The sequence below is a fragment of the Molossus molossus genome, unplaced genomic scaffold (assembly GCF_014108415.1).
Source record: "Molossus molossus isolate mMolMol1 unplaced genomic scaffold, mMolMol1.p scaffold_m16_p_14, whole genome shotgun sequence".
NCBI classification, from domain to species: Eukaryota; Metazoa; Chordata; class Mammalia; order Chiroptera; family Molossidae; genus Molossus; species Molossus molossus.
The window spans coordinates 33,831,607-33,947,627 of record NW_023425349.1 but is presented as its reverse complement, the minus strand read 5'-3'; the positions used below and the strand labels follow the sequence as shown (position 1 = coordinate 33,947,627).

At 47.3% G+C, this 116,021-nt stretch overlaps 8 protein-coding genes across 9 annotated transcripts; 3 read left to right on the top strand and 5 right to left on the bottom strand.

Annotated features, from left to right (window-relative positions):
• Positions 1–10,280: 10,280 nt before the first annotated feature.
• Positions 10,281–28,318, top strand: NPR2 (natriuretic peptide receptor 2). 2 transcript variants are annotated; one of them, XM_036260815.1, is made up of 22 exons: positions 10,281–11,761; positions 12,611–12,798; positions 18,564–18,677; positions 18,962–19,097; positions 19,575–19,669; positions 19,897–20,029; positions 20,257–20,341; positions 20,811–20,931; positions 21,094–21,168; positions 21,365–21,442; positions 21,663–21,767; positions 21,887–21,958; positions 24,014–24,173; positions 24,360–24,515; positions 24,594–24,762; positions 24,926–25,072; positions 25,537–25,660; positions 25,849–25,917; positions 27,160–27,334; positions 27,406–27,504; positions 27,765–27,856; positions 27,988–28,318. In XM_036260815.1, the coding sequence occupies exons 1-22, from the start codon at positions 11,095–11,097 to the stop codon at positions 28,051–28,053; spliced, it is 3,126 nt and encodes a 1,041-aa protein (XP_036116708.1). In that variant the 5' UTR covers positions 10,281–11,094; the 3' UTR covers positions 28,054–28,318. The 2 variants fall into 2 exon arrangements, with proteins under 2 accessions (XP_036116708.1, XP_036116709.1); XM_036260816.1 differs by lacking the exon at positions 21,094–21,168 and having other exon boundaries at positions 10,782–11,761; positions 27,988–28,297.
• Positions 28,319–28,539: 221 nt separating this feature from the next.
• On the bottom strand, positions 28,540–31,377 carry SPAG8 (sperm associated antigen 8). The gene is made up of 9 exons (XM_036261773.1): positions 30,996–31,377; positions 30,537–30,917; positions 30,096–30,158; positions 29,764–30,020; positions 29,467–29,641; positions 29,222–29,267; positions 29,024–29,138; positions 28,839–28,901; positions 28,540–28,728 (listed from the first exon to the last, which is right to left on the bottom strand). Exons 1-9 carry the CDS (start codon positions 31,375–31,377, stop codon positions 28,540–28,542), a joined length of 1,671 nt encoding a protein of 556 aa, XP_036117666.1.
• A 910-nt stretch (positions 31,378–32,287) lies between these two features.
• Positions 32,288–34,360, bottom strand: HINT2 (histidine triad nucleotide binding protein 2). The gene is made up of 5 exons (XM_036261153.1): positions 34,275–34,360; positions 32,975–33,115; positions 32,776–32,880; positions 32,598–32,670; positions 32,288–32,478 (listed from the first exon to the last, which is right to left on the bottom strand). Exons 1-5 carry the CDS (start codon positions 34,353–34,355, stop codon positions 32,387–32,389), a joined length of 492 nt encoding a protein of 163 aa, XP_036117046.1. The 5' UTR covers positions 34,356–34,360; the 3' UTR covers positions 32,288–32,386.
• Positions 34,361–38,377: 4,017 nt separating this feature from the next.
• Positions 38,378–45,904, bottom strand: FAM221B (family with sequence similarity 221 member B). Its single transcript, XM_036261152.1, has 7 exons — positions 45,813–45,904; positions 45,151–45,650; positions 44,836–44,976; positions 39,461–39,571; positions 39,083–39,280; positions 38,771–38,890; positions 38,378–38,415 (listed from the first exon to the last, which is right to left on the bottom strand). The coding sequence occupies exons 1-7, from the start codon at positions 45,902–45,904 to the stop codon at positions 38,378–38,380; spliced, it is 1,200 nt and encodes a 399-aa protein (XP_036117045.1).
• Positions 45,905–48,565: 2,661 nt separating this feature from the next.
• TMEM8B (transmembrane protein 8B) lies at positions 48,566–78,920 on the top strand. The gene is made up of 13 exons (XM_036261161.1): positions 48,566–49,091; positions 53,806–53,995; positions 54,357–54,564; positions 60,940–61,073; positions 61,343–61,611; positions 62,160–62,485; positions 65,825–65,918; positions 66,111–66,234; positions 66,315–66,457; positions 66,708–66,886; positions 77,356–77,502; positions 77,636–77,752; positions 77,999–78,920. The coding sequence occupies exons 1-13, from the start codon at positions 48,566–48,568 to the stop codon at positions 78,332–78,334; spliced, it is 2,793 nt and encodes a 930-aa protein (XP_036117054.1). The 3' UTR covers positions 78,335–78,920.
• Positions 78,921–81,930: 3,010 nt separating this feature from the next.
• Positions 81,931–82,917, bottom strand: LOC118630074 (olfactory receptor 13C7-like). The gene has a single exon (XM_036261772.1). The coding sequence runs from the start codon at positions 82,915–82,917 to the stop codon at positions 81,931–81,933; it is 987 nt and encodes a 328-aa protein (XP_036117665.1).
• A 5,414-nt stretch (positions 82,918–88,331) lies between these two features.
• LOC118630156 (olfactory receptor 13J1-like) lies at positions 88,332–89,321 on the bottom strand. The gene has a single exon (XM_036261885.1). The coding sequence runs from the start codon at positions 89,268–89,270 to the stop codon at positions 88,332–88,334; it is 939 nt and encodes a 312-aa protein (XP_036117778.1). The 5' UTR covers positions 89,271–89,321.
• A 24,069-nt stretch (positions 89,322–113,390) lies between these two features.
• HRCT1 (histidine rich carboxyl terminus 1) lies at positions 113,391–114,225 on the top strand. Its single transcript, XM_036261873.1, has one exon. The coding sequence runs from the start codon at positions 113,524–113,526 to the stop codon at positions 113,863–113,865; it is 342 nt and encodes a 113-aa protein (XP_036117766.1). The 5' UTR covers positions 113,391–113,523; the 3' UTR covers positions 113,866–114,225.
• The last annotated feature ends 1,796 nt before the right edge of the window (positions 114,226–116,021 follow it).

Genomic DNA, 116,021 nt, shown 5'->3' with positions numbered 1-116,021 from the left:
TTTTCAATGAAGAGATGAAAATTTTGAAAACCTTTGCACAATGTTAGAAAAATGAGCAAATTCATTCTTTTAGAACATTTCACCACTCTAGAATATGACCTCAAACTGCTGATGGTAGGGTCTACTTCGTTTTGGGATAGGAAATAGTCCTAATAATTAGCATAATAATTAGTACTTACATAATGCTTTACAATTACACAAAGTACTTTTACACTTATTTTCACTGTAAATTGGTTTTAATCTGGGCATTTGGAACCTGTTAATTGACCTTTGTCAGGTTAGTGTAAAGCTTAGATTTGAAAGGAAAACATTAGAGTTCTTTTCTTCTGAACTGCAGATTGTGGGCAACCTTCTCTGCTCTATTTGTTAGACAGTTCAGTTACTTTCCATAGTTGATGGGAGATGTTTTCAGCTGTCATTTGGTGGGAGAGGCTGGCATCACATTACCACTCCATTTTTCCCTCTTAGGGACCTAGCAGGTGTTTGATGACAATGACTAACTCATCTATTTACATGGAGTCTTTGCAGTCATGTATATCATACCTGTTGTTTTTGGAGCTCGATTCTCATCCAAACATGTATGCATGCATGTATTTTAATAATCAGCCCTGAAATAATATGCAAAAATATTTATATGCATATGTGCCCTTTTTTTTATTGGAAAGAAAGTGTCCATGGCTTTCATCAACTGTTCTATCCTCAGTCTGTCTCTTTCTTTCTTTTTACTGCCTGACCTTCAACTACTGGTTCTTTCTCTCAGAAGATGGCCTTGCCTCTTCATATAGGAATGCAGTTGAGCTCCTAATTTCATATAATCTTTCCTTCACTTCAGCATATTGTAGAAGATATTGAGTTGATTTTTTCCTATTTCCCTGGAATTAGCTAGTGGGGTTAAAAGATAGGGAAAAAGAAACACTAAGTACCACACATTCTAGAGAGAGTTGTTAATAATTAGTGTCAGATATTCTCTTTCGGGCTTACAGAGAAGTAGCAGAACTAGCCCTGATACCTCCAACCACTACCCCCTCCCATCCCTCATCAACCCACCTCATTGTCAGTCTAAGATACAAGATGACTCAAGAGAGGGACTCATGAGCCCAGCAGGGAGGACTTTTCCCTCCCTCGCCCCAAACCAAGCAAGAGGGTATCAAAGAAAATCTATATGAAAGAGATTGATTTCTCATTCCCTGGTTAAGCTATATGTTTGGACAGTGGACTTGGTCAGCTCTGCATTTATCTAAGAGGAAAAGGAAATTAAGGAGGTGGGAGGACAGGGTAAGGGTGATGGTGGAATAGCCTGTATTTATTTCTGTTTGGCTTAGCAAAGACACATGAATTTTTTGTGGTCAAAGGAACACTCAGAAAGATAGCTGGACTTGAGCCATCTTGCCGGTAGCCCATCCAAGAGGCTGCCTGCTGGACAGAAGGTAAAGGGGTTAAAGGAGATGACTTGGAGCAAGGTTGGTCTACATTAGGGCACAACTCAGTGGGGGCCGTGGATTGGACCTGCAACCCAGGTTTGTACCCTTGACCAGGAATCAAACCTGTGACTCTTTGGTCTGTTGGCCATCACTCTAACCACTGAGCAAAATTTTAGGAAGGGCCTAAAATTGGAGTTTTAAACCAGTTGGGTTGGACTGATTTTTCACATAACCAAAAGGGAGCAGAGAGTTATGGAATCTGTCCGTGCTGTTGTGACGAGTGGGAAGGAGACCTCTTCACGGCATAGATGAAGAAGACCGCGATAGGGTGGGAGGTTATGCTTATACCTGAGTTCAATGCTCAGTAGATAAGTAAAATTTATCACTCAATCCATCCTGAATGCACTGTCCCATCTTTTCCTGCAGTCTCAGAGGAAATACTCCTTTTTCTAAAGTGAATCCATTCATCGGTACTCTTGTTTAATCATTGAGAAAACATTTATTTGACTCTAAAATGTATTGCCTGTGTTGAGGTACAAGGATTAAACATGATAAAATTCTTTTTTTCATAGAATACACAGTCTAGTGGGATAGGTAGAAAGTAACTGCCTACTTTAAAAACAATGTATTAAGGGTTATATAAAGTGGGGTGGGAGGCCTCAAAGAAGAGTAGTCAGTCAGAAGTCAAGGGAAGATAAGCCATTTCAGGCTGATGAACTAATGTGGCCCACTTAGGGAACTAAGAATAGTTCTGTATGTTTAGAAGGCAGATGTAGTAGCAGAGGAGGCTGGAGAGGAAGGCCAGAGCCAGATCCTAATGAGGCATTTTTGGTCGCTATAGTGATGGGAGGTAAAATTTGTTGGCATTTTAGTAGTTGGAGGCCATAGATGCTGAACTCTGCAATATGTAATGTGAGAACAGTTCCACATAATTAAGAATATATTGTTCTTGCCCTGGCCGTTTGGCTCAGTGGTTGAGCGTTGGCCTGAGGACCAGAGAGTCCTGGGTTCAGTTCCTGCTAGGGGCACATACCACAAAAAAAAAAAAAAAAAAGAATATATTGTTCTTAAGTAGGTATTTACTTTTCTACCTACCCCACTAGGTCATTTACTCCATGAGAAGAAACTTTGCCTGTTAATCTTTGTACGTCAACACTGGCAGTACATTTTGGATGTCAAATAAATGTCCTGAATTCTGTATGACTTAGAGATCCCAAGTTCTGCATAGTTCTCAAATGTTCCACCAAACTTTTGTATAGGGTTTATATATAAATAAATCTGGTCTATTATAACTTATTCTAACACTGGTATTTAACCTAGCATGTTTTATTTATTTAAAAAACACATTTATTCTTTATTGATTTTAGAGAGAGAGAAAGGGAGAGGGAGAGAGAGATAGAAACATCAATGAGAGAGAACATTGACTGGCTGCCTCCTGCATGCCCCACCGCTGGGGATCAGGCCCACAACCTGGGCATGTGCCCTGACCAGGAATCAAACTAGCAACCTCTTGGTGCATGGGTCGATGCTCAACCAGTGAGCCACACCAGCTGGGCATAATCTAGCATGTTTTTTAAATGTAATGGTTTCTTATCTTACTTCTCTTAAACCTAACTTACTCATTTCTTATAGTTAAGTATATGCATCTGACTGCTTCCTTAATGGTCATGTCCAACCATTTATGTGTTGAAATATCTATTATTATTATTGTCTTTTATTCCTCTTTTATATTACAGCTAGGATACTTTGGTGTTTTGAAATTATGTGTATAGATAGGTTGTGTTATCTGTACATTTCATTTTAGATCACTAAAGATGCTGTTGCTTAAAATATTTATTACAAGTTCAACCGGTGTGGCTCAGTAGATTGAGCATCATCCCATGAACTGAGAGGTCCTGGTTTGATTCCTGGTCAGGGCACATGCCTGGGTTGTGGGCTTGATTCCCAGTTGGGGGCATGCAGGAGGCAGCCAATTGATATTTCTTTCTCACATCGATGTTTCTCTCTCTTTCTCTAAATAAATAAATAAATAAATAAATAAAAATATTAAAAATAAATAAAAACAATAATTGATTTAGGTATGATAGGATCAAGTCACTATGTAGTCATTGACTTTCAAAACATTATTTTGAGTCACAGAGCTCAAAACTTTTTGCTCATGAGCTCCCTAAAGTAGTAATAATAACCCTCTCACACAGTTTTAAGTTGAACTAACATTTATTATCACAAGTTTAAATTTAGGAATTATTAATAGGAGATAGAAAATATTAATCACTTTGTAAGTTGAAATAAGCTGAGGATTGATTGACTAATCATAATAAATATTTCATGATAATTTAATAAAGTAGACTAAAATCTTATTGAATAAAGTATACAAAATAAGTTACTTTTTTTTTTTTCTCACCCGAGTACATTTTTGCATTTATCTTCAGATAGAGCGGGAAGAAGAGAGAGAGAAACATCGATGTGAGAGAGACACATTGAGTGGTTGCCACCCACACAACCCCATCAGGGGCTGGGGACAAACTACAACCGAGGTACATGCCCTTAGTGGGAACTGAACCCAGGTCTCTCTGGTCCAGGGGCCGATGCTCTAACCGCTGAGCAAACCAGCCAGGGCAAAATAAGTTACTTAATTTTTTTTTTTCCATTTTTTGTACAGATAGAGTGGGAGGGAGAGAGAGGAAGAGATAGAGAGAGAGAAACATCGATGTGAAAGGGACACATCGAGTGGCTGCCACCGCATGACCAACCAGGGCCAGGGACAAACTGCAACCGAAGTTCGTGCCCTTGCGGGAACCGAACCCGGGTCTCTCCGGACCGCAGGCCGATGCTCTAACCGCTGAGCCAAACCGGCCAGGGCAAGTTACTTAATTTTTTATCCATGGTTTTTATTCAGTGTATTTGAATTTTTTGATGGCCTGCAAAACTTTCCAGTCATATTTCTTTTGCTTGTTTTAAGTCAGGTCATTGATGTATAATTTATATACAGTGCAATTCAACTATTTTAGTGTACTGCAGTTACTTTTAAAAGAAAGCAGGGGGTGGGGATGGGAGCGGGGAGGAGGGAGCCAGTGGGGGGAAAAGAGGGGATATCTGTAATATTGTCAACAATAAAGATAAAAAGAAAAAAGAGAGTATGTCAATAATGTCATCTCCTTTGGCTGTGCCGATTGTAGAGAATCCCGGCATGAGCTACACATCCCATTTCCAACGCCAGGTTTTACCCTTTATAGAAGCATGTACATGGTGGGAAAAGGCAGGAAGTCCTATTCGTTTAAAGTACCTTGATTAATCTTTAAGTTTCCTTAGACCAATATCATCATTTATATATTCCTTTTCTTGTTGTCCCTGCAGTTTTTACCCCCTAGAACAGTTCATCATCATAAGATTTGGCACAGGCAAGGGACATGGCTTTCTTTTGTAAAGTGGGAGGAGGACTGTGTGAGCCCAGGCGCATTCTTGGGCAGATCAGTTTTAGGGAAGAGTACATATGGAAGATGAGGATCTGGAAATGGATTCCCTTGAAACCACCTGTACATACCTACCCTTTGGAAAATTTTTCTGTGCTTCCCCTGTTTGAAGGGTACCACCTAGAGGTTAAGGGGCTCAGAAGATGCTAAGGGCAGGGCACCCCAGTCTCTTCATCTGCAGCAGCTGGGCTTCTTTTCTGTTTGAACTTTTGTTTGAAGGAAGGGTTTTGCTGCTAAAAATAAGTTTGGAAAACACAGCTTCCATGGGGAACCTTTTAAGGATTTTAAGCAGTGAAGTGACATAATCAGGTTTTTGTTTTAAAAGGTCACTTTGGCATCTGAACACATTGTGGAGGATGAATTGGAGGAAGGTGAGACTGGAGACCCAGAGATTTGTCACAAGGCTGTTGAAACAGTCCAAAGGAAAAATGTGAGAAATGGCAGTTCTGGCTCCATCCCAGAGTTGGCGCATCCACTTTATTTTTTATTTTTTATTTTTTTATCCTCACCCGAGGACATTTTTTCCATTTTTTTGTTCAGATAGCGTGGGAGGGAGAGAGAGGAAGAGAGAGAGAGAGAAACATCGACGTGAAAGGGACACATCGAGTGGCTGCCACCCGCACGACCAACCAGGGCCGGGGACAAACTGCAACCGAGGTAAGTGCCCTCAGCGGGAACCGAACCCGGGTCTCTCCGGACCGCAGGCCAATGCTCTAACCGCTGAGCCAAACCGGCCAGGGCTGGCACATCCACTTTAGATGGAGCAGGAGCTTCCTGGTTTGCAAGTCTTCACCCAGCTGCTTCTCACATGCTCATTTTCTGCCTGGCCTTTGCCTCTGTGGCCCCTGCCTTAGAGTGATCTTTCCGCTTTAGCCAGTAGATCCAGACCGCCACCAAGTCCTGTTGTTTCTTCCTTCGAATGATCTCATATTTGTTTCTCTCTTTATTGTTAGTCCATCATCCTGACCAGGCACTTAGCACTTCATGGTTAGATTTCTCCAGGAGCCTCTTAACTGGTGTCTTCCTGCTTTCAGTCTGTCTGCCAACCAACCCTACATCGCCACAGCCAACTACTCCTTTTGTTTGTACTGACGTTGCAGCCACGCAAAAGAGTATGGTTTTATCCGATTTTGCTTCAGAGTTCCCCTTCTCTTCCAGTCTTTGGCTTATCTAGAAAATTCTAAGCAGAGCAGGACAAAATAGCGATGAAAACATTTCAGCTTTCTAGAAGCTGTTCTGATCATGCTTCCTTTGCTTCCTTTTATGTGACATATTTGTAAATGGAACAGGACTTAAAAGGTGAGGGAACACGTGCCACTTTTTCTCAGTGAAAGATTTTGTGAAGACAATAGAGTGGAGAAGGAAATAGAACAGAGAATATTCTATTTGAGACTTTATGCTATCAGATGATCCCCAGGGGTGGTAAGTAATTACTGGGGTTGGTAATAATGGTGAAGAGTGGTAATAGGTACATGGGGAAGTAGTATATGTACTTGGGAAAACAGGCCAAGCGTAGAAGAGCCATGGACCATGGACGCCCCTGGAACCTTCCTGGACACCCACAGAGGGCCTGGTCCGAGCTTAGATGGAGTAGATGGGTAAAAAATGGGCTCACCTGGAGCTTGAATCATCTTGAAGATAAATTCTCTTAACAATTCTGAAATTCCTTCTTAGGAATCACTGGCTCTCTGTGAACGATTTACCATAGAAAAACCACTCTTCTGGTCTGTCTTTTCACAAAACTAGTGTTTCTGGTCCTTACAGTATGGTACCAGTTCAACTTTTAGGCTACATATCTAGACAGGTAAGTTAGAAGCCAAGATCTGGTTTGAAAATATTTTAAATTTAAAATATTTAAAATAATTTAAATTTAAAACCTTTTTAACTCTAAAAAGTTAAACCCTAGAAAGCAATGTGTGAATTTAAAGTAAAAACCCTTGACCCTTTAAACAAGAACAGCAGCTCTTTAAGGATATTGAATATTATGAGAAGGTAAACTGGACCTAAGATCTAGAATCAGACTTGGCACTGCTGTATGGAGAGAGGGGGGAGGTGAGTGGACCACATGATCAGTAATGGGGGTTTGACCTGTTTTCAGGATTCTATCTCTCCCTTGCTGAGGCTAAAAGAAATAATGCAGAATTTAATAAAAGTCTTTCTTTGTCTTCAATATATTCTACTATGTTTCTTTTTTTACATTGCTTCCTCTTCTCCCTTATTGAAATGCTGCATTTGAAATGTATCTTTTCTGCCTCATATTATCTTATTTTCCAAGGCTGTTCTCTTCCCTCTGTTGGCAGGTTCTCTTGGATCTGTCTTGTGTGCAGGAGACAATCACATATAATCAAAGCCTTGTTCTGCAAGTCAGATTAGTCAAGCAGAGAGAAGACTGGAAGGTGTTTTGTTTCTCTGGATCTTAGAGACCCAGAGGCATAGTCTGGTATAGAGCAAACCTGAGAGTTAGCTGCTAAATCAGGTAAGTTATAAAACTGCTGAGGGCTGAACTGGGTGGCAGTTTGTGGCATCAAGGGTTGTCATGGAGATCAGGATGAGCCTAAATCCTATGGTGGTTCTAGGACTCAGTAAGGCTCTTAAGGTTCCTTTGGCATAAGTGTGACTACGGTCAAGATTTCTTTCCATGAAGGAACAGGGCAGCTTGAAAACCACCGCAGCTTCTAGCAGCTAGCTGATCTGATGCCCCACAGTTTAGAAATGAGGTGATTGGGCTGGCCCTATCCTAAAAGAAATTATAGATGATGTCTGCGAAGAAGGCATTATCAACCTTACACAGAGAAAATGAGATCCTAACTGGGTGCTACTCAGGCCAGCAGGATCTTTAGATTTCCCAGGCTTTATATGAGTTGCAGTGGCGTCACAATATATAGCCAAAATCTACACATCAGTGAGAGCAGTGATCACTCAGATATTTGGAATATGTAGGTAACCAAAGTTTTCATTTACCCAACATTTTCAAACCTCCCCCCAAATGAAAAACAAAACAAAACCTTTTCACTGCTTTTCACACATTAGGCAACTAACTTTTATTTCTCTGCCTTTTCCCACTTTCCAGGTATTAGTGGCCAGCTGGAAGGAAGAGCGAGGGGGAAGATGCTTGAAATGATATATCACGCACTTGAACTTTTTTGCGAATCTGGGCAGCAATGGTGACTGGTCCTACTTGAGTCTGCAGGTGTTGCAGAGAGAATTGTCTGGGTCTTTAGCGGCCATACCCTGTAAGCATGGCTTCATATGGTGAGTTCCATGAGTCAGCGAAATATCTGTATAGAGCTCCACCTTAGAGACCAGCAAACCTGATTTTAGTCTCTGCTCTGCTATTAAAAGCCAAGTAAGGTTCAGGGAGGAAACTATGTGACTTCCCCATCTGGGACTCAGTTTCAATTATCTTTAAAGGAGAGGATTGAACAATATATTTATAAGAGTCCTCCTGGCCCCAACATTCTGAGATTCTGGCAGAGATTGTGTCATTTTGGATTTGCTTCTTCCATTCAGCTCTGTGTAGCTGCTTTAAAAGTATTATTTGGGCCCTGTCCGGTTTGGCTCAACAGTTAGAGCATCGACCCGTGGTCCAGAGAGACCAGGCTCGGTTCCCTCTAAGGGCACGTACCTCAGTTGCAGTTTGTCCCCAGCCCTGGTTGGGTCGGTGGGAACTCGATGTGTTCCTTTCATGTCTATGTTTCTCTCTCTCTCTCTTCCTCTCTCTCCCTCCCACTCTATCTGAACAAAAAATGGGAAAAAAAGAAAGAAAACTGTCCGCAGGTGAGGATAAAAAAATATGTATTATTTGGTTGGCTTGGTCTAAAGTTAGAGCCATGTCTTTTTTCAGGTTTCCCATTACCCTTTTGACTATTCTATCCTTCTTTTCCTTGCTCAGATAAAACAAATTCCTTTTCACTACCAGTGTTGGAATCTGGAACTGGAGTTGCCATCCCTCCTCATGAAAAAAGGAGCTGTCTTACTTCTTTTTCTACTGGGCTTGGGGCAAGAGACAGTTGTAGGGGGGCTTGTCTTTGGTCTGGGAGCCTCAGAGATCCAATTATATGATCCTCAAAGGTAAGGGCTGTATTATTTAGCTTTTTATTCTTTTTCTTCACCCCTTCCACTGTGCAAGGAAGCCAGCGTTCAATCAAGAAATACTGTACCTAAGAATAAAATAGCATTGTCCTTAAATTCCCCCCAAAACCACTAGGTGTCGCCTTCATCTCAGAGAAACTACGCCCCCTCCTCTCACCGTACACCCCCACGCCCACTCTGCCACTACCCAGAAGCTCTCTCAGCTTCTTGGCACTGTGATTTCTGGAGAAGTGGCTTGAAGGGGGAGACAAGCTGTGGCTCTTGGCAGGGGGAGGAGAATGGGTTTATGTGCATGTCCTTTTTGACAATTGAGAAAAACTCCCCAAGGTCCTATAGCAGTCCCTCCCAACAACCATGATATCATCCCTCACAAGCTGTTCCTCAGAATCAGATCAGCACTCCAGATATGGGGTATCTGGGGTGAGCCTTCTAGGCTGGAAGATTGGGAGTGGGGTAGATCCCAAGGGGGATACAGTAGGCTTCTGTTGCTGGGGGGATGTTCTGCTTAGTCAGTCCCTGAGCTTTTATCAGGTGCTAGCCTGTGCTATGTGGAGAGACAAAAGAGACAAGAGTCTGTTCTGGGCCCCTGCCCTGGAGCAGATGGTATGGTGGAAGTCCAGTGGGCTGTGGTGGGCCTCTGAGGACATGGGAGGGCACCAGGGAGCATGGGGACAGGAAGAGGGAGATTGGAGTGCTGAGTCCTAAGGAAGAAGGAGACTCATGGGTATTGTAAGGACTCAGGAAAAATCGATCATGGGCGCCTCTTGGTCCTGGAGGGGCCAGTCTTCCAGCAAGCAGGCATGTCTTACTGGTGAAGGAGAGAGAGTTTCCTGGCAATGACAAGGGTGGCATGGTTAACTAGGTGGGGGACTAGTGAAGATTCCAAATATTTGGGGATTCCTGACTGCTTCCCAGAGACTGGAGTATGTGAGGGACACAGCAGAATTAAGAGAGGGGACCTTAACAAGAGAGGGATACTGAGGGGTGGGAAGAGAGGCTCCGGGCTGATAGAAAAGTGTGAGATGAGAGAGAGCCCAGGGGCTTGGGGGAGACAGGGTAGGCCCTTAAAGTGAAGGGACGCACGGAAACCTCGCCGGCCTGAGAGGCCCTGTGAGGAGCCCCGGAGTTGTCATCGGGTGGGTTTGAGACCTGGGAGGTCCCTTGGCACCCTGTTGGGGGGTGGAGGCTGGGAGACAGCAGGCGCCGGAGGGTGGGGCCGGGAGGGGGAGGAGGAGGGGCCGCGGGGAGGGGGCGGGGAAGGCGCGGGCGGGGGTGGGGGCGGGCGGCCTGCCCGGGGAGTCACACTCGGCCGCCGCCGCCGCCGGCGCAGCGAGCGGGGACGGGCCGGGCCGCGGCGACCTGACCTGGACGAGCGGCGCGCCCGGGGGCCCAGGCGGGGGGCGGGAGGAAGCGCCGGGCAGCGCCTGCAGCCCGGGCCCAGGAGGAGCGGAGCAGAGCGGAGCTGGGACACGGGTGGGGCCGCCGCAGCTCCGGATGGGACCAGCGCCCTGGGCCCGTTAGTCCAAGCTGGAGCTTCAGGAGAAGCCTTCACAGGGAGATTTACCCCTGCCTTTCTCTCCCCTCCGGCCCAGGCCTTGCTTCGCTCCCCGCCTGCCCATGGTCCCAGTCCTTCCGCGGTGCGGGCACCCTCCCACCTTACCCCCTTGGTCCACCTTTTTGCCTCTCTCTGCCCTCCTAGCCCCTTCAGCTGTGAGGTCCCCCCAGGCCTTTTCTTTGTATCAGTCTCCCCCCCAACCCCCACCCCGTCCCACCCCTTTTCCTTCTTAACTTTAGATTCAAAAACCTACTTCACCTCTAACTGCCCCCATCCCAGTCGCAGCCCTCTGAGTCCCTCCCTCCTCCCGCCACCCTGCCCTTAGTGCTCAGCCCTTGCCCTAGGCAGGGACCCACTCCTTACCCACTCCCCTGGGCCTTCCTCCATCTCTTCCTTTCCCACCCCAACACGTTTGACTCCTGCCTATCTAGCTGATCCCCACTTCTCTTCCTGGCCATATTCCCCAGGCTCCAGGCTGGGCGGTGCTCGCGCCTCCAGGGTAGGCCAGAGTGGCCCCAGGTTCTGGGGGTGGTGGGGCTGCTGCTTTCTCCTCATGGCACTGCCATCACTCCTGCTGTTGGTGGCAGCCCTGGCAGGTGGGGTGCGTCCTCCCTTGGCGCGGAACCTGACGCTGGCAGTGGTGCTGCCAGAACACAACCTGAGCTATGCCTGGGCCTGGCCACGGGTGGGTCCCGCTGTGGCACTAGCTGTGGAGGCTCTGGGCAGGGCACTGCCCGTGGACTTGCGGTTTGTCAGCTCTGAACTAGATGGCGCCTGCTCTGAGTACCTGGCACCACTGCGCGCTGTGGACCTCAAGCTGTACCATGACCCTGACCTTCTGTTGGGCCCTGGTTGCGTGTACCCCGCTGCCTCTGTGGCCCGCTTTGCCTCACATTGGCGCCTTCCCTTGCTGACGGCGGGTGCTGTGGCCTCTGGTTTTGCGGCTAAGAATGAGCATTATCGTACCCTGGTGCGCACTGGCCCCTCTGCTCCCAAGCTGGGTGAGTTTGTAGTGACATTACACGGGCACTTCAATTGGACTACCCGTGCTGCCTTGCTGTATCTGGATGCTCGCACAGATGACCGGCCTCACTACTTCACCATCGAGGGCGTCTTTGAGGCCCTGCAGGGCAGCAACCTCAGTGTGCAGCACCACGTGTATGCCCGTGAGCCAGGGGGTCCTGAGCAGGCCACCCACTTCATCCGGTCCAACGGGCGCAGTGAGTGTGGCCCGGGCTAATTTAGGGTCAGGGGAGGAGGGTTGCTGTATTCTTGGAGCTCAGCACTGGGGAACTGTAGATGGAGATAGGCATTGAGGAGCTGTTTGTGGTGGTTGGGCTCTAGAAGCACATGTGGACAGAGCACCTGTGTGAGGGCTATGGCATTATAATAGGGGAGCTTGCTGATGCCATAGGCAGATGTAAACAAGAAATGAGATAGTTTGAGGGGTGCAGCTTGTGTCAGGGGAGAATGTGGGATTGGGGGAAATGGAATTTGGGGAGCAACATGACTGCCCTAGAATAGTGAATGAGGTTGATGGCCACTTCAAAATGTATGACTATCTGTGAGCACAGACTTCTCAGACTGGGGTACCGAGACCCCTTATAGTGTGGGTCTATGATAAATCACTAAAATAGTGATGACTTTATAAATGGGCTTTGAGGTTCAGCAGATTGGATTGGGAAAGACAAGTAAAGCTCACACTGAGAAATTCTGAGCACCCAGTGCCTTTGAGCCTAGGGAAAGGCAGGGCAGAGATGGGGAGTGAGGAGGGCTGGGTGAGGGCCAGCAGGCAGGGGTCTGGGAAGAGGTGGGGCTTCAGTCTGATAGCTCCCTTCCTCTGGGGTCTGGAGTCAGGCTCTGACCTCTGCCAGATGGTCCATACAGCCCCAGGGTACTTATGACACAGACTCCAAGGGGGAGGGATGGGGAGCATCTGTTGGGTGGTTGATAGGTTAGGGCACTTTCTTCCTTGCTAAAGATGGAAATGCAGATGGTTTCAGAGAGGGGGCTGTTTGGCGACCTGAATATGTTCTCAGGGTGCCCCTCTGTTGTATACCTGCTCCCAGTTGTATATATCTGCGGCCCTCTGGAGATGCTGCATGAGATCCTGCTTCAGGCCCAGAGGGAGAACCTGACCAATGGGGACTATGTCTTCTTTTACCTGGATGTCTTTGGGGAGAGTCTCCGTGCAGGCCGACCCTGGCAGGACAATCGCACCTGGGAACAGGCCCAGGCCCTCAGAGAGGCCTTTCAGGTATCATTTAAGCCAGACTTGAAGGAGGTGGGGGAAGTGGAGCTTCTTTGGAGATTCTGTCTCTCACAAGACTCCAGAAACAGGGCAGGAGTTGTGAGCTGCAGGAGTGAAATGAACAGAGACTTTTCTAGTTTAGTATCATTCTTTCTTATTCCTCCACCTTTGTGACTCTTTTTTTAGTGTGTCTACCAAGGCTACCTCTCAATATCCCAGAGCACCGACTTTCCTAAGCTCCTGTAGTAGACTATAGTGTGGGGGAGAAGAGTTCAGGAAAAGATTTGGTCCCAGCTGGTAGGAGGGCTTCCCCCCTTTCTGGAGAGGTGAGGCATGATGTGATACAATTAGACACAAGTGTGAGAAAAGATATGATTATGTGTCCTGGAACAGACACTAAGAACTTTTGTGGTTCAGAGGAGGGAGAATCAGTGTGGCTGGGGTCAGGAATAGCTTTTATAAAGGAAGTGAGGCTCTATTGTGACTTTAAAGATAGATGTCATATTCTTACTTAGAGTGAGAGTGAGGATCCAGGCAGCCTGAGCAAAAAGAAAAAGATTGGAATGGGCATGTTTGGGGGATCAAGGAGATACTGACCTGACAAGAAAGAAGGGTTCACCTGAAGTAGAAATATGAAATAATGTTGCAAAGGTATAATCAAATTAAGGAGAACTCTGAACCTAAGATTAAGGCACTTGGACTTGAATGTGAGTCCTTGATCTTTTTTTGTGTGTGAAGAAAAATATAGTGACAATCAGGTTGGATTGGAAGAAGAGGAGGCTAGAGGCAGTGAGACCACCTGTCATAAGTTAGAATGGAATGAAGTGATATGATCTTGAACTAGGGTGATGATAGCAGGAATGGAAATAAATGGATTTGTGAAACAATTTGTAGGGAGAATTGACAAGACTCTGTTCATTTCACTTCTCTTAGCCAAACTTTCAATGACTTATTTCCTACAGAATTAAGTCCCAACTCCTTATTATTTCATTTAAGACCTTCTACAGTCGGTCTTGAACCTACTTTTTCTATTTTACCTCCTGGCGCCCTTCATGCCAAGCACTCCAGCCCCTGACCCCTGGGACTCCCTGCCCCTTCCACTCCCTATCCGACCTTCATGCTCTTTGATTCTTTTGTCTGGAATACTCTTCCTCCCCTTCCCCCCAATCTCCGCCTCCCAAGATCATACCCATCAATTGTTCCCTGATCCTCTCACCAATTTTTCACTAACTTAGGTACATAAGTATTTCTTATTTATTTATCCATACCCCTCCTTTTCCCAAAAAGGACTTGAGTTGGTGTATGGGATAACCTCAAAGTCCTTTCAGTCTGCAGATTGTTTTACTCTAAGTAGATGTGTATAGCGCTGGACTTAGGTGGCCATCTTCTCCAATGAATAAGATTTCATGAGTAAGATTTATATATGTGATTGTGGCTGACTAATGTGTGCCTGACTGAATGACATGATTTGTTTGCGTGCCTGAGTATGAGTTTGTGACCGTCACACTTGGATACAGGCAGTGGTAGGACAGGTTCTGTTTATGTCATAACTTTTGCCTAAAACAACCTTCTCACCTTTGTACATTTGGGTAATGCTTACATATTCTTCAAGATTCAGACTGATAAACAATCCATGAAACCCAGGTTAGACTGTTTTCTACTCTTGTGCTTAACTCCATCTACTATAGAACTTATACATTATTCAGTCAGTGTTTGATTCCTTTGAAGACTAACTTATTCTATTAGTGTTTGTTGAGTAGCTATTATGTCCCAATCACTGTGTTAGGTACTGGTATACAGTGGAGAACATATCAGATATAGTTATGTTCTCCACTGTATACCAGTCCCTGCCTTTTTGGAGCTTACATTTAGTAGGATAGACATACATTAAGCAAATAAATACAAATATAGAATACATTGTGATGTGTTACTAAAAAAACAACAACAACAATAGACTGGTAAAAGAAGAAAATAACAAGGGTATTGGGTTTTAGCTAGTTTGATCAAGGAAGGTCCCTAAGACCCTCCCGGATGGAGGATTTCATAGCCTTTGGGATGTATTTCTTTCTGTGGAAGAAACATCTTTATTTCTTGTGTGAGAATTTCTATCAGCCATGGGGCCCAATAGCAGTCTAGTATAGCCCCACTTAAGGTGGAGTAGGGATCTTGTCAATTAACAATCAATTATATAAATTGATTCTCAGTTCTCCCACTCATTGTAGATATTATTTAGACAGAAAAACAAAGAGGGTAGTTTGCATACAACACAACAGAGGGGAAACAGGCAGTCAAGAATATGCTGAGGGGGCCCAGCTGGTGTGGTGTGGTGTGGCTTAGTGGATTGACCGTTGTCCCATGGACTGAGAGGTCCCGGTTCGATTCCTGGTCAGGGCACATGCCTGGATTGCGGGCTCAAACCCCAGTGGGGGACGTGCAGGAGGCAGTTGATCGATGTTTCTCTCTCAGATTGATGTTTCTATCTCTCCTTTCCTCTCTCTTTAAAAAAATCAATAAAAACATTTAAAAAAGAAAAATACATGGAGGGGAAAACCAAGGCTTTGGGGTGGGGTGGGGTGATGGGGTGATAAAGTGTCTTCTGGTACTTTTCTCATCTTTTTCCAAAGCTGAAGCAGGGCTGGGGTAAGGGAAGTTGGGTGGTCAGCTCCAGGCAAGGATTAAAGAGCAGAGTTCCCTACCCCAGAGATATCTGACCCACTGGGGTCCAAAACCAGGCCAGTCTGAAAGGAGTGGTAGTAGAGGCAAGGAGTCCTTGATACAGATGCTCAGAGTTTTTCCAGGAGGGTCTCATGCTCAAGGAAAGGTCCAGTTCATGTTGGTTAGCTGCTTGAGGCAGGGATCCTGTTCATCCTTGTATTCCCTGTGCCGAGCACCTGTTTGTTGGATTGAATTAAGGTGTATGTTGGGGAGAGCAGGGAGAGGGCTAGGAACTCGTCTAGATACGGGTAGAGCTGGCAGGTACTATAAACCAAGATGATCACCCCCAGACAGGCAAGAATAAGCAGATGCAGTGGAACTAAAGCAAATGACCAGGCTCTAAAGATCCAGAGGCCCAGGCTGAGCATTTGAGGACTACAGGTCAGAAACGCAGGTAGAGGTCACAGCCTCAGTGACCAGCATGCTATTGGGTTACATATGGAGGACACCAGCGGCTAGAATAGAATAAGCACTAAACCAAGGGCGTGTAAAAGGCTGAATGTCTTCAGGAGACCTTCCTTTGTCTTTTTAAGCCACAGTTGTCAGGGCCTCCTGTGGCTGCTGGAGCAGGTCGCCCTGTGGGTGGGCCCACAGGCAGAGGCAGGCATCTGCTGCCCTTGCACATTTCCTAGGTGCACCCCTGGCCTCCGCTCACTGATAAACCCATTTCCAGCAGCCTTTGCTTTTGTTCTGTTTTGTTTGTCTGTTCACATGGGGTCCACTGTGAAATGGGACATGATTACTTACCTTCACCTTCTTCTCTTTAACCGCTGCACAAGCACCAGAAACTCTTTGGAGTTCCTTCCTTCCTTCCTTCCTTCCTTCCTTCCTTCCTTCCTTCCTTCCTTCCTTCCTTCCTTCCTTCTCTCTCTCTCTCTCTCTCTCTCTCTCTCTCTCTCTCTCTCTTCTTTCTCTCTCTCATTGCTAGTAACCACAGCAAAACAGAGTCTAGCATAGCAGTTTTTAAAGTGTGGTCTTGGGATAATGGGGACTCCTGAAATCCTTTTAGGGAACCATGAAGTCAGAACTACTTTAGAAATTATACTAAGATGTTATTTGCCTCTGTCACTCTCATTCTTCCATGAGTGTGCAGTGGAGTTTTCCAGAGGCTATGTGACGTGCGATGATGTCATCACCCTGGAAGCTATGGGAAGTGTGCTTGTGTTTTAAAAATGTCAGTTTTAATTTCTAATATTGTAAATATGAGAGATACAATCCAAATAAACAAAAGCTCTTTGGGGTCCTCAGTAATTTTTGATAGGTGTAAAAGGGTCATGAGAACAAGAAGTTGGAGAACTACTTGTTTAGCAAACAAACACACCTCTCTAAGATTACTAAATGTGTAAAAGGCATTAAAAACCTAGCATTAGCCTTAATATTGAAACATAAATTGTGTTACACCTGATCTTTCCCAGGTCTTTTATTGACGTTTTACATTGTTTGTCAACAATATCCTTCCCTTCTATTTTTTATTTTTTATTTTTTTTTATTCTTGGAACAGGTGTTACTGAACGAACCCTTCCAACCCCATCCTCAGTCCCTCTCTCCTTTTTAATTTTGCCCGAGAGCAGGAGAGTACTAGAAGTGTGTGATCAAGCATCCAAATGCTCCAGTAAGAATAATTACATCAGCCCTGGCCAGCGGTTAGAGCGTCGGCCTGCGGTCCGGAGAGACCCGCGTTCGGTTCCCGCTAAGGGCACGTACTTCGGTTGCAGTTTGTCCCCGGCCCTGGTTGGTCGTGCGGGTGGCAGCCACTCGATGTGTCCCTTCACATCGATGTTTCTCTCTCTCTCTCTTCCTCTCTCTCTCCCTCCCGCTCTATCTGAACAAAAAATGGAAAAATGTCCTCGGGTGAGGATAAAAAAAAAAAAAAAAGAATAATTACATCATAAAGCAAACTCCAGTCTAGTATAAGGAATGTACATTCATTAGAAACTGACTTCATTATTTCCTAACTGGAATGAATTGATGTGTAATAGATCATATGTGATGTATTTAGTATCTCTATGGTCTATATGTGCTTTCTGTGACAGGAATGAACAAAGCTGGTAGAAATTACTAGATTTAAATTTGTCATTTTACAGTGTCATATTTCACAATATATATTGATCTGAAGTCTTTCCCCAAAGTTGCAGAGCCAGTTTCCTGTCCAAGGCAGAGGCTGGTCTCAGTGATTGTGGAGGACTGGGGTAGAGGTCGAGGCTAACATGTCCACCAGCTAAGAAAGAGGACATGTGTGGGGCCAGTGGGAGCGAGGCAGACACCCCAGTGAGAGACAGACACCCACTGACTTGTGGCCAGTGAGATGTGTGCGTGGTTGAGACCCGATGTATCATTAGCTTATCTATGAAATGTGTGTAGGAGTGTGACTGTGTTTTCTCTGACACATGTCTATTACTTAGTGACGTGTGAGACCGCCAGTACGCAGGACCGCTTATGGTAGGTGTTCCACACACATTAAATGAATGGGCTCATGGCTTTTCACAGATGGAATCACTGTCTCAAAGTATTTCCCCCATTTGTCATAGGACCTGAAATTTCTTTGATGCACTGGGTGGAGGCATGTGTTCAAATGTCCCAAACGGAAATGTAAATATTTTATTGACAACATTAACAGTAATTAACATCTCAGAGAGGAGCTGTTGACCAGTGGTGCCCTTGACAGTGAACAGGTACCCAGCAAGGATGGGCAGCCCTGCTAGGAGGCCTAGGCAGTGGTAGAGGCTTCAGGAAGATGAGAGGTGGGCTTTTAGGGATGGAGTTGACTTCATCTGTTCCCCAGACTCCACCATCCCAGAACCATCCTATCTACCTTTTATTGAGGCATGCCACTCCCTCTCCCTAGGTTTATTAAATACACATTATACATACTACCCCCCCCCCAGCACACACACAGGCACACAACATAGAGTTTAGTATTTTTTTAGCCTTCAGACTCATCCGTGTACATTTGACATCATCTGTGTTTCACCACATTTTCCTATCCTGCTCTCTGTCTTCCCCTAATGCCCATCTTGAATATCCTGTTCACTCTTCCCCCTGTGCTCCTGGTACAGACGGTGTTGGTCATCACATACCGAGAACCTCCAAATCCGGAGTATCAGGAATTCCAGAATCGTCTGCTGATAAGAGCCCGGGAAGATTTTGGTGTGGAGCTGGCCCCCTCCCTGGTAAGTAGATCTCTCTTTCCTGAGAATCAGGCCAGGCTTTGAGGGAAGGCTCCTCTTCCTAACTCGGTTTTAAGCCACAGTCATGGAGCCAGCCCTAATTTGGGGGCTATTTCCATCCAGGATTTTCCTTTTGCCCCAGTGTCCAGTGAGGTAGGGATGGCACCTTAGGAATGAGAGGAGGGAGGAAAGCAAACCAGAAGAGAGAAAAGGTAGAAGGAGACTCCAGCAATGGGGAAGGGGGCCTGGCGGGATGTTTGGAGAACATCTGAAGTTACCACCCCTAGATGAACCTCATCGCTGGCTGCTTCTATGATGGGATCCTGCTATATGCCGAAGTCCTGAACGAGACAATACAGGAAGGAGGCACCCGGGAAGATGGACTTCGAATTGTGGAAAAAATGCAGGGACGAAAATACCACGGTAATAAAGAGGGTCAAGATGGAGGCCAGAGGGCTGTTATCAGTCTCAGGAGTGGAGTGTGAGGAAGAAATTCTGATACTGGGGCAGGGAGGAGAAGTAGTAGGGATCAGAGAACATGGCAGAGGTGGAGACATTAAAAGTGGGGTCAGGGGCCCTGGTTTGGTGGCTCAGTTGGTTGGAGCATTGTCCCATGCACCAAAAGGTTGTGGGTTCAATTCCAGTTGGGGTGTGTATGGGAGGCATCTCTCTCACACCGATGTTTCTCTCTCTCTCTCTCTCTCCCTCCCTCCCCCCTTTCTCTCTAAGTAAGTAAATAAGTAAATAAATAAATAAATAAATAACATATCCTCGGTGAGAATTTTTAAAAAGTGGGGTCAGGGGTCAGGGACGGACTCTGAGGTAAGTGGCGGGACTGTGGAGATAGGAGAGGAGCCTAAGGTGGATCTCAAAGTTAAAGGCTATGCTTTTCTGTCTTAGGTGTAACTGGACTGGTTGTTATGGACAAGAACAATGACCGGGAGACTGATTTTGTCCTGTGGGCTATGGGAGACCTGGATTCTGGGGACTTTCAGGTGATGGGGGAGGAGGCGAGGAGGAGAGTGTGGGCCCTGCAAGTCCAGCTTTCAAGGGTTCAGTGGGGGCAGAATGAGAGGTACTAGAGGCAGGGACTTATTTTCCCTGCTGGAGCTACATCCTGGGTGGGTAGGAGGTTGGGGAGAAGAGCAGTCAAATCATGGGGGTCTTGGGGAGGAGGCTGGTGGGAGCAGGCCCATGGGCCCAGTTCTCTCCTTCCTCACAGCCTGCAGCCCACTACTCAGGAGCTGAGAAGCAGATTTGGTGGACAGGACGGCCTATCCCCTGGGTGAAAGGGGCACCCCCCTTGGACAATCCCCCCTGTGCCTTTGACTTGGACGACCCATCCTGTGATAAAAGTGGGTGTGTGCAGGGACTGGGAGCAATACCTCCTCCCTTTACTTTTCATTCTTCTCCCTGTCCTCCCTGACTCCCTACCTTAGCTCTACTCGGCTCCCCTTCTATACCCCCTTTTTACTTCTTTCCCTCAAGAAATATGTCCACTCCCTGCATGCTGAGCACATCACCCTCCCCATTCTTACAACGCCACACACAGTCTTTCTCAGGGCCCCCCTCTCCCCTTTAGCTCCACTTTCAACTCTGGCTATTGTGGCGCTGGGCACAGGAATCACCTTCATCATGTTCGGTGTTTCCAGCTTTCTCATTTTCCGGTGAGTTCTGGGCTTTCCACAGACCTACGCGCTCCCTCCCCATCGCCCCACAGCCTCTAGGCTGAGGTCCTAGAACGTGGGGTGGGTGGTGGTCTCTTAGACCTAATGTCCTCCTCTCTAGCCTTTTTCTTTAGCTGTCTTTTAGCCTCAGTGTTGTGGTCCCACTTTTGGTTCAAGACTGGGTATGCTAACTAAAGAGTGATTTTGACCGGGCTTGTACAAGGGCAAAGGTGAATTTTCCATGGATGCTACTATCTTAAGTAAAAACTTTTACCGTCGGCTCCTGTGTTTCGAAATGAACACAGGACATGTGTCAGATACGTCGAGAATGCAACCTTCTCTCTCAGTCCTGTCTCAGGTGTAACATTGCAGCTTCAGGAGCTACAGAGAAGCCCCTGCAACCCTACTGTTGGTTTATGGGGTGGTAGGATTGGGCTTGCCAGTCAACTGAGGTGTGCAGTCCTTACAGAAAACTGATGCTGGAGAAGGAGCTGGCTAGCATGTTGTGGCGCATTCGCTGGGAAGAGCTGCAATTTGGCAATTCAGAGCGATACCACAAAGGTGCAGGCAGTCGCCTCACACTGTCACTGGTGAGCCCTTGTCTCAGCTGTCCCTCTGCTTTCCTTTGAGTTCCTGTCCTTTCTTACCCTGGACCTTTCCCAGCACATTCGCCTGTAATGATAGCCCCTGCACTACCACCATCATCTAATGTTCCTTTCATCCTTCCGCCTCCATGTTGCCCTTGGCCCCAGCGGGGATCCAGTTACGGCTCGCTTATGACAGCCCATGGGAAATACCAGATCTTTGCCAACACCGGTCACTTCAAGGTGAACAGTCATCTGCTTGTTCTGGTCCCCACCATTTCATCCTGTCTCATTCCCATCTGTCACCTCTTCCCATGATCTGCCCCTCATAATGTCCAGCTAAGCTCCTAAATGCTCCCATAGTTCTCCAGTATTCCTAGCCCCAGAAACTCCTTCTGATACTAATTTTTTCCTTTTCCCTTTTCACTCCCACCATCAGGGAAATGTTGTCGCCATCAAGCATGTGAATAAGAAGCGCATTGAGCTGACCCGGCAGGTTCTGTTTGAACTCAAACATGTACGTAAAGGTATATGGGTTGGGGGCAAGGGGTGAATAGGGATGGGGAAGAGAAAGGGAGGACCATGGAATAGTGAAATTGGCTAGGAGGGCTGCAGGTTCATTTATAAATGACTTTCAGTTGTAAGTACAATTAAGAGAAAGATCTTCTCATATAGTGGTAGATTTCTATATCTATTTTTAGCTCTTTCAATTATTTTCCTTCCCATTTTTTCCCTAGATGAGAGATGTTCAGTTCAACCATCTCACTCGCTTCATTGGTGCTTGCATAGACCCTCCCAACATTTGCGTCGTCACTGAGTATTGTACTCGTGGGAGTTTACAGGTGAGGGACAGGTGAAAATTACGGGGTGTGGGGATAGACCCAAAGGTACATGGACTCTCTGCAGGTGATAGCTAGTGGGACTAGGATAGTCACATAATCCATCTCATGTCACTTGCCAGGATATTCTGGAAAATGACAGCATCAACTTGGACTGGATGTTTCGTTATTCACTCATTAATGACCTTGTTAAGGTGAGTCGTCCCTACTTCCCTTTAGGAGTTCATCCACTTTAAAATGCCTCCATCTTTCTATCTTTGCTTATGATTTCTCCTTCTAGTTCCATACTTTTAGTTCCTAAAAGTCCCATACTCTCCATTTTCCCTATTCCTGTTGTTGGGGTCTTTAACTGGGGGGAATGAGTTTTATCTACCACAAACAGTCCTGTATTTGTGGAGAATTCTTGTCTTTCTGCCCTAGAGATCTCAAATCTCTCTCACTCTCTTTTTAGCCTTCCAAGAGCTTATATTAAAATCCCTCAGCAGGGAAAAAAATGAATGAGGTCTCCAAAAATATTAATCTCTTGTTTTCCTCCCCATAATTTATTCTCTGACCAATAGTTGGCATATCCACTCTTGTGTTCAGGAAAACTGAAATGCAAAAATGAGCACTTACTAGTAAAACTAAGATCAAGGGAAATTATACTGAATCTTTGGTATCTTCTGATATACTACATTTTAGCTATTTTTAGGTCACCCAGAGGTCCATAGATTCGCAAGGGTGTAAATCTGAATCTTGCATGGGTGGGACAGGGGTTTAGAAATAAGTGCCATAGCCAATAAACTCACCTAGTGTATCATTCATACCACGCTTGAAGCCGGCTTTGATTTTTCTGCTTAATTCTCATGAGGTTATTAAAAAATTTTTTTTGTGTGTGTGAAAGCTTGCCATCAAATGAAAGATAAAAAGTTGATGTAGTGACCAAATGGAGGTGTGATGATAATAAATATAAGAAAAATATGGCTCTTGAGAGAACAGTGATTTGATGGAAAAGTGATTTAGAACAAAGCAGAAGCCTAATCATTTCTGTGTTCACAAATTTGGAGATTCCCAAAGGTTCTGTTGATATCAAAAGGAATAAAAAAGAAGAGGTCACAGAGACTAGAGTTATGAATTTAGTCTAAACATTTAGGCAGATGTTTTGATTGGCATACAAAATGTTGTATCCTCTTTCCATTCCACCTGAACTGACTTAGGTGGGTCGCAGGGTTTCATTTTGGGAAGCACCATTCTGCTCTCTTCAGACCTGCCTTATAGTTCTTCACAGGCAAAGGTTTTCTCTCATCAGCCCCATGGGGCCAGAAGTTTTATGCTTCTGCATTGGCTTGGCAACTCTCTCCTACTTTTGTTTATTTTTGTTTTTTAATCTTCACCCAGGATATTTTTTCACCTATTTCCAGACAGAGTGGGAGGTAGGGATGGAGGGAGGGAAGGAGGGAGGGAGGGAGGGAGAGAGAGAGAGAAAGAGAGAGAGAGAATCATTGATGTGAGAGAGACACATTGATTGGTTGCCTCCCACACGACCCCCCCGAACAGGGCCAGGGAAAAATGCAACTCAGATACGTGCCCTTGACTGGAATTGAACCCGCAACTCTTTGGTCCGAGGGCTGATGCTCTAACAGCTGAGCCAAACTGGCCAGGTCATACTTTTGTCTATTTTCTAGGTTTTTCTTTTTTACCAGATTTTTCTAATTTACTATTTTCTATACTTCTCTCTGGTCCAACATCCTCTGGTAGATCACTTTCCTTCTCCATCCTGACTTGCCTGCCTACACATAGGTATACATTAAAGTTTACAGCTAGTTAGTCTTCCTTGATGCATCTAGGTAATCTGGATACTTGAGTCTCCAGCTGTGTCTTCCTAAGTAGTGGCTATGCATTTCAGGCCAACATGGGTGTCATATCATTCTTGGAGTTCACCCTCATAGTTCTGTACCCTTCACTACTCAGAAGACTGACTGCCCTTTCTGGGATAATAACTGATATTATCCCTCATCTTACAGGAGATACCCCTTGTCCCTCCTCGTAAACATTTCTCCTATCCCTGGCGTCTGGATACCAATAAATTGCATGTGGTACAAAGAAGGGATGGCTTTTATTCTGCCTGCTTCCCGGGGTGGAAAGGCGTCTTTCCACAATTAGCTTGTTTTTATGGTCCCAAGATCTTTAGACAGCTAGCCCATCTCATGGAGAGGAGTTATCCTAAGCCGGAAATGGTCCAACCCCATGACTTGATCTGTATCCTGCAGGGCATGGCCTTTCTCCATAACAGCATTATTGCATTCCATGGAAGTCTCAAGTCCTCCAACTGTGTGGTGGATAGTCGTTTTGTGCTCAAAATCACAGACTATGGCCTGGCCAGCTTCCGATCAACTGCTGAACCTGATGACAGCCACGCCCTCTATGCCAGTGAGGCCTCCCTCCAACCCCTCAAGCCCACTTTTATATTGCTCCTCTAGCCCTGATCATTTCCTCCTAGGTAGGGTGGGAGAGGGGGATGGAGAGACAGTAACATGGAGAGCATTATGGGAATGAGCCCAGGTGGTTTTGGGAATACCCTTTTGAGGACTTGGCCAGCCTGTTCCCTCTTTTCAGAGAAGCTGTGGACTGCTCCAGAACTGCTCAGTGGGAACTCCTTACCAACCGCAGGCATGCAGAAGGCTGATGTCTATAGCTTTGGGATCATCTTACAGGAGATAGCACTTCGCAGTGGTCCTTTCTACTTGGAGGGCCTGGACCTCAGCCCCAAAGGTGAGAGTCAATCTACTACCCACAGCCTCCTCTACCTGAGGGGACTTATTCTTCACCCAAGCCTTTTATCACCTTCAGAGATTGTTCAGAAGGTCAGAAATGGTCAGCGGCCATATTTCCGGCCTAGCATTGACCGGACCCAATTGAATGAGGAACTGGTTTTGCTGATGGAGCGATGTTGGGCCCAGGACTCAGCTGAGCGGCCAGACTTTGGACAGATTAAGTGCTTCATTCGCCGCTTTAACAAGTGAGAAGGCACTGAGGGGCAGGGGCTCCCCAGGGATAGAAGCCTCATCAGGCTTAGTGGATGAGGTGGGGTTGGTTGGGGCGAAGAAGGTGGGTTGGGTAGAAAAGTCCTGGGAGTCTTTAGAATCTTGGAGCAGGTACCATATTCTGGCCTCCTCCCCCAGGGAGGGTGGCACCAGCATACTGGACAACCTCCTGTTGCGCATGGAGCAGTATGCCAATAACCTGGAGAAGCTGGTGGAGGAACGCACACAGGCCTATCTGGAGGAGAAGCGCAAGGCTGAGGCTCTACTCTACCAAATTCTACCCCAGTAAGACTTTTGTTTCCATCACTGACTTTCCCTTTGATATTCAGCTCTGTTGGATTCTGCCTCATCAATCTCCGGAGAACTCACCTCCCAACTCTTAGACACTGCTTTGATACATCCGGCCATAGTGAGCCTTTAGGACTAGACTGTTTTCATTCTCTCTCCAAATGAGTTGTGCTGCCTTCTTCTTAGGACATGGTCTACCATGCATTTGCTCCAGCAAGTATATGTAGAACAATCCCAACTTGAGACATTTAGCCACCATCCCCAGGGAGCCCATTCCACTCCCCCATCACCTGTACAGCTTACCTTGCGCTAGATTGTAATGTCTTCCCAGCCACCTTCCTTCTCCTCCAGGCTTAGCTTTTATGTTAGAACTCATTTCTGATTCTGCCATATACTCCTTTCCTTTCTCCCTGACTCATCCTCTTTCTGAATTTGGCTCCAACTGTACCCTTGCTTTCTAGTTCAGTGGCAGAGCAGTTAAAACGGGGTGAGACTGTACAGGCTGAGGCCTTTGACAGTGTTACCATCTACTTCAGTGACATCGTTGGCTTCACAGCTTTGTCAGCAGAGAGCACCCCCATGCAGGTGAGAGCCATGGGTGAAATTAGGGGGTGGGATAGTGACCTGGGGGAGCTTCACTGGGGCATAGGGGTCCTTGATAATAGGAAAGATTAATTTGTTCTAGAGTTCCCATACCTTATTATGGTTCTTGGGTTAAGAATTCTTAGAAAGTTGAACACGAGTGACAGGGCCTCAACTTTCCCATCCATTAGGTGGTGACACTTCTTAATGACCTGTATACCTGCTTTGATGCCATAATTGACAACTTTGACGTCTATAAGGTGAGAACTGGAGCTACCCTCGTACTGAGACCTCTTTAAAACCCAGTCTCCCTAAATCCCACATACCTTACCTATTCCATGGTCAATTTTTCCTCCTGAGCCTCCAGCATGCTAGTTCCAGAGTGCCCTTTGTAGACAAATGAAGCTCTGGCACTCCAACTGTACCTTCCATCCTAATTTCTTGTGAATCCTAAGGCTTCCCTAATCGGAGCCATCATAAGATTTAGCCCCTATTTGCTACAATTTTCTAGAGTATAAATACAGCCTATCCATCTTTTCTCTTCTCTCCATCCCCTCCAGACATGGAGGAATCATACAGGATGTGGGTACAGAATGATTTATTGGGGTGAGGTACAAGCCATGTTGTGAAAGCTTTTTGTTGAAGTCATTGCGTTGGCACAGGGTGGGCTTTATTGTACTTGGGAGTAAAAACTATTTGGATTTGAATATTGGCTTTGTGGCTAATTGTGTGACCTTGGGCAAGTAATAGAAGCTCCCTGTGCCTCAGATGTTTTATTTGTAATACGGGGATAGATTTATTGTGGAAAGTACCTAACATTGTGTAGATAATAAATATCCATTCCTGTACTTTCCCTTTGGATTTCCTCTACCATCTCTGTTATGACTGTAACAAAGACCTCCCATAAGCCCTTTACTCAGATTCACCAATTTTTTACATTTCCCTCCATTTGTTTTATTTTTTAAAATATATGTATTTTCTGAACCATTTGAGAGTGAGTTTCAGTAGTTCCTCTTTATTCTAAACAGTTCAGTGTCTAGTTCCTAAAAACAGGGACATTCTCTTACACAGCTTCAGTACAATGAACAAAACCAAGCAACTGCCTTCTTACCTTTGACAGTTTAGGCTATCTGAGGCCCATTTCACTGGGCCTGCTTGACCTCCTCCAGCCTCTGAGCTCTTCAGGTCAGTCCTGTTTTCTTGCTTCCCATTTCCTGACAGCAGAGCCTATTTGTCCATGTTCTGTTGCAAACAGGGTGTCCATTCAGCAAACGTTTACCAAGGATTCACTAGGTGCTGGGGTGGAACAGGAAGATTTAAAGATTCCCTTGACTTCCCCTTCCCCCCATATTCTCAGGACCATGGCACTTATTTTTCTAGTTAATGTTCTGGCCTCCCATGTTGTCAGATGACTCATAGTGGTGTCCAGCTTGTCTCCTTTTACTCTTCCCTAGTCCCACTGATACAGATAGAAGTGATATTTTAATCCCTCTCTCAATTAGGTAGAGACGATTGGAGATGCCTACATGGTGGTATCTGGTCTCCCAGGCCGAAATGGTCAACGCCATGCCCCAGAAATTGCTCGCATGGCCCTAGCATTACTGGATGCAGTTTCTTCCTTCCGCATTCGCCACCGACCCCATGACCAGCTAAGACTACGCATAGGGGTCCACACGGGTAAGGTTAACTCTCACTCCAGCCCTATTATCCACTTTTCCCAGGCTCTCCCAACCTGTTTGTTCTCATAGGGCCTGTCTGTGCTGGGGTCGTTGGCCTGAAGATGCCCCGTTATTGTCTTTTTGGAGACACAGTGAATACTGCTTCCCGAATGGAGTCTAATGGTCAAGGTGAGACATTTGCCCTCAATCTCAGCTTCAGTCTCAGTCTGTGTTGCCCTTTTCTTCTTTTCAGAGTTCCTTCAACTCTCTCAGTCTGAGACCACAGTTCCTGACTGCCCCATCCTTGGACATATTTAGGTTCTGGTGCATGGGCACTGGGAAGACTGAGAGCCTCCTGAGGGGTGGTCATTGGGTAACACTTTCTCTGACACCACCAATTCTCTCACCTTTTCTTTTATTCTTTCTACCATTCCGCCATCCCACCTCAGCCCTGAAGATCCATGTCTCCTCTACCACCAAGGATGCCCTGGATGAACTAGGATGCTTCCAGCTAGAGCTTCGGGGGGATGTGGAGATGAAGGTGATGGCAGGACATGGGGAGGGGGTCATGGAAAGGGAAGATGAAAGGGGTTATGGGGATCATGGGGAAGAGAGGGAGATAAAGGGAATAACATAAAAGAATCTGAATTATATCCACTCCCCTGCTCCCAGGGAAAAGGAAAGATGCGAACTTACTGGCTCCTAGGAGAGCGGAAAGGACCTGCTGGACTTCTGTAAACCCCAATTCTTTTCAAGTCAGACAATCTCCTGCTGCTGGTACCTGGGTAGGCAGTGGCTATCATCTCTCCATATACTAGAAATGGACGTTGTCATATGAGATGGAAACCAGCGTGCACAAAAACCCTACCTTATGTGGAAGTTGTTGACTTTTGCAGATCAGCCTTGTACATATACCTGCCCCTCTCTGGCCTGGTCCCCTTTTTCCCTACCTTCTGTAAATATCTGTATCTAAACCAGAATATTTTGGCCAAATATAAAACAAACAAAAAATCATGATGTCATAGTTTGGGGTAAGGGTAACTCCAAGGAACTGTTATGAGGTATGAATATGGAAACACAGGGAATCAATGAATTAACAGACTCAGGATGAGAAAGAACCCTTTATGTAAAGTTCCTTCACCAAGTACAGACAGAATTCACTTCCCACCTCTCCAGTACAAACAGAAATAGATTCCATATTCTACATCTCACTTCCCTCAACCCTTAGACAGTTCTACCCCCTCCGCCACTCAGCCCTCTTCCCTGACAGCCAAGAGAAGAGATTTCTCCCAATTGGTGGGGATAATTCTCAGGTTCATAGGGCAAAGGCTGCCCCAAGGACAAAGGCACTGGTGTTGAGAAGCTGCAGTTCTTCCGGAATGGCGTGTCCAGTGTCTTGATGTTACTGACACCCTGCAGGAAGGCCAGAGTGAGGGCAGATCCTACTCTCTGCTGAGCCAGAACAGAACAACCTCTTCCTCTCCTTGTCCCTCCACTCCCAACATCTAGTTACCCTCACACACCGGTAGCTGTGGTGCCCTCTGTATCCAGAAAGTTTCAGGCTGCTCCTTACAGTAGTCGTGAGGCTGCGAGGGAGAAATACTGAATAACTCTTGGCCTGAAGCTCCGTCTCTTAATTTCTGGGTCTGCTGCTTTCCCATAGTCCCCCAGAGCCCAGCTGTACATTTGGGGTGGAGTGGGTTCTCACCTTTGTTGGGGCAGGAGGCCCTGCCTGCACCAGCTCCTTTTGGTAGTCATGGTGTGTCACAGACTCGACCTCAAAGTGCTTCTTTGTCTGTTCCTGCTCTGCCTGCACCTCTTTACTATATAGTCACAAGGGCATCAAAGCCATTCTTCCCTGGTTTTTGTCTTCCCCCTTCCCTTTCCCTTTCGCCCAGCCTCTCACCAGATCTGGTGGCACAGGAGCATCTCCAGCATGGCTTCACGCTTCCCTGTGGGAGGGCAGGGAGTGGACAGAGTGGGGGAGTCTGGTTAAGAAGCAGGCCAAGAATAAACAAAGTTGGGAAAGGGAAGGAAAATCACAGGGTTTTGCCCTTATACCCACTAGACAACCTATAATCCCACCAGAAATTCCTTCCTCTTTTTTTTCTCTAATAGACTCCTTCTGGCCCATTCCCTCATGCTTCACACCTCGAATTGGCTGATACTGGTTTCGTGGGGGCTGGTATGAGTCTTTCTGGGTGGTGCTGAGGGGTAGAGGTGACTGTAGCTGCAGGGTTAGCAGTCCCTGGTGTCCATGCCGGAAATAGAAACTCTCGGAGCCATCCTGCATGCTTGGGACTTGATCCAGGTGGTTGGTGGCTCTCTGTGGGCCCCAAGTTAAGTGATCATGATATCCTTTCTGGTACCCACTCTCATCATACACTACTGCCTCCCCCAGGAAACGGGCAGCCTTCAAGAAAACGGAGTAGGTCAAAACCTTAATACCTCTTCCTCCCAGTTGTAGAGAAGGCACCGGCCCCGAGGCAATGTTTCATTGAGAACCTTATACTTTTCTTCAACCTTGGAGGGCTTCCATAGCCCTTGGGCAGCAGGTTCAGAGACTGGCAAAAATTTCCAGGGTTGTTTCTGAGGCTCCCAGGGTTGGTAGTTATTACAGGAGGCATAATTAGGGGCCAGGGCTGCCCCAGGATTTCTGGAGCTTGTAAGAGCACAGGGACTGAGCTCAGGGTCATTGCCAAAGTCTGCAGTAGGCCCAGAGTCACAGGCAGGACCAGGGCCAGAATTAGTAGGAACAGTACCTTGAGCAGAGCCACAGCCAGGGCCAGAGCCATGGCCAGGACCAGATCTAGAGCCAGGACCAGGGCCAGAGCTAGAGCCAGGACCAGGGCCAGAGGTAGAGCCAGGACAAGGGCCAGATTTAGAGCCAGGTCCAGGGCCAGATCTAGAGCCAGGACCAGCGCCAGAGGTAGAGCCAGGAACAGGGCCAGAGGTAGAGCCAGGGACAGGGCCATATCTAGAGCCAGGATCAGCGCCAGAGGTAGAGCCAGGATCAGCGCCAGAGGTAGAGCCAGGATCAGCGCCAGAGGTAGAGCCAGGGACAGGGCCATATCTACAGCCAGGGACAGGGCCAGATCTAGAGCCAGGACCAGCGCCAGAGGTAGAGCCAGGGACAGGATCAGAGGTAAAGCCAGGAACAGGGCCATATCTAGAGCCAGGGACAGGGCCATATCTAGAGCCAGGGACAGGGCCAGATCTAGAGCCAGGGCCAGGGCCAGGGCCAGCGGTAGAGCCAGGAACAGGGCCAGAGGTAGAGCCAGGAACAGGGCCATATCTAGAGCCAGGGACGGGGCCAGATCTAGAGCCAGGGCCAGGGCCAGAGGTAGAGCCAGGAACAGGGCCAGAGGTAGAGCCAGGAACAGGGCCATATCTAGAGTCAGGGCCAGCGGTAGAGCCAGGAACAGGGCCATATCTAGAGCCAGGGACAGGGCCAGTTCTAGAGCCAGGAACAGGGCCATATCTAGAGCCAGGGACAGGGCCAGCGGTAGAGCCAGGGACAGAGACATATCTAGAGCCAGGGTCAGGGCCAGAGGTAGAGCCAGGGACAGGGCCAGATCTAAAGCCAGGGCCAGGGTCAGGGCCATATCTAAAGCCAGGGCTAGGGCCAGAGGTAGAGCCAGGGCCAGGGCCAGAAGTAGAGTCAGGGCCAGGGCCAGAGCTAGAGCCAGGGCCAGGGCCAGAGCTAAGATCGTTTGTAGTACAGGGATCCTGAGCAACACAGTAAATGTCAGGCTTAAAGGCAAGTCTCTCATGGCCTATCTTGTAGGTAAAGTTGGGTCCAGTGCAGGGCTTCCCAAGAAGACTGTCGGAGGAGGAGGGATCCAGGATAAGCCTTCGCTCAGAACAGGGCGTTTGGGTCTTTACAGATAATACAGCTGCTTTGGCAGTGGAGGCGGCTGCAGTGGCTGCAACAGCTGCTGCAGTTGCAGCTGCCAGGGCCGACCTGGGACCAATATCCGAAGAAGGACACGGTTCCGAAGAGGACCCTTGTCCTTCGGAGCTAGGCTGTAGGGGTAAAGATCTGAAAGAAAGCGAATGCATCAAGTTGTCAAAAGCTCAGCAGAGGAAGTCCGCTGACTTTCCTTGTCCCCTAACGCCTGCAGCCGGCTCTCACCGCGACCAAGATCCCTCGGTAGAATCAAAGGTCTCCATCTTCAGGCACCAGCTACCGGGTTGCCATAGAGACGGCAAACAATTTCAGGAGACTGCGCAGAACTAAGATCTAGGCGGATGTGGAGGGTGCCGAGTGAGGCAAGTTCCCTGCGGGGCGGAAGTCTTAAACCCGGTGAGATGCGGCGCGGTGTGGGAAGTCCGCTTTCTGTCTGGACTCTCATCCCCGGTTTTTAAGGTTCCGCTAATCTAAGGCCTCGCTCTCCATTCCTAAGAATGATGCTTTGAGGCTTTCTAAGGTGGTCATGTTGGAGATAGGCACAGGGCTGTTACGTAGCAGGTAACAGTAGCTTCCCCTTAGCTCGTTTTTTAAAAGTGTGTGGGGAGGGCGGGGGGCGCTTTTCAAACATTTTAAGGATGAAAATGCACCAGACAACAGCTTAAAGGCAAAATAGTGAGGCTTGGGAGTTAGTCAAAGGGTAGCAGCTTTTTGGGGGTATGATTACTTCACCCCCAATAAAAGGCCCTCACATTTGACCAACCTCCTTCCAGACCCTCTTATAATTTGGACTGACAGCTGGATAAGGGCCAGGATTGAGCACTCCACTCCTGGGATTCAGTCTCTTATTCATTCAGGCTTATTCCTACTGCTACTTGTCTAGAAGATTGACTCAGGCACACCACTAGTCACGAGGGCTTACAGATCTATAGGCAAATGCTTCTTTAACTACAGTATAGGCCTCCTTAGTGTCTCTTACCCTGACCATAGTCAAAGGGGGTCACAGTATTTTCTTTCCTATTTGTAGTAAAATCTCTATATATTTAAGACAGGGATCCAAAATCAAGTGAAAGGAAGTTTATTAGCATTACAGGATCTCTTTCCCCCCACCCCATCCGAGCATCCAGGTATAGGTATGAGGTCCTTGGTCAGTTGGTGGGTTCAACCTGGAGGCCACTGGAGCTGTCGGCCCCCAAGTACATGAATGTGCAGGTGATATACAGATTGTGCTCCTAGCTTCCCATCATTGATCACTGAAATGAAGCTTGGGGTTAGTGGGTCAGGATCATGGCAGAGGTCAAAGAATGAAGATCATACTGAGAAGTAGGTATGAGAATTCATTGGTGAGGGGTTCAAGGACCAAGTCACTCACCAAGTCGATATCCATCTCCCAACCCCTCTGCTTTTGCTGTCTTCTTGGCCACAAGGAGAAGGTGTCCTAGAAGCTACAGGGGAAGGGGAGGAAGACAGGTGGCTTTGTTCATAAGGAGCAAAACCTCTAGCTAAATCCAGGGCTCCCCCCAGTCAAACCCTGGCCCTATTCTTCCCACCTGCTGGTCTTCTTCTTCAGCCTGGCTAATTCGAGGAATGGGCTTCTTGGGAATGACCAGGAAGTGCACAGGAGCCTGAGGTGCCACATCACGAAATACGAGACACTGGGAGCAGTGACAGGCCAGAGGCCACTGTTACTTCCACAGGCTGGATGGTATCTATGTAATTCCTATGGGATGGGTCCTAAGGGCACCCCACCTGCTGGTCCTCATATAGAATGTCAGCTGGAAGGCTTCGATCCAGGATCCTGGAGAAGATGGTTGGGGTTGCTCCCTTAGGAGTTGCCTGCTGGGCCTTGGCCACTTCATTCCCATCATTCACACCTGCTGCTCCTCGGACCTGAAGGTGGGTCAAACACACCCAAGGGAGAGAGTTGGTAATACCTCTCCTGTGTACTCAGTTGGGGTTGGCAGAGGCTGGGCTCTGATGGTCATTAACTTCATCCTTTTAAGAACCTATGAGTGGTTCCCACCCAAAGGTACAGTTCAATTTCAGAGTATCAGCAGCAGAGAGTAGGGCCAGAGTGCTGAGCCTGGTTAGATAACAAGCAGTACCATAATGCAGGATTCAGCAATCCAGTTGTCTAGGACTAATCAGTTCTCAAGGGTTTAGGAAATCTAGCACTGTTCAGGGAAAAATACCCAGAATAAGAACAGTTCCCAGTTCCTATTTACCAGTGATTTACCTTAGATAAATTCCTTCTCTTGGCTTCAAATGTAAAAGAAAGGGAATGGTTTGCATAATCTCTTAATACCGCTTGGAGGTCTTTCCATATATTCTCATCTTGTGTACAGTTATTTCCATTACTTGTTTTCTGATCTTTAAGCCATGTTACCTGTTTTATTCGGGTTTAATATAATTGCCTTTTGACACAAGGGCGTCTGGTGTCACATTTGACCTCTTACAATGAATTTTAACTCCAGTCCCTTGAATCAGTGGAAGAGTTCAGTTAAGTGAACCCAGCCCCAGGGGACTGAGGGTAGGCAAGTCTCAGTTTCCCAGCGACTCTGAAAGGCTGAAAGTCAGTGTTGTCACATTGTGGGAGAAAAGGACGGGATGAATCTAACCCCTTCAGTCACTCTGGCAAAGTGGGGAAGACGAGAGGTTAACACTAGTACTCAGTAGGTCAGGAGCCTGAAGGAGGGCAGAAGACTGGCTGCAGCGAGACGAGAAAGCTCGCTTCCTGCAGGGGGCACTGAAGGGGCTGCCTAGAGCAGGCGTTCGGTCAGCTGGGCTTCAGGCAGCTTTAGAAGGCGGCAGCCGCTGCACGGTCCCTGTCCCGCCCGGACTGTGCAGGGCGTCAGTCATCGCCAGCGCGCTTCGCCCTCGTCGAGCTTTCGGAGAGGATGCCGCGACCGCCAGTCCGACCTCGCGCTCAGTCCCCGCGAGGCCACAGGGCTGCGCGCGTCTGAGGGAGCCGGGGAGGAACACGGCCCCCGGCCGCGGAGGGCGTCAGAGCCCGCAGGACCCCCTCCTCGCCCCCACGGCCACTTCTCACCTGCGTCCCCCGCGGCCCCGCGACCACCACAACCCTGCGCGCCACGCGCAGCCCGGCGGCCATCACCATGGCCGCCGCCATCTTCCCCGGCCGTGGACCCTGTCACCCGGGTCAGCGCTGCGGCGGCCGCGGTGGGGGTGCCTGGGAGCGACCGAGCGGCGGCGATTGGCTCCGCCGGCCGCGAGGAGCGAGTCCTGCCATCCGATTGGGTTGCGTTCCTGTGCCCTGCATGCCGCCCCTTAGCCCAGAGGCGTGGCGGAATCGTTTCCTGCCATTGGCGCCTTGGCCAACTCGACTATTTTTTCACCCCATTGGCTTCGTCTTCTCGTCAGCGTGGAAGTCCCTTTTCCATTGGATCCCCTAACTAGTTTCTCACTCCATTGGAAGGAAAAGGGACCAAGAGGTGGGATTTTCCCTCCAGTTAGCTCCGAGACGCCCTGTGCCTGCGCTGGAGTGGGCGGGGCTTTCCTATTCAGCTCTGGCCCCCACTGCTGGGCTGGGAGGAAGAGGGCGGCGCCTTGTCACCTGCCCCACAAAGCCTGTAAGATTGTAGACCAGCGATTTTCAACTTTTTAAATTTCATGGCACACAGAAACTAATTACCAAAATTCTGCAGCACACCAAAAAATGTATTAGCGATATGACGAAAAAACTAGGTATTGTTTTGATCCACTCATACCGAACAGCTATAGTTGACATTTTTTTGCCAGTCTAAGGGAAAAGAGGTCAGTGCCCCTGACTAAATAGGTATTGCATGTTTTAAAAATTCTTGCGGCTTAAAATTGCTGATATAAGGGCAATTCCTCCTTAGTTTATGTTTTTGTTAGCATATTCACTCCAAAGTAAAAGATTCTTCAGTTTTAAGGACGGTTTTAGCATTTTTCTTTTTAAAGGGTGTGTGTGTGTGTGTGTCCCCTATTCTGGCCACAAGACTAGTAAGTAAATGTTCTTTCCTAATTAGAAAAAGTGGGTGATATGGTTGGTTAGCTCTGTGCCTGGTATTTTCAGTAAGTAGAGTTAGAAGGACAAGGGAAATGTGTCATGGCTAGGTCTGAAGTATATTTCGTTCTGCTAGAATATATATTTTGACATAAGAAACCTGGGGGTTATGAAATGCGAATATAGTTACACCAGGTAAGTTTTAGTCTGATGTTTAACACGTATGATAAAAGTCACCACTATAGCCTGGCCAGTGTGGCTTAGTGGTTGAGTGTGGACCCATGCATTAAGAGGTTACCAGTTCGATTTCCAGTCAGGGCACATGCCCAGGTTGTGGGCCAAATCCCCAGTGGAGGGCATGCAGGAGGCAGCCAATCGGTGTTCTTTCTCATTGATGTTTCTATCTCTCTCTCTCCCTCTCTAAAAATCAATAAAGAAAAAAAAAGTCACTATTTTTAGTTTGTTTTTGAGCACATGGTCTGACATAATTTGTAGAATGAATAACATTTAGTACTATTTCCTTTTATAGTTTATGTATTGCATATTTTATTCTTCCACTTTCAGTCAATTTTTCATATTATTACACAGTCTATGTAAATACACTTTATTAGGGCTGCATAATACTTCCTTGAATGTTTTAGCATAGTAACCATTCCTTTATTGTTGACTATTAACTGAATTAGTTTTAGTGAATGGTCATCATGGTGCTACTTGCATATAACCAGTAATGAGGAACTCTCTACTTCTGGAGATAATAATGATCTCTTTTGTATAGCCATGCTATTATTGTTAGAAAGTCCTTTCTTCTCCAAAGAGCAGACATTTGACGCTGTGATTTCCCCTCAAGAGTCCTAGCAGTGCAGGTTGCATTTCTTCCCTTGAAGGATAAACAGCCTCTCCAAATGTGAGGAAATGTACATGGGCCTTTACTCAGTGCTCTAGAGGCTACAGTTATCAGTGGTGCCTGTTGACCCCCAAAAGCAATATACCTGCCAGAAGGATTCCTTATGGTTAATTGAGCTCAAATTCATAATCAGAGTCTAATAGCCACTGCTGCCAGGGACCTCTCACTCTGCATTTCACAGGAAAGGCAGAGACAGAACTGCCAGCCTCCTGAGCTGTGCTCCTGCCAGCTGAGTCCACCCTTACAAAGGAGTTCCTGGAATCATCTTTCAATCAATAGGGGGAGACCTACCTTATCCAATTGGAACTGTACGGCTATATCCTAATTTGCATCTTTACTGACCAATCAGAGCAACCCTATAATGACCAATCAGAATGAGTGATTCTGACCAATCAGGACAATGCTATTTGGACCAATGAGACTGTGCAAGTTTGGATTTCTTATTTGCTAGAAATGGACCAATCAGGGATGGGCAGGCAGAACCTTTATAAAAGCCCCCCCCCCCCCCCCCCATCTGCTGCTGGACCTCATTAGAGACTTCTATTCCTTTTTTCAATCTGCCAATTGTTTCCTGGCTTTGGCACTGTGCACTTTCCCATTTCCATCAGAGGCTGTCTCTCCCTGGTTTACAAACTGTTACCTGAATAAAGCTTCTCCTTTTTTTGCACCCCAGATTGGGGATTTATGTTGGCATTGGATTGGTGGCAGCAACTTTTTGTTGACCTGCCTCTGGGATAGCAGCAGCCCCTAAAGCTGCTCTGGAGAAGGGTAAGAGAGAAGAGGAACTGGGATCTGAGAAGAGAAGGAAATCAGCCAGGAGGAGTACGCAAGTACAAAGCTCTTTGAAACTGGTTATTTCTTTGGGTTCTCATAGCAGGTAGCATAGAGATTATTCCTGTTTTACAGATCCAGAAACTGAGACCCAGAGAGGAAAAGTAACTTGCCTAGGATGCTAGGATGACAGAGCTCATTAGTGTCAGAATCTCCTACTCCCCATAAGAATCATTCTATGGGCTTTCTAGTCACACTTCCTGACATTCACTGATTTTGGCCCCTGGCCCACAATCTTCTCTAATCTAAGCCTTGTGATTATTCACAGCTGCTCTAATCTGAAAACTGCAACACTTTGCAGGTTCTGACCACTGTTTCCTGTACTCAGACCCCCCCCCCCCCCCAATCTGCTGCTGGACCTCATTAGAGACTTCTATTCCTTTTTTCAATCTGCCAATTGTTTCCTGGCTTCACTTTCCCTATTTGTGTGGTCAGCTCCCTCGACATCTTCAATCCTTCTTCTTTTGCCTTATTTTAGAGATTATTATTAACTTCCCTGACACACTCTCATCACAACCCATTAATCAAAATACTTTGTTTCTCTGCTTTTCTAACTAATTTCCTACTTCCAACTGTACCTTAATTCTCAACCACCCACTGATCAGGTTTTTTCCAGTTCCTCACATTAGCCTTCCCAAACCTTCACCACTGTTTTCCTGTCTCCTGCTCTCCACTCTTATCCTCCCCCACACCAGAAACTGACCTTGTCCCCTACTTTACAAGGAAACTTTCATAAGATCCTGCTCCCTGCAACTCAAAGAAGGCCCCGTCCTTCCTTCCTTCCTCTTGGTCTTAGGAAGTGGCGTTTCTCCTGTCCAAAGTGGATCCCTTCACCTCTGCCTTGACCTCATCCTCTCCATCTCTGGGATCTTGTCTCACCAGGCACCTCTCTTTCTCTTCTGCATCCTTCAAGGTCTTTTTATCTACTGGCCTCTTCCCTTTTTCTTTCTTAAAAAATGCTTCCTGAACTCCACATCTCCCTCTGGATATTATCTGACTTCTCTCCTGCTTTTTTCATTCAGGTTTCTTAAAGAAACTTCTACTTCCACTGCACCACTGAAATTACGCTCTCTGAAGTCCCCAAATCCCTTCTGATTGTAAAATCCAATGGACATTTTTGTAGTCTATCTTACTGGAGACTGCAGCTGCATCTAACACCACTGCTTACTCTATCCTTCTTGAAACCCCCTTCCCTCCTTGGTTTCTTTGAAGCCACTCTCCTTCTGATGCCAGGGCTAGCAGGTTCAATGTGGGTGTGAAGGCAGATGACTGGATCCAGCCTCTCTTCTGTGTGGTGCTCTCTTTCGTCCCCAGTGGGTGCTGACTCTAAGGTCTTGGAATATCTGTCTCTGGGCTGGACTCTAGCTGCCCCATACAGAGCCAGGTCAGATTCTAGTAGCTTCTCCTTTATTGATGATTTGGGCCAGGCTCACAGAGGCCTGTGCCAGATGTTGACAGTGTCTGTCCCTAGAGGAGGGAAGAGCAGAGGTGAATGGGTCAGGTATGGGGGTTAGATGTAGGGTCAGGTTGGAGGCTGAATGGTCCAGGGAGCCCAGGGGGACTAAGGTAGGAGCTGGGATGGCCAGAGGGCCCCTGCTTCTGTAGGGCCTCGAAGTCAGAGTTGCTGATGATGGTTTCTCGGAGGGCAGGAATCTCTGCAAAAGGCACATATTCTGCTCCTGGGGGTGAAAAACCAACAACGCAGTAGGTAAAGGGGATGAGGTAGTCTTGGATGGGATGGTTGAGCATGGGAGTGCCTTTCTGCCTGGCTTTCTGACTATAGACCCTGGAATAGCTCCCTGTTCCAGGTTACCCTCCTCACCGTGAGGTCTCCCTCCTCGTCGTCGGGTCTCCTCAGTCTCAAAGAAAGTCTCATGTTCCTCCCAGCGCCGATCACAGGCCGCACAGAGGAAATTAGACTCAAAACAGTTGCAGCAACAGCCTAGGGCAAGGGGACAGCCAAGAAAAGTATAGGGAATGGGGGCTTCCTCTTAGGCTGACTATGTTCTCATCTCTTCCTTACCAACCACAAACCCAAGTCTCTTCTACCAGCTCCCTTATCCTTATTCCCAGTCTATATGCATCCTATACCCACCCATGCCCACCTTTGCACTCCCCTTGTTTTAGAAGGTACCTTTGACCCTGCAGGGATGGGACCTGGTAGCTGCATGGTTTTCATGGCTGTGTTTGCAGCGACATTGGGCTCTCCAGGCCTTGGGGTCAAAGGTGGTCCGTCTCCTAAGCCAGAACTCACCCACCTCCTCTGGGCGTGATGGGATAAAGCAGAACATGAGGCAGCGGCACTGGCTCACATTGCAGGGCACAGATATGTCTATGGGAACAGGGATGGGTAGTAGGATGAGACCAGTACCTGATAGGGCCTGGCCTTCCCATGCCAACACCCTCTCCCATGCCAACACACACACTTTCTCTCATATATCACAACACGTGTCAGAGTACAGATATCCTTCCTCGCCACAGGGGCTGGGAGGGATAACTCAGTTCTCCCTACCTGATATGATCTGGTGCTCTCTCAACAAGTGTCCACAAAAGCATTTGGACTCATCCCCAATCCGGAAACAGTCCCATAGATAATGGGGGCAACGCCAGCCAATGTAGAGACCTAGAAGTGGTGAGTTGAGTAATGGGACAAGTAAGAAGGAAAAATAGCTTAAGCTCCCCAAGGTGGGAGGTTTCTCACCTCTCCCCCAAGGTACATTTATCCCTACCCATGATTCCTCACCCCTAACCCTTGAGATTTTTTCTCTCAAGGTTTTCTCATCGTCTCACAAGTGTTTCAGTTCCCTTCCCACCCCAGGATCCACTCCATCTCTGTCAGCCTGTCAGAGAAGACTGAACTCAGTCTTAGTTTCTGAGCGAAGATATTATAAATGAAATTTTGTTCAAAGATGAACATGAGCCTGGCCAGTGTGGCTCAGTGGTTGAGCATTGACCTATGCACCAAGAGGTTGCCGGTTCGATTCCCGGTCAGGGCATATGCCCAGGTTGTGGGCTCGATCCCTAGTGGGGGGCATGCAGGAGGTGGCCATTCAGTGTTCTCTTTCATTGATGTTTCTACCTCTCGCTTCCTCTCCCTCCCTCTCAAAAAGCAATAAAGAAAAAAAAAAAAGATGAACATGAATCTCAATGAGTTCTCTATGACTGTTGGAATTCTCATCTCCTCCCTTCTCTACCTTAGGGCCTAATTTTGCTTGGTTTCCTTAAAGTGTCTAAGGCAGTGGTTCTCAAACTTCCTAATGCCACGACCCTTTAATGCAGTTCCTTATGTTGTGGTGACCCCCAACCATAAAATTATTTTTGTTGCTACTTCATAACTGTAATTTTGCTACTGTTATGTCTTAGGCGACCCCTGTGAAAGGGTCGTTCGACCGCCAAAGGGGTTGTGATCCACAGGTTGAGAACCGCTGGTAAGGTGAGCGAAAGAGAAGATGATTGGCCAAGTGTAGAGTAGATAATGAGAATTGGCTACTAAGGAGCATGGTTGTTGAAGGGACCTGATGAAGAGGAGGAGGTTGGGCAGGCCTGGAGCCAAAAGGAGAGCTTCCCTCAGTTCTTCAGATTGGCACCTTCATACTTCCCTTCTGTGTTCTTGGTATTATTGAACTAATGCTCTCTATGAACTTGAGAAGTGCTTCCTAGGGCTCTCCAAAGGTCAGGAGAAAGTAGGCCAGATGTCGTGAGTGGTGAAGACCAGAAACTATAAGCTTGTGAAGCTAAGAAAGGAAGCATGAAAAGGAAGGCGAGGCTAAGAATTATCCCTGAGCTCAGGTACCAGCAAGATGCCACAACCCTTTAGAGCTTGGTTTTAGTAGTGGGATCTGAAAATGTCTGACTTCACGGTCAATTTTACCATGTGGGAGGAAAACCAGAGAACCCTTCCACTCAGATTTTCTCATTCTCCGTGAGACTTGAGAGTACCCCAACTTCTAGCCAAGAATCCCGTATGATTTCCCATGGAGTAGGTTCTTCAGCTGTAGGACCCTTATTCCAATTTAAAGGCTGCAATGAAGTGTCACATCCATCAAAAAGTGTCCCTGACATCCCCTTTTCTAGGGATTCCTCCTCTTGCCTTCCATGGTTCCTTGTGCTACTCTTATCACAGTACAGTACAATGCATTGTAATGAACTGTTCACTTGTATTCCTGTTAGACTGTGAGTTCCTCCAAGGAAGGGTCTAGCTTTTCATCTATATCTCTAGTCCTAGCATAGGGCCTGGCACAAAATAGGTGCTCAGAGAACACAGACTGCTTGACTGAATAAATGAGCAAATTATTTCAGGAGGGAAGAGAATTCCTTCAGTATTCCAGGCATAGCCCTGGAGTTCTATAAGGAGGATGAGAAAGAATTAGTGAACTCTGGTCTTTGACTCTGGCCAGGGCAATAATCCACAATTCTGTGCCTAGTGGTCAGACTAGAGTTTCTTGTATTACCCATGGTCTCTCAGGGTCTAAAGCCTGTCCAGATGTGGCTTTTGGCTTTGCTACTTCTGTCTTGATGCTGATGGCCTGTAGTGCCAATGCCCCATTATACTAGGGAGTCTTGGTTGAAAGGGCAGTGTATAGTTAGAGTCACAATGGAGGTGGGTGGGGGCCAGGATTCTACTAGAGGAATTCTGAACTCCATCCAGAGTAGCAGGATATACTGGATGAACAGGTGAGGTGTGGAAGTGAATAGAGGTCAGTGCCCAGAGATCAAGGCTGGCCTGAGAGCCTGGGAGAGTCAAGTCCAAGCATTGATGTAGGAATCAGTGTCCAGCTTTAGATGAAGAAGATTGACGTTTGAACAGGGAGACTGGCAAATTACACCTCAGACTCTATAACAGGTGTCAGTGCCCTTTCAGTGGGACAATTGACATCTGGCTGGGTATTCTAGATGATGCCCTCTATTCTCTGATTTCAAATCCCCTTTCTGTTATGAGTGGACAGGACTGGCAGGGGAAGGAGACATTATCTGGGATGCCATTTAATTCTGCACAATACAGTCAATTCCATGATCATATAATCATATTTGCATGATAATACCTCTTTGTGCTTAGAACATCTCTATACAAGATACAGCTGTTTTTTTATGAAGGATGTCTCCAGTCCAGACCTCTCTCCTGAGCTTCAGACCCATATAGCCAGCTGTCTAATAAGTTCTTTCACCAGCATTTTCCATGAGCACTTTAAATGTGTTATATTCAATTATTCCTTTCAAACCTGGCCTTCATCCTTTGTTTTCTGTTCATCCAACACATACTTAGCAAGCATCTACTCCGTTTTAGGCATTCAGTTAATGTCATCATTATCCAATCAGTTACTTAAGCCAATAACCTAGATGTCATTCCAGGCATGTCCCTTCCTTTTATTCTACACATCCAATGATCCAAAGGTCAGTTTTACCTTCTTAGCATTTCTTGAGTTTATCTACTTCTTTTCACACCCATTCCTTTCTTATGTGGATGATTATCAGTGCCCCATAAGGTAGTCTTCCTGTCTCCAGTTCTTATCTTTCTCTACTCTATCCTACTGCTAGAGTGATCTTACAAAAACACAAATCTGTTCATGCTATTTAAAATCTTTTAGTTACTCAGTTGCCCTCAGGATATAATCCCAGCTCCTGAGTTTGGCATAGAAAGGCCTGCACAGTTCTGTCCTTCCAGAGCTGAGCTAGGCTACGCTGCCCAACACTCTATGCAGCAGGCATACTGCATTGCTTACAGTTTCCTACTGGGGCCTTGCCCTGTCATGTCTCACCATACCCCATCATTTACCTGGCCACCTCTTCTTACTATCTTACGGATTTCAGCTGAGAAGTCATCCTGTCCAAGGTTTATTCCCCAAGTTCCCACAATGGGATGCCTGTCCCTTTTCTCTGTTCATGCAGTACTCTGGGCTGAGCTCAATTATAGCAATTATTAGAATGAATTATTATTGTCCTTTTACTTATTGGTTCATTAAAGTGTAAATTATCTGAGGGTTTTTTTCTTGGAAACCCCATCAGTACCACCACCTTCACAGCTAGTATTGAGCCTGGTATATTGTTGGTGCTCAAGAAATGCTGAATGAGTAAGAGAAAAGCTTATACTTGATATTTCTCTACATAGCACACATATTGACTCTGCAGGAACAGAAGATCCCCAGGATTATAAGAGAACCCCAAATATCTTTGTTCAGGATTGAATGACACTCAAATCTTAGTATAAAAATGCCTATTAAGCCCGGTCAGTGTGGCTCACTGGTTGAGTGTTGACCCATGCACCAAGAAGTCACTGGTTCGATTCCTGGTCAGGGCACATGCCTAGGTTGTGGGCCTTATCCCCAGTGGGGGGCATGCTGGAGGCAGCCGATTGATGTTCTCTCTCATCAATGTTTCTATTTCTCTCTCCCTCTCCCTTCCTCTCTCTTTAAAAAAAATTTCAATAAAAAGAGAAAAAAAAAGCCTATTCAAATAGGAAAACAAATCTAATCTCAAGAGGTACAGTGGCCTTGAAGAGAGAGGAGTAGAGGAGGTTTTAAGAAGGAGAATGAGGGTACTGAGCAGACCCTATATTTGCAAGAATAAAAGTGACATAAGATGTTAAAATAAGCAAACAAAGCTATTTCAATGACTGAAGTAAGACTGAGAAACAAAGGAGATCCCTATGACTTTCTTGTCCATAGGTGGAGGGGAGATGTCCCTATGAGACTGAGAAAAGTAAGTTACATGGAGGAGGGATAGGGACATAGAATTATATATGCAGATAAATGCAGTGACATATATTGAATTCAGTCTAGACACCCCAGAATCCTCAGGGTGACCCTTTTACTGAAGGTAACCCCTTTAGATATAAAGTTCACTAACCTCGGTTCACATGCTCACACACTAGATGGCATGAGTTTACACAGTACGTCTACACATCCTTTATATCAGACATAGATGAGCACAGCATGCCACTAACAGGACTGTCAAGAGTACTAATTCTGGCCCCGCTGGTGTGGCTCACTGGTTGAGTGTCAACCCATGCACCAGGAGGTTACTGGTTCAATTCCAGGTCAGGGCACTGCCCAGAAGGGGCATACAGGAGGCAGCCAATCCATGTTCTCTCTCATCCTCTCCCCCTCTCCCTTCCTCTCTCTCAATAAATCAGTTAAAAAAAAAAAAAAAGAGTACTAATTCTGGGCTGAGACTTGGAACCAACAGTGCTAGAAGATATAACTCTGCTCTTTGGTGGGGACTTACAGCTTTTGGGTACCCAAGTGATCTTGGGTCTCATATTAAGGGGTGACTGCCTCTTTTTTTAAAAAAATTTTTTCTTTATTGATTTTTGGAGAGAGAGATAGATAGAAACATCAATGAGAGAGAAAATCGATTGGCCGCCTCCTGCGTGTCCCCCACTGGGTATTGGGCCCACAACCTGGGCATATGCCCTGACTGGGAATCAAACCGGCAACCTCTTGGTGCATGGGTTGACGCTCAACCACTGAGCCACACCAGGCAGGCAATGTGACTACCCCTTAATGGAGTTCTACCAAAGAGACCAAGCCCTTTTGCCATGTTAGAGCAATAAGTCACTTGGAGACTGTCCAGGTCCTCTTCCTTAGGGTCTGTTTGGTGCAGGTGATCTGAGCCCTAGATCTGCGGCTGTCCTGGGACCCATCTGTTTTTAACAACTTTAGTTCAGTCACCTGTCCCTACCTGGGCTTTGTATGAATATCCCTACTTTTCATCTGTAATTGTGCCATCCACCTTGGCCCACCTGCCTACTTCCCTCCCAGATTTCAGGCAGGTGGCATTGCCATTTCCACAAGGGGCAACTATCCACTGAATGGGCAAGTTCCCAGAAACCAATGGATTGAAGGATGGCTTGAGTCTGGCAGAAGCCTCTGAAAGACTGCCTGGGCTCACCATTCTGGATGGCATTCAGGGCTGCATTCTTCTCCCATTGGAAAAGATTATTCACCCGAGCACTAAACTTCTCTCTGTGCATTGCCTTAGCCACTTCCACCAGCTCTGCCTGCTTAGCAGGGACGACTGGGCTGACTGTGTAACCTGGGAAGAGAGGGGCTGAGTAATCAAGGAGAAGTGAGGAGGCCTCGAAGTAAGAGAAGGGGTCAGGTCAAAGAGTAACCCAATCCCCTTCTCCTGGGGCAGGTGAAAGAGAGTGATGAGAATGGGAAAAAGGGCTGAAACAATTACGGCTAGCTCCTTTCTTCTTCTTCTTTCCCAGATGATGTCCAGGCTGAGCTGTGTGAGTGGTGCTGTCAGTGGCATCCTCCCTCTCCTTGTCCTCTCCTTCCTCTTCCCTTTCCTTTACAGATGTGTCCAGGTGGACCTGGGATGAAGGGCCTAAAAGGGAATGCTTCTGAAGGATCTCAGATTCGGGGATCTGGATGGATCTTTTTGTCCATGAGACCTCACCTGAGGAAGACTCAGGGAAGAGGCCTTTCTTCGGAGCATCAGGGGAAGACACAGAGACATGGCCTGATGATGAGTCATGTAAAGACTCTGGGACCTTAGAGGTGTGAATCTCCAATAGGTTCTCAGAGATAGAGCTTTTTAAAGAGGACTTGGAAATGGAAGGCTCCAAAAGGGTTTCAGAGGTATGGGTCTCTAAAGGGATATGGGAAGAAGATGGCATCATATGAGATTCAGAGGTGTTGGGCTCTAAAGGAGTCTCAGAGATGGAAGGCTCCAAAGGGGTTTCAGAGGTATGGGTCTCTAAAGGGATATGGGAAGAAGATGGCATCATATGAGATTCAGAGGTGTTGGGCTCTAAAGGAGTCTCAGAGATGGAAGGCTCCAAAGGAGTTTCGGAGATAAGGGGCTCTAAAGGGGCCCCAGAGATGGAAGGCTCCAAGGGGGTTTCAGGTATAGGGGGCTCCTGTGAGTCCTCAGCAGAAGGGTCCTTTGAAGAAGGGTGCTCCTTTGCATCCGTGGTGGTATGAGGTTCTTCTGTGACTTTGTCTGCTTCCATCTAGTGGTAGAATAGGGTACAGGCTTTAGGTTGGGATTGAAGGGTCTACAAATCAGGGTTCACAAGCAGGTTTGGAATTAGGACATATCTTAGTACACCTGAGATATAAGGGGGAAGCAAGATGAGATCTGTGTTAGGGTATGGTGCTAGGAGATTTACACGTGTCTAGACCCCATGTGGCATCCTGCTGGAGGGTTGTGAGGGAGCTGGAACTTAAAGAATGAAAGGCTGAATCCCATCAGTAGATGGTAGCAGAGGACCATACCCCAGGAAGGAGCTTGAACACAGCAACTTGGCCAGTCTAAGAGCAGGGTGCTAGGCATACCTTAGACCATGGAGATCAGGTTTTGAAATTCTAGAGAATGGGAATACCAAGCCAATGGGGGTGGGGGTAGGGGTGGGGTGTTGCTCCCAAGAGTGCAGGAGGATGCTGTGATGGCAGGGCCCTGACCACAGTCTAGCTTTGTCTAGGGACTACACACACCTTCCCTTGATGATGTCATTCATGTTCAAGGCTTCAACTACTTCCACCTGTATGCTGATGACCCCTAAACCCACAATTCCAACTTAGACTTCTTTAAACCCCTATACTTCACACTTATACCCCACTGCCTGCTGGACATGGCAAAACGGATGTCCCACAGTGCATCAAAGCTGACTGTTGGGGTTTGATCTCAGGTCGGGGTGCCTAAAGGAGGCAACCCATCGATGTTTCTCTCCCTTACTCTCAAAAACACAAACAAATATATATATATCTCCTTGGGTGAGGATTAAAAAAAACTGATTCTGGGAATTACCCTAGTTTTTTCCTTTTCCCTTATCCCTTCTCTTCACATAGGCACAAAAGACTGTATTTATCTTCTAAATATCCCCCAAATTCATTCTCTCCTCTCCTGTCGCTCCAATTTTAAGTTCTCATCATTTTCTACCTGGGTTATGTAATAAATTTGTCCCTCTGCTGCCTTCCCCAGCATATTAATCCACTCACCCATTGTTTCATTGATTTATGTAACTTACACTTTTATGAAGGGCCTAATCTTACACTTTTACTCAGACACTGCTAAGACACTGGACTCAGTTGAAAGAATCTGGGAAGGAGACAGCTTATCCAAAATGACAATACAAATGAGCTGGTATTGTGCTGAGGTAAATCGGGGATGCTGTGGAGAGTGGGGTATGCTTAATTTATCTTGGAAGTATGTTTGACAGAAGTGAGTCTTCCTTAATGACCCAATCTCGATCTTTCTAACATACAAACCTGGCATTTCCTTGCTTAAAAATACTCATTGACTCAGTCTAGGGAATAAGTCCAAATGTCTTGGCCCTGATATTCAAGGCCTGTCATCATATGCAACGGTGTCTAAGGATTCCAGCCTTATCTTTCCCTGCAACTACTTTCCCCCATGCTCCAGAGATACTAAATACATCACTTAACACTCTTCAGAGCCTTTCCATAGGGGGAGTTTGGGACAGGAAGTAAGGGGAGAGGTAGGATGGTGGGGAGGAAGATGACTAGACTTCTGTAAAAGGAGAAAGAGACCTTGTGGGTTGGAGGGGTGGGGGATGGGTGAGTGTGAAGAGGAGGGTGGAAGGAGAGGAAGGGGAAAAAAGGGAAGAGGGTAAGGATGAAAAGTAGAGAATAGGAAAGGTGTTGGACCGAGGTGGGAAGAGACAGAAGTGTTAAGAGGGAAATGGGATGAGGGTTTGGAGGAGGGGCCATTGGAGACTACGTACCTCTGGGCTTTCGCTTGGATTTTACAAGTCCTTAGGTCAGGATCTTGCCTGCAGCTAGGAATGGGAAGTGTTAGCCCGAGAAAGGGAAGGCTCTTGGTGGTGGATGAAACTCAGCTGCAGGGCGCTATGTAGTGAAAGGCCTTGCCTGCAAGCCTACGACTTGGGGAGGAGACTTGGACACTTGCAGAGATTCGCAAAGGAGCTCCAGCAAGATCTGGGGAAGGGTGGGAGGGGGAGGGACAGAGGGTTCAGGACCGATGGAGGGACTTCATTGAAGCCTCTGGAACCCAGGCCGGAAGAGAAGGAATCCGTCACCAGGGCAACCGGGACGCCTAGTAGTCTCAGTGTCCACAGCAGTCCAGTCCGGTCACCTCCCGGGTGGGTGTGGTCTCCCGAAGGGGCTGCATTGGATCTGGAGCGGACGGACCTAAAGGGTTCACTTCTTTTACGGGGGTTTGCGGGACTCTTGGAGAGTCTCTGAGTAGGCTTCGCGGGTATCCGTGGGGACATCCGTGGGTGTTTGGGATTGTGAGGGTCTCTGCAGGGTTCCTATGAGATGACTGTGGGGCGGCCGGTGGGGTCTGTGAGGACCCGAGGGGGACATCGGGGCACAGGGGTTGGGAGAAAGGCAGGGGCTGGGCGGGGCCTGCTGGCAGCCAGCAGGGACCAATCGAACGGCCGAGGGGCGGAGCGCCACACGACGTCAGGCCGAGGCCGCCGCGGGGCCTGCTTGTCGCCGGTTCAGCGCCGCCGGAGTCGCCAGGCCTGAACTCCTACCCAAGTCCCCGGCTCGGCCTCCGCCGGCCCGCCCCCGGCCTCGGGCCCGCGAGGACCCCGGAGGCCACCCCGGGGGTGGGGAGCGGAGCCGCGGGTCAGCTCGGCGAGCACCCCGCGCTGGCCTGTCGGGCCCCGCCCCCGCCCCGGGCCATGGCCCAGCCCTTATCCCGGCCCCTCGTCCTGTCGCCCGGATCCCGGCCTTGGCTCCCGGCCCCCGCCTCGCCCTGCTTCCCAAATCGGTCCAGATCCCGGTCTGGGTACCAGCGAGTGCCCAGACCCAGGGTCCGCCTCCAGCCTCAGTCCCAGGCCCTGGCCTGGCCCCCATCCCCGCCTCTGCCCCCGTTCCACCTCCTGTCACAAATCCCAGCCCAGCCTCTGTCCCAGTCCCACCCACAGTGTTTGCTTAAGCCCAGGGCCCCAACCCTGCCCTTACTCCAGTCCCCCTCACAGCCTCTTCCATCCCATCCCCTCCTCTTTTTCAAGCCCCCGTGTCCAGCCCAGCCCAACCCATTAACTCAGCCTTTGCGGTCATCTCTGTGTTTACCCAAGTCTCTCCCGCTACCCACCCCTTTCTCTCACCCCCTGCCCCTCTCCCAGCCCCGGCTCAGGTCTGGGCTCCAGCTGCCACCAGCCCTGTTGCTGCTGTTGCTGTTTTCTGTCTTTGGCCCAGGGGCTGGTGAGTGCAGAAACAGCAGACTGAGGAAGGGATGGGGTTCTGGCCAGGAGGGGTGGACTGGAGGGATTTGGGAGAGGTGGGACCTTAGTAACTAGATCTTTGGGGAAGAAGTGGGGGGAAATAGGGAGGAGAGAGTTCTTATACATCTGAGAGGAACTGGGAGGGGCAGAAGAGAGGTAACTGTGGGCCTGAGGCTCAGCAGGTGACTAATAGACCCTAGGCCAGAGACTCCAAGATTTTCTTTTCTGGTGTCCATTCTGACCCCACCTTGACTCTTGCATTTCCAAGGAAGTCTTGCTCCTGCTCATAAAGTTTGATGGGAGAGACATAGTTCCACACCAGACAGCCTCTAGTCCAGTGTTGGGATATTGGGCATGCATTCAAACAGGGTTAAAAAAGCAGTTTTGAAAATAACATGTAGCAAACAGATGGATATGAATGAGTCGTCATTATAACAGGTTTTCTTCATGTAATGAGTTTTGTTCCAAATAAGATCGATTTGCCTAGGAATAATTCCCGACACTTTTAGAGCAGGGTTGAAACTCCAAGGCCATTTTACAGATGGGGAAACTGAGGCTCAGCAGGGGAACAATTTGCTCAAGGTCATGCAGCTTGTAAATGGCAGTGCTGGGGCTAGAAAAAAAGTTTCCTAATTTCTATTCCACACTAGTGGGTTTTTTCACTGCAGTATATGCCTAATAGGAAAACAAACCCAAGTAGGGGAAGGCTCAAAGCACAACCTGTCCTCTCTCCTGTCTGCCCACACGGGGGCTTCATCATGAACTGTTCCTCATTTGCCAGTTGTCAGCCTAGGGCCACCATCCAGCAAGGAAGTGATTTGGATAGGAGAGGGAGAGGTCCAACTTCATAATGGGTGGAATGTGGGAAGTGGGGTGGGGGGGGCTGCTTATAGGAGATGTGCCAGAAAGATGGTCCCATCCTAAGAAGTAGACTGTGGTGTTCATGGCCCCAACTCTCAGCCACCTTTGCTTTGGGGTTTCACCAGGGCCTACAGAGCTGTGTCCCAGAGGAAGCATAAGCAAGGCCCTAGGTAAGCTCAGATGATCTATCGTGGATAGGATGGAGAAGTGCCTGAGGGAGTCTTTGGCACTAAGTAGGTGGGGGTGGGGACTGGGTTGCAGTGAACTCTGGTTCAGCGTACGAGCTTGAGGAAATCAATGCATGCCAAATGTCACTGCCCCTGCAGAGATGTCTAAGCTCACTGGTGTCTAGACAATTACATGTCTGAGTGTATACCTGAGGGATCTGTGGAAATGCTGGGCATGGCATATGCAGTGTGTGTACATGCTTGTGCACTGGTGAGTGTAGGTACATGTATGTTGTGTATGTACATGAGCCTGTGTGTCCTTTATTATTGTATAAGAGGGAGGGTACATATTGTGGCCCATGAATTCTCTCTTCAGCTCTTCCTGCTCTTGTAGACAGAGCACTGAAGTGTTAGCTTCCCAGTGGATAGTTCCTAGTTTGGAGGCAGTGTTGGATGCCTCTCATAACATACACAAGTAATCCATCTGCCCCCCCCCCCCCCCCCCCGCCTGACTCAAAGGAAGGTAATAGCCAGGTCAGTTTTTCATTTTGGGGGAGGGGGAGTCCCTACTGTTGAGCCCTATTCACAGTTTCCATTTTTGTCATAATGGCTTCTTGAGTCCATTGAGCAAGCATGAGCTGGCTAGGGGAGGAGGGTAACTGACAGCCGCAGAGCTGTAGAAAGTGGAAAGATGTGGATTAAAACACAATTGTCTGGAAGCAGGATTAGGTGGTTTGGGGAAAATTGTAATGAAGTTGGAAGAGTGCTGAATGGGCCCTACTGCAGACAGGGGTACCCTTAGTGCTGTTAGTAGTCACTGCCCTGGTAACTGGGGCTTGGCCTGCAGGAATGCTCTTTGACCTAGTAGGGGTGATAGATTTTCCCCAGGAGAGGCTGGCAGTGTTAGAGGATCATAGCAGCACAGTTGGTCTCAATAAATGCTTATTGTTGGCTTCAGTCTCATTTTAGGAATGGAGGGTATCTATCTCCTGGTTCTCCTGGTCCTCCTGGTCCCACCTTAATCCTTGGGTCTTTTCCTTGGGCTCAGCTAACTGCATTTGCATAACCCAGGCATGCTTTGCCTTCCAGAAAGTGGCCTTTTATTCTACCTAGTGCTGTCATCAGCAGGGCCAGCCTTAACCCCTGTGAGGGTGTGCGTGTGTGTTTCAGGTGGTGGTGGAGAATCATCCCAGCTTCATCTGGAAGTACTGGGGCATCCAGGATAGATTCATCTGAGCTTACCTAGGGCCTTGCTTATGCTTCCTCTGGGACACAGCTCTGTAGGCCCTGGTGAAACCCCAAACCAAAGCTTGGAGTCAGTGGGGCTATGGATGCTTTCTCAAACATCTGCCCTCAGAACTTCTAGGTTCCTCCCACCACCAGTTGCTGCTCACTCCCTTTTCCTAGCAGCCTATTCTGTGACCTCTGTAGCCCCTGGCCACTTCTGGAGTGACTCAATTAGATAGATTTCCAATTCTCCAGGCGATGCTCTGTTCCTTTGAATCACAGGACTCTGTGTGCTTATCTGTCCATTGTTTCCAAAAGATGTTAGCTGTTTTTCATGAGCAGCTCTCTGAGGATCAGCACTGGGAGCCTGGCCAAGATTTCTCCCTAACAGTAGCAATGGCTTATTCAATCACCCATTGTGGTATGAGCTTTGGGGAGGAGAAGGCCCCCGCCCGCAGCACAGCAGAGGGTGCTCCAAAGCTCTGCTTTCTTGTGACAGTAGATCCAGACTATTCAGCTCTTGGCTTTCTGCCTTCCATTTGTCATAGCCAGGGCTCCTAGGAACTATCTTCCCCATGAGTTGGTTCATTTCCCTTCATCCGTCTTGGATATATTGTCACTGCTCTCTCAATGCTGTTCTGTGAGCCTCTGGTTCCTGGGCAGTGCTTAGCTTGCAAGGTGGCAGATCTTCCTTGTTGACAGTTGAGACTGATGATGTGGTCTGAACTAGACAGACTAGTCCTTGGGTGTCACCATGGCTTTGAAAGATGAGCACAGGCCAGTCTAGGGCCAGTGGACTCCACCTCTCTACAGGGTGACTCTTGAGGTTGCTATAGTTCAGTGGGGCCAACCTTAACTTGTGTGCCTCTTTTACCAGCTTCCCTTTCCCAGAGGCCTCTTTCTCTGTTATTTCATATATATATGACTGAGCCCATAATCTGGGCATATGCCCTGACCAGGAATTGAACTGGAGACCTCTTAGTCCACAGGGCAACACTCAATCCACTGAGTCACACCAGCCAGGCTCTCTGTTGCTTCTAATACCTTATTTTTGGAGTTATATCATCTTTTTTTCTTTATTGTTGAAAGTATTACAGATGTTCCCCTTTCCCCCCCAATTGACCCCCCCCCTTCCTGCTCCCACCTCCCTCCTGCTTTCTCCAACCTGATGTCTATGTTGAGTGGTTGTCCATATATGTATATAAGTTCTTTGGTTTATCTCTTCCCACCCCTCCCACCTCCCATCCCTCTGAGGTTTGTTTAGTCTGTTCCCTACTTCCATGACTGGATCTCTTTTGGTGGAGTTATATCTCCCATTTCCAGAAAGGGAGATTGTCAGACTAGGTAAGCACTGTGGGTATTTCCTATGTGGCTGAAACCGTATTTCAGTGCCCCAAAACTGCTGGCTTCCTAACCTTCTCACCTGTCCTGAGGGCATCTTCTGGCCTTAAGTCTCCAGAGCAGTCAGATTCCCCAGAACTTTGCCTGCTATTTGGGACTCTCTTCTATCCAGCTGAGCTACTAGGTTATTTCCACTCTTACAGCAGTCCTAGCCCTCTTGTGTTTGCTGGGCTAGCCGCTGATACCAGATTTGCCTGCTCACCTGGGCTCTGCTCCTAATGGCCATGATTGGGTATCTTGTGTTTCATTTAAAGATGAATTCCCTTCCCCCTGTCTGAATGTGAATATTCCCAAGTGGTTTGAGATTCCACTAAGTCACCGATTGACTGTCTCCCTGAGCCTCCCTTGGGGAAGCGCCCTCTGGCTGCTCATTCTGAATCTAGAGGGCCTGGTGACTCTCCTTTTCTCTTCTTCCAGGAGCTTTTGTGGTGGCTGCCAGCTCCTGTCCTTGCCTCTGCCACCCAAGCAGGCCCCTTGCAGACTCACCACACTTTCCCCTTACCCCTCCTGCCCTGAGCCAGTATACAGACAGCTCTTGTGAAGCTTCTGAGGATTTTTACTGCTCCTGACCACAGGGGAACAGAAAGGAGAAGAAAATAAACAAGTTAGTTACACAGTTTCATGCTGACTCCCAAGCCCCACAGGTGGAGTTCCAGCTTGCTCAGTGGCCTAAGAGCCTATGCCAACACACACACTCCCATGCTCATGTCCACACCTCTGTTTTGTTAGGCTTGGTGGGAGGAGAACAATGACTCCTAAGTGAGGGTAGCTGTGGAGTCATATAAAGGGTCCTGGTTTTAGATTTACACAGATCTAGGTTTAAGCCTCAGTTTCCTTATCTATAAAAACGGGTCACTTTTTCAAGGTCATTGTAAGGATTAAAGCAGATGATGGCTAGGGCAGCATGAGACCCAGTTCCTGGCTCAGAGAAGAGCATTTGTTGAGCTGGTGCTATTGGTCAGGAAGACTGGTGTGCCTGCTGCATAATGGAAATGCCCTCTGTCCTACCTGCCCCTTTCTATTTTGCCTGCTCCCCAGGAGGCCTCTTCCTGACCGATTACTCCACCTGCTCACCCCGCAAGCTGAGTCCTTTCCGCTCCTTTGCCAGCACCGAACTCTTCCACTTCCATGTTCCTGAGGACACATTCCTGGCTGTTTGGAACCTCATCATCTTCAAGGAGCAGGGAGGATCCTTTGGGGACCACTGCCCAGACCAAAGTGTGACTGTGTGAGTGTCTGAGTTTACCTCCTGACCCCCACTTCTAACCCCAGACTAGTTTCCAAACTAAAGTGTGACTTTATGAGTATCTAAACCTCTTGACCCTGACACCTGACCCTTGTTGAGACTGAAGTATGACTGAGTGAGGGCCAAGGCTTCTGTTTCCTGATTATTTCCTGACTACTGTTTGTGTGAGTGTCTAAGCTGACCTTTTACACCTTCTGTGCTGACCCCTGACCCGGAACCACTTTGTTGTATGTGTCAGTATAGGGAATCTACTTGTTTGCTGGTTATGAGTGACTGTTCTCCTTTCTCTTCCCCATTTCCCATCTCCCACCTCATTGCCTCCTCTCCTCATTCTGGTCCCCAGGTATTTCCGTTCGGGGGCACCCCCTGTCATCAATCCCCTGCGCACACACTTCCCAGGGGACACGGCTGTGCCTGGGGTTTTCTCGCTAACCCTCAGCTGGACACTGCCCAACCGCACCTCAGGCATCTTTAACGTCAGCAGCCCCTTACCTGGGGACTGGTTCTTGGCTGCCCACCTTCCCCCGGCCCATGGCCACATCTCTGTCAAGGTGGGTTGATGCTGTCTAGGAGGAGCCAGAGCAGCTTCTCCATCTCTGCTGAATTCTTGGAACACCAGCCTTGTACCAGATGGGCAACTGCATGAGGGTGGCTAAGGTGGGGCCTAGCTAGAGGCCAGTAGGTTACTTGGTGGGCCAGAGCCCAAGACCTGTACGAGGCAATCTGGGAGCCTTAGGAAGACATGGTGGGTCCACATAAGCTGAAGGGAAAGTCCAGAGTCTGCAGTCAGCCAGAGGCCCTGGTACTGCAGAGTAGTGTCCCTCCCTATTGGAAGGTGCAAGGGCTAATCGAGGTGATCAGAAGGCAGCAAGGGACAGGTCAAATGCTGCTGCACAAACTCAGGATAGCCCTTCAGACTCTCATAGGCCACAGCTCAGTTGTTAGTCCATCTGGGAGAATGCATTCCTCTGCTATCATAATTTAAGCTCTCTACACCCTCTGGAAGACCACATAAAACACTCTGGGACAGGGTAGCCCTTACTGTTAAAAGGAGGCGTTGGGCAGCTGATGTCCATCCTGACTGTTGCCTCCCTTTCCTCCAAATATCTGCACTGATTTCATAGGCAGAGGTTGTCAAAATCTGAAGTGTAGATTCAAAGGTCAGAAAGCTTTTCCATTCTGATTTAGAGGGGAAGGAAATGCCACAAAGTTTTCATGCCACTCCTGGGTGTTGGGCAGACTTTTCCGCATAGTGAGAGGATCTATAGTTTTCTTACTCCTGTCTGTTGACAGGAAGGGAGGGTGTGATTAGCTGGCCATTGTCAAGAGTGGGATGGCCAAGTGTGTGGGGGCCAGTGGTAAAGACCGAGCATGAGCAGAGCGAGGATTTAAAGAACAAGATGCTGAAGAACATGAAAGCTATCGGGATTTGGCCACTGAGAATTGAGAGGGACAGAAATTACCACTCGGGAAAATTTGATTCAGAAATCTCTCTCCAGGCTGAGTTCCCTGAGGGCAGGGGCTCTGTGACTGTTAGACTCACCTCTCTTCCTCCTACTGTAGCGGAATGAGCTGAGCGTCGCACAGGGCCACGTGCACTGGCACTGCTGTTTTCAGAATGGGGACTAGGGTGGAGGTAGTGTCTGGAGACCTCAGTGATAGGCCTGTTTTTCCTGAGAGTGATGTACTAGAGAACTTCCTGTCGAAGTCTGGGAGCTCTCTGGATGAGAGCTCACCTGGAAATGGCTTTTGAGTTCTAGGTAGGTCTTGACTCCCATCAGAACTAAGAGTTATTCTATTTGGAGGAATGTCTTGGGTCTTTGGCAAAATTTCAAAGAGTCTCTTCCCGATCTTACCTCTAATCTTGGACTCTCTTTGTGAGGACTGACGGGAAATCCTTCTGAAGCCCTGCTCTAGTTATCCAAATATCTCTCTGGGTGATGAGGAGGAAACGAGGGCCTAGGTCAGGGTTGGTATTATGGGAGCTGCAGCCTGGTCAGGAGAGGTCAGAACTAGGTTTGGTTGGCATACCCATCTGCAACTAGATATAGCAAATGGGTCCTGGTGGACTTGGTGCTGCAAGCTGGAGCCCTAGCCAGCAGAGCTCCCTGGGGTGTGGGGATATCAGAGAGAAGGGGGCACAGTCACACCTTGCTCATGAATGGCAGCACACCTGGGACACCATGAGAGGTGTAGCTCTTCAGCCAGGCCTGTTCTAGAGGCTCAGGGGGTGGGAATGTGGTGGAGTGGGGATGGGGAAGAAAGGATTATTTTTGTGGTTCCTCTGAGAATTTGATTTCCTTTAGGAATCTTAAATGGGCCTCTAAGAATTCTTCAGTTCTCTGGTTAATTCCCTAGACACAAGCCTATCATCCAGAACATTCCTCCAGGGCTGCTGCTTCTCAAATTGCTTCCTCCTTATTCCAGGTCCTGACTTCCTATGAGGCTTGGCCAACATAAGAAGTAATGTGGGTTAAGGAATATCTTTAGGTGGGGACTGAAAAGTTCTAGCAATAGGAAGGCAGTGTTTCTAGGGCCCTCCTTAGCTTTGGGGGTAAGCTCGGAACTCCTTTTAGACCTTAGTCCTTGGGTACCTGCTTTGTCCCAAGCCTTGGGTTGGGTGCTAGGGACACAGATAAATAAGATGTATGTTCGTGAGATATAAAACATATTTTAAGAGGACAAAGGAGAGATAGTTAACTCAGCTTGGTAGTATGGTGGGGGTGGTCTTAAGAGACTTTCGGAAGGTGAGGCCTGAAGGTGAGAAGGCGAGGAAAGGCATTCTAGGTGGTGGGAATAGCATGGGCTAAAGCTTGAGAACTGGAGTGGTTCGGTGTGGGGTGGTTGTTGGGGTGGGTGAGGAAGCTAGAGGGATGAGCAGAGACCAGATCATGAAGGGCCTAGAAGTTTAAACTTTATCCTGAGGGTGACAAGGAGCCTTAGGAGGTTGTAAAAGGGGAGTGACCATTGTGGTCCAGGACACTGTCCTGAGCTCTAGTCCCACACTTCTGCTAACCCCTGTGTCTGTGTTGTTCACCACTGTATTCCTAGGACCCAGCACAGAGCTTGGCACATAGTGGGTTATGGCAAATTTTTGTTGCCCTTCTGCTATCTTCTCAAACTCATATTGTGCAAAACTGATCTCACCTCTCCTTTCCTCTCCCCTTCCTCCAATCAGCCTCTTCTATCTTGACCCGTGCCCTCCATCTCCTTGCTTTTCTTGTCTTGGACCATGTGTTCATCCTGTGGTGCCCAGCTGCCAGTCTGCCCTGAGGGGCTGTGGGTACCATCTGGCACCCAAATGGCTCATTAGGGGAAAGTTCTCCAACTGTCTGGGGCACAGTTCTCCTTGAATGTTTCCTCTCTCCCGTCCAAGATTTGAAAGTAGGTAAAATAATGAAAACCATGATAAGGAAACCAAAGAAGCAGATTGTACAGAAGAAAGGATTTGTTTGAATCCACCAGCTAGGGTGAAGGTGGCTCAGTATCTCAGCTGAAGAGGTTAAAAATCTGCTGACAGTGCTCATTCTGCTCTTCCTCCTCCTAAATTATTTTGTTTGTGTTTTGAATAGGTAATATATGCACCTGGTACAACATTCGAAAGGTACAAAAGGCAGTGAAAAGTAAGTCTTCCTCTTCCCTTTCAGTTCCCACTTCCCCTCTCCAGAGTTAACTAGTAACTAGCTGTTAATAAGTCCCTTATATTACTCTTCCCTTCTTGAGAGACTCTCCTCTTGGCCTTCGTGACTTTACAGAACTGTCCTGCGTTTCCTCCTGCCCACTGCCCACTCCTTTTCTGCCTCCTTTCCTGGTGTCTCCTCTGCTTGATCAAACATATTGTGGGGCCCCAATGCTTGGTCCTGGGACAACTTCTTTCTTATTTCTTCATTCTCTTTCCAGGTGTCTCCAGCATAGTAGTTTTAAGTACCACCTATAAGTTAATGCATTCCAAATGTATTCAGTGAGTTCTAATTTCTTTGAATCTCAGACTTTATATCCAGTTGCTTACTTGACATCTCTGATTAGATATTTAAGAAATGTCTGCAGCCCTGGCCAGTTTGGCTCAGCGGTTGGAGCGTCGCCCTGCAGAACAGAGAGTCCCGGGTTCAGTTCCCGCTAGGGGCACGTACCAAAAAAAAAAAAGAGTGCCTGCAACTTAGCATTTATAAATCAAAACAGAGCCTAAAGTAAAAATCTCTTCAATTCCTATTTTTTTTTAAAAATTTTTCTTTAATGGTGTTTAGAGAGAGGAGGGGAGGGGGAGAGGGAGAGAGAGAGAGAAACATCGATGAGAGAGAACATCTATTGGCCGCCTCCTGCATGCCCTCCACTGGGGATCGGGCCCACAATTTGGGCATGTGCCCTGACCGGGAATCGAACTGGCGACCTCTTGGTCGATGCTCAACCACTGAGCCACACCGACCAGGCTCTTCAATTCCCATTTTACTTCTCCCAGTCCAAGTCTTTTCTTTCTCTAGTCTTCTTCTCAGTAAATGGCACTGCCATTTGCTGATTTCTCAAGTTCCAAATTTAGGTGTCATACCTGATGCTTCTTTTACCCTTATTGCTCTACAACCAATCCATAAAGAACAGTCTTGTCGACTCCACTTCTAAAGCATGCCCTGAATGCATCTTCTTCTCTCTAATTCCACTCCTAGCACACCTACCCTCAGCTTTCTCCTGTGCCATCACAGTAACCTTTTTAAGTGGTCTACCTGCTCCCATTCTTGGCCCCTGTAGTCTGTTCAGCACTCACTCACATCCATGTTGACTGCTGCTGACCGACAGTGGGCCAGGGGCTGTAATGGGTACTGGGATATTCCCATGGAGAAGGCCAAGTGTTTTGGGGGCATCTTCAATCTGCAAGCCCCATCCAGAGCCACCCTGCTTAGGCCTTTCTAAAGAAACCCAGCCCACCCATACTAGGGCAGTCTAGGAATCAATCAATCTAGGGCCTTCTGTTCCAGCTTCTTTCAGATTGTTTCCCATACTACTCCTCACTTTTGGCCCTTTTGGCCCTCTTGGTTTCTCAAGTTTCCTGGCTTTGACCCTGTTCCTTCCATGACCGCTGATATTGACTCAGTTTGGACTCTTACTTGGCTTCTGTCTTGGCTGTTCTTGAGGACTTGAGTTCTAGTGCCCTTTCTCTAGCCCCACCATAGGGTGAAGGTTGCTGCATCTCTGCACCTTCCCTGGTCTCCACTGACTGAACATTCCTCTCTACAATAAGAGAGGGGTATTGGATGTGCACCTTACACAGTATAAGGAAGGAGCACATCTTATCCATTGAGGTCATGTCCACCGATTCTTCAGTTAAGCCAATAGCAAGCAAAATGTGGAGCAAAACTTATTTTCTCACAGACTGTCCAACAAGGAAATGGGTCACTTCCTGAACATGGGATCATTTACCACAAGATTACTGTGGGTGATTCCTGTCGTAGGAAGTGGGGTTGATGAAATGACATGATAGTAGTTCTGGTCCTTAGGGTTTGACACCAAAGATGAGGGACTTCGTCTTTGGATGTCAGATTGAGGTCCCTGAGCAACAGGGTGGATTTAGGAGCTCTCTGAAGGTACACTCTTTCTGATACCCATTCTTTAACTCATCAGATATTTTTTAGCACCTAGTGTTTGCCAGGTGGTGTGCTAGGCATTGGGAATGCAGTGATGCAAAAATCACAGGAAAATTCCAGGCAGAGGGTAATGGGATTTTTCTGGCCTGGCGTCCATAAGGCCTCCTTTGAGCCTTGTGGAGCTTTGCTGGATGTCTGTGCCTTGGCTGGCTTGTTCCATGGCATGGAACTCAGTGGGATGTCAGAGCCTGGAACTTTTGTCCCAGAACAAGCTTTAGAGATATGTCTCAGTCAGAATAAACATGTAAGTGAACAGTAGCCTCAAGTTTATTGGGCCAGCAAAAGGTCATTTGTCCTTCAGAAGATCAGAGAACCCTAATCAGGAGGCCCCTCGTCCCCTGAACTGCTACAGTTGCAGGGCTGAGAGAGTTGCAAATGCTGCAGAGAAGGAACTAGAATAAATGGGACTGTGCTCACTGAAGAGTGCCGAGGCTGTGTGGGCCAGAGGTGGTGTCTACTGAGTGGAGAAGGGTTAGGGATCTGGTCTAGAAGAGCGGTCCAGGGAGCTGTGGCTGTTCTTTAGCCCGAGGCAGAAGGAATGGCTGTATCTGTGGGTCCCTTGAGACAGAGCTGTAGGAGTGGAGACACAAGGCAGGCTTTGGCTTCATGAAGATCAAAGCTGCCCTCAGCTGGGTTGATTCATCTCTTCATTCATGGATTCAGCAAACTTGTCTGTGAGGTGTACACTTTACATTAGGCTCTGTGTCTGGGGAAACAAAAGTAACCTAAGACCAGCTTCCTATTATCAAGTTGCTTACAGTCTGGAGGTTACCTGGGAGGTAAAGAATGTCCCTTCCCTGAGGGTATTAAAGCAGAGGCTGGACAATACTTGGAAGGGGTAGGTAGGGAATAAAGGAAATTGAAGATTCACATTGTGGGGGAGGGAGGAGTTTTGGACTGGAGACCTTTATGGAACTTTCCAAAGAGAGCCAGTGTTGTAAGTTCCTGAGGGCTTGGTGGGAGATTGGAGTGGTGTGAAATTACTTTGAGGGGCTGTTCAGGAATGCTCAGGAGGAGGGTTAGATTGGAGGAGGAACAGGCAGGGTCTGATTGTCAGAAGGGCCTGGTTTTGAATCCCAAACCTCAGCCAATGCTGGAGATCACAGCAGATCCTGCAGACTTAAGAAGGACAGAGGTAATCAGATAGGAAGGACCCAGAACTTAGACCTCAGTCACTGCCCTGGGAGCAGGAGGCCAGAGGAGGTTTGTCCCTCCATCAGCCGGTCCTGGTCACCTTGCTTTAGTAGCACCCTTGCTGTCTCTCCCCTCCCAAACCCCCTGCTTTTGTCCCAGGGCCTCCAGGATGAGTGTCAGTACCTCCTTCAGCCGCAGCTGATTGTCCGGCGTTTACTGGACGTTGCAGTACTGGTGCCTGGTCGTCCCTCAGAGCAAACTCTGTCTCCCCACAATCGCTCAGCCCTATACAAGTAAGTCAAATCCCCCCTAAGCCTGGCCTTTTCCCTCTTTCTTCCCTGACCTCAAACAGGCAGCAGGGTTCTCTTGGCTGGAAGCCTACCTGCCTGTTCCTGCTGGGCCCCCAGAGCCCCCAGGGTGGGTTGGACCTGAAAAGGCCTCCTATTCACCTGTGTTCCTTCCTCCTCCTCACCCCCTTCTTCCTAGTGTTTCCCTCATTCTGGTGTCCCTCTCACCTTTGCATATGCTGTGTTTTCTTACCCCCAAACTCTCCTCTGCCCAGGGTCTTTGTGCCCAGCTTCACTTACAGGGTTTCAGCACAGCTGGTGTGTGTGGGGGGCCGTGGGGCATCTGCCTGCCCCCTGACACTTCGCCTACGTCCCAAGGCCCCACCCCTGCACAACTCAAGCTCTGTGGTATGTGGAGGTGCCTTGCTATGCCAGCTGGAGCTAGCACTGCCCCCCTGGGGGCGCTGGGTCTACGTGCGTGTGGAGACACCATCCCGGGGCCCTGGCAGGACCATCCGCTTCCAGCTGTGTGTGCGGTTGCAAGGTCAGAAGCCCCACATCTGCCCCAGCACCCAGCTTGTGTTGACATCTGTGACTGGGAAGAGGCGGGCATTGCTCCTCTGCCATGTCCCTACTATCTCCCTGACCCCATCTAGGCTTCTTCCACTCCCTGAAGCCCCCCACTTGGAGCTGCAAGTTATTTCGCCAACCATTTGGGGCTCACTAACAGACCTGATTATTCTTAATTTAATCTCTCAGTTTCCTGAGGTAGGCAGGGACAGGTAGGACCTCTGGGACACTGGCCTTGTGAAAGCCCATTCAAGTCAGTGAGAGGGCAGTCAGCTATTTCAACAGTGTCCTTGGGGAGGGAAAGATGACCTTAATTCCCTCCACCATGACATTCTAGTAGCTGTGACCACTAGGAAACCCCTGTGCCCTATCCTGTGACCCTGGATGCCACATACTCCCAAGGGGCATTTGATTCTAGTTCCCACCCTTTGCTAAATCCTGTCTGGCTCATATCTGGTTTGTGGTGGGGCTGAAGGGCTGTGAGGGTGGCAGGCCTCAGCTCTGATTTCCTTTGCCCCACAGAGTGCCCGAAGCCCAGCCTGTCCCGTGCCCTGGTCCCTGGAGCTGCCATGAACATGCCTCAGTCACTGGGCAACCAACCACTGCCACTAGAGCCACCATCCCTTGGAGCCCCTGTGGAAGGGCCTGGGATCACATCTCCACCTGAGCACTGCTGGCCAGTGCGCCCGACTCTGCGCAATGAGCTGGACACCTTCTCCGTCCACTTCTACATCTTCTTTGGCCCCAGCGTAGCCCTCCCCCCTGAGCGCCCTGCCGTGTTTGGCCTGAGGCTGCTGCCAGTGCTGGACAGCGGAGGCGTCCTTAGCTTGGAGCTCCACCTCAATGTGGTACTTTGTGGAGAGCGGGGAGGTTGCCCCTATGGGGGGACTCAAAAAAGAAGGTGATGGGTGCGGAAGCCTATGCATGTTGCTTTCACTCACCTTTATGATTGGAGACCATATCTCTATCCCAATATTGGTCAACAAACATGCCCAGAGTATTGACTCTGCTGTGGCTGGGCTGGGTCAGCCAGGACAATCCAGATTTCCCCAGTTTTGTAGCCTAACTCCCACTTACCAAGGGCCTCTCTCTAGGGCAAGTGTTCACTTTTCTTGCATATCCCCTGGGGGGTTCACCATCCCTCAAGGCCATGCAGTCCACATTTGCTCATGGCAGTCTTGACATTCCATGCAAACCTGCCTTCATGGATTTTTACCCAGTGTTTTTTGTTTTGCCCCAGAAGCTGTATTTCAGTAAATCTATCCCAGTCCTTAAGAGAAAAAGTTAATAGACTTGATTTTTCAGAACAGTGTTAGGCTTATAGAAAAATTGAATGGAAAGTACAAAGAATTTCCATTCCCCCCCCCCCTTTCCCCAATTATTCACATCTTGTATTAGCGCGGTGTACTTGTTACATCCCTATAGTATTTCAGCAGCCCTTCAGATACCCCTCTACCTTCTCAAAGCTGCATAATATCAGCATCTTAGGCCTCTCCCCATCCTTGGCTGTCTCCTCTGGTCAAACTTCTGGTCATCGTGTCTGAAATAAGTGATCCGAGGTGGTCTGACCAGGGTGGCAGCTGGTGGATGTGAAGCCTGAGATTAAATTGCTTCGTCCTGCTGCTGCAGCACATGGATCACCTGGGGCTTGGGGTGAATTAAGATCTCTGGGTCTTTTTCCTTTCCTTCCTTTTTATTTTCTTCAAAACAATTTTATTCATTTACTTTTTAATTATAAAAATAATAGAATCATATATAAAAGCTTTGGAAAATAGGGAAGACACCCTCATAACACAACAGCTTAGCCTTTTGGTGTGCAGCTCCCCAGTCCTCCACATTAACTGCTGGGTTTGTCTTGTTGTAACCAAGGGCATTCATAAGTTTGTGCCCTGAGCCTGGTTCATGTGACCTGCTGCCAATTCCCAGCTCATATTTTTCCAGTGAACTTTAGCCCGAATGGAAGAATTTATGTTCATCTTTGAGGCATTGCCTAATGATACTGGTTTGGGTCTTGGGATTTCTCCACTATGTGTAATTCGAATTTGAAAAACCAGCCTTCTGTACCTCTTAGTCATTATTTTCAGCATTGAATAAGACTGGGCTGAGGGCAGAGCCCGGAGTCAGGCCATTAGCAACTGTCTTAGGTTGGCATTGATCCAATAAGGATCCCCCAGCCAGGGATCCTTTTTTTTCCTCAAATCCTCACCTGAGGATACTTTTCCATTTATCTTCAGATAGAGTGGGAGGGGGGGAGAGAGAGAGAGAGAAACATTGACGTGAGAGAGACACATCGATTGGTTGCTTCCCAAATGACTCAACTAGGGCCAGGGACTGAACTGCAACTGAGGTACGTGCCCCGACCGGAATTGAACCTGAGACTCTAACCACTGAACTAAATCAGCCAGGGCCCTTTAAAAAAATATATGTTTTTATTGATTTTTCAGAGTGAGAGAAAGGGAGAGAGAGAGAGAGAAACATTGATGTAAGAGAGATACATTGATTGACTGCCTCCTCCACGCCCCCCACCCAGGATCAAGCCCGCAAACCAGGAGTGTGCCCTGATCAGGAATTGAACCAGGAGCTCTCATCCATGGGATGATGCTCAATCCACTGAGCCACACTAGCCAGGCAAGGGATCCTTTTAATTCTACTATCTCCCAGCTCTAGGGGCAGGGATCATTTTCTTAGGAACTGTCCTGAGACCTGATCTGTGGCTTGATCCAGCCTTTATGTAACATGGCTCAGAACTTTCAAGTGGTCCTGCTGGTCAGGACAGAGCTGATTCTTCAAACCGAAGATGTTCCTTCTTTTCATACTCAAATTTTGTCTGACTCTGTTCTCGCTAAAACTGTATGTATTTTGTGTTTGCTTATTGCCATGCCTTTGGGCAATGACAGTGAAGTCTTGATTTGACCTTGAAGCCATAGAGCCCATATCAGAGATCAGCAGCACCCACAGTTGTTCTTCCTCAGTATCCTGAGACTAGGCCCTCACCCTGTCCCTCTCTGCATTCTCATCCATTTATTCTAATGGGCATTTGCTTACATTCCACCTACCTGCGTGCTATGACCCTTACTACCCACCTCAGATAGCTGTTGTATTTATTCTGAAAGGTATATTGGCACATATACTCTGATCTTTCCAAGTATTTTGATTTTTTCCCCTTGGACCAAGAACTGATCATTTGGATCAGAGAACTGCATACCTAGAGAACGTTTTTATCTTTGCCCCCCCCCCCCATGACTTTTACTGAATGATACTTTGGCATATTGCCCTAGGCTTGCATTGAGGAAAGTTATGAGCAAGTTGTATGAAATTCATTCTTGTCATTGAGGACAGGATGCACAACAGCACACAGTGCTTTGATGAGGACTTACCTGAGAACCACTGTACTTCCGTGACTCCGATTCACCTTCATCTGATGGACTCACAAATCTGGTCACTCATCATGTTTCCTTTGCTTTGCTTGGAAGCCAGCATCAAATATATGGCCCACATTTAGGGAAAACTTTACTTTCCTATCCTGTTTTCAATTTCCTTCATGCATTTATTTATATTAAATGTATTTAATAAGCTGCCTCAAATCCTTCTTGAGTGAGGTGAGCTTGTGGCAACCTGTTGCCTTTATTCCTGTAGACATGCCTTTACATTTACTCCTGTGGATATCAGTTTCCTTTAATCCCAGCCAGAGTACTACATTTAATCCCTCAGGCCTTCTGTCACCACTCTTGAGCACCGGATGGCTTCACCTGAGGAAGAGTACATTTCTTTACATGCCTCCTGCCTTCAGGCTCAGGTGAAGAGGTGAAGATGATTGAAAACCTTAGAGTTACCTTTGTTCACAACTAGTTTCTACATCCAGCAACAGCACCCAGCCCCTACCCCCCAACAAGCTAGATAAGATTGAAAAAGAGGGTGTTCTCTTTAGCCTGAACAGTTTAAAAATTGGACCTTGCCTTTTCATCAGTCTTTGAAAGATCTCTGATGTGGGAGATTTTGTATTTCCAAGTTTTTCTGTTCTAAAAAGGAGGAGAAATGGGCTTCGGTGCACCTGCAGGAATGTGATGTCTGGTGAGGACCTGGAGGAGTTTATGGGGAGGGGTTAACAGGTGTAGGAGTCTGGTGGGGGTGTGTGTGGTAGGAGCTGGAGGGTGGGACAGCTTCATCTTCATACCTGCCCTTCCCAGAGCTCCCTGCACCAGGAAAATGTGACAGTGTTTGGATGCCTGACTCACGAGGTGCCCTTGAGTCTGGGAGATGCAGCAGTGACCTGTTCCAAAGGTGAGGATGAGGAATGGGGGAAGGAGAAAAGTCTGGTAGTCCGGAGCAGGAGGCCGGGATGGGGTGGGGGATGGTATGGAGGAGGATGGACTAGGGTCTGGGGAAGTGGGGGCAGGTGGGTGTGGATTCCTTAGGTCCTTACCCCACAATGACCCTTCTCCCCTCTCACTGACCTCTCCCTTCTCCCCTCAGAGTCCCTGTCTGGCTTCCTCCTCTCAGTCAGTGCCACCTCTAGAGTGGCCAGGCTGCGAATCCCGTTCCCGCAGACCGGGACCTGGTTCCTGACCCTCCGCTCCCTGTGCGCGGCGGGGCCTCGGTGAGTGGCTTGTTGCGGACCGGACGGGGCGGGCGGGAGCGGCCGAGCCCCATATGACCGCCTGCCGTGTGTGCGCGCAGGTTTGTGCGGTGCCGGAACGCCACTGCCGAGGTGCGGCTGCGCACCTTCCTGTCCCCTTGTGTGGACGACTGCGGGCCCTATGGCCAGTGCAAGCTGCTGCGCACGCACAACTACCTGTACGCGGCCTGCGAGTGCAAGGCTGGTGAGCGCTCAGGGCGGGGCTGGCGACGGGGCGCGGGTGGGCCCCCTGAGCCCCCGGCCTGTCGGCCTGTCGGGAGGGGCGACAACTTGAATTGAGGCTGGGTTTGGCGAGAACCGGAGGGCGGGGCTAGGGTGAGACCACCCTCCCTGGCTGTGGCACTGGGTTTAACTAGTGGCCCCCAGCAGAAGCGTCTGGCGAACCTGTCTGCTGCCTTCTGCACCCTTCCACCCTGTGCCCTCCCCACCCGCAGGGTGGCGGGGCTGGGGCTGCACGGACAGTGCGGATGCGCTCACCTACGGATTCCAGCTGCTGTCCACACTACTGCTCTGCCTGAGCAACCTCATGTTTTTGCCACCCGTGGTCCTGGCCATTCGGAGCCGATATGTTCTGGAAGCTGCTGTCTACACATTCACCATGTTCTTTTCCACGGTATGCGGTGGTGTTAGTGTCTTCACTAAAAGCTTATCCATAGTGGTGGGTGAGGTTCTACGTTTCCCCCATATTCTCCACCAGTTTGGGGATGTCTGTATCTTTATAATATGAGGATGTCTCCAATTCACTGTCTTCTATAGCAGTGCTTCCCCACCTTTTCACAGAATGGCATGCATAGAATATGGTCATTTTTGTAAGGCACATTGGGACTAACGAACAAGCCTGTTTGTAACTTAAAATAACTAACAGCCACTGCAGACGGTGTGGGGTCTCTAGTTGTTTCACACCCTCCCTGTCCACCCTTGAGGGCTGAGGGGACCTTTACCTCAATAGCTAGATGAGTAACTCTGTTCTGCAGTATAGAATTGTGCCTTCACCATGAGAGATCTGCATGGAGGCGGGAGATCTGCTCTCTCACCTGTGTGTCTGCATGGAGAATCGCCAGTTTCCTCACCTTCTTTCATGCTGTGAGGGCTAGCTATACTGTGTTCAAGTTCTCCATTTTCCTGGGGATTTCTACAGTGTGAGCATGTTCTTTCTCGTGGTGTGAAAGGTATCTTCCCATTTAGTAGCCATGGTCTCCTTGAATTAGTATGGGAACTTTAGGAAGGCAGAGAGGATTTCTAATTGGGTAATTTATAGAATAGTCTGACTCTTAGAATCCTAAGAAACTTTTCAGATTTAACTATGTTTTGAGGCATCATGGGAAGTGGCAATATGATATAAAATCCCAGCCTGAAGGAACATATTTTGATGAAGATTAATATAGTTGTAAACCCCTCCCATCCCATTACAGAATCTCCACATCTCTTCTCTGTCTTTCCATTCTTCCATAATCATAAAAGTTCATATGATAAGCATGCATCACAGATATTCTAATGAAAGGTAGGGGAATGATTTAACTTCCAAGCAGACCGTGTAGACTCCGTGCCCATCCCCCACCCCTATGAGATGCTGCGTCTAGGGATCTTTTTTTTTTTTTCCTCACCCGAGGATATTTTTCCATTTTTTGTACAGATAGAGTGGGAGGGAGAGAGAGGAAGCGAGAGAGAGAGAGAAACATCGACGTGAAGGGACACATCGAGTGGCTGCCACCCGCACGACCAACCAGGGCCGGGGACAAACTGCAACCGAAGTACGTGCCCTTAGCGGGAACCGAACCCGGGTCTCTCCGGACCACAGGCCGACGCTCTAACCGCTGAGCCAAACTGCCCAGGGCTAGGGATCTTTTTATCATCTCTGAGCTCTTGGCATATTGTGTCTGCCTACAAGCATTGCAAAAATCTTAGATGGATTCAGACTTTTCTCAAGTCTTGGCAACAAAGATATCACAAAAAACAGTAGATGCATCTTTTTGTTCAACATTAATAGATCAGACATATGTTCAAATTACAAAAATGCTGCTTATCACTTAGGAGAAGGTGGGGGCAAATGTTCTGAAACTAAGGGTCATTTATACATAGGTTCCTGGACGTTCATCCACAGATGAGAAAGAGTAGCCTGTATCCATGCCATGTAGAGTGATCTTGGCCCCTTAAGCTGGATGAGACAAGCATATTCCAGTTTTGCTTTAATGACCTGCTTTTTTTTTTTTAAATCCTCACCTGAGAATATTTTTCTGTTTATCTTCAGATAGAGTGGGAGTGAGAGAAAGGGAGGGAAAGAGAAACATTGACGTGAGAAGGACACATCAACTGATTATGGTACTGGCCCACTTTTTAGACCTGCTCTGACAGTGTCTCATTCTATTTTTATATTAGACACTGTTTCTCTTCTTTATTGCCAGATGTCCTTATACTGTTGCTTACCAAATCCTCTAGCAACAGCTGTTCCACCAGCCCACTCTTGGCCACAATTAGTAAGAGTACCTCAGTGTATCAGGAGCCTGGGGTATGTGGGGAGAGCGTATCTGCTCTGCACTTCGCACAAGCATCCTGGGTATTGGCTCCAGAGTGTTCAGTTCGAGATGACTCCTCAATGGCAAATCAATGTAAGAATAAAACACCTCCCACCCAGTAGGAACAGTGGGGGAGCCTAAAGTGCTTGGCATCACATATAAAGTTTCTACTTTCTTAAATAGGCAATAAGCAAAAGAATGGGAAAGATACTGGCTCTGAGGTGTTGCCTGAAATCCTGTTTCAACTCCTTTTCCACATGGGTCAAAATGTAGGGCTACTGGCCTTCCAGTTTCCCCGGGTAGGTTCCCTGTTGTCCTTCCTCTCCCGTACTTAGTTTAGATTTATTCTATTCCCAAGCAGTCTTCATTTAAGGACCCATTGGTCAAGTTGCAGGTCATAGTACCAGGATAGTAGATGATAGTCTTCTCTGTCTTCAAATCCAGGACAGTCCACACCTGGGAATAGTGCATTGATTCTTACCCAGGACATAGGAACAGACATTAGGTTTGTTCTTCAGGAGTTTAAAATGTAAAATGTAAATACGTAAAGTATATAAAATGTAAAATATAAGGTGTACAACGTATTTAAAAAAACAAAAATAAGATAAGCCACAAACCCAGCACTTGATTTTGTATATAACCAGGCAGTTTATATAATAACAGCAAAATAACATCTACTGAATACGTACTGTGTGTCAAACACTGCTGCCCGAATCCTCATAATAGCGCTATAATAAAAATAGGTACTTTTGTTATCATCATCTCTTCTGAAGACAAGGGAAGTTTCAATACTTTGCCTAAAGTATAAGGTGGGTGGTAGGACCAACATTTTCACTCAGTCTGGCTCCAGATCCCTCACATGTAATCACTGAAATGTGTTGCTCCCCTAGTACCAGGGCAGTGAGTATGCACTGATAAGTTTCTAACCTGACTTCAGTTTCTCAGAAGTCCTGGTATACATGGAGAAACTCATGACCTCAGTTTAGTAGTTTTCAATTTTTTAAAAGATAAGGAGAACCAATCAAAAGATCAGAGGGAGAGAGGTGAGAGAGAAACATTAATTGGTTGCCTCCTGTACATGCCCGGACTGGGGATCAAACCCGAAACCTGGGTATGTGCCCTGACCAGGAATCAAATCCATGACTTTTCAGTGTACTGGATGATGCTCCAACCAACTGAGCTGCACCAGCCAGGGCACCTCACACTGCAATTAAAAATAAAATAAAATAAAATAAAAAATATATATATATATATATTTGATTTATATATATCTGATTATTGATTTTTTGAGAGAGAGAGGAAGAGAGAGATAGAAACATCCATGTGAGAAACATCGATTGGCTGCCTCCTGCACGCCCTTTACTGAGGATGGAGCCCACAACCCCAGGCATGTGCCCTGACTGGGAATCAAACTGGGACCTCTCAGTCCATAGGACGATGCTCAGTCCACTGAGCCACACTGACCAGGCTTACACTGTAATTTTTTTTTTTTTGAAATTTTTTTAATTTATTTATTTTTTTGTTACAGATATTTTACCTTTTTACCCCATTGGCACCCCCCACCCCACCCCACCTCCACCCTGTCCCCGGCTTAGTTGTCCATGTCCATTGGTCATGCATACATGCATATAAGTTCTGTGGTTTATCTCTTCCCACCCCCCCACCCCCCATCCCCTCTTCTGAGGGATGTCAGTCTGTGCCCCACTTCCATGTGTCTGGGTCTACTGTACTCCTCAGACTGTTATGTTCATTATATTCCGTATATAAGTGAGATCATGTGGTATTTGTCCTTCTCTGCTTGGCTTCTTTCACTTAGGATAATACTTTCCAGGTCCCTCCATGTCGTCGCAAAGGATAAGAGATCTTTCTTTCTTACTGCTGCATAGTATTCCATTGTGTATATGTACCACAGCTTTTTGATCCATTCGTCTACTGGTGGACACTTGGGCTGTTTCCAGATCTTAGCTATTGTAAATAGTGCTGCTATGAACATGGGGGTACATATATTCTTCCTGATTGGTGTTTCAGGCTTCCTAGGGTATATTCCCAGCAGTGGGATCACTGGGTCAAATGGAAGTTCAATTTTTAATTTTTTGAGGTAGCACCATATTGTTTTCCATAGCGGCTGCACCAGTCTGCATTCCCACCAGCAGTGTATTAGAGTCCCCTTTTCTCCACACCCTCGCCAACACTTGTTGTTTGATGATTTGTTGATGGCGGCCATTCTGACAGGTGTGAGGTGATACCTCATTGTTGTTTTAATTTGCATCTCTCTGATGAGTAGTGATGTTGAGCATTTCTTCATATGTCTCTTGGCCATTTGTATGTCCTGTTTGGAGAGGTGTCTATTCAGCTCCTCTGCCCATTTTTTAATTGGGTTCTTTGTCTTCCTTTTGTGGAGTTGTATGAGCACTCTGTATATATTGGAAATTAACCCCTTATCTGATACATCATTGGCAATGATGTTCTCCCATACAGGGGGTTGCCTTTCCATTTTGATGATTGTTTCTTTTGCTGTGCAGAAGCTTTTTAGTTTGATGTAGTCCCATGTGTTCATTTTCTCCTTTATTTCTGTCGCCTTAGGTGATGTATCAGTGAAAATTCTGCTCCGTATGATGTCCGAAATTTTGTTGCCTACATTTTCTTCTAGAATTTTTATGGATTCACGGGTCACATTTAAGTCTTTTATCCATTTTGAGTTTATTTTTGTGTATGGTGTAAGTTGATGGTCTAGTTTCATTTTTTTGCACGTAACTGTCCAATTTTCCCAACACCATTTATTAAAGAGGCTGTCTTGACTCCACTGTATGCTCTTGCCACCTTTGTCAAATATTAATTGAGCGTATTGCCTTGGGTCCATTTCTGGGTTTTCAGTTCTGTTCCACTGGTCTATATGCCTGTTCTTGTGCCAGTACCAGGCTGTTTTGGTTACAGTCGCTTTGTAGTATAACCTGATATCTGGTATTGTGATCCCTCCAACTTTGTTCTTCTTTTTCAAGATTGCTGTGGCTATTCGGGGTCTTTTTTGGTTCCATATGAACTTTTGAAGTATTTGTTCTAGTTCTATGAAATATGTCGTTGGTATTTTGATGGGGATTGCATTGAATCTATAGATTGCTTTGGGTAGTATGGACATTTTAATGATGTTAATTCTTCCAATCCATGAACAGGGTATGTGCTTCCACTTTTTTATATCTTCCTCTATTTCTTTTTTCAATGACCTGTAGTTTTCTGCAAATAGGTCCTTTACTTCTTTGGTTAAGTTTATTCCTAGGTATCGTAATTTTTTTGGAGCGATGGTAAATGGGATTGTTTTTTCAGTTTCTCTTTCTGTGAGTTCGTCATTGATGTACAAGAATGCCGTCGATTTCTTGACATTAATTTTGTATCCTGCTACTTTGCCAAATTCATTTATTAAGTCTAATAGATTTTTGATGGAGTCTTTAGGGTTTTCTATGTACAATATCATGTCATCTGCAAATAATGACAGTTTCACTTCCTCCTTTCCAATTTGGATCCCTTTTATTTTTTCTTCATGTCTGATTGCTGTGGCTAAGACTTCCAGTACAATGTTAAATAAGAGTGGCGAAAGTGGACATCCCTGTCTTGTTCCTGTTCTTAATGGAAATGTTTTTAGTTTCTGTCCATTGAGTATGATGTTGGCTGTAGGTCTTTCATATATGGCCTTTATTATGTTGAGATATGATCCCTCTATTCCCACATTGCTGAGCGTTTTTATCAGAAATGGATGCTGGATTTTGTCGAATGCTTTTTCAGCATCTATTGATATGATCATGTGGTTTTTATTCTTCATTTTGTTTATGTGGTGTATCACGTTTATTGATTTGCGAATATTGTACCAGCCTTGCATCCCTGGAATGAATCCCACTTGGTCGTGGTGAATAATTTTTTTGATGTATTTCTGGATCCGATTTGCTAGTATTTTGTTCAGGATTTTGGCGTCTATGTTCATCAGGGATATTGGCCTGTAGTTTTCTTTCTTCGTAGTGTCTTTTTCTGGTTTTGGAATTAGAATTATGCTGGCCTCATAGAATGTGGTTGGAAGTCTTCCTTCTTCTTGAATTTTTTGAAATAGTTTGAGGAGAATGGGTGTTAGTTCTTTTTTGAATGTTCGGTAAAACTCCCCTGTGAAACCATCTGGGCCTGGGCTTTTGTTTGCTGGAAGAGTCTTGATTACCTCTTCAATTTCCTTAGTTGTTATTGGTCTGTTCAAGTTTTCTATCTCTTCCGGGAATAGTTTTGGGAGACTGTGTGTTTCTAGAAATTTGTCCATTTCGCTGAGATTGTCGAATTTGTTGCCATATAGTTGTTCATAGTAGTTGTTAACGATCTTTTGTATTTCCGTGGTGTTGGTTGTTACTTCTCCTCTTTCATTTCTGATTTTGTGTATTTGGGTTCTCTCTCTTTGTTTCTTGGTGAGTCTAGCTAAGGGTCCATCTATCTTGTTTATCTTTTCGAAAAACCAGCTCTTTGTTTCATTGATCCTTTGAATTGTTTTTTTGGTCTCTATGTCATTTATTTCTGCTCTGATCTTTACTATTTCCTTCCTTCTACTTGCTCTGGGGTTTTCTTTTTGTTTGCTTTCTAATTCTTTAAGCTGTGAGGTTAGACAGTCAATTAGAAATTTTTCTTGTTTTTTGAGGTAGATCTGTAGTGCTATGAACTTCCCTCTCAGAAGTGCTTTCGCTGCATCCCATAGATTTTGTGTTGTTGTGTTACACTGTAATTTTAATTAACTCTATCCCTGTGGATTTTCTACAACCTCAAACAATCTCTTTAATTTTTTAATGTACTTGGTGAATAACCAGTCATTATTATTCTGTGATTAGAATGTTAGTGAGATGATTTCCGCCTAACCTGTCCACTCCAGACACAATTTCTCCATTATTTGCCATTCTTTTTTCAGTGCTGAGAAATTCAATAAGATCAGCCTTCAATTAACTATTCCCTTAGATGTGTCTTCAATATTAGACAATTCAGCTTTTCTTTTCTTCTGCTGATATGTGTTCTCTCTTATCTGAGATTGAAAGATTTATTACAAGTCCCTTTTCCAGAAATGTTTGGGCATTTCCTTCTCTATACATCAACATCAGGCATATGGAGCAATGCCTGGTTAAGTCTGAAATGTAAAATTAATGCTTTAAAATAAAATCTAAATCTTAACACAATATTTTAGTGGCCTGTATTACTTATATCAGGTCTTAGTGGTAGAGAATAATCAATGTCCTATAGCTAACATAGAATAAAAGACCAAAACATTGATTTGTTTAGGAACCAAATGAACTCTTAATTAATTAGCATATATAAATTGAAAAATAAACAAATCTTTTAAGCATATTCAATGCATTAATTCTAATGCTGATGTGGACCCACATAAAAAGTCAGAGTTTCCCAGTAAGAATTCATTTTCTCAATTTAATGATTTATGAAGCAGGAGCCATGTCCCCAAACTTAAAAGCCCTTTCAAAAGTCTGTCTGAGAAATTCACTTAAAATACGATCATTCCAAGGCAGTCTCTTCCTGAAGGGACAACATGCTTTACCTCCAATGTGAAGGAAAAGAGGTAAGATAAGTACACAAGTTGAAGTCTCACAGCTTAAAATGTGAAGGAATCAGACCCAGGGGTTCCCAGTGCTAATATCCCTAAATTTTCTGTTTCCCCCTTTTTTTTTTCTTTTTAAAAACTCCTAGCTTCGCCCTGGCCGGTTTGGCTCAGCGGTTAGAGCGTCCACCTGCGGTCCGGAGAGACCCGGGTTTGGTTCCCGCTAAGGGCACGTACCTCGGTTGCAGTTTGTCCCCGGCCCTGGTTGGTCGTGCGGGTGGCAGCCACTCGATGTGTCCCTTCACATCGAGGTTTCCCTCTCTCTCTCTTCCTCTCTCTCCCTCCCACTCTGTCTGTACAAAAAATGGAAAAATGTCCTTGGATAAGGATAAAAAACAAAACAAAAAAAACCTCCTAACTTCTTGCTGCCCTTTTATTATTTACCTTTTCTTTCCATTTATCTGTTGAAGTTATGATTTTATAATTCGAATGACTGGATGACCTCTTTAACAGGTTCAAAGGAAACATTAACAGCTAATTTCTCATTCTTTGTCTCTAGAGACTGAACTTTCAAATCTGTTCCCCATTCTGTTGTTGGCCACTCTGCACTTGAGCTGGATTCTGTCAGTTTTCACAACAGACCTGCTTCAGTTCCCCATGTGCTTTTTCCTAATGGGGATGCTGTTTGATTAAGGTTGGGGTGTCATGGTTTGTAATATGAGTTTGGGATATAATGCTTTCCCCCCCCTGAATTATTCTTCCCCACCTCATCTCCACCTTCTTGTTCTCAACTCTAACTCATTCAAACAGGAGACTAGGTTCTCCCATTTCCATTCTTCCCAGAAGTCACAGAAACCCCATTGCTGCCAGTGAGGGAACAACTTGTGATATTCCTCAGCGGTGGACGGGATGTCCCTGCCCTCTCCTTACACCCAAGGCCATGTCTCTGGGGGGGCTGGAGACCTTCTTACCAAGGCCTGTGAGGCTACTGCTCTTTGGGGCTCACGGCCCTTGTGATGTAGGGTTGCCTTTTAATAGAATAATGAAGAAATGGACCTGGGCTACAAGTAGTGCTTAAAGTTCATGCTGATGTGTTTCAGTCCAACCTTGGGAACTACACAAACTTGTTTCTCCTATCAAATGATGCCCTCGTGCCTGGCTGGTATGGCTCGGTGGTTGAGTGTTGACCTATGCTCGAGAGGTTACCAGTTCGATTCCCTGTCAGGACACATGCCCAGGTTGTGGGCTAGATCCCCAGTGGGGGGCATGTGGGAGGCGGTCAATTGATGTTCTCTCTCATCAATGTCTTTATCTCTTTCCCTCTCCCTTCCTCTCAATAAAGAAAAATTATTTTTTTAAAAAGATGCCCTCACTATCCATGGCTTCCAGAGGACCTGGGGTAACATGCAGGGGCAGAGAGCAAACAGACTGATTCATAGAAATCTCAAATTTTTTTGATCTGCTAACCTGTGGGCATGCCAGTTTGAATAGGTCAACACCTTTTCTCTTCCATCATAACTTCTTAGTTTTCTTCTTCTTTTGTTTTATTTTTTTATCCTCACCCAAGGACATTGTTGCATTTATCTTCAGATAGAGTGGGAGGAAGAGAGAGAAAGAAACATCGATGTGAGAAAGACACATCGAGTGGTTGCCACCTACACAACCCAACCGGGGCCAGGGACAAGCTGCAACCGAGGTACATGCCCTTAGCAGGAACCGAACCTGGGACTCTCTGGTCCGCGGGCCAATGCTGTAACCACTTAACCACTGAGCCAAACCGGCCAGGGCTTAGTTTTCTTCTTAACCCTGCTTCCATCACCACACAGCCCGTTCTTCCTGAGGGAGCAGGGATGATGTCAGGAGGTGGGAGGGGTGAGCATGCTGCTACGGGTTTGTTCTCGGTCTGGAGCCGTTTTTCCTCAGAGATCTGTCCGGTATCTTTCCTTTGGGTGGGCTCGTAAGGCAAATGAAAGAAATCCTCAGAGGGATATGTGTTCCCATTCTATTTGCATCAAAGATATTCTTACAACCATACATGTTCTTAGTGTTTGGAATCAGTAAATACTCAAATCACATAAATTCTATTAAATGTTCAGAGAAAAGTGACAGCAAATGTTCCAAGACAAAGAGAACTCAGGTGATTCCTGGGGAAGCCTTTTCACAAAGGGAACATAGGAGGTCAGAGGCCATGATAGCATTGTCCAGAGAGGCACAGGGATTGGGACCACAGACCAAGGGGGGCTGATGACAGACTGTGATTCTTGAATCGAGGTGCCTGCAATAGCTTGATACAATTCCACTTGCGTCCCGAGCCCCTTTTTGAATCCCCTCAGTACCCGACTCTTTACTGTGTTCCCCACAGGGTAGGAGAGGTGGACACTGGCTCATCCCCATGTTTTTATCCCATCGTGTGAAGTACCATGCTCTTCTCCATGGGCGCAGGAACTACCTGTTTTCTTGCTGTGTCTGCCATGGCACTGGGTGGGAGGGGATGAGGAGGGTCAGTGAGTGCAAGGCCTGACGGGGAAGCCTGACTCAGAGTCTGAGCCAGCAGGAGGGATTGGTACATGCTGGGGAGGCTCAGGTCTGGGTTGGCCAAGAGGCAAGAGCCCAGCACCAGAGTTTGGGTCAGGGATGAAGATTACAGATGAGACCCACAGTGAGCAGGAGGAGATGGGGAAGGATTGGCCTCAACTTGAGAAACCTGGACCTCCCCGGCCTGGTGCTCTCCGCAGCACATTTCAGAAGCAGGAAGATCAGGAAGATGAGGTCGAGGGTCAGGGCTGCCAGATACATGCAGCTTATGAGGCAGACCAGGCTTCCCTGCCTTATTTTCTCAGGAGTGGGGAGAGGGCATTTCCTAAATCTGTGCAGCCTCTGACCTCTGACCTCTGACCTCTGCTTCTGTGACAGCAGCACACCACCACCCTTGTGGCCTCTTTCTTCAGTTTTGTAGACCTGAACCTCTGCCCCAGTTCTCTCGATGCCTGTTATTTCTTTCTCCAGTTCTATCATGCCTGTGACCAGCCAGGCATTGTGGTTTTCTGCATCATGGACTACGATGTGCTACAGTTTTGTGATTTCCTGGGCTCCTTAATGTCCGTGTGGGTCACTGTCATTGCCATGGCTCGTTTACAACCTGTGGTCAAGCAGGTCAGTCCAGAATGGGCCCTGGGGGACAACCATAGCTAAAGTCTACCTGAAACCCATTCCCAACCTCTCCCAGAGGGCATTGCCAAGTGCCTCTCTCCATCCTGGCTCGGTCCCTAGAGTCCCCTTTCTCTAGGTGCTGTATTTGCTGGGGGCTATGCTGCTGTCCATGGCTCTGCAGCTCGACCGGCATGGACTCTGGAATCTGCTCGGACCCAGTCTCTTCGCCCTGGGGATCTTGGCCACAGCCTGGGTAAGGGGGGGAGAGCTGTGGGTGGGGCTTCCCAGCGGGACTTGGGTGCAGGGCTCTGGGTATCTGTTCCCCAATTTAAGGTGGGCTCAGACCCGTCACCATCCCTGTTCTGCTCATGGTGCCCATTCTAGTCTTAGCAGTGCCTTTAGGTCACAACCATGGCTCAGAGGAAGCCTGAGAGTGACCAGCTCTGGCTTGGGTTCCAGGGCCTTGCATTCCTGAGCCCCACTTCTCTGCCTCCCCTAGACAGTCCGCAGCGTCCGCCGCCGGCACTGCTACCCGCCCACGTGGCGCCGCTGGCTTTTCTACCTGTGTCCAGGCAGCCTTATTGCAGGCAGTGCCATCTTACTCTACGCTTTTGTGGAGACACGAGACAACTACTTCTACATTCACAGCATTTGGCATATGCTCATCGCTGGCAGTGTGGGCTTCCTGCTGCCCCCTCGTGCCAAGACTGACCACCGGGTCTCATCTGGAGCCCGGGCCCGGGGCTGCGGTTACCAGCTGTGCATCAATGAGCAGGAGGAGCTGGGCCTTGTGGGCCCAGGAGGGGCCCCTGTCAGCAGTATCTGTACCAGCTGAGAGGGCCTTTGGGCCTGGCCCTTGGGGAACATGAACCCTTCCTAGGGGCAGAGAACCCTTCCTGGGGTTTTTCCAGGCAGCATGGAGTCTTCCCAGGGATGAAAGACAAGTTGTATTTCTTGAGGACTTGGAGCCTTTCTTGACATGGAACTCTTTCAAGGACCTGGTATACTTCCTGAAGGCCTGAAGTAATCCTGCATCCAAGGAGTCCTTCAGGACTGTAGCCTGTGCAGGGCCACAGAGCCCCTTGGGACCAAGCAGGCCCTACTAGGGCGTGGAGCCCCCCCAGGGACATGGAGCCCTCCTGAAGGCGTGGATTCCTTCCTGGGAATATAGAGCCCTACCAGGACGTGGCATCATTCCTGAGGAAGTGGAATCCATTTGGGGGAAACTGAGTCTCCAGATCTTCCTAGCAACTCAACAACTCTGGCTTCGGGTCTCCTGCCCAGAAGCAGCATCTGGACTGTGCTGTGCTGGGAGGGGAATTGCTGGACAGACAGAACTGGGCCTCGGGGCTGGTATCTTGAGTTGATGCAGGTGGAGTCTGATGTGTCTCCAATGAAGTATTTGCTGGTTCTGTGCTGCCTTTTTTTCTGGGGCCAAAGGTGTGCGGAGGGAAAGGAAAGAGGGACCTGGAGGAGATCAATAGGGGTGATGGGAGCCCAGCTGGAATGAGCTGCTGGAGCTACTGTCTGAGGCTTTTTGTATCAGGCTGCAGCAGCTGGGAATAGGGAGTTGTGAGTGTGTGTGTGTGCTGAGATGATTTAAATCGGTGAGACAGATCTTCCTTGTGGTATCCACACCCAGTAGGAAGGAAGCTGAGGTCCCAGAAAAGTGGACTAGCAGGTACAAATCTCAGGTGCATAAGAAATATCACAAGAATGTAACTTCTGTTTTGAGCTCCATTTTGTCTTAGTGCCAGACATAGAATCTTTTGTCAATTTGGAGTTTCTTCTCTTTCCACAAGAGTCCAGCTGAGTCCCGAGGACCTTATATAATGTAAAGATGTTGGGAGAGTGTTCTTTCTGGTCACCACAGTTCAATTGGCTCCCAGCCCCTGAGATGTCTATCATTCCACCTGGTCCCCAGTCAGCGGTGCAGGTAGGCCATGCTGGAGCGGATTCTTGGTCCTGTCTTGTAACCCCTTTTAGTCCTGAGGCTCTCTATCACTTCTGTGCCATGTGCAGAAACAGACCTTGTCCACCCAGACACACCTTGAAGCCATTTCTACTCTGGGGTCCTCCTCTGGCTTTTACTGGGACAACAAAGCACGAGTTATTCCAGCTTTTAGATCCTGCAAACCTGTCCCAGGGGCTTGGCTTGGGGGGTAGGGGCTCAGGGCCCCTCCCTTTTTGTGCCAATGCTCTCACTGTGTCCCCTCCTTCCTAGTTTAGTGGTCTTTTGTTAATCTGGAGGTGAGAAAGCCTTACATTTACTTATCATATTTTCTCCTATATCTTTTGTCTGTGCCAGCGATTTTCAACTGGTGTGCTGCAAGAATTTTTAAAACATGCAATACCTGACTCTCTAGTCAGGGGCACTGAGCTCTTTTCCCCTTAGATTGTCAAATAAAAAATGATAACAGCCAACACAATAATAGCCAGTGTGAGTGAATAAAAATTATACCTATTTTTTTTGTCAGATCAGCAAAATATATATTTTTTGGTGTGCTGCAAGAATTTTAGTAATTAGTTTGTGTGTGCCATTATATGAAAAAGGTTGAAAATCGCTGCTCTATGCCTTAATGTTCCCTTTGCCCTCTGGTCTCTGTGCTCACATCTCCTCCTTGGGGGCACTGAGCAGAGAGTCATATAGCCAACTAACCAGCAAGAAGGGGTGAGGGGTGAGCTAGGTGTTGTTCCTGTTTCAGAAATATTATTCCATCACATGAAGATGTATAGAGCCAGGTCACCAGGACCCATGGACCCAAATAGCTGGGGTTCAGGACAGAGTCACAGAATAGAGATGGGCCCTGAAGAAGAGGGAGACATGATGCTCAGCGGCACAAGGCTCAGTCCCCAGATGGTGACATCGTGAGGGCTTCTGAGTGACAGTTCAGTTCAGTGAACCTTCTACAGGGAAAGCTCTGGGGAGCGGCAGAGACGAGCCAGACCCAGGGGAATCCTGCCCGGAAAGAGCTCACATTGTGGGGAAATACATTAATACAAAGCAGAACTGGATACAGACTGACTGAAAGGTTCCAACAAAGTGCTGTAGGATAGAGAGGAAAGAGAACACTTTCAAAGTGCATCAGGGAAGGATGCGGAACGAAACGGTGTCTGAGACAGTCCCGGTCTCACGGAGAACAGCATGGACAGGAGGTGGCTGTGCGGGCAGGACAGATACTGTAGTGAGGGGTGGCCATGAGAAGGGGCTAGTGGAACATCAGGCTGAAGAAGCAGTGTGTGTGTGTGTGTGTGTGTGTGTGTGTGTGTGTGTGTGCGCGTGCGCGCGCACGCGCGCATTCTGGAGGGTCTGAGGACTCAGATGAAAAACTTAGACTTAATGCTGTGGTAGTGGGGTGACATCAGAGGTTCTTGATCAGAAGAGTGATGAATCAGGGTTTGACCTAAGCAGCAGACCACTCGGAGTGATACAGGGATTTGTTAGAGAAGGAACCTATACAGTTGTGGGAGCAGTTGGAGAAGTTTGTGCAAAGCTGTTACCTCTGCATCTGGTGTTGGACGGGAAGTTGCTGTGGGCACCAGGGCTGGTGGGGATGAAATAGGGAAGGTAAGGCACACTAGCACCCAGGAGGACTAACTGGAACCTGTGCCTGGCTCTCACTGCCTTCCATCTCAGTGACACTGGTGACCTGCATGCGAAGCTGGTAGTCTTTGCTACGGAGCTGCACTTGGCACAGGACGGAACTGCTGGAGGAGGTGATCGGGTGGGACTTGGCGGGCTGCACCTACAACCATTGAGCCAGCAGGTCAGCGGCAGCACGTGATGCTCCTGCAGCATCTGCTGCTGCTTCAGTGTCGCCTTCCAAATCTCTCGTGAAGTTTTTGTGGTCCATCCTAACCCAGAACCACTGAGGGAAGGAAATTCTGGGAGGCACAGTCTCACCTGGTTAGTTTGACTCGGTGCAAAGCCACCATGAGTGCACTCATGGGCACTTTCCTGGGACGATTAACCTGGCGTCAGCCAGTGAAGGGTGGGTGGTCAGAGATGAGCAAGGCAACCCCCTGGTAGCTTTTGGGTTGACTGTAGGATGGTGTGGCAGTCAGTAGGCTATTCACAACTTTCTCAGTCTCCCTCTCCTTCCAGACACATGGGAGGTGTGTCTCCCCTCTCCCTTGATGTGCCTTGATTGGCCAATAAAATGCAGGTGGAAATAACATGCCACTTCTGAGTGGAAGCTTGAGGAGTCGGTGCAGGCCTTGTCATTCTCCTTTCCTTTTGTCATGGTGACCAGCAGTGTTCCAGTAGTTGCTCTATTGTACTGAGTCCCAGCGGGGTGAAGATGATGACACAGAGCAGAATGCACCCCCCTCCGCCCCCAGCCTGCCTCTAATGGACCCGTAGCATGAGCGGAAAATAAAGCCCCATGGTTTTAAGCCGCTGAAGTTGTGAAGTTATTCCCTCAGTATAACCTAGCCTGTCCTGCTGGGTAGGGCTGGAGAGCAGCAGGAAAAGCGGAACATTTTCCTGGAGAGCAGATTTCTGCCCAGCAGAGCGATGGCAGCAGCTTTTACCTCTGCATTTCTCAGGCTGTAGATAATGGGATTCAGTGAGGGTGTCACAACCCCATAGAACAACGCAATAATCTTATCCAAGTCAGGGTCCTTGGCCTCGGGCTTCAAGTACATGAAGGAGATAGTCCCATAGAAAATCACTACCACTGTGAGGTGGGCAGAGCAGGTGGAGAAGGCTTTGCGCCGGCCTGCCGCGGAGGGCACCCTCAGGATGGCAGCCAGGATGAAAATGTAGGACAGGCAGATGAGCAGGAGCGGGACCAGGGAAAGGACAGCTGTGGCCACCATTAAAAGCAGTGCATTGAGAGACACGTCCCCACAGGCCAGTTTCAGCACTGCCAAGATCTCACAGAAGAAGTGGTTAATGACATTGTGGCCACAGAAGGGGAGGCTCCAGGTGACAATGGACTGCAGCAGTGAGTTGGCAAAGCCTGTCCCCCAGCTCAGCACTGCCATCAGCATGCAAGTCTGTCCACTCATGAGCTCTGAGTACCTAAGAGGCTGGCAGATAGCCACATAACGGTCGTATGCCATCACGGCCAAGAGCAGGCACTCCGTGGAGCCTAGCGCCAGGGTCAGGTACATCTGCAGGGCACAGCCAGGGAAAGAGATGGTCCTTTGGGCTTCCAGGAAGTTGACCAGCATGAGGGGCTCAAAGGAGGATGTGCCACAGATGTCTATGAGAGAGAGATTGCTGAGGAAGAAGTACATGGGGCTGTGCAGGCGGGGGTCCAGCATGTTCAGCCCTATGAGGAGGGCGTTCCCCAGCACATTCACCAAGTAGATGCCCAGGCAGAGCACAAACAGGACCATCTCTATGTTATGGTGGCCGTGTAGCCCCAGCAGGACATATTCTGTCGCAGCTGTCTGGTTGGCCCCACCCATCTCAGTTTCCCTCCTTTCAAATCTGGACCACACAGGTATTAGCAAAAGCTCTGGCGGGCCTGGGAGCCAAGCATCCTGAATATGTGCCCTGGGGCAGGTCAGCCCCACCTCTGGAATTTAATTTTACCCTCTGCATATCGAGAGACTTAGACCTAAGGTCTGAAAGCTGGCCCTCCTGGCTCTGTAGTTCTGACTCGACCTCGGGGAGATGAGACACTTTCTAGTCCCTTAGGCTCTTTGTTGTCCCCCCCCCCCCCCAGGGTGGGCTCAGGAGACAATAGTGTAGGATTCACATTTGACATGCTCCTTTGGAATTTAGAGTTTTTGGCTGTTAAATGGAAGCATCTTTTCTAGGTTAGGACTTCATATGGCTGAATCATGCCCGTAGTAGTTCAGATTCATTCATTGCTGAGTAGTTTTGAATGCCTACTCTGGGGCTAGGTATTGTTTAGGTGCTGTGGCTACGGCAGTAAGAAAAGTAAGTGGACAGAAAGATGCCACGCCCATCACAAGGGCTTCCCCTCCTCCCTGGGTTAGGTGAGAGGCGCTCTGCAGGGCAGGCAGGTGATGGACGGTGCTCACCTAGTGTTCCCTGGGGACATAAAGGGGGAACATTTCCACTCCACGAGGTGTGTAAGCCTGATTTCTGGTCATCACTCCTTAAGGAATCATAGACCATCTGCTGATGTTTAAAAGAACATATAAGGACATACATCTCCCAGTAGAGCCACTGGCCACAGGACTTAATCCTAGTCCTGAAAGCCAAGTGACTTCTTCTTGACCTCCATAATGCTCTTTAGGATAAATGACAAGGGCACTGGTGTCACACAAGGAGGGGAGACCCAGTTCTAACCTGGCAGGAGTGATGTCAGTCACTGACGCGCTTTACGCTGGGAGGGTGGGGACAGGCTGCAGTTTCCTCCCAGGTGGCTTCACTGCCGCTCTGAGCTGGTCCCACTGTCTTCGTGGGAAAGGCCAGTGCCAGGTGTTCACTGGAGGAAGCTGAAATGTCACCAAGGCACAGCGGTCTTCTTGGACAGGAAAGCTGTCTTATGGCCCAGGTGACCTCTGGTCTAAAGGAGAAATAGGAGCTGAGCGTGACTCTTATTTGGAAGATATAATCACCAATGTCCTGTGACACAGCATTGGAGCCCTGTCTGTCCTTCAGGGATGGATTTTCCCCTCAGTCTTCCTCCTGAACTGCACCTACCATTTGTAGGGGCGGAAGGGCTCACCCTCTCCTGAATAAACCTTGTCTTTTCCCAGCGCTACATCTTTGCCTAAGAATTTCCCTTTTGTGGGCACATCCTCCCTCCCTTCCCCAGTGGGGGCATTCCTCCTCACTGCTTGGAGCCCAGCTCACCTCTCCTTTCCTTCTCCCTCCTGCCCCTGAAGTTACCTGCTCTCTGCTGATGCCCTGAGCCCTTGGCCAGCTCTGTGTGTTGTTGTGTGGTGTGCTCTGCACCTGTTTCCTCGACTACACTTGCGAGCAGGACTCTGTCTCCTTCCCTTCGGCACCTCCTACAGTGAGTGCTGCCAAGGGCAGTCACTCAACAGGCAATCAATGCCCGATTCAAAAAACCCCAGCGTGGCATCCATGTCAGCACTAACTAGCTGTGCCGCTCAGATGAAACATACATGTGAAGCTGCTGGTGAGCTGCCCAGCACTAGCGAGTTGTTACTGAGGCTCCAGATCAAAAGACTTGTCTTCAGCCACAAGGCACCTGCTGGGCTGTGCTTGACACCTCTGGGGTGTCAGCCTCCTACCTGCAGTAACGGCTGCTCTTTCTGAAGAGATAAATCATAACACATTCATGAAAATTAGAACCAGCCCATGGCCCCAAAGAACTAAGTCTGTGTCCAGAAAGTACCATGCTGCCAGGTGACTGACAGCTTTGACTGCAATGCGGGCACAGAACGGGGCATCAGGGTGCGGCTGCTGTCTCCTTTGTGGTTCAGTTAAGATGAGCTAGGCTTTGCTGCAGTAACACACAGCCTCATAGTTTTAGTGGCTTACCATGACAGAGGTTTATTTTTTTCTCATGCTACCTCTCCAATGTAGGTTTTCAGGGGGCTCTGTTCCATGTCTTCCTCCTCAGACACCCTGGCTGATGGAGGCTCCTCCACGTGGGACTTCACCCATTGTTATGGCTCAGAAAGAACACACTAGAGCATCTCACACCAGCAGTTAAATGCTGTGACCCAGAAGTGACACGTGTCACATGTGCCCACGACCTGCTGGCCGTGTGTAATCCTACCACATGCCCGGAAGGAGGAGACTGGAAATGGAGCTGGGTATTTGGCTATGATGGCTTTCACAGTACGCCGAGAAAACCACTGCATCTATCAACCAATGTCTCACATTGTCATGTCCTGGAAAATCAGGTTCACAGAGAGACAGTGTCTCTGAGCATAATTGTCTAATTCCACTCCCCAGATTTACACCTCCTGAGAGGCAGGGTGATGCCAAGAAATGGGACTGGAATTGAGGGAACTAGGTTTGATTCTTGCCTTTCTTCTGATTCTGCTATATGACCTTGGTCAAATTTCTCCTTTTGTGAAATGGAACCATTCAATTAAGTGGTCTCGTATTCTATTTTTTATTTTATTTTAATCTTCATCCAAGGACATTTTTGCATTCATCTTCAGACAGAGCGGGAGGGAGAGAGGGAGGAAGAGAGAGAGAGAAAAAAAACATCGATGTGAGAGAGACACATTGAGTGGTCGCCACCCACATGACCCCAGCTGAGGCCAGGGACAAACTGCAACCAAGATACATGCCCTTAGCAGGATCCAAACCTGGGACTCTCTGGTCAGCAGGCCAACGCTCTAACGGCAGAGCCAAACCAGCCAGGGCATGTCTGGTGTTCTATAACCTCCCAAACATATCTCACATCTGTCTAGCAACTTCCAACCCTGAAGTCTAACAGACCCAGGGTTACTTTTCAAGGTAAATGTATCAATTTCATTGGCTGATACATCTAGTATGAACCATTTAATACTTATTTTAGGCTACACAAATTATTTTAAAAGTTAGTGACCCAACAAGATGAACCCTTCGGTTCCAGTTTCCCTGGCACGCCGGGATCTTGGACTCCTGCTTCTCCTCCATGCTGTACAGCAAGCAGAGCAGATGAGTGTGGGCTTTGGAGTCAGACTGACCAAGGCCCAAGTCCCAGATCTGCCACTTGCTAACAGTTTCCTTGGCCTCACCTTCCTTACCTGTAACGCAGAGATAAGAATGGTATTTCCTTGTGGGGTTATTTTGAGGATCCAGTGAGATGATGTATGCAAAGCCCTTAGCACAGAGCTTGACCCATGGCAAGGAATCAATAGCAATAGCTGATATTATTAGTAGTATTACATCCTCTTCCCTAAGCAGAAATTCTGGTGTTTATATTTTTAAAAGATTTAGTGAGAATAGTCAACACGCTACGGATTCTCCTTACCTGCTACCGATCGGCCCAGAGGCATCGGCACGTGTGGGTAGCTGGAGCAGGCTGCCAGGTGAGCTGACCAACAGCAGAGCTGGGAAGTGCCAAGTTTGTTACCAGCAGACACACTGTGCTGGGATGGGCCAGGGCCATGCCCATGAGGACCAGCCTCCTGACACACACAACTTGCCTGCTCCCTGCCTTCAGGGACTTCACAGTCCCTGCCCAATTTAAAGTTCAAACTCTGCAACTACTCAAGTTTGCAGGTTTGATAGCTGTGGGGCTTCAGAGACCCTAGGTTCCTTGTGCTGTCCCAGGAGGCCTGGGTGGGCACAAGAGAGACACTGGACAGAGAATCTGAAGATGGGTCTCACTGCAGTCCTGCCCCTTGGATCTGAGGCTTGGGGACCGTGTCTCCCCATCCTAGACCTGGGTGTATTAGTCTGTGAAATGGGCTGTCCCCTTCCAGCATTGTTGTAAGGACCGGGATTAATGGAAGTTTAAGGAAAGAGAATCGCTGCATAGGGTAGGACACCCCAAGCACTTATGAGGGACCATTTAAGTCTGGGATTTTAGTCAGTGCACAAATTTTCACAGGTTTCTTTTCCCTTTCCCTTCCCATTTCTGACTCTTTCCTTTTCTGTTTCCTTCCCACAATGAAAAATAACTTGACACAGTTTAGGGACTAAAAACAGCCTTAAGTAAATCAGCAGCTGCAAAATTTTCCATTATTTTATGACTTGGCTTTTGGAATTTTTATCAAGAACACAGGTCAAGATCGTGATCACTTATTTTCTTTTAAAATTTATTTTTAGTCCGGGCCGGTTTGGCTCAGCGGTTAGAATGTCGGCCCGTGGATCAATGAGTCACGGGTTCGATTCTGGTCAAGGGCATGTACCTCGGTTACGATTTGTCCCCGGCCCTGATGGCAACCAGTTGATGTGTCCCTTTTACTTCGATGTCTGTCTCTCTCTTCCTCTCTCTCCCTCCCGCTCTATCAGAACAAAATGAAAAAATGTCCTCGGGTAAGGATAAATAAATACATAAAAAATAAAAAATTTATTTTTAGTCTGGCCGGTGTGGTTCACTGGTTGAGCGTCGACCCATGCACCAAGAGTCACCAGTTCAATTCCTGGTCAGGGCACATGCCCAGGTTGTGGGCCCGATCCCCAGTGGGGGGCATGCAGGAGGCAGCCAATCGATGTTCTCTCTCATTGATGTTTCTATGTCTCACCTTTCCTCTCAAAATCAATAAAGAAAAATATTTTAAAAATAAAATAAAATTTATTTAAAAAATTTTATTGAATTTATTGGGGTGACATAAAGCAGGAAGAGCACAATGAGAGGTGCAAAGTGGGGTGGCCTCCTGGTGCAGGTGGCATTTGTGCTGGGCCTTGAGGGTCAGCAGTCTCTTACACGTGGAGTTATGTGCTGGGTTGGGGCTGCTTTGTGGGAAGAACCACGAAGAGCACAGCGCTGGGCAGCGCCGGGCAATGCCAAGGCCCACTCCAGACTGGTGTGTGTGGCTGTCAGGAGGGAGACTGGGGCAGCGGGCTGTGGGGTCAGTCAGGCCAACAGGGCCAGCTTATAAGGGCCATGAATGCCCCACTGAAGAGGTTGCACTTTGTCCTGAGAGCAATGGGGAGCCATTTAGGGGTTTCAATCAGGAGAGTGACGCCATCACATGTGCTTTTCGAAAGGTCCTGTTGGCTGCCCCTTGGAGGAGAGACGGGAGGAGGAGCAAGGCTGGACTCGGGAGGCCAGAGGGGCGCGGAGCGGGTGTAGGCACACAGGGAGGGATGCTGAGAGCTGGCCCAGGGCAAGGCCGGGGACGGAGCAGAGGAGCGACTGGGAGCCATTCTGTGCACGTCAGGTGGACTTGGCGCTGCCTTTCTGGGGTGAAGATTCCAGAAATACAGCCCTTTGCCCCATACCATCCCCACTTTAGGCACGTGAAGCCTCATCTACTAACCTGCAGAGTTACTTGGAGGTCCATCGTCTGCCCCACACCTTCCTGGCAGCCTCCTTCACCTCCTTGTTCCTCAGGCTGTAGATGACAGGGTTCAGCATGGGCGTGACCACCGCGTAGAGGACCGTGAAGACCTCGTCAGAGACTCGGGCCTCCTTGCTCTTGGGTTTCATGTACATGAAGATAATAGTGCCATAGAAAAGCAGCACCACAGCCAGGTGCGCCGAGCAGGTGGAGAAGGCCCTGCGGCGCCCAGCAGCGGAGGGCATCCTCAGGATGGTGGCCAGGATAAGCATGTAGGACAGGCAGATGAGTGCCAGGGGCACCGGCAGCAGCAGAATGGAACCCACCAGCAGGAAGACCTCGCTGACTGACGTGTCACTGCATGCCAGCTTCAGCACTGCCAGGATCTCGCAGGTGAAGTGACTGACCACGTGGTGGCCACAGAAGGGCAGCCTCATGACGATGACTGTCTCAGTCACTGACTTGAAGAGACAGAGGACCCAGGCGGCTCCTGCCAGCAACAAGCAGAGCCTGTGGCTCATGAGCACCGGGTACCTGAGCGGCCAGCAAATGGCCAGGTAGCGATCGTAGGCCATGATGGTGAGTAGCAGGCACTCTGTGGAGCCTGTGGACAGGCTCAGACACATCTGGATTGCACAGCCAATAAAGGAGATGGTCTTCCAGGTCGACAGGAGGTGGACCAACATCAGGGGCACAAAGGTGGACGTGTAGCAGATGTCCAGGATGGAGAGGTTTCCCAGGAAAAAGTACATGGGCGTGTGCAGGTGGACGTCCAGTACACTCACTGCTATGATGGCTGTGTTCCCCAGAAGTGTCACCAGGTACATGGCCAAGCACAGAGGGAAGAGCAGGCGCTCCAGGGCTGGGTAGCCAGAGAATCCTTTCAGAAAGAACTCAGAGAACTCTGTCTTATTGACCAGCTCCATACTGCAGGGTTCTGGAGAGCCACACAGCTGTGATGGAGGGAAAGAGGGTGTAGGATGGTGGGGAGCCCAGGGAGCCTATTTTGGGATGAGGCTTATTGCTAGGGTCTTTTCCAGCTTTGATACACACTCTCTCTGTGACTTTGGGCAATCCCTGTACTTATAGGCTACAATTTATCAATGTGAAGAATGATTTAAGTCAGTATTTCACTAAGAGAGTGTTAATGAAAATGTTAGTAAGCAAACTGAAAAGCCAAATCAAGACAACAGGATTAATAAAAAATAAATAAAGCTCTTTACTACAGGACTCTCAGAGCCTTTAATATGCCAGTGTGATTTGTGACTTTCCAAAAGCAGTGTACAACATGTAATTCCCAAACTTATTTTGACCATGTATCTTCCTTTTACAGAGCACCCCTCAACCTACTGTGGATAAATATTCAGTGGGCTGGACCATAGATCCATACATGCACCAAAATCACCTGGAAAGTTTGTTAAAAACCATTGCTGGGCCCCTTCCCCAGAGTTTCTGACTCAGTAGGTCTGGATGATGCTGTTACTGCTGGACAAGGTACCACACTTTGAGAACCAATGGGCTCGCCGGTCTCTGAGGGTCCTCCTGATTTAAGGAAGCCTCTGAGCCATTGCTTACCTGCTCCCGCTGCGGGAATGCCCTTCTCCTTTCCCTCAGCCTGCAGAGATCTGACTCGTTTCTTCAGGTCATATCTGGTCTCCATGCATGAAGCATACCTCGTGCCTTGCATTGGAGGGGCTGCTGGCCCCTCAGCTCAGTGGGCTCATCCACCTGTCTCCCCACAGGGCCTGCTTCATCACTACTCTGTGAATTGACCTTCAGCCTCTGCTTTCATCATAGTTTTTGAGCTAAAATTTATGGACCTCTTAGCTTAGCCCCAAACTGATTTTCTCTGGGCCTGAGCCTGAGCTGCTTTGACCTCGTGAATTCCTAGGGCATCAGCATGAAAAGCACCCTAAGGGGCCACCTAGTGGGAGCTCCCATGTGCAGGTGGGGAAACTGAGGTCACAAAGTGGGTCCCCAGCAAGGTGAATCTAGATCCAGTACTCCCCACACCGTGACTCCCACACCATGCTTAGAGCACATGTTTGCTTCTGTCAAGCCCCAAATGATGGTGGTTCTTTTACTGCACTAGATGGATGTCTTTCTCTCATGTCCTTCCTGCAATCTTCTCACTAGGTAAGGAGCATGATTCACTCTTTCCTGAGTGTTTCAGGTACTTGGCATAGTGTCAATAAACCCAGGGGACATACTGTCCAAGCCTAGGTCTGTGTGGAGCCCCAGTTCCTGTCAATGCTTCGCTTGCATGAAGCAATTTGTTTCTTTTAGTTCTCTTGTGTTTATTCTTTCTAGCAATCGAGAAGTGACTGACTTCCTACCACATACCACATTGTGCTAGGCATTAGGGGGATAACTTGGGACACGTGTGCTGTCAGGTCACTGAATCCGGACCATTCCCAGACAGAAATCCTCTCCAATTTCCATGCCTCGCTTCATCCTGCTTCTGTTCGCATCTTCCAGTGACAGGAAGCCCATGACTCCCATACACACATTTTTACTCTACTTCAGAGCTCAAGGCCACTTCTGCAAGGAGAGCTTTGGCCTAGCGCTGGGACTTCGGGTCTTGCCTCAGCTTGATTGTGTACAGAGACATTGTGGGGCCAGGGGATATGAGCTTTGAGCTTCCTCCAAGACTCAGCTGGAAACTGAGGCGGGGTTCATAGAGAGGCACCCCATTTAGCAGAGTGTCGATAGCAGCAGGCACTGTGCCGGGGCTGGGGCAAGACACACAGGTGGTATTGTGTTTCCTGCAGCCCCTGTGACGAGGTGAGGCCACCATGCTCTACATACTATAATTCACCCCAAATGCTAGCAAACATCCGCAGCCACTGGCGACCTGTTGGAAAGCACACAGACTCACATAGGGTCATCACATGTGCACCCACCTACCCGTGTATGCACAACACCCTCTAACACCCAGGTACACACATATGTGCCTACAACAGGGGTGGAGAACCTTTCTTCTGCCAAGGACCATTTGGATATTTATACCATCATTCACAAGCCATATAAAATGATCATCTTAAAAATTAGCCTGCTGTAGTTGGCCAGGCTAATTTGGTGAGGTCTGTGATGTTAGCTTGTATTGATTTCATAGGCCTTATATGGCCTGAGGGCCGGACGTTCCCCACCCCTGGTTAGGAGCACATGTGCACACACAGGCTCATGTGTGCACATGAACAGTCATTCCCCATGAGTGTATGTGCATATGTGGTAGGCACTCTTTTTTTTTTTTTGTACGTGCCCCTAGCGGGAACCAAACCTGAGACTCTCTGGTCCGCAGGCTGATGCTCCAACCCCCGAGCCAAACTGGCCAGGGCTGTAGCTGGCACTCTTGCTTTTACATGCGCCGCGCACGCGGACACACACACACACAGAACTGGTCTTGCTGACCCTTGGACCTGTGGCCAGAGTGTCAGAGGACTGGAGGGAGGTTTGTGGAGAACAGGCAGGGGTGGCGAAAGTGTCACTAGAGAAGGAGCAGCCCTGAGGGTGGGGAGCAAACTCTGCCTGGGATGAACCAGGAGGACAAAGAAATCCCAGAACAGGGACAAGGTCACCAAACCAGCTGAATCTGTCTGCTTCCCAGTGTGAGTGCTGAGGATCTGAGCCCCGCTGCTCTGCCGGTCCTCCTTCAGCTGGAGGATGGGGCCCGCGGGAAGAGGGGGACAGAAAGGTTGTAGCTCTGGGGCTCCAGTTCCCAAAGCAGGGCAGGAAGCTTTGTCTGCAGAGCCCACAGTGTCCATTCTCTCCCGGCTACCAAAAAGCAGTTCAAATGCCACCTCCACTGGGAGCCTTTATCCTCTCCCAGGCCACCGTGAGCCTTCTCTCCTTTGTGCCCACAGCCCTGTGTTTGCACCTCCAGGATGGTGCTCACCTTTCTTCCTAATGTCCTGCCTGTCGCCTACCCTGCTGGCCCACAGGGATGCCACCACCCTCTTCTCACTCAGGTCCTGAAGGCCAAATCGAAGTTCCCATCCTGGCCACAGCCAACTTCTTCCTGTCTTATGGCAACTTCCTGGGGCTAAGACAAATCGAGAGTGAGCAGGCTGCCAAATAGGAGCTGTTCCTAGCCCAGAGGACACCACAGAGCTGGGAGGGGGCTTACAGACCGGCAAGGCCACCCCCTTGTTATCCTGGGGAAACGGAGGCCCAGGGAGGGAAGGGGCCTGCCCAGCATCGCACAGTGAGTTAGAGGGGAAGCCAAGGCTCCAGTCATTCCTTGGGCTTCTGACTCCCAGCCTAGGCCACTTCCTCTGCCCCCACACCCCATTTTTTCACTTACCATCAGGGTCTTCCAGATGCATAACCCTGGCTCCCTGAGAGATATTTCAGAGGGTGTAAGACCAGGGACCTTCTGTGGCTGGAGCTGAGGGAACACAGGTCAAGCAACAGGTCCAAACCCTGGTGGGGTTTCATGCTGACCCCGCTTTCCAAACTGAGAAACTGCACCCAGACTTTCGTAGATTTAGTGAAGTGTTTGCAACTTGAGAGAATTAAGTGGAACTTTTAGAATTTGGTGGTATTAGACAAAGTGCTCAGACTTCAGTGGAGGTCTCTGAAGTATGTCAGGTTTGGTGGAATTAGGAAATTCTGTTGGGCTGAAGGCTGAATGGGGTCCAAAGTAAGTTACTGTGGCAGCCAGGGACTCCCTGACCTGGACAGCTCCCAGCTCCATCCCGGGGAGCAGGCAAAACGAAAGAGGCACCTTTCAAAGTTCCCTGTGCACCAAGGGACTGAGCAATCCCCAAGGCAATTTAGAGGGAGAGAGGAAATGTGCCCAACTTAGAAACTTTGGGGTGCTTCAGGGATGATGTCTCAAAGACCCAATTACACAGAGTCTATTTAGAAATCTTAATTGGTGTGGAAAAGTTGGAGGAAGTGGCTCAGGGCCAGGGATCCACCTTGCAGGTCAGTCCCCAGAAGAGCTGGCCAGGAATGTTTACGGAATAAATAAATGAATGATAGATGAACAATTAAATGAACGCATAAGCAATTCTCAATGAACAAATTTAAAAATGAATGAGCGAGTGAGTGAACAAGTGATACGCAGAGTTGCTTTCCAGGAGAGTTAGAAGTCTTGGCTCAACTGTCATAGGGATTTTAAGAAAATGCAAAATCTGGAAAAAGTGTAATAGAGGAGTGAACTAGATGAAGAGAGACAACATTTTGGACTATCAGAACAGGAAAGGCCTCCAGGCCATCTTGACCAAACCCCATTCGGACAGGAAAACCGCCCTAGAGAGGTGAAGGGGTCAGCTCGGTGTCACCTAGTGAGACCGAGTATGGCCCCAGTTCGCTCTAGGACACTGCTGTGTCCACTTCTGAATCATATATCCCTCCGTCAGTGCAAAGCCAGCCTGCTCAAGTCAGTCGATGACTGGGTGCCTCTCACCTCCACCTGGCCCCTCCACCCAGCTTTCAAAACAGGTATCTATACTGTTCCTCCTGAGGTTCCTTCTGGTTCTCAGAGTCCATGCTTCTGCCGGCTTAAGGGCCTTTTAATCAAATAGGTCATTTTGTTTTAGGTTTTGTTACTATTGTTAGATTTTTATTTACCTATTTATTCAACTTGCCTCTCCGGTGCTACAAGCAGGGTGCGTGAGATCGGGCCCCAGGTGTTCTCTGGATGCTGCACCTGGGGAGACCTCCACCCTATGAGAGGCCGGGGGGAGGAAGAGAGCCCCAATCTCTCAGTTGCACTGACCATTAATCTAGCCTCTGCAACTCAGAGTTGGAGGGGATGAGAAATATGGTGGGTTATTCTGCTGCATGATAAATATGCTCTTGAAAAAATTGTGCATTTGAAAAAATTGTGTATCCTGCTATTATTGAGTGGATTCTTCTATTCATGTGAATTATGCCAAGTCGGTTGGGAGTATAGTTCGAATCTTCTATATTCTTACTCATTTTCTGTCCACTTGTTTTACAATTATTGAGCGAGGGGTGATGAAATCTTTGGCTACAATGATAGATTTGTGTATTTCTCCTTTCTGTTCTGTCAGTTTTTGCTTCATGTATTGTAACACTCTGTTACTAGATACACAAACTTATAGGATTGTTAAGCTCTCTTGATGAATTGACCCCTTTGTCATTTTCAAATGATCCTCTCTATCCCTGTTAATATTTTTTCCTCTAACATCTATTTTATATGCTATTAATATAAAGCTGGGAAAAGATTAACCAAAAACATACACATAACCAATGGACACAGACAATAGTGGTGAAGACCTGGCTGGGGGGCGGGAGCAGGGTAGAGGAGCTCAATGTGGGGGAAAAGGGGAACATCTTAATAATCTCAACAATAAAGATACTTTTTTAAAAATATAGAGTTGGGTCTTTAAAAACTAAATCTGACGATCTCTGCCTTTTAATCGAGATGTTTAGATCATTTACATTGGAAATGCTTGTGGACATGGTTGAGCTTAAATCTTCTGCCTTGCTGTTTGTTTTCTATTACACTTTTACATTTTGTTCTATATATTTTTATTAATTATTTTTTATGATTTTCTTTTATTTCTTTTATTGGAATACTAGTCATCTTTTCTTTTTAATTGTTGTTTTAACTATAATTTATTTTACCTTTAATTAATATCGTACCACTTCACCTATAGTGTATAAACCTTTTAACAGAGCACCCTCCATGTCCACTCTTCTGGGCTCGGAGCTATTGTCATGTATTTCCATTTCACATATGTTATAGGGTGGCGCAAAAGTAGGTTTGCAATTGTGAGTATGCAAAACACAGTTTATTCTTGTATTATGATTTATTAATTTTATAGGGAAATATTGAATCAAAAGTATGACCATTTATATCTTTGAAGATGTAACCAAAGTGCCCTCAGAAAAGCTTTCTTAATTAAAATCTCCACCAAATATACAATAGTACCCATTTTTCCATACCCTGACTAATGCTGGATGTTATCAGCCTTTTAAATTTTGCATCATGATTGATTAAAAAAAAAAAATCTTGTTTTATTTTGCATTTCTCTGATGACTAGGCATATTATCAAAATTTCATGTCAATTTTTGCTATTTAAAATTTCCTTTTTGAATTCTCTCCATATTTTGTGCCCATTTCTCTAATTTTGAAATGGTATTCCTTTGTCTATTGCAGACTGGCAAACATTTGTCGCTTGTCTTTTTTGTTTATCTCCTTCCTTCCTTCCTTCCTTCCTTCCTTCCTTCCTTCCTTCCTTCCTCCTTCCTTCCTTCCTCTTTCTTTCTTTCTTTCTTTCTTTCTTTCTTTCTTTCTTTCTTTCTTTCTTTCTTTCTTTCTTTCTTTCTTTCTTTCTTTCTTTCTTTCTTTCTTTCTTTCTCCGCCTCTCTCTGTTTCCTTCTTTCTTTCATTCTCTTCCTTCCTTCCTCTCTTGTTCTGTCTCTTCCTTCATATTTCCAAGGTTTTAAATACATTTTCCTTTTTATATTTTCTTCTAATACTTTTAGAGTTTTGTTTTAAATTTCTACTCTTCTTTTATCTGGATTTATTTATTTAGTCAGTGAGGTAGGGTAAGTTTATTTACTTGCCCCAACAGAATTTATTGTAATGAAATTCTTTTCTCCCTGATTTGAAAATGTTGTATTTATCATATACTAATTTCTCATATATTTATGAGTCTCTTTCTAGACCCACTGTTATGTGTTTTTTAAAAAACAAGTTTTTTCTTTATTGATTTTTAGAGAGAGAGGAAGGAAGAGGGATAGAGAGATAGAAACATCGATGAGAGAGAACATCAATTGGCTGCCTCTTGCACTGGGGATCGGGCCCACAACCTGGGCATGGGCCCTGACTGGGAATTGAACCGGCAACCTCTTGGTGCATGAGTTGACGCTCAACCACTGAGCTACACTGGTCAGGCTGTTATGTGTTCTAAAGAAATTTTATTGTCTCTTATCACATTTTAAAATTACTGTAGATTTGTGTTTTGATATTTTTAGGGCAAATTCCCTCTTCCTAGCCTTTTCCAATAATTTTTTGGCTACCCTTGCACATTTTCTTTTCCAGATGAAATTTTTAATCAGCTTGCCAAATTTTATAAAAATTCTTCTGGAATTTCACCTTTAATTTATTGATAAATTTTGGGGGCATAAATGACATCTTTATAAAATCAATTTTTCTCATCCAGAAACACTATTTGTCTCTCTATTAATCCAGGTCTTTTACTAGATCCTGATCATATAACTGTTCTCTTTCTAATATGTTAATGAAGTGATTTTCATCAATATATATATTTTCCCTAATGTTGAACTTTCCTTGCATTTCTGGGATAAACACTTCTTCCTCATGATATTTTATTTTTGTCATAATTTGCAGGATTGATCTGGGGGCAAAATGATGGGCTCCCGCTCCTGGGCTCCACCTGGTGGGCATCAGGCCATTCTTCATGACCTTGGGGATGGGGGTGAGGGTGGTTGGAACAGATTGAAGCCCTGAATTCTAGGGCTCAGACCCAGACAGATCATGATGGAAGCAGGATGGTAGATCTAGAAATCTGATAGACATAAAAGTTGTGTGCCCCAGTTATGCGGCTATCTATCCTGCTACCTTGAGTGCTACTGGTTTCTCGCTACTAGGAGACTTGAAGAAAAGAGACCATACCTGTGTTAAAAGAATCTATTCTTTCAGAATCCAGGAGTCTACTCATTGATATGTCATTTTCTCTAAGCTTTATAATTATCTTTATGTCATTTTCAATAAGGGCAAACCCTCAAATACATTTTCACTTTAATGAATGTAGATGGATTTTCATATCAGTAAACTTAAAATCAGAAAACCATGTCTCAACTTTGGTCCAGAAAGTCCTTGGTACCAGCCCAGTTTGGAGGCTCAACAGTTGTCTGGAGATCTTGAAGAGTTGTAGAAGAATGCCCTGGCCTGTTTGGCTCAGCGGTTAGAGCGTAGGCCCACAGACCAAAGGTCATGGGTCGATTCCAGTCCAGGGCCTGGCCTTAGTTGGGGTCGTGCTGGAGGCAACCAATCAATGTATCTCTCTTGTACTGATATTTCTCCCTCTCTCTCTCTCTCTCCCCCCTCTCCCTCCCTCCCTTCCACTCTATCTGAATATCAATAGAAAATGTCCTTGGGTGAGGGTTTAAAAAACAAACTGTAGAAGATAGAAGTTGTATAAATTAAAATAGTACTGACAACCAGAGAAAGTGCCACCCTGAAAGAGGTATTCCTGAAAAGTAGTTATGCAAATGAGATTGGGTTGTTGGAGGAAACCAGAGCCAAGCAAGGTAAGAATGACTGCAACAACAGGAATGGTTTGGGGGTGTTCTGGGTTCAGAGGCAGTAGTTACAAGTGGCAGGTTAGGGAGGCAGCCATCAGGATGGCTGCTTAGGGACTCTCACTGGCAGCAAATGGGCAGGTTCAGGTAGCGAGCATCAGAGACATTTGCCCTCACAATGAGTCAACCATTGTCAATGCTTGACCCAGAGACTCAGAGAAGTCCCTGGAGGAATGGCGCCACCAAGCCCAAATGATGTCATCCCAGTAGCACTTTTAGCCCCTCCATTAGAATTCCCAGAGATAGGAAATGGGAGTTGAATCCACACACAGGCCAACAGGGAATCTTAAATCAGAAAATGGTCCCACCAGTAAGAATAAGCAACACCAGAGAAGAGAGAAACCAAATCCAACAAAGAGAAAATAACATTGAAGGAAACAATAAAGTAAGCAGAAGAATTAGAAGTGTGATTAATACCATCAGAGGAACAAGGATAGATTTTTTTATCCATGGAAAAGTAACAAGCTAATATGAAAATAAAAACCAATTAGAGAGTCTGTCGATTGTTAAAATAAAAACAAACAAACAACCCACAAGAGCCTTCGTGGATTAGCTGAGTATGAATGGACACATTTGAAGAGCAGATTAGCAAGCCAGAGGGTCAAGTTAAGGAATACTTCTGTAGGGATGGGGTTTGGTGGATGAACAAAATGTAACTTTGTGATATGCATTCTCCCGACCTGGCCAGCGTAGGATCAAAGTGTGTGTGGATAGATAGGTTTGCCTGGAGGGCAGGAAGACTGCCCCATTTGGAACTGAATGTTTTGTTTGCATGTAAATAGGTAAGGTTTGCATGTCAATGGTTGGAAGACCACCCTGAGAGGATAATGGGTGTAGAAGCCCAGGCGTGGATGGCTTTGTTATTTTTTTTATCTCCTTTGATGTTTCTTCTCTGTAAAAAGCGAGAGATAGGGCCTGGCTGTATGGTCAGCAGAGATGCCATCTCAAGGAAATAATTACCTAAATCAACATGTAACCTGGGGAGCCACTTTGCAAATAAATTGGGCTGCATGCAGAGATCTGGAGCATTTTGCTCTCTTGAGATGCTCCTCCTCACACCTACCAGCGTGTGCTTGTAGTTCATTGCATTGTGCCAACCCCCAGCAGGCTGAGAGAGATGGCATACTTCCGGATGCAAAAAGGTAAATATGTGGAAAGAAATATCAAGTGATAGTTTCATAATTTCCACCCCAAATAATAGGAATTCGAGGCAGATTGAATAGAAAAAATGGAAGCCAAGGGAGGAAATTATTTATTATCTATCTATCTATCTATCTTGGCAGAAGAAAATTTGTCAGGGCTGAAATAACATGTTACTCTACAGATTGAAAGGGCCCATCAAACACATTGAAGGAATACAAACAAATACAAAACCATTCACACCTAGACATATTTCAGAGCTCCAATGAAGGAAATTCCTAAAGTCCTCCAGAGAGAAAAAGCAAATTTCTTATCAAGGGTCAAAATCATATCAACTTCAGACTTGCCATCCTATATCCACCTGGATATCTATTAGGCACTGAAAGGTAACTTGGCCGAAACATGGCTCTTGGGACCCCTTCAACCCTCCACGCTTTCTACATCTCAGTATACTTTTGAAGCTAAAATCCTAGTAATCATACTTATTTTTCATTTATTTTTTCTTTATTGGTTTTAGAGAAAGAGTGGGGAAGAGGGAGAGAGAGATAGAAACATCAATGAGAGAGAACACTGATTGGCTGCCTCTTGCATGCCCCCTACAGGGGATCGGGCCCACAACCTAGGTATGTGCTGTGACCAGGAATCAAACTGGCGACCTCTGAGTGCATGGGTTGACACTAAGCCACTGAGCCACACCGGCTGGGCCATACTTATTGTTCTTTCCATTACCAATCTAGTCACTCCATCAACAAGTCTTACTGACTTCACTACCCAATCATATGCTGAATCTGCCTGCTTTTCTCCCTTTTACCATGACCAGCTAGTCCCATCCAATGCCATTTATCCCAGACCAGTTGATTGGTAATAATCATCCCCTCCACTCTCCTGGTTTACTCACTCTCCACCTCTTCCTCTAACCATGTAGTCCTTCTCCTTCCCCAAACAAGCCACATTCATTCTTATCCGAGCTTTTTGTTCCTTCCACTTGGAAACTCCTGCATCCCCGCCCCAACTCCAGATATTTACATGGCTGACTCTTCATTCAGATCTCAATTCAAAAGTCACTGCATCAAAACAGCCCAAGTGCCCATCAATAGATGAGTGGATAAAAAAGCTGTGGTACATATATACAATAGAACACTACGCAGCTGTAAGAATGAGAGATCTCTTATCCTTTGAGATGACTTGGAGGGACCTGGAGAGTATTATACTAAGTGAAATTAGCCAGTTAGAGAAATACAAATACCACATGATCTCACTTATTTGTGGAATATAATGAACAAAATAAACTAATGAACAAAATAGACCCAGAGACACATAAAGGAGTACGGTTCAGACTGACAAACCTCAGAGAAGGGTGGCAGGGGTGATGGATGAAATAAGCCAAAGAACTTATGTGCATATATGTGTAACCAATGGACATAGACAACAATGCTGGGGGTGTAACAAAAATAAATGAATAAAAATGGGGAAAAAAAGCCCTGGCTGGTTTGGCTCAGTGGTTAGAGTGTCAGCTTGCGGTCTGGAGAGTCCCAGGTTCCGTTCGCACTAAGGGCACGTACCTCAGTTGCGGTTTGTCCCCAGCCCCGGTTGGAGTTGTACGGGTGGCATCCACTTGATGTATCTCTCTCACATTGATGTTTCTCTCTTTCTCTTCCTCCCTCTCTCCCTTCCGCTCTGTCTGAAGATAAATGCAAAAATGTCCTTGGGTGAGGATAAAAAAAAATTTATAAAAACATAAAATTTAAAAAAAAAGTCACTGCATCAGAAAAAAATTTCCCAATATAATTTTTCTATATGCATAACTAATTGCCCTAGTAGATTTGTTGAAAATACCATCCTTTCCCCAATAATTTGTGATGCCAGCTCTACCATAAATCAAGTTTCCTCGCATGTGTGGGTCTTTTTTGAATTCTTTATTAGGGTTTATTTTTCTATCACTGCAGCAATATTGCACTGTCTTAATAACAATAGCTTTTGAATAATTGTTGATGTCTTCTTATTGGCTATTCATATAGCTTTTTTGAAGAAATGTTTATTCAAGTTCTTTGCCTTCCTCTGAATCTTCACACCTTTACCTGTCTCTCAACCAAAGCCTTCTGGGATTTGCAGAGTTTGGGGAACTCCACGTCCTTTAACCAGAGTTATATGGGACACCCACCCACACTCCCCATCTCCCATAGCTCCAGCCCCTGAGATCAGATCAGAGCAATGACTCGTGTCTACTGGGTACCACTCCCAGATTTCTGTTCCTGTGACATTGTAGGGCCTGATGCTGGAGGCTAGTACCCTGAGCTCTAGACACAGGCTCCCTGTAGGCCAATTAGGCCAGGCTAATTGAATACTACCGTTGACAGTCTTCATAATCAGACAGGTTTCTGCTGAGAGCCAAACCCTTGGGTGTCCCTGACTGTCCCAGGGTGTTTTTCCTGCCCTCAAAGGAGATATGGAATTACATTATGTGACTCAGTACCTCAGGACGCTCTCGTTTGTGCCTCCAGAGACAGAATGGTGCTGCTCTGTGTGGGTTGGAGAACAGGCCTTGGAGTCCTTATCCAGAGGGCAGGAACAGGTGTGTCATTCCTCTGCTTCTGGGCTTCTCAACAGGTACACTCCCGGTATTTTGAACAGATTTCCTCATGTGGGATGGTCCTGCTCATCGTGGGATGTTTATCATCCCTGGTTTCTATATGCGCAGTGCTGACCCGGTCTCCTTAGTCATCCGGACAACCTTAAATGCCCTCATAAAATTTCAAATGTTCTCTAGCAAGGTCTAATCCAGAAGTCTAATGCAAAAGGCACTAAGTGAACACTCACAAACAAGGAAGTCACAGATTTCCAAGATGCTGAAATCATCTAATCTTCTCGGCTTGTCCCCAAGACCTTGACCTTCAGCTCTCTGAGATCATGACTGTGTTTGAGTCATCTCTGCCTCCCCCAGCACGGAACTTGGTCCAGGGCAGGTGTGAGTGAACAAAGGAACGGGATCAGTGGTGGCTGGATGCTCTAGAGGGCGCTGTCCAGTAGAAATACAATGCAAGTCAAGAATGTAATTCAAAATTTTCTGGTAGCTGCATTAAAAAAGTTAAAAGAAAGAGTGAAATTAATCTCAATGATATATTTTATTTAACCCAATATATAAAAATGATCATTTCCACAAATAAATAAGATAAAAATTATTACTGAGGTGTTTTACATTATTTTGTGTACTAAGGTTTTGAAATCTGGAGTCTATATCACACATACATAACCTCTGAACTCAGACTCGCCACATTCCTTGTGTTCTGTGGCCATGTGGCCAGTGGCTACCACATGGGACAGCACCAGAAAACTATTCTATCCCCCCCAACTATTGCCGACTTTCCACACCCCAACATTTGTGTGTCTGAGGACTTTCAAACACACAGAAAGATTGAAAAATTGTAACATGAATAGCCATATACCTAAAACCTAGTTTATGCAATTGTTGAAGATTCCAACCATCTTAAAAAAAAATTATCATTGCCTACTTCTAAGAAGACTTTTTTTTTTGGTAGAGGATAGTTTGGAAAATCACTCAGGAGACTATTAGCTCTTTGAACACTGTTCTACAAAAAGCCTTACCAGGAGTTTTTCAAACTTTTAAGCAAAAGCCCTTGAAAGACTCTTTCCTTTTTTTCTTCGTTATCTTCTCATGTCCTCCTTTTCCTCATTATGTGGATTCTCAGAAAGACGGCTTCTCTCTTCCACTGGAGGGCAAACTTTCCAAGGGAGGCTTCCTGCCTCATTCAGTTCCATCTCTCAGTCTCGCAAAGTGGGTTACAGGTAGGCTTTGGGGTCAGGCAGCCCCGGCTCTGATTCTGGCTCTGCCCCTTCCTAGCCATGTAACCCACAGCAAGTGCTTTAACTCTCTAAGTGTCACATGTAATGTAAAATAGAGTGGTTATGAAGTTTAAAGGAGATAAGTTTGTGAAGTGGATTACAGCAAGCATTAAAGGAGTAAGTTGGGGAGGAAAGGGAAAGGAGTTTATTGCTTATGAATGACCTCTTCCTTTACAATTTCCTGGGGCCTTATGAACACTTAGGTTCCAGAATTTACCTGGTACATTATGATCATTTAAGTTTCTAGCTGTTGTTCTAGGTAAAAAGTGCCTGGAGGGCAAGGACTGTGTCTTTTGTCCCTTAGCTTCAGCACTAAACACAGGGCCTGGTTAAAGAGATGTTGGTTAAATAAATTATTATAATTCTAAATGTCACAGTGATCTTTAGATGGTGATACCGGAGAATTACAGAGACTTGAAAAGTGAGAGAGGAAAGAACCTTAGACCGCACAGATTCTATCTTTGTCCAATATTTCTCTCATTGTGCACAAGGGGAAACTGAGGCTCAAGAAAGTTTACCTGTGTGTGCATGTCTAAAAGCCCATGGGCACACCATCCAAGGGAGATAAGGAAAAGCAGTCCCCTGGGCTTAATCAAGTCCCACACATCCCTGAGGACAGCCAACCTGGTACACTTCTTCCACGTTTTAGCATCTTAAGCTGACACCAATCAGGTTTCCAATTCTGGAGTCTGGCTGCTCTCATCCTTGGTGAATGAGGTAGATTGCTTGGCTAGGATTCAGACCTATTCTATTTGGGTAACCATGGTTTCTGAATATTCCTCTAAAACTGTTATAACTTAAAACAATTTTTTTTTTCTTTATTGATTTTAGAGAGAAAGGAAGGAAGAGGGAGAGAGAGATAGAAACATCGATGAGAGGGAATATTAATTGGCCACCTCCTGCAGGCCCCCCACTGGGGATTGGGCCCACAACCTGTGCCCTGATCCAGAATCGAATGGGTAACCTCCTGGTGCATGGGTCTGTGCTTAACCACTGAGCCACACCAGCCGGGCTCGGCTGACAGTCTTATGGGAGCTCCCTTGTAGAAGGGCTGAGCTGGCGGGAGATCACATCTATAATGCAAGGCCAGTGTAGAGCAAAACAATTTTATTGCATGCGCCTGGGTGCAGGCGGGCTGAGCCAGAAAAAGGAGTCAGCTTCAAACAACAGTTGGGGTGTAGGTTATATCCTCTGCTTCTAGCTTCAGGCAGTTCCTGCTGATGTACTCTGCATAGCCCACTGTCCACTTTGCAGTTGGACTGGTCTGGTATCTCATCCTGCATCTGCTGGGTGATTCATGGTCTTGCGGATAATCTGGATAATTCTTACTCAACAGAAGGCTGAGCAAAGGTTGTGCAAGCAACACATTTTCACAGTTTCCACCTTTTGCAAGCTTTTACCTTTACTCTTTAAAACGTTATTAACCCTTTCACCTTTTACATAACTAACTACTTTTCTCTTGCTGCTTCTTAACTCTTTGTCTTTAACCTTTTGCATTTTGATGATGATGTGTCTTGGTGTGGGCCTCTTGGGGTTCATCTTGTTTGGGACTCTGTGCTTCCAGGACTTGTATGTCTGTTTCTTTTGCCAAGTTAGGGAAGTTTTCTGTCATTATTTATTCAAATAGGTCTTCAATTTCTTTCTCTCTCTCTCCTCTTTCTGGTACCCCCATTATGCAAATGTTGGTATGCTTGAAGTTGTCCCAGAGGCTCCTTATACTATTCTTATTTTTTTGGATTCTTTTTTCTTTTTGCTGTTCTGATTGGGTGTTTTTTGCTTCCTTATATTCCAAATTGATGGTTTGCTTCTTGAATTCACTTACTCTACTATTGGATTCCCTGTAAATTATTCTTTATTTCAGTTAGTGCTGTTAGCTTTAACTTCCATATTACTACCCCCAGCCTCTCATTGTTTAACCTCGCCCCAAGCCCCTTATTCCAGGAAACCAAAGCTTATTGCTCCGACCAGGTGGAACAGTATCCTGAAACCCCCACTCAAACCAAACAGTTGCTCTATGAGAAGAACAACTCTCCGAAAGACCCCAACCCCGGCCAATCAAGGATGACTGCGACTCCTTGGCGGGGCAACCCCCCACCCCAGCCCTAAGTTTAAAAACCCTTAGTCTGTATGAACCGGCTGCTGCGCTCTACTTGGAGGCAGCCCACAGGTATTTCCCTCAATAAACCCGCACTTCCTGGTTACTCAGCTCCATCCCGTTCTTATAAGTGCATCCTTCAATTCTGACTGGTCCCTTTTTATGCTCTTGAGATCCTCACTAAGTTCCTTGAAGTTCTCACTAAGTTCCTTGAAATTCTCACTAAGTTCCTTGAGCATACTTATAACCAGTGTTTTAAACTCTGCATCTGTTAAATTGCTTATCTCCATTTTATTTAGTTCTTTTCCTAGAATTTTGTTCTGTTCTTTCATTTGGGTCATGTTTCTTTGTCTTCTCATTTTGGCTGCCTCCTTGTGTTTGTGCCTATATATTAGGTAGAGTTACTATGTCTCCTGGGCTTCCTAGGGTGGCCTATTGTAATAGGTGTCCTGAAGGGTCCAGTGGCACAGCCGCCCTGGTCATCCCAGCTGGGCCCTCAAAGTGCACCCCTTGTGTGGACTCTATAACCTGCTGTTGTAATTGAGTCTCGATTGCTGTTGGCACATGAATGGGAGGGATTTACTCAGGTTGATCAGCTGCAAGAACTGGCTGTGTCCACTGACCACTGATCTCTGACTCCCTTGGAGGATCAGCTGTGCAGGGGCCCACCACACAGAGCAACACTTATTTCAGCAGTGCTCTGGTACCCACTAAGTCCAGATGGTTGGGTGGTGGTGCTTCAATGTGGTCTGAAGCTGTCCACTGGGTGTGCTGGCTCTGGGGCAAGGTCAGCCTCTGCCTGTGTTCTACCCAGGACCACCAGGAATAAGCTACAAAGTGATCTGCAGATGGCTGCTTCTTGTGCTGGGCTTGGAGGTGCCCAGGCAAAGCCAAGCTGTGGTTCACAGCTTCTAGTGCCAGGCCTGGGGCCACTGAGAATGGGGCTTGCTGAGGCCAGATGCTAATTGTTTGAGAGAATTTAGGAAAATCTGAAGCTGGAGCCAAGACAGGCCAATCCTATGGTAAAGCCACTGGAAACAGCTTGGGTGGGCCTGAAAGTTGGGTGGGGCGGGGCCTCAGGGAATGACCAGGGCGGGGCAGACAGTGTGAGCTAGGTTGCTGGAGTCCCAGCTATGGTGCACCTCTGTCAGCCCTGTGGAGGAAGGGCTCACCAAAGGAACAATGTCCTCCACCATACATCTGTCAGAGAGAAAGCTACCTCTCCAGCTCTCGTCCCAGCGCCAACCAACTCAGTTCTTCTCTGAATGTCTCTGGTGCCTTTCAAGCTGCCTCCGCCACGCTAGAGCCAGTCTCAATGTGGCTTCTTCAATTTCATAGTTGTAGGACTTCCATTCAGCTCTATTTCAGGAGGTTCTGAATGATGGCTCTTCTATAGTTGTAATTTTGATGTGGTTTTGGGAGGAGACAAGTACTGCATTTACCCTTGCCACCATCTTGACTGGAAGTCTATTGCTGAAATTTTTAAAATATGGATTGCCAAAATGCAAATCAGTCCCCTAAAACCCCAACACTCAGAGAGAAGCACTGTTAACATTACAACATGTAGCTCTCCAGACTTCCGTCTGTGCATGAGCTCACAGCTGTAACTCAGATGTTCCCAGCACTGACTGCCCTGTATGCGCAGATGAAGTCACATTTTCATGAATACCCAGATTTTGTAAACCATACTTCGCATCCAGATAACGTCAGTGTCTCAATTTACTCATATCCACCCCCATCCTCCACTTATTTTTGGAGTTCCTGAGGGGCTGCTGCACATACTCCATACTTCATTCCTCTTTCTTCTCCTTTCCATCATCCCTTGGGCTTCCCCTGGCCCTGGATATCATGGGCTCCAGATCTCTGCTACTTGGCAGTCACATGAGGAACGGGGGAGCTTTCTACTTTATGGCAGAACACCTTGGGTTTGTCCTCAGCTTGGTTCTTGATTTAGTCTGTTGAAAGGGGGAGTTAGAAAACCCTCTCAGGAAATTGACTTGATTTGCAAGCAAAGATTGCATATTAACTTTTTCTCTTTGTGTTATTTCTGTAATATTCAAAATTTTCTTCCAATGGTGCCCTGGACCAACTAGGAAGAAGCTCATTTATTTGGAAAGGCAAAATAAAAAAGCATGTTAAGATTGTCAAAATAGCCCTAGCTGGTTTGGCTTAGTGGTTAGAGCGTCGGCCTAAGGTCCAGAGAGACCCGGGTTCGGTTCCTGCTGAGGGCACGTACAAAAAAGGTTGTCAAAATATTACCTCTATCACATGTAACAACTCATTCAACCAGGTGCCTGTGAATGTTGATCACATGATCAGTATTCACAGAGATTCAGTGTGGAGTTATAAAGTGGCTCTTCTCATTCAGACACTGTGTGTCATTTTAGTTATTCAGGTCTTCCTTCATGGCCCTCGGCAAAATGTTGTCTTTTTTTTTTTCTATTAGAAATCTTATTAAATTTATTTCTAGAAATTTTATCATTTTTGTTGCCAATTTCACGGATGTATTTATTCTATTATGTTTTTGAATTAGTTATCAACATTAAGTAAGGAAGTCACTGCTTTTCATATTTTTATTTTTAACTAATCTTCTTTAGTAAACGCCTATTAGTATGAATAGTTTTCCAGCATATTCTTTTAAGTTTTCTAGATATACAATTACATAATTCAATATTTATACCTTTTATTAAATTTTTTTTTTTTTTTTTATCTCACCCGAGGATATTTTTCCATTTTTTGTACAGATAGAGTGGGAGGGAGAGAGAGAGAGAAACATCGACGTGAAGGGACACCTCGAGTGGCTGCCACCCGCATGACCAACCAGGGCCGGGGACAAACTGCAACCGAAGTACGTGCCCTTAGCAGGAACCGAACCCAGGTCTCTCTGGACCGCAGGCCGACGCTCTAACCGCTGAGCCAAACCGGCCAGGGCTAAAATTTTTTTAAAATATGTTTTTATTTTTATTTTTTTTAGAGAGAAAGGAAGGGAGAGAGAGAAACATCCATGTGAGAGAGAAACATCAATTGGTTGCCTCCTGCGCGCCCCCTTTTGGGGATCAAGCCTGCAACCTGGGCACGTGCCCTGACCAGGAATCGAACTGGGACCTCTCAGTCCATGGGATGATGCTCAATCCACTGAGCCACACGAGCTGAGCTATCTTTTATTTTTTTTATGCCCTTATTTAATTGTACAAAGATAAGTAAAAGTGGTGAGAATAGGGATTCTTGCTTATTTCTGATTTTAATGGGAAGTCTGTGTTTTCTCACCATTAATCATACTGTTGGCTACTGACTTAAGATATATATATTTTTTAATCATGTTAAGAGAGTATCCTTCAAATAGTGCCCTTCTTTTTTGTTGTTGTTCATTTGTAATATTTATCAGGAATTCATAGTGAATTTTATCAAAGGCCTTTTTGCCATCTACTGAAATGATTATTTGGTTCTACTTTTTTCACCTACTCATATAATTAATCACAACAATAGATTTCTAAAACTATCAAGCCCCCTCACATTTCTAGAATAATATTTACTTGTTTATGGAGTATTTAGAGTATTTATCTCTCAGTAGTCTGTTAAGAACATTAATATGTCATTTATTTTTTAGAACTTTGAGATTTGTCTGTAGTGTTTTGTGCTATGGCTATCAGGTTTGGTGTCAGAGTTATGCTAGTTTTATAAAAGTATATTGTATAAATTTTAAAATAAAGGTTTCTTTTTCTATCATTTTAAACAGCTCCTGTTATTAGTAAGATTATTATTATTTTTTATCTTTTCTCTCTTTTTTTAATAGACTATTTTTTAGAGCAGTTTTAGATTCACAGCAAAACTGAGTGGAAAGTACAGAAATTTCACATATACTTCCTTCCCCACCCCCAACAGCTTCCCCCTCTATCAGCATCTGGCACCACAATGGTATCTCTGTTAGTATCAGCAAATCTACACTGACACGTCATAGTCACCCAAAGTCCACAGTTTACTTTAGGGTTCACACTTGGTGTTATACATGCTAAGTGTTTGAGCAAATGTATAATGACATGTATCCACCATTATAGTGTCCTACAGAATAGTTCACTGCCCAAAAAATCCTCTGTGCTTTGCCTATTTATCCCTCCCTCCTCGGTAGCTCCTGGTAACCACCGATCCTCATATTTATTTCATAGTTTTGCCTTTTCCAGAATATCATATAGTACATAGCTTTTTAGACTGGCTTCTTTCACTTAGTAATCTGCATTTAGGATTCCTCAATGTCTTTTTATGGCTTGATAGCTCATCTCTTTTCAGTGCTGAATAATATTCCATTGTCTGAATGTACCTTATTTTTTAATTTATTCATTCACTTACCAAAACACATTATGGTTGCTTCCAAGTTTTGGCAATTATGAATTAAAATGTATAAAGGAAAGCACTTTCCTCAATACCTATTTTATGTAACTTTTTTAATGTTAAAATTTCACCTTAGATATACCTAGATGGTCTGGTATGGCCTCTTCAAATGGTTTGCCTAGTACTCGGCACCTTTGATCTAAAGACATAATTCTCCAGGTCAGAAAGTTTTCTGTTTCTTTAATGCTTGTTTCTCCAGGGGTTCTGTTCTCTACTTCTGAAATATCTATTATACAAGTATATTTGTTTTCCTGGGCATTTCCTCTCTCTTTCTCAATATCTTTTTTTTTTAAGAGTTACGGGGAGAGTTCTCAAAGCAGTCTTTTCTGATTTAATTTTTAATCTAAAGTAAATGTTCTGTTTTGCATATTTTCCCAAATTCATATATGAATATTATTTAGAATATAAATTTTGGAGATGTCCTATTTCTGTTTTTTTTTTTTTATATTATAGTAATACTGGTAATATGATACGGATATATCGTTTTTCCATATGTCTAGTATTTTTTTTTTTTGGTACGTGCCTCTAGCGGGAACCAAACCTGGGACTCTCTGGTCCACAGGCCCACACTCCAACCGCTGAGCCAAACCGACCAGGGCCATATGTCTAGTAATATTTCTCTATTTGCTTACTTTATGGAAGGACCTAGATTTGTGTTTGTTAGGGACTGGAATTTGAAATGGTTCTATAAAAAATTACGTAGGTAATTTTCAAGCATGTTGGCACCAGGCGATGGAGAAAGAGAAAAAAACTAACCTGGTAGTCTGTGGTTTAGTTTTCTGGATTGGGAGATCCAGTTGGCCATGATTAGGAAAGGGTGACCTCCTGAGAAGAGGAGAGAAGTTTCTTTGCTGTGCTGGGCAGCTTTTTTTTTTTTAGTGTTTGCTGAGGCGGCCCAAGATTAACTGGGGGAGTGTCTCCTTCTGTAATTGGCATGAAAGCCCAGGTTAGAAACCTGCTGGCCAGTGTCCCTGCTTTTCTGGGCAAAACAAAAGATGGCCTTGGCCACCTGCTCTGTGAGAAGACACTCATGCAGTTCCCTAGTCACTCAGCGTGTTTCCCGCCTGTGCCCACCTCACCCTTATTCCTAGTCCTGGCCGTCCATCACAGGGCTTAGGCAAGCTGACCCTAATCAATACATCCATCCATCTGGTTTCATCTGTACTAGATCGTGTATATATTCCTTAAAATTGTGGACCAGGATTTGGAACACAGAGGAATTAACTGCATGGGTTCATATTATGCTCCATAAACAAAAATCAGGGTACTGTAACTCTTGACAGGTCAGAACACGGAACGGATTTATTTGTGGTGTGACCACTAGGTGGTGCCACCAATCAGTGAAAACAATGAACCCTAACACTGGACAACCAAGAACCACCAGCAGCTAGTACAAGCACAATTTTGTGAGATTGTTTGGAACCTGTATGCACTTGTGATATGTGCATGAGTGTGTGTATGTGTATTTCGTGATGCATGAGTTTGCCCACAGAGCAGTGCTGGTTTACAAGTGTACACACGCATGCAAGAACATGCATAAGTCTGTGCATCCCGGAAGGTTTGGGTGTAAAGTTAAATGATGTGAACTCCAAAAGGCTGGCCCATCAGCCATGTAGTCTGGAACCCTGGTCCTCAACAGGTAGAAAAGTTGCTTGTGAAGTGTGCAGAACCCCCAATCCTATAGGAGAAACGACAGCACCACAGGGTAGCTTTTCTGAGGAAGGGGATCCCTAGACGCAGCCATGGGTTCCTCTGAAGTCATCAGTCTTACAAGCCCTATCTCCAGTCAGGCCTCTAAGAAAGTCTCAGTCACTTCTGAAGTCTCAACACCTTCCCCAGAGTACCCAGAGCATCTAATAAAATGTTCACCTTGAGATCCTATCTTCTGTCTAGGAGGGGAGTGACCCTGCACCTAAGAAAAGAAATGTCCTGTCAAAAAAAAAAAAGAAATGTCCTACGTATGTGTGTGTGAGGAGGCTGGGGGACTCCCCCGAATCTCTGCTCCCCCTTCAAAAATCGTGCCGTCTTGATTGCCCGCTAGATAGTGTGGTCCACCAAGCTGGGAGGCCTTAGATAAGTCCCTTCCCTTGCTGGCCTCAGTTTCCCCAACTCTCAGGGAGGGCAGGGCGGGGTGGTTCTGAGAGGCCCTTTGTGCTAACCAAAGCCCCGCGAGTCTGCAGGCTGCGGCTCTGCCCCTTCCAGGGGCTGCTGTGACGTGGGAATCTTCGTGGAGTAGCTCAGTAGGAGGGAAGTTTCTCCCCCTCTTCCAGGCAGACTTCTCTCCTTAACAGGCCCCTGGGGAAGGCAGCTGGGCTCCCAGGGCCCCAGAAGCGGCAGGAGAAAGTTCTCACTTCAGCATCATTAAAAGTTCAAGTGTCTTCCCTTGGGGAGGTGAAAGCCCCAGGACTCATTAGACCTGCTGTCCCCTGAGTCCAATTTGGTGGAAGGAATGTTTGGCATTTTCATCCAGAGAAAGTTTTCGCTAAGGGTTTGAGGCCTCCCTGCGAGAGCTCATCTCCCACGGAGGTCAGAGAGAGAAGTCCCTGCGGGTCACCTCTTGCCTAAGCATCTTTCTAGAGCAGAAGCAAGCCGGGTCAGGAAAGAGGCTTAGCCACGGCCCCAGGGGCCAGCCTGGCCTGATGCGGAGCCTTCCTCAGGTGCAGGGAGAGGAGCGTACGCCAGGAAGGAGCGGAGAGGACCGGACAGGCAGCTCAGCAGGGAGGGCCCCCGAGGACCAGTGTCAGGGTGCAGTCACAGAACTGCAGTTTTGGGGAGGCCCTGCGTGAGGAAGAGCTTTGAGAACAGCCCAGCAAGGCAGAAAGGGCTGCCCGGGAAGATAGTGGGCGCCCATCCCTAAGGTGTGAGTTAAATGGACAGTGCTTGTCCAGGATGAACAGAGGGGACTCGGGACCAGGAGGGGAGAGGAGTCTGTGGCTGCTCAGGTCCTGCCTCTATAAATCCTTCACCAGCAGGAATAGCATGTCCGGGCTGCTGGGCAGGGGGGTGAGACGGGGAACAAGGAGCCTGCCGTTTATGGCAAGTCCAGACTGTTGAACTGGAAACCAGGAGGCTGGGCCTGGGGCCTGCCCTCTCTGAGCTCAGCAGCCTCTTTCCTGCCTTCTGCAGTCGTGGGCTAACACCCAGGTCCTCTTGGCTCCCAGACCCCGCAGGACCGAGGACCTAGAGACAGTTGTTCAGCCTCCCTGTAGGATGCAAATCTGCCCACGATGCCTCACAGAGCTCCTGAGCTGCGGGACAATTTGTTTGACATACTTGACATTCCCAGAGGCCTGCCTGACAAGGGGCCACAGACTCTCAGATGACAAGGTCTCTTAAGTCATCTAGTTCAAACTCACTGCAATAATATTGAGGGCAAATGTGTCAGGAACTGGTTTAGTGATTTATAAATCTTAACTCCTTGAGTCCTCAGAAAACCCTACGAGGGAAGATACTCTTTTTTTTTTATTAATTAATTTTTGTTACAGATGTTTCTCCTTTTTCCCCCACTGGTTCCCCCCTCCCTCTCTCTCCCTGCCCTTTCCCCAGATTGTTGTCCATGTCCACTGTTCATGCATACATGCATGTAAGTTCTGTGGTTTATCTCTCCCCCACCACCCCCTCTTTAGGGGATTGTCAGTCTGTACCCTGCTTCCGCGTCTCCGGGACTACCCCCTTCCTCAGACTGTTATGTTCATTATATTCCACAAATAAGTGAGATCATATGAAACTTGTCTTTCTCTGTTTGGCTTGTTTCACTTAGGATGATACTTTCAAGGTCCCTCCATATCGTCTCAAAGGATAAGAGATCTTTCTTTCTTACAGCTGCGTAGTACTCCATTGTGTGTATGTACCACTGCTTTTTGATCCATTTGTCTACTGATGGACACTTGGGCTGTTTCCAGAGGAAGATACTCTTATTAGTGATTTTACAGATGAGGAAACCGAGGCACAGAGAGGTTAGGTAACTTGTGCACAGTCACAGAGCTAGTGAGTCGTGTGGTTCCAGAACCCGTGTTCTTAATCACTGTGCTTTTCTGTTGCTAAAAGAGGAGGGAGCTGAGGCCCAGGGAGGGGAAGGCGCTGGCCTGGTCACTTGACCAGGCAGCAGGGTTGGGAGCCTAGACATCTTGTCTCCAGACTCAGGGCTCTTCCCTCACAGCCTCCGCCTGACAGTCCTGTCCCCACCCAGCCTCCCTCAGGCCTCCCCAGAGTTAACAGTTGCCTGCCCTACCCTTGGCCTGCAGCTCCAGCCCAGAGAGGCTGTGTCCACATTCCCTGGCTGCTATCCAGCCAGCAGGAGCTGAGACAACAGTCTGTGAGGGCTGAGCAGAGGCCGCGAAGGGGAGGAAGCAGCAGGAGCCACTAAGGAGAGGGCACTATCCAGCTCCCAGATGCTAGGCCTCCTGGGGAGCACGACTCTCGTGGGCTTGATCGCAGGCTCTGCTGTGGCTGTTCTGCTGCTGCTGCTGCTGCTGGCCACCTGCCTGCACGGCGAACAGCAGGACCACGATGTGGAGATGAACCGTTCAGCTGTAAGGAGAAACCGAGTTCGGCGGGCTCAGCCCTGGTTCTTCCCGGGCCGGGGCCACCTGGGACACTTGCACCATCCCCATCGTCCTGGCCATGCGTCTCACATGCACCACGCGGGCCTCCACCACCACCATCTCCACCACCATCTCCACCAACACCGCCTCCACCGGGCCCACTTGCACGCCCACCGAGGCCACCACTGATGCCTGTGGGTGACAGCCACTGCCTACCCTACCACCTCCAGGAGGAGTGGACCCCCACGTTTCTGAGCAGAAGGGCAGCTCTCTGTGGTGAATGCTGGCTGGCAACTGTACCTGGGTCCTGCTTGGGCTTTATTTGCATATGGTGCCCCAGTGAACCAACGAGACAGAAGACTGAGGAACCCCTGGGTGGCTCTGCGCACACTGCAGGGTGAGGAGGGTGAGAGCAGGGGTGATCTTTTGGGGGTGGATGCCACCTTGTGACTGTAACTCCCAGCGGGCCCCAGAAGTCACGCACACTGCTGCGTGGACGATGCACTGAGCTCTATCTGAAGTGCTCCTCTTCGGACACCCTCTGGCTCGGGGTGGGGGTGGGGCAGCTGGGAGGGGCCCTGGCAAAACCCTTGCATTTGGAGAAAGCAGTATAAGGCTGCAGTTAATTCAGTGGTATCTTAATACAAAATAATAAAAAGTACCAAGAAGCTTTGTGAAGAGGCTCTTGATTCTAACTCAAGGGGGAGGGAGCGGCCAGGCCCTCTCTGCATTGCCCTGGGACCTCCCTCTCTGATGGGACGTGAGTGCCTGGCTTGGTGGCTTCTGCCTGGGGCGTGAAGGCTGGCTGCGCAGTGGGGAACTGGGTGGGTTCAGCAGTGCCCTGCAGACAGTAGGTGAGAAGGGTATGGGGTCCGATTTCTGAGGGAGGATTTAGGGTTTGTGTGAGCCCTGTCCAGAGGGGGCTCTCTGTGTACCGGGGGGGGGGGGGGGGGGCTCTGTGGGACGGTCTGGGGGCTGAGAGAGAGGAAGGCTGAGGCCACCCAGGCTGGCCCCAGGGCTCTGCCTCCAGTGCTCTTTCCAGCCCATCTTCAGGGCAGACTGAGCCCTGGGACCTGCAGAAGCCCCACTCCATGGGCTGTGCTGAATTCAATGTTTCCTTGGTGACTGGGTCAGGTTTTCTTATCCAACCCTTGAGTCTCCAGCCAGCCTGCCCTCCTGGTGCCTGTGGGTGGCAATGGGGTTGGGAGGGAGGGGCGGGTTCTTTAGACTGGGGTTGCAGTGCTGGGTGGCTTTGGAGAGTGCTTTCCTCCTCCGAGTCTCAGTTTCCTGTTCCCTGAAATGGGACAGATAACAGAGACTCCTTCCTGCCAAGCCGGGAGGCATGTTCCCAAATATCCCTGGAATAGCGGGCAGGATCCCACAGGGAGGAAGGAAATCTTGTTCTGAGGCCTGCAGCCTGCGCCTGAGCTGGGGTGGGAAGGGAGGGAGGAGAGGCCTGGGCCGGCAAGGTGGTGGGGAGGGGCTTGAGAACAGGCCAGAAGGCCAGGGGCCTGCTGACTCACTGGAACACAACGTCCTGTTTCTTTTCAATTTCCCGGTGGATTCTCTGTGAGTGCTTGGGTTGGGGGGGGGTACGGGGGAAAGGGAGGCAAATTTACAGATAGCCACGCTAGATTTCTGGGTTGGGAAAGGGAACCATGAGTTGCCTTGTGTTGTTAATTTTATCTCTTCAGTGTCCTTCCAATCCGTCTTCCCTTTCCCATCCCGCGTCCACCCTAGCTCATCCCCCAGCCCAGATTCCTGTCACAGCCCCTCCAAGCCTGCCCACCTCCAGCCCTGCCCAGAGTTAACAGTTGCATCTCCATGCTGCAGCCTGAGGGATCTGCTGAAACTCCTCATGGCTCTGGAGATCAAGCCTCTGCCTCTTGCTTGGCCATTCAAGGCCCCTGGTTGGTTCTGCCTCCCCCTGCTCTTTCGTTCCTTCTACACCCCTCCGGGTTCAGCACAGGAAACACCTGCCCCTTACCCTCTCCGTCTTCATCCAAGAAGAGACCCTTCTGTGGGTTTCCAAGTTACCATTATTGTTGTTGTTGTTATTATATTTCTTTTGGAGCACTGAGCACACTCTATCTCTCTCCAGAGATTTATGGCAGGATTCAAGGGCCCTGCCCTCACAGAGCCGAGAACACTTTGAGGGCTCCCTGCCCCCAACACGGAACCAGCCCACACAACAGATCCTCAGGAAGGGTTCTCAGAGACTCACACTCTCTGGAAAAGTAAATATGATTGGATGGGGCCCACAGGACGTGTAGAGCATAGGGCCCCGAGGGATTAGGTTTTTGGGCTCCTGGCATCTCTGAGGAAGCTCATGCTCCATCTCACCA

Coding starts and splice junctions, on each gene's coding strand:
- NPR2 (XM_036260815.1), top strand. CDS start 11,095: ATGGCACTGCCATCACTCCTGCTGTTGGTGGCAGCCCTGGCAGGTGGG. Junction 12,799..18,563: donor CCCTCAGAGAGGCCTTTCAG/GTATCATTTAAG, acceptor CTCCTGGTACAG/ACGGTGTTGGTCATCACATA. Junction 25,661..25,848: donor CAGAGAGCACCCCCATGCAG/GTGAGAGCCATG, acceptor CCCATCCATTAG/GTGGTGACACTTCTTAATGA.
- SPAG8 (XM_036261773.1), bottom strand. CDS start 31,377: ATGCATTCGCTTTCTTTCAGATCTTTACCCCTACAGCCTAGCTCCGAA. Junction 30,159..30,536: donor CCCTGGCCCTGGCCCTGGCT/CTAGATCTGGCC, acceptor CTGGCCCTGGTC/CTGGCTCTAGCTCTGGCCCT. Junction 29,642..29,763: donor TCTACAACTGGGAGGAAGAG/GTATTAAGGTTT, acceptor TGGGGCCCACAG/AGAGCCACCAACCACCTGGA.
- HINT2 (XM_036261153.1), bottom strand. CDS start 34,355: ATGGCGGCGGCCATGGTGATGGCCGCCGGGCTGCGCGTGGCGCGCAGG. Junction 33,116..34,274: donor CGGGGCCGCGGGGGACGCAG/GTGAGAAGTGGC, acceptor ACCCACCTTCAG/GTCCGAGGAGCAGCAGGTGT. Junction 32,881..32,974: donor TTCTATATGAGGACCAGCAG/GTGGGGTGCCCT, acceptor CACTGCTCCCAG/TGTCTCGTATTTCGTGATGT.
- FAM221B (XM_036261152.1), bottom strand. CDS start 45,904: ATGGAAGCAGACAAAGTCACAGAAGAACCTCATACCACCACGGATGCA. Junction 45,651..45,812: donor CCTTCTGCTGAGGACTCACA/GGAGCCCCCTAT, acceptor CCATATCCCTTT/AGAGACCCATACCTCTGAAA. Junction 39,281..39,460: donor AGAGCACCAGATCATATCAG/GTAGGGAGAACT, acceptor CTGTTCCCATAG/ACATATCTGTGCCCTGCAAT.
- TMEM8B (XM_036261161.1), top strand. CDS start 48,566: ATGGCCCAGCCCTTATCCCGGCCCCTCGTCCTGTCGCCCGGATCCCGG. Junction 53,996..54,356: donor CCAGACCAAAGTGTGACTGT/GTGAGTGTCTGA, acceptor TCTGGTCCCCAG/GTATTTCCGTTCGGGGGCAC. Junction 54,565..60,939: donor ATGGCCACATCTCTGTCAAG/GTGGGTTGATGC, acceptor CTTTTGTCCCAG/GGCCTCCAGGATGAGTGTCA.
- LOC118630074 (XM_036261772.1), bottom strand. CDS start 82,917: ATGGGTGGGGCCAACCAGACAGCTGCGACAGAATATGTCCTGCTGGGG.
- LOC118630156 (XM_036261885.1), bottom strand. CDS start 89,270: ATGGAGCTGGTCAATAAGACAGAGTTCTCTGAGTTCTTTCTGAAAGGA.
- HRCT1 (XM_036261873.1), top strand. CDS start 113,524: ATGCTAGGCCTCCTGGGGAGCACGACTCTCGTGGGCTTGATCGCAGGC.